The sequence below is a fragment of the Argiope bruennichi genome, chromosome X2, assembly GCF_947563725.1.
Source record: "Argiope bruennichi chromosome X2, qqArgBrue1.1, whole genome shotgun sequence".
In the NCBI taxonomy this organism is placed as follows: Eukaryota; Metazoa; Arthropoda; class Arachnida; order Araneae; family Araneidae; genus Argiope; species Argiope bruennichi.
The window spans coordinates 37427792-37552007 of NC_079163.1; the positions used below are offsets into that span (position 1 = coordinate 37427792).

Genomic DNA, 124216 nt, shown 5'->3' on the forward strand with positions numbered 1-124216 from the left:
CGGGGTGTATTTGTTTACAACCGTGTTCAAGAAATTCGAAAGCAGACGCCAGTCAAAGCCTGGAGACACGTTCTTGGATCACTGAATCCTGCGGACTGTCCGAGTACAGGGTGTTCAGCGAAGCAGCTTTGCAGTTCGAAATGGTGGGAAGGTCCCAGTTAGTCGTATCTTTCGCCTCATAAATGGCCTGTTAGTGATGTAGTAGTAGATGTCAATGAGGAAGAAGTGAATAAAGTGAGAAAAGCTATCGTGACCTCTATGGTGAATATTCAAACAACAGGTATTAAGAGTGATTATTTTTCCACTTAGAAACATCAGAGTAGTGGCATGGATTCTACGTTTTATTCATAACGTTTCAAATGCAACAAAGTTAAAAGGAGGCTTAGTCTATGAAGAATTCAGACAAGCAGAGATTTTGGTTTCAAGTCCATGCAGTCAAATGTCTTTCAAAATGATAGAAATGATTCAAGATAATAAGAAATAAATTAGCAGACAGTTGTGAGAAGGAAGATTTCAAGTTCCCAATTCTCTTACCTGCTAATGATGCCGTGCTGATTGGGCATGACAATATTCGACATATTTACTGGCCTCTTGGTGTTATCTTGGAGGTTTATCCTGACAAAGATGGTGTACCTAGAGTAGCGAGAATTAGAATCCCCCCATGGTGAGAGGATACGTCCCTTCCAAATGTTTTATCCATTGGAAGTGTCAACTAAAACTGAAATTGGTGTTTTGAAGCCCTCAGGAAAAAGTAGCTTACCTATTGAGAAGACTCCTGATTCTCCTGCTAACCATGTTCCTGATTCACCTACTGACCACGTTCCTGATTCACTTGCTGACCATGTTCCTGATTCACCTACTGACCATGTTGCTGACTTACTTGCAGAGAATGTTTCCAATTTTCTTGTTGAAAGGACTGATAATTCTGAGGAGATACGCAATACCGAAACCAGATTGGGAAGGTCCATAAAAATTCCTCGCAAATTGGACTTGTGAACTCCTTTCAATTTTACAAACTTCACGAAAAATTAAGTGTTATATATATTGCAATACAATGAATGGCATGGTTAAAATTCAATTTGTTTTAAATTGCAAAGTTCAGTCAATAACCTTTCACTTTTCAAGATGGGAGTAAGCAACATGTTGTAAATATATTACACTCTGTTTATTTTATGTTTTATGTACGTGTTCAATTTATGATTGTGCAATATTATTTTCAATATCTGAATTCAAACCGTCCACCTATAACCTAGGATTCTTTTTTATTTAGCTTGCGCTGTATGGGAACATCTGGTAGGTAGTGTAATTTGTTTTGAATGTTTGTTCTGTTAATAAAAGAGCTGTGATATGAAATCAAGGTCATTGATTGCAATTAAGAACACTGATTAATACGCTTTTTCGTGAGCATATCACTCATCTGGGGATCTTTTGATCATTTGAGTGAATTGTAATAGAAAAGGCGCCCGCAACGATATTTTTTACTGCCGTTTACAACAACAACAAAACCATAAGAAACTTTCTGTTAAAGTGGCAATTTATTTATTTGCATTACAATTAAGAATATTTTTTTTAAATTAGTTTATTGAAAAAAAAAGAACAAGAATTAGTTAAAATAAATAATTTTAAGGCGAACATTGTAACTTTTACCACTAAGGAAAAATCCACATTACACTGAAAATGAATATTATATCAGAAATTTTAATAAACGAAATTGTTTTCTTTACCACACTGCCACCCATATTACTGCTGATGTATAAAAATCCTTGATATGTGCCTTATGCCAACATTTACATTTTCTGTTACACATTTAAAAAAGTATTCACATATGGATGAATGCACGGGGCTCCTTGTGAAATGAAAAACTTTCTGCTTGTGACCAGAAAGTCCCGCAATAATTAGAGGTGAGGGAGGGGGGCTTTCCCTGGAACTTGCGTCAGCGTGTAAAGGGCTTTCTCTATGCATGTCTGAATTCTTGTTCCTTAGGTTTAATTGGACAGATCGTATCGATTCTTACTTTCTATCGTGATCCAGAACCTGTAATCGAAATATCACCAATAAAATCATATGAAGGATTTGAATGACACCTCTCTTTGAAAAATATTGATCATTGGTATTTGTGACTTTTTAATATTGCTTACATAATAACTGTTCGTTAAATATTTGTCATTTGTCAGCCCTATGCGGAACATGACTGAATCAACTCGCAACTGTCGTTTGTGTGACTAATTTGCAATTTGTTATATACAATCGCTGGTTCACTTTCGTTCTCATAAATGCTTTGAAAGTTGGATTTGTCATTAGACCACTTATGGTATCTATTTGAAATGGAACTCTATTTAGGAATGCATTAGTAAATTCCAATTTATTCCAAACTTATTTTTATTTTTGGTAATTATTTTCATTTGAGGTAAACTCAAATCATTAGAGGCAAGATTAGTCTTCTTTTCAAATTTAAAGTAGGGAGCAAAATGCTAGATAATCCTATACAGACAGGTAATCGAAAATTAATCTGTGAAGAAACACTTAGCTATTCATCTGCTTAGGCGGTACTGTGCATAGGTAAATTCAGAAGTGAAATGAAATGCACTTCCCGCCAGAATGTTCTAGTAATTTTATTTCGCAATCTAAAAGTGAGACTCGTTAACCGGAGGACGCTTGAATCCTCCACTAGAAGTTCAAAGGGGGGGGGGGAAGCATTAAAAGCCTTAGGGGGAGAAATAGCACTGGAGGACGGGTTTCATTCATGGAAATAGGGGAAAGACGCAATAGATCTATGGTTGCTTGCGGAAAAGCTTTTTCGCGCCAAAAGGTGAAACTTTATTTACATGCCAAGAATGAAGACTAATGGAATGAACTTACAAGTTTCATGTAAATTTTAATGGAAGCTAAAAATGATGCTTTATTCGGAATACAAATTCGATGTTGCTTTAAATTTTATTTCTTGCAATTTGGCTGTATTCATTAGGAAGTATTTAAATTTTTTTTAATGTATAGGGCTAAATGTTTTTAAAAAATTAGCTGAAATTTTTAAAATGTGGAATATATATATATATAGCTTTGCCTAATTAAATAATAAATTATGAAATAAATAATAAATTATAGAACCTTTAAAAAAATTTTATGACTATAGGCATGCTTTGATTTTGTTATTTGCTAACATTTGTATTAGCAATAAAGCATTTACATTTTGTGGTCTAAAAATTGTAATAATAAAAATCTATAATCTCTTTCTTGCAGTTTTATCCATTCTTTTTTTTAATGTTGATAACGTGCATGATAAACTCTTAAAATTTGTTTTAGAATTGAATAATTCATATTTGTAAAAATATGCACTGGAAAGCATATATATATATATTCTTTTCACTATATGTATAATTTTTACTAAGTTTTTGATAAGATATGGCTTATTCTCTGTTAAGAAAATATCATAACTAAAAATCTTCAAAGGAATCATTAAAATATTCACTATTTTCTATTTCATAAAAACTAATTTTTGTTTTGTTAAAATAAGATTTATATTTAATTAAAAATTATATGCATAAGCTGATTAATATTACATGATTTTAAAAAGTTTTTTAAACTTTTGCAATGCATATATTTCTTATTCCAAATTGTTTTTGTTTTGTAAATGCTTAAAAAATTTATTTATGCATACCACAATTTAATTCTTCTATTAACGGTAAAAATCAAAATTTTGATAGAAAGTAGCCAAACTAAATCTGAAAATGTAATATAATCAATTCTTTCTAGTTATACAGCTGGTGTAATAACATTTTAAAAGAAAACTTGTACTAAAAATTCTAATATCTTAGATAAATTTGTTCAAAATGTTGAATTTACTTTTATAATAATGCACAGAAGTAAAAACGTTTAAAGAAAATTTGGAATGTAATTTTTAGTTTCAAAAAATAAAAATTACTTTTGAATTTAATATAATAATATTAGTTTATTCCAAATTAGTACAATAGAATTTTCAATTCAATTGTAACAGAATCATTTGCTAATTTTTGCATAATGTTTAAGTTACATTTTATTCAACACTTACATTTTCTCAAGAAACTTTCCTTTTTCTATTTAATTTATTTACGCTTAATATCTTCTCATTTTGATTTTGCAATTATAATTCATGAAATAAAAGTGATTTGCTTCACAAGCATTTATTATTGTAATATACTAATGTGTATTAGTTAACCAAACAATTAACAAAATAAAAAACATTTGCTCCACTTTAAATAATACTATACTAATATTGTTTTAACTGATTCAAATGATGAGTGGATAAATACGGAGTGGTGAATATTTTTGAGGTATTGTGTAAAAAAAAATTATGGAGGAGGATGAAAATCCTTAAAACATATATAGTTTATATGCCTACTTTATCTTATAAAATTAAGGTTTTGACTAAATTATTAAAAAAAAAGAAATTCTTTGAGGTTATAGAAAAAAATGTTGTAGAAAAATGAAATGGAAGGATATATATATATATATATATATATTAGTTTTAAAATAATGTTAATTTCAATAGAATGATGAATTCTAACACTGTTTATGTTAAGTTGAAAAAAATTATTTACAATTTAGAATCAATAATAAAATTAATCATAATATCTGAATCAAATTATCTGCAAACTCATTTGTTTAATAGGCAATTTAATAAGTTGGAGAATATCTTTTTCAACAACTTCCATTGTCCCCATCACAAAAATGTGAAGAAAGGCTAATTTCCAAAAATAAATTAGTATTGATCCAATTTATCTTCAGTAAAAATTTTAAAGCTAATGGCACAAGTAGGTTAAAACTGTCTGAATGATTTAACTTACATTTATCAATTAGATCAATAAAAGAAAATAGATGGCAATCAACTGAAGACAGATTTTATTCATTACAGAAAAAAGGATGAACAGAGAATGAAAAATATGAGAAGGATCACAAAATATGTTTTGTCCACTGTTTTGATGAAGGAGTTTGCATGAAACCAGTATTTTAAAAATCAAAGTAGTTTTGTACAGTTTAAATGCATCTGAAAGATCTTCCTGGGCCACTGTATTCACAAAAGAAGAAAAAAGAAATATTTTAGCATATAAAAGAGCAGTTGAACTTGGATATGTGTCATATAATTGGAAACTTCAAAAGAGAAATTGAAAGAAAGAAAAAAACTAAACTTTATGAACAAAGAGAAAGCACAATCCTTTACAAGTGGAATATATGATATAAGATATTGTATAAAAACCGATAATCTATGTAACTCCTCTCAAAATTCAAATTCTGCCTTTAATCACAGTCTAAAAATTGGAAGAAAAAAAAAACTGTGAACAATATCTTCCACTTTTGTTTCCAATATCATTTTAAGTTTAAAAAAAAAAAAAAAAAAAAAAAAAAAAAAAAAAAAAAAACATTTTTTTAAAATTTAGTTAAAATTAATTTTTGAAAAATCGTCTACCTCATTATTGTTCATTATAACTAAAAAGAATTGATATCTAAATCATGTATGTATGATGTGTTATTATTTGTTTTTTATTAATTTTTTTTAATTTCTATAAAATTTAAAATATTTATATGCTTCTTTCTTTTATCTTTATACTTTTCTGCCTCTTTATAACATTAGCATATTAGATCAGTTTTTTTATATGAATACAATTAATTGAAAAATAAATATCCATTCTGGATATTTACTCTTATAATTAGATACCCGAATGCCATCACTAATCAACTCGCACTTAAATTTCTTTACAGCAAATTTTTAAAAGAAAATTTTACTTTTGAAGAAAAATAATTCTTTTGCGAAAAAAACAAACCTCTGTTAATGCTTCAGAAAGAAAATTTTATAATTTCCAAGTGTTATTTTTGAGGTACTAAATCTGAATGATAAAATGATATTTAAACAAAATTTCGAATATGGCTGTGCTAATTTACCTAAGCTTTTCTATAAAACAAATAAAATATCTTGAAGAGTACGAGAAATTGCGTTGTGTCAAGATGTCATAAGGAATTGTTATTCTCGTTTGTAGAAGATTTTTCAGCTACTACTGCAAACATAATATTCCTTTTTTTTTTTTTTTGCAGTTACTATATTGCATAAAAACAAATGTGTAATGTTGAGTGACAGAAAAAATAAGTTTAAATTAATGGAAAAAAAATAAATTCATCTTTACCTGAGTATTTAAATTTTGAGAGAGTATTGGGAATGAAATCAATTGCATTACAATAATAAAAATTATTGTAGAAATACATTCTAAAATATTTTTTTTAGTTTATTAATATTAAAAAGACAACTGTACGATAGTGGAGTCAATATCAATAAAAGGACTTTGTTATTAAGTTTGGAAAATTGTGCTAGTATCATTTTTGTTTAATAATATATTTTGGGAATTGTAAGAGCAAAACACCAACGTTTTATTTAGTTAAAATTATAATTGGAAATTTTGATGCATTGCATCAAAGCACACGCTTTCAACTTTTAGAGCAGATTTGATAAATTTTCAATTTTTTGGAGTCGGCAGTCTGTCTTGTAACTCATGTTAAAGTATGGATAAATATATGAACAATTATATATTTCTTCTGTAAGATTGAAATTACGATTACACATTTGTATGTTGACCCAATGTTATTCTTTTGATTTGATATCCACTACAAAAGATAAAAAAAGAGCTGTACGGAATGCAGCATCTTGTAAAATTTTTATTCATCTACTATTCTATTTAAAAGTGAAGGTTTTTTTTTTATAAAATAATTTTAATAAACATTATTTTGATATTTTCCCCTTTCTTCTTTAGCATTTTAAACATCAAAATAAAATTGCTTACATATAGTTTCTCAAAGAAAGCTTGAGAAGTATTAATTAGATAGGGCAGTAACAGAGGCTTTTATGAGCATCAAGGAAAAAAAATAGATATAGTCCACCTCAGTATTGTTGGCGCTCGACGGTAGAGTCGAAAACATCGAATTAGCAGGAAATGGGGAGGGCCATAAAAGCAAGCCGCAAATCAAGGTTTCCATAGTTGGCGCATTAGCGGGGGGATTTGTCTCAAGCATTCAGTTAATTTTTTTTTTTTTTTTCAGCTTCTATGATACGATATTTGTGAAAATAAAAAGTCGCGGCGAATGAAATAATACTACAGTTATATGGCTGAATCAATCATTTATCTTATGATTTAATTAATTAATTATCATATGATTAAGTTAATTCAGCATTACTATAATCAATCAAGATAGCTGGTATTTGCATATGCAGTTTCAGACTTTATATAGATTCCCAGGAACTTAGTGAGAGGAGGGGATGAGGGGTGACACCGCTCCCCCTAGATCTGGCTTCAAATCGGTAATATTTGAAAGGAACTCGAACGTGATATTTTATTCTGCAATATCGATGACATTTAGATAAATACGATTACATTGTTAAGAGAAAACAGTAAAATACTCGAGTATTCCGTGAAATACTCAACTACTTCCTTCCGAAAAGTAATTCAAGGTTTCTTTATTGCCTTATGTTACGTCATGGCATGCAAGAGCGCCACCTACAACAAATGTGATCTTGTACATTCGAATGCTGTAACCCGTTGAAAGCGGTTGCACAAAATAAAGCCTGAATAACTACATAACGTCATCCGTATTTTCTTCTAATACATCCATTTTTAATCGACGACAACATTGGTCAAAAGCGAGCCGGAGCAAATACCATGGATAAAAAAGTTGAAAAAAGCGATGACCAAGAAGCGGTTTCAGAAAAGAAACTAAATAAACTGAAAGGCTCGATAAAAACTACTTTGAAAAGTCAGCTTCCAAGGACATTAACGCAATGGAATTAGAAGTGAAATTAAGGAAACTTGGACAATTGCAAGCACAGTTGGACAAGATATTCGAACAATATTGCGGTATTGAAACGTCGGAATATATAGAAACCATCCTAGAAGATATTGATCAAATAAATATACGGATTGAAGAAACAGAGGTAGGTCTGAAATTGCTATTAAATTCAATTAAAGATGAATTTAAAATTAACCCTGTTTCAAAGGATAATGCAGTAACTAAAATCCGACTACCGGAAATTCCATTACCAGAATTTTCTGGAAAAATAGCTGATTTTGCAAATTTTAAAAATTTATTTGTTAATTTAATTAGCAACAATGAGCAATTAAATGATTCTCAAAAGCTGTATTATCTCCGTGCATGTTTAAGAGGAGAAGCTAAATTATTAGAATCTTCTAGTGATAACTTTCAATCACTCTTTAAAGCATTATCAGATCGTTATGAAAATCAACGTCAATTGATAGAATCTCATATATTAGAAATAATAAATTTTGAGAAAATTCGTAGCGAATCTGCTAAAGAACTGTGTGCCTTAATAGACTGCGTTAATAAAAACATCAGAGCGTTAAAGGTTCTTACATTCGAACAAAATAAGCTATCTGATTTAATGCTTGTAAACATCATTCTACAGAAAGTAGATAAAGAGACAAGGAAGCAATTCGAGCTTTCTCTAAATACGGCAGAAATTCCTACATTTGAAAATTTGATGAAATTTCTAGAAAAGCGAAGTTCTTTGTTAGAAAATATTAACCGTATTCCTAGTAAATACGAAAGTCCACAAAATACGAGCATATTTAAAAGAGCGAAAACACTTATAGTTAATAATAAAAATTCCAATGCTAAAGCTTGTATTTTATGTAAAAACTATCACGCACTATTTAGATGCGTTACTTTTCAAAATATGTCTATCGATGACAGAAAGAACTTTGTTAGGAATAACAAATTATGCATTAACTGTCTTAAACCTCACCCGGGGATCTGCAAATCAAAATATTCTTGCAACATTCCAAGTTGCGGTAAAAGGCATAACTCACTCATACATGATGAGTCAGCTGAAAATCGCGCTACCACTTCAGATCCAAGGGCACGGGCGAGCGAAAGCCAAACAGATGCAGAAACGAAACCGAAACTAAACGTACTAACCGAAGTATCTGCTTTGACGTTGAATCCGAGAGAGACTAAACAGGCGATAGAAGGGAATAAATCAGTTATATTAAACACTCTTCTTATTTATGTGAAAACTGCAGATGGTCGGAGAGTTCAATTAAGAGGGCTCTTAGACAATGCTTCGACTTTATGTATTCTTCGAGAAGATGTAGCTAGAAAATTGGGAATCAAACTAAAATCAATAAAACAAGGTATAACTGGTATAAATGGAATTACGCAGTTTATTAAACACGCTGCTAACATTGAAGTATCAAATCGAGATTATTCATTTTCACACATGGTGAAATGTTCTATTCTTCCTAAAATAACCGATGAGATTCCTGTATCGAAATTAAATATATCTGCATTAAATATTCCCTGTTCAATTGAACTAGCTGATTTCAATTTCCACACACCAGGTCAAATTGATATACTATTAGGAAGTGAGCTATTTTTTGAGATTTTAAAACCTGAGCAACTTCGTCTGCAAAATGGAGATGTAATATTACAAAATACTAAGTTTGGTTATTTAGTTACAGGCATTCTTCCCCAGTTACCTCAAAAAGCCAATTGTTATCTCGTAAGTGAACCAAATTTAGATGAGGCAGTTAAACAATTTTTTGAATTGGAATCATTGCCGGGTAATGTTAAAGATATAACAAGGAGTGAAGAAGAAATTTATTGTGAGGAGCATTTTGTTAAAACCTATAAAAGAGATAAAACTGGAAGATTTATAGTTCAATTACCCATAAAGGAAAATGCCGAATCATTACTAGGAAATTCCAAAGAAAATGCAATCAAGCGCCTAAATGGTATCTGGAATAAATTAAACAAAAATAATACTATGGAAATCTTATATAAGGAATTTATGCGAGAATATGAGAGTTTAGAACACATGGAGATTAAAATTGAAGCTGATAGCAATGGGAACTATTACATTCCCCACCATGCGATATATAAACCTGAGAAAACGTCAACTCCCTTAAGAGTGGTTTTTGATGCAAGTGCAAAAACAACAAGTGGATATTCTCTGAATTCCATTTTACTAAATGGAGGTATTATTCAGCAAGATCTTTTTTCCATAGTAAGTAGATTCAGAAAGCACAGATATGCATTTAGTGCAGATATTAAAAAAATGTACAGACAAATACTGATCGATCCCACTCAAAGAGACTTACAGCGTATTGTCTGGAAATCAAGTGCTGATGGTCCAGTGAAGATTTACAAACTGTCTACAGTAACCTATGGAACAGTTTCTGCGCCATTTTTGGCTACCAGGACCTTAAGAGCTTTAGCAGATGAGGAAAAAAAGGACTTTCCTAAGGCTGCAGATGTGATTTGTTCTGATTTCTACATGGATGACATTCTGTCAGGTGATGCAACGCTAGAAGATACTAAAAATCTTCAAACCCAGATTTCTGAACTCCTCGGAAGAGCTGGATTTGAGCTTCACAAATGGGTCGCTAATAACTCTAATTTACTACAAAACCTGTCTACCACATCCTATTCATTTTCGAAAGAACAAGGTGTTAGTTCTGTAAAAACATTAGGTATGTTTTGGGATCCAAAAGAAGATTGCTTTACATATAAGGTAAAGATCAAGCCTAAGGACTCTTTTTCAAAAAGGGAAGTGCTGTCAGAAATAGCGAGTCTTTATGATCCACTTGGACTTTTAGGCCCTCTCATTACAAAGGCAAAAATATTTATCCAAGGACTTTGGAAGATAAAATTGGACTGGAATGAAAAATTACCACCTGATGCAATGACAGAATGGAAAAGGTTCTACATAAAACTCTGGGAAGTAAACAACTTCAGAATTCAAAGGTTTATTCTACTTCCTGATGCAGTTCGCATTGAGATTCATGGATTTTCTGATGCATCAGAACGTGCCTATGCTGCTGTTGTCTATTTAAAGTGCTTCACCCAATCTGGACAGTTTAAAACTAGTCTAGTATGCAGCAAATCCAGAGTGGCTCCATTAAAGTCACTTACAATTCCACGACTTGAACTGTGTGCTGCGTTGCTGTTATCTAGATTAGTGAAAAAGATAGTTCCAATTCTGCAATTGCCCATTGATGTTATCTCATTGTGGACAGACTCTACTATTGTTTTGGCGTGGATCAAGGCTGAGCCCTATAAGCTAAAAACATTCGTCAGCAATAGGGTTGCGGAGATCCAAACGCTCACATCAGATTGTCATTGGAAACATGTAAGTAGCAAAAACAATCCTGCTGACATTATTTCTAAAGGATGCAGTGCAGATGAACTCATAAGAAATAAAATGTGGTTTGCTGGTCCAGATGAACTTACTGATGAACCAGTAGACAATCAATCCATGCAGGATTTTGCTTTTGTTGATGAACTAAAATGTGTTGTGACTGTGAACATTAATGACTCTAATTCAAATTTTTATGATGAACTCTTTAATCATACAAATAATTTCATAAAACTAATTAGAATAGTTAGCTTTATTTTCAGGTTTATTAACAACACTAAAGCTAAGGAGTCTCGTAATAAGATAAGTAAATATTTAACTACTGAGGAGCTGCAAAGAAGTACTGAATATTTAGCTAGTGTAGCTCAGTTGAGAGAATTTAAATCAGAAATAGATGCACTAAATAAAGGTAAAAATATTTCTAAAACAAGTAAGTTAAGATCTTTAGATCCATTCCTAGATGAAAAAGGATTACTTAGAGTTGGCGGTAGACTTAAAAATTCTGACTTGCCATTTGAATCTAAACATCAAATAATTTTACCCAGTAAGCATACATTCACTAAGTTACTTTTTGAGCATGTACATAAAAAATGTCTACATATTGGTGCACAAGGTTTGTTACATCAAATTAGACTACAATACTGGCCCTTAAATGGTAAAGGTATTGCAAGAAAATTTGTCCATGATTGTATTAGATGTTTTAGGCAAAGGCCTAGGGTGTTAGACCAGTTAATGGGAAATTTGCCTTCAGAAAGAGTAACTCCTAGTTCTCCATTTTTAAATTCTGGTGTAGATTTTTGTGGTCCTTTTCGAATAAAGTTTAAAAACCAAAGAAAGGGAATATATTCAAAGGTTTATGTAGCGATTTTTGTATGTTTGTCAACTAAAGCTATTCACCTAGAAACGGTAACAGATTTGACGACTGAAGCTTTCATTGCATCTTTAAAGAGACTCTGCGCCCGTAGAGGCCGCATTGCAACATTGATGTCGGATAATGCATCTAATTTCAAGGGTGCAGCTTCAGAATTAAATCGCTTAAAAAAACTAGTTTGTCAGACTAATGAGACTTTAGCCAATTACCTATCCGCAGAATCAATCCAATGGAAATTTATACCCCCTTCTCCCAATTTCGGAGGCTTATGGGAAGCAGGAGTAAAATCATTTAAACACCATCTTTATAGAACTTTAGCTAACAGTAAAACAACTATTGAAGAATTTGAAACAATAGTAATTCAGATTGAAGGTATACTTAACTCACGTCCCTTAATTCCATTATCAGATAATATTAATGAATATGAAGTTTTAACTCCTGGACACTTTATCATTGGACGCCCAATAACTTCAATACCTGAACCTGAAATTGTAGACATTTCTGACAATAGGTTGTCGCGCTGGCAATATACTACCAAATGTGTTCAAACAATTTGGAAACGCTGGAAAATTGACTATTTGAACCACTTACAGCAAAGAAATAAGTGGCAATTCAAAAAAAAAAAAAATAATGTTAAGGTCGGATGTTTAGTATTGTTAAAGGAAAATGATTTGCCTCCTTGCAAATGGGCAATGGCTAGAATTTTAGAGATAATTTATGGAAATGAAGGCAGAGTAAGAGTTGTTAAATTAAAAACTAACACAGGTATTTTTACACGCCCTATTTCAAAAATTTGTCTCTTACCAATAAGGGATAACTTTGAAAATTAAAATAGTTAAGATAGTTGTATATATTGTATGTACATAATAATTGTATTTATATCATGTTTAATATATAAATTTAATATATAAGTTTAATTAATATAAATTTAATATATATTTTGCAATTTTGTTGTTCACTTGTAAATATTTCATCTGAATAGTTTATTTATTTGGTTTTAGAAAATGTAAGCTAATTGTATAATTAAATGTGTTTTGAAATCTTGCATATTTCAACGCCGGGCGGAATGTTACGTCATGGCATGCAAGAGCGCCACCTACAACAAATGTGATCTTGTACATTCGAATGCTGTAACCCGTTGAAAGCGGTTGCACAAAATAAAGCCTGAATAACTACATAACGTCATCCGTATTTTCTTCTAATACATCCATTTTTAATCGACGACAACACCTTATATAATAAAATTCAATATTATTTAATCAAGTTTTACATTAGGCAGATGAAATTTCATGTTATTACGCATTAGCTTTCAAACCAAATCATTTTTTCAGAGAAATTTTTGTCTTAATTCTAACAAAAACAAAGAATTTCTAATTTGAATATTAACAATCTATAATATTTAAGCATCATAAGAACCGTCAATATGGAAAGTTATATATACTGAAAAACCAGGATGCAAATCATGCAAAAAAAAAAAAAAAAAAAAAAAAGCCACAAAGCTGATGAATGTTTAATTTTACGGTGTTCTAGTCGAAACACCGGTCGTTTCTGCAGCTCTTTTGATCCGTTGACAAAGTGGGATACTTTATTCGTTTTGAGAACATTCCTTTTCAAAATACCTCAAAACATTCATAACTATTTTTCTTTCTTTGGAAACAATGCGATTCCCAGGCATTATGGCACTGATATTTAGATGAATTTAGATTAGAAATATAAGAAGTCGGAAAAGCACCAATAAACGCAAGGCTCTCGCAAAGCCAATCGTAAACAAATAATGACGCTTCACGAAGGAAACTTGTTTCGCCAACGCATGATTATAGCAACCTTGGCTCGTCTTGTTTCCAACCGGTTTTGAAGTGGACTCGTCTGAAGTCGAACGCCAACAATCGTGAGGTGGACTTTTTATATTCGCATTGGTCTGTGAATACCTATTTTAAACGGGTGTTTTTAAAGGATGTTTCTTATAAGTAAAATTGATTAAACTGAATCTATTTTTCCCTTGTAGCATATAAATATTACAAATGCTTGATAAAGAATATTGGAATTATGATAATTGCGATGAAGCGATTTAAACATTTTTTTCATGCATATGAATTATACCTTTCTGAATCAGTTATACTATACAGAGATTCATTTCATTCAAGTTTGAGATTCATTCAAGTTTTCATTTCGAGTTAATGTTTCAATAATTTATTTCTTATTTAATATTTTTTTATCGGTGAATTTTAGCCAGATTTTCAGTTCGCTGTTTTGAGTTGAATTTTAATATAGTTAATGTTTTGATAGCAAGAATGAACAAAGCCATTTTTTTATATAACTATGTAAAATGAGTTTTATTTCAATATATATAAATATATATATATATATATATATATATGTAATGATATTTTAATTCTAATTTCAATTTAATTAATTTCCAAGATTTTATCTTAATTTAGCCCATCGTAATCTCATTCTAAAATATTCTCTTATTTCGTGATCCAATTCCACTTTCGGTTTAATTAATTCCTTTGTAAAAATAATGCGCCATCAGTACTACGTATCAAATGAAAGTGACCCCTTCGGTGCCCTTGAAAAGGTGTCAAAGGTCACCACGCGTATTGAATTGGCGTGTGGCCGGAAATCCCATATTATATAAGACTAGTGATCATTTGTTTCGTTCCTTCTCCCTTTACGCTTCTTTCATACCTATGGTATTGTGCCGCGCTGCGTCTGCTTGTAAATAAATCGCTTTCCCGAGATGGATATTAAAGAGAGAATAAAAAGAAATTAAAAGTGCCAAGTCTCATCACTGTTTCGAACCTGCATTCTACTTAAACCAAAATATGTTACATATTATTTAGTCGACAAGAATCGAAAGACCTTACACACACACACACACTTTTTACTTTAATGTAATATATATATATATATATATTACATTAAAGTACACATTTTTAACCTCTAAATCACGTTTGCTAAATGTTCAAGCTTGGGGGCGGCAGTCTGTTTTGTAACTCATGTTAACGCATAAATAAACGCATTAACAAGTATATTATTCTTCAATAAGATTGGAATTACGAATGTGTATCAGCATCTTACTCTAACGTAATTCTTTTGATTCAATATTCAATAAAAAGGATCGAGAAGAGCTATTTGTAATGCAGCTTCTAGCAAAATTTTTATTAATATACTTAGTGATGAATATTTTTGAATAAGAAATTTTTATAACATGAATTTTATATCTTCCCCTTTCTTGTTTGGTATTGTATTCATGAAAGAAAAAAAAATCGCTAAAAAGTAGCTTCTCAGATAATGGCAGTTGTTTGCAAAAATACATTCACGTTAAAATATCGATTTTTATTTATTCTTTTATTTTTTAAATTATATTTTTTTACATTGAGCTCAATTTTCATTCGGTCGATATGTCTAATTTTTCTGAAACAGATATCGCATTATTTACAAAATTACTAAATTTTTAACATGATTAAATTTAGAGACTGGGTGTTGTCTCTGAATTAAGTTCGGAGACATTTATAATGCAAAACATATTCGAGATTTCTGTAGGACAGACCGTTCGACATAAAGTTTAGTTTGAGTAGTAGATGTTTACTAAGAGATCCTTTTAAAATTTTTAATAGGTTTTTATTTTAAAAATTTAGTGACGTTTTAACCTTTTGTCTCAATAACTTCGGAGCATACTGTTACATATAAGCTATTCTTAAGTCATTTTAAAATTCGAAATATTAATTATTCCGTGATATCAATTTAATTTCTGTGCAATTTCTTCTCATATTTTAATTAAATATTTTATAGATTATTTTATATTTATAGTTCTCAATGCCTTAGTTATAGAGTCGGTCTTAGAAGGCGCGAGTCCCAATTTAAAACTATTTTCGACAGTACTTAATTCTAGCCAATTTTTACCAGGAATATAAAATAACTTTAAAAAAAAACACACACACTTTTTAAAAGATATGCTGATTAATGAATTAAAAGTAAATTTTAAAAATTAATTGATTTTTTTTATTTTTAAATTATAGTTACTATCCCTCTTTGGCAATTAGCTGGTCTGTCAAAATTAACACTTGCTAAAATTTTCAATTAAATATTTTATATAACTTGCTCTCTTAATGGATTCTCCAGCAAAATATTTTTAAGCTTCAAATTTTTATAAACATATCACTGATATTATTATATAAGCTTTACCTTATTCTGCTCATTTTATTATGCATTTCTCTAATTTTCTATCAGCTCCCGTAAAATTTGAACTTGAAATTGAAGCGGAAGTGATAAAACTTCAATAAATACATTCTTTTTTAAACCAAACATGTCTTTTTAAAAAAATATATGAGTTCAGAATTGAAATATTATTTGTATTACAGAATATTTTTATAATTTATGAATTATATAAAAACATTATTCAATAATATTTTCTTTGGCCTCATCATAAAATTTCATTTTCAATTTTGTTTTCTAAAGGATTTAAATGGCATAATATTTTATTTTATTTCAATCAAAAAAGTACTTCTGAAAGCGATTATGAAGTCTAAATTTTATAAGGCTCTTTAGGCCTAGGAATCATATTCAGTAAAATAATCTTGATAATCTAACGTTTCCATCTTCTGCGGCCAAATATGACCGAGTTTTAAAGTCTTGAATATCATTATTTTAGGACAATCAAAATTGGGACAATCGATCGATCTTGGGGAAACGCAGGGCACTGACTGGTGTATCTTCGAGATAGTCAATGGAGTTCCGCGTTTTTATAAAACAGAGACATTCAAATTGTCATAACTCACTCAGTTTTAATCGCAAAAGAGATATTTTAATTCGAATTTCAATTTAATTAATTTCCAAGATTTTATCTTAATTTAGTCCATAACTTCATTCTAAAATATTCTCTTATTTCGTGATCCAATTCCACTTTTTCTATTTAATTAATTCAAGAGAAGTTCACATTCTCACGCTCTGCGTGAAGGGATAGAAAACTGTCCAGTAAGAACATTCTTTTTAAAAGATCCCTGTGTTTCCTTTACATGTGATTGACATGCGTCAGAAATCCCTATCAAAATCTTAATAATATATTAGCACTACGAAAAAATATTTTCCCTATCAAAATCTCAGGCTATATAAGACGAGGGATAATTTATTTCGTTCTTTTTCGACTTCCGATTTGTGCCGCGCTGTGGCGGACGGGTTTTGTCCGCGTCTCTGCTTGTAAATAATTATGCTTTCCCGATGGATAAAAATGAATTTAAAATGTAAAAAGTCTCATCTATGTCTTCAAAACTGCATTCAGCTTCACACACACACACACACATATATATTAAAAGCATGCCTCATATTGAAGACAACTCAACATGGAATAATAAACCTTCATATCTTGGTCTTATCAGTGGGAAAAGGCATGATGAGGTATTAGGAGCAACATTGTAAATGGTTTCAGTTTCATTTCAATAATAAGATGTGTTGTAAAATAAGCTTAAAAACTTTTTTTAAAAAATGGAAAATTATATGGCAAAAAATTTGGCATCATTGAAAAGATAATGTTTTGAATTTTAAGATGCTGTACAAACTGTTTTTCTGCTGTACTATTGTAGAAATTATTGCAAAAAACGCCAAAATTTCACAAATTTTAATTAACTGAAAATTGAAAAAATCACAGCCGAAATGCAAATTTCCGCTTCAATACATGTGCAAAATTTGGTAGTAATAAATCAAACGATTTACCTTGTACCAATACAAATTTAACTTTATAATTAGCGTATATTATATGCATTATGTCAGGGTTTCTCAACCTTTCAGTATTCGCGGCCCAGTTTCCAATCATAATTTTCATCGCGCCCCCCGATTACAATAAAATGTATACAACAATAATGTATATTGAGTATTTTGGATTGTGTTTTTAAATTATTTTTACCTAACTCCCAAAACAAGAGTAAAAGCGAGCCAACGTTGGAGAGAAACCACATCTAAAATCTGAACTTATGAAACGAATGAAAGAGGGAAAAATTTAAATATTATATTTGAAATGAAAGCCAAACAGGGAGATAACGTTAAAAGAATATGAAAGTAGAAAATTTCGTTAATGAAAATTAACTTAGACGGGGTGAGCTAACTTTAGAAACTGGGAATACATTTTTTTGAATAATAAAAGAAATAAAACAGAAGCACGACTAAACAAAAGAGAAAGAAATAAGTAATATTTGTGGAAGGGAATCCACACAACCGATGCCGTCTCGAGCATGCGCAGAGCAAATGTTTTCTCATAGGAAAAAGGAAAATGTTCGATAACACAAATTTCCATTCCAGTTAGTCTCATTCAAGTCGATCCTTCTATCGCTATGGAATTTTTCGTGAATGTGTATGTTATATATGTTTTCCTGTTAATTGCAATTCACCATATTAAATATTCACGGCAGCAGATTTATGCAGACTCCTGAATAAATTTTTAAGCGAGCATTAAACGATAGTCAAGCGTCAACAAGTACACAGACGAGCGTGGTTCCGAAAATAAAATCAAGGTAATATTCTCAAGAATACTTAAATTTTGGGTTTACCAGTACTGAAGTAAATGAAGAAGAAAGACCTCCATGTATCATTTGCTCAAAAATGTTGGCCACAGACAGCATTTAATAAACTTAATACTTAATACATAGACAGCACTAATAAACTTAAACGACATTTGGAAACGCTTCATAGTGAGTACGTCAACAAACTCAGAGAATTCTACCAATTAAAATCAAAATCATATAAAAAGCAAAAATCATTTTTTAAAGAAACTTTGTCTATGAATAAAAAAGCTTTAATTGCATCTTACAAAGTTTCATATAAAATAGTCAGATGTACAAAAAAACCTCACACCATTGGTGAAGAGCTTATTTTGCCAGCAGCAACTGAGATTGTATAAACTATGTTTGAAGATAATTTTTCAAAACAATTGAAATCCATACATCTTTCAAATAATACTGTTGCTCGTCTAATTGGTGATATAGCTGAAGATGTACAGTGTCAGCTTTTCTCGAAGTTGCGCGACAAATTGTTTTCAATACAGCTTGATGAAGCAACAGATAGTAATAAAGATGATCATTTAATTGCCTATGTTCGATTTTGTGATAATATATCAGTAGTAGAAGAATTACTTTTCTGCAAACCAATAGAACTCAAAACAACAACGCTCGCATTTTTACTAATTTAAATGATTTTATGAACGAGGCAAACATAGAATGGACAAATTGCGTCGGAATGTGCACCGATGGCCTCGTTCAATGTCCGGAAGATTCCAAGGTATACAAGCACTTGTAAAACAAAAATCGCCTCAGGGCGTCTGGACACATTGCATGACCCACAGAGAAGCATTGGCTTCGAAAAAAAATGAGTCCAGGTCTGAATATTGTGTTAACTAGGGTTGTAACCGTAGTAAATTATATAAAAATGAAACCCCTGAAATCGAGAATCTTTTCCGCACTTTGTAAAAACATGAGTTCAGTATATTCAGCGTTACTATTTTATTGCGAGGCAAGATAGTTATCATGTGGGACATTTTTGCAACATGTTTATGAATTAAGAGAAGAAATCGCGCTTTTCCTGGAAGAAGAAAACAGACTTGAGGCCGAGAATTTTCGCGATGGTTTATTTGTGATGAAATTGAGCTACTTAGTCGACAAATTCGAGAAATTAAATAACTTGAATCTTCAACTCCAAGGAGCAAATATACATATGTTGGATACGAGTGTAATGCTTTTTGTAGAAAATTAGAACTGTGAAGCAGAAATTTAAAGTAAAAAAACCTAACAATGTTTGCAAATGCGGATGATTGTACTAAAACTTACAAGGCTGAAGAAGAATATGTAAAAGTTGTTTTTTTTAACCATTGAAAATCATTTAGCCATACTGGCAAAGAATTTTAAAAAGTATTTTCTTGCTGACGACAAACTGATAGCAGTTACGAGTAGGTTAGTGATCCATTTCATAAGACTCCCGAAAGACTCTCAATTGATGAGGGGGGAAAAAAATCATAGATTTCACGACAAATGGCGAAACTAAAAGACAATTTAGTAATAAATCACTATTTGAATTTAGGGCAAGAGTAGAGGATGATTTTTCTGCACAAAAAACAAGGGCATTTCGCATTCTATTACCATTTTTAACATCCTACTTTTGTGAAACTGTATTTTCTGCTGTGGTTTCTTTGGAGATAAATAATAAATCTCTATTTCTAATACTAAGCCTTCCTTCGAAAAACTTTGCTTTGCAAGACAGGCCCAAGGAAGTAATAATTATTAAATTTGTTTTTAATTTAGTATGTTTTGATTAAGTAAATTTTGATTTAGTAAGTTGTTTTATTTTAATAAGTTATTAAATATGTCGAAATGTATTTTGTTTTCTATGTGTATGCGTGCTTTCCTTTCAGTCAGTTAATCCTTTTTTTAAATAATATTTTCTCTTGGATATTTTCACGCCCCCCTAGGGGGGCGCGCCCCACAGGTTGAGAATCACTGCATTATGTCATTTGAAATTAAATTGTTTTTTCTCAAATTCAGCACCGGATGGCATTACTTATATTACTCATGTGGAATCAAAGATTAAGTAAATTGGCAAGTTAATTCCTTAATAAATTATGGCAAGTTAATTAATAAATTATGTATAGTCATAGAGAATACAAACGTGCCGTGCAATTTCAAACCTGACAGAGTGAATGAAAATTCCACAACAAAATTTCATTTTTACAAACATGAAATACATTATCTATTCTAACAATAAAGATGAATGAAGTCTTCGTGCATATGTGAGTATTTGCGCTCTACATGACATGCCATTTGATCAACAGCTATCGAATTAGGCACATATATCCCTTGGATGCTGGGAATAGGCAACTCAGAGCGATTTTTTGAAACTTTAATTAATTAAAATTAAACGAAATGGTGACTTTTTTCCGCTATAACTTCCGAAAATATTATAGCACAAAGGTAACTTTTACATAATCTTAAAATTAAAAAAAAAATTCTTTTCAGCAATAAAATTTAATTGCACAGATATTACCTGAATTTTTTTTTCTTTTTGCCCAATTTTTAACGAAACTACGTTGTTACCCTGAAATTCAAGTCGTTTTCATTTTTTCTCAAATTATTAATTGCTTAATTTTTTTAAATTGTTGAGAGCTAAAGAAGAGAAATTTTATTTAATATCTGTGTAATATACGAGATGGATAAAATCATGAAATTAAAAGGTAGATCAGAGAATTAAAAAGTTTCAAGTACATAAGAGTGGAATATGCGTAAGACAATAAAAATAATACATCTTTAATGTCTGGAAATTTCGCGGTATCATGGATATGTAGTTATATCTAAATAATTTATTCGGAATTAAATATAATCAATATTTTTGTCTAACCAGCTGATCACCAGGAGCGATCTTTACTAATAATAAAGATGAATATATGTTTGTGTGTCTGTATATCTGGGTGTTGATGCTCTATTAATTAAAATTAAATATATAGCTACCAAACTTAGTACGCAACTGATGGAAGGATAAAATGTGCACTTCGGAGCAATTTTTAAAAAATTTCATTTAGAATTTTAATTAATTAAAAATTAAGCAAGTTCTTGATGTTATTTTTCCCTTGATAACTTCCGAAAATATTATAATATAAATGTTATTTTTATATATTCAGAAAAATTTTTTACAATGGTTGTAATTTTTTCCAGTATAAATATTTCTTTCCATATTTAATCAATTTTTTAAAAAATATATTAAGCACATTTTCCTACAAAAATCTTAAGAATTCTGAGCAAATATTAAACGTATCAAAAATGTTAACACAAAAGCTTAAGAATTCTGGAAGAACACCAAAGTTATTGATAAAAGCTATTATTGAATTTGCAAAAAAATGTTCAGTTTTCGTTTTACAGTGCGAATTATTATTCTGTCCTTTACAAAAATTATTACTGGCAAAGCGGGTTACAGGAAAGTAAGCAATATAATTATTTAATTCTGCGGAAAAAAAAATCCGAAAAATTTACATTTAAAATACTTTTATTATAAAGAAAAATGCCAATTTTTGTTTTGCTTTAGGTTAGAAATTAGATTGTATTGTTAAAAGACTAAAAATATCAAAGTGCATCCATGATGGTTAGTGGTGTTTGCAGAAAATAAGGGAAATGCATAGTAAAATGAACAGAATTACTGAAGTCTTCTAATGTAATATTTATTATAGACTATCTACCAAAACTTGAGGCTTATAAATAATTTGCCGAAGAACCCTTTAAGACCCAGGTACGTAAAATATTTAATTAAAAATTTTATCCTCCATTAACTTTGGCGAGCCAGTTGGTCAGTGAATAGTATTAAATAAAATGTTGCTATAGATATAAATCAGCACTAAAATGGAAATCGCAAATAGAAATTAACGCTAAATAGAAAATGACTAAAACGTGTTTTTCACACTGATTAATAAACCAAACATACTCGTAAATTTATATATACTTTAAAACATATGCTTTAATTTTTAATACATGAATGCATATAAGTTATCCAACAAATGAACACAAAATTTGTATGCTATCTTTAATAAGTAAACAGTCACTACGCTATTTATTTCAGTGACTTAACAAAGATTTTTAAAAATCCTTTATTTTGGTTAATAAAATTCTTAACTTGGTACAAAAAAAAAAAAAAAAAATGAAATGCAAAAAAAAAAAATTGTCAGAAATAAATAATTTTTAGGACTTCATAAAAATAATTGAACATTCATAGATCATTATTGTCGTTTATTATTAGGGAGCAATTTTTCTTGCTTTTATTTCCTTTTGCGAATAAATCCGAAATCCGGCTGATTTTAGATTCAATCGACATAATTGCCGAATAATTTAAGCGTTACTGCTGAATTAAAGATCGTAAATATGTTTCACAATTAATGATTTCATGATCGTAAGTAATTTCAAGTTGGAAAACTTTCTTTCTCCAAATGCTACAGGAGTTGTCAAGAGAATCCGTAGATGAATATATAAATTTGAAATGCGTCATATCTGTTATTACAAGCAAAAAATTCAAGAATTTTCATGGGATTCTTTTTATCGACAAAAAAAATTCTTCAATTTCCTCACAAAGCATACAACCATCATATTTACTATCATAAAAAAGAAATCGGAATGAGATTTTTTTCCCTTTCTGCAAATTATTTCACGAAAAAAAAACTATATTGTTCCAAATATTCCCATTAATGGCATATGGATAAATGCGTCTCGTTAAAATGGTGATTAATAAAGAAAAATGTTGATAAAACATCCATATCTACCATAATGGAAAAAAAAGAAAAAACTTATATTTGCATTTGAGCTCACAAAAGTTAAAATAAAATTCTTAAAAATAAACCTTCAGGAATACAGGAGAATTCGAATTAAGAATAAATATCTTGTTTTTGAATAAATTCATTCCAGAATAATAATTTCATAAATTCACATTTCCTAGTTAAAAACTTTTATTTAAAAATTCTTTTATTCAAATTTTATGGAAAACACCACTTTTTATAATGAACCAGAATCCAATGCATAAAACGCTATTTATTTTTAAAAAAAGAAATGCATTGAGATTTTTTCTTCTGCTCATGAAAAGTTTTACCAAAGATCCATGTAGAAAAGTAAATAGTATGTTAAAGGGATAAGAAGTAAATAATTTCCGTTGCTGATTGGAGACTTCTAACTTTCCGAATTCTTGGATACAGTGAATTCTTTAAATAAATATATATATATTTAAAAAATTGCTCTGAAAAGCACATTTCTATGCACCAAACTATATATTTGCCAAATTTAATTGATATATGTCAAGAAGGCTGGTTTGTAGAATCAGTACATGCACAAACAGACAGAGCTTTTTCCTTATGTTTAAGTACCAAAATTTAGTTAAAATACCAATATATTTTCTCACCAAACATTCTAGCCAGCAGGCTTATATGTTTTTAGCAAACCAAGACTAATCACTTCCTAGCCCCTTTTTCCAATGGGCTAAGAATGATTTATTGGACGTTTGACCCATACGGATATGTCCGGTTCCAATACCTTTCCCGTGTCCCTTTTTCCCCCCCCCCCCCCACTAAATAGACCAAGTAGCTATAAATTTTATGTTACGCACATACAACACTTTTCGTAAAAAGACTACTAGGATTCTTTTATGTTTGTTAAGGTCCATGGCAAGGCCGAAGAAATACTAGCCCTGCAGGAAATATGAGAGACCTTATGAGAGTCGCCCATTTGGAAGCAATCGACTAAAGACCGATCCTGCTTAATTCTAGGTCTTATACTCAAGAATGTGTTTGATATTGGCGATATTGAACACCGTTTTTATTTCCTTTATTGCTTCTCCAATTAAGAGAAAAGAATAATATAAAAATAGATTAAAATGAAACCTAAAATATTATTATACTACGATATTTCGAATTAAAGGTTCTAATCACCTTAGCATTTATTTTTTGTATAATTTCTGTGATAAATTTGAAAAGAGAATATAAGTAGTCTATAGAAAATATATGGATCTCTTTGATCTGCCATCAAAGAGGTTTTTTTTCCCCTTAATTTGTTTTCTCCTAGCAGATAACAAGTGGTCAAGATCAATTTCATGGTGTCATTGATACCGGATAAGATTAATGGATTAACTATTGGAAGGAGTAATAGGATTTAATTGAACAAAATTAAAAGACAATGCCTGAAAATTTGTCATTGTAGGACATCCCCTTTCCGAAAATTAAGAGAACTGCTTCACTTCGGGCTCCTTCATGTTTTTTTTCTATCATTTTTCCTGATAGGTTTTCCAATATCCTTCTAATGATGGCGCTTAAAACAGTCATAATAATAGTTTTTGATGCAAATTGAATTGAATTTTTTATTTCTTAAGACTTGAAGTCGAATTGGAAGAATTTACAAATTTTTGATAAAATCATCTATTATAAATCCCATTACGGGTTTGAAGGGATTTACACATTCCAGCTTATTTTCATCAAATATTCTACAAGAAAGTTCATTACATTTTCAGAAAACAAATGTAGATTATTCAAAGAATAATAGTTGATTAGAAAAGATATGTAGAAATTTATAGAACAATTAAAGGTCCATGCTAGACATTCAGCATTAAATAACAATATAGGCCCATATCCCGCAGCTGAACAATAAATGTTAATTTTGGATTTGAAGAGTAGTCGGAGCATAACTAAGCAGGTACTCCATGTATGACATGGCTAGAGCCCAACAACAAACATGAGCTCTAATGTTAGCTGAAACTATTTAATATATTAACACCGCGTTCCTCACTGAAATACACTGTTTTGTTTCACATTGAAAACACATTTACGTAATAAGGATGATTATTGTTAAATGTATACTTTGGAAACGAAATCAAAATAATTAGGGATGTACCAGCTGTTTTCGTTGACCACCTGGTCTATCCATCATACATTTAGTATTACTTTAATTATGTCAATTAATTATAAAGTGTTTGCAATAAATTTAATTTTTGTTAAGTTAATGCATGAATTGCAAGAAAAGAACAAATTATATATGGTTGTAAATTATTATGAGAAATACTGTTTCTTAGCTTTTTATGAGAATTACTGTTTAAGCAAACTATAATATATAGTTATTAACATAACCTTCGAAATGAATTATCTTGAAGTTGATGGAAGAATTGTTTAATGATTGAGCTAAGAAGTGAATATATTAAAACTAATAGAAAGTGAATTTTTAAAATTGCTTTTTATTCAGTTCTAAAAAAAAAGCCATAAAAAACTAGTAAAATAAAAAAAATCAACTGTATTTTAAGGAGAAAAAAAGATGATGTTCCTGTTATACCTCATTTTTAATTTTATGTTAACCTAAAATAAATGAAATGAAACAAATAAAAAATAAATAATAGAAATGAAAATAATAAAGTAGATTTGAATCTGCATCCAAACCATTATAGGAAATCAAGTTTAGATTTTAATTGCTTGGTTTTAAATTATCTTTAAAAAATTAAAATAACAATAATATGCACATAAAATTGTATTTAATATCACTGCAATGTGCTCATATAGAAATATAGTTTACTAAATCAATGAAAAATATTTTTGAAAGTATGCTTGAAAATATTTTGAAAAATATAAGATCAAAGAAGAAAAACATTGAATGGAATTGAAAAAGAAATCACTGAAAAACTAAACTTTTCAAACTTTTTCGTTGTTTTTAAGTAATAAAAAAAATGCACTACAAAACATAACACTTTCGCACCCTCCAAAGCATATCTATTCTCCTCTGTAGACACACACACACACTTTCTCTTTCATTAGAAAATAATTTGTATATAGTACAAAATTTATACATATGTTATATGGAGAATCCTTGCAGCCAAATGTTACTTCGCATCGCAATAACATAAAAGCATTTATTTATTAAAATTTTGCATCAAAATATTTCTATTATTTTCAACTGCTGGAGATGTTTTCTTTCAAATAAAAAAATAATTATACAATAATAAAATAAATAAAAAATAATAAATAAATACTTTTATATTTTTAATAAGTTATTTAATAAATAATAATTTTTAGCAAATTACTTTAAAAAATTCTGAATAAATAAATACATTTTAATAATAAAAAAAATTATTTACATTAAATTCAGTTTCAAATAAAAAAATATCAGATGAATTTCTGAAAGAGTGTAAAAGAAATAAGTAAAGTTTCAGAAAGAGTAAAAGAAACAAAACAGTTTTTTGATTCAAAATTTTAGCGGAATAAAATGAAAAACAAAATCGCGAAATAGGAAAATTGAAAAAATAGAATGAAAAGAAGAAAGAAAGAATAATTCGCCAGAAACAAGCTTATTTGCCAAATCTTATAACCCCTATTTTAGCTAGTCTTGGAATTAGGATAGTTCTTGTTAGCGCCTATAGATGGCTGCAGACTGCTAGCGCCGTCTACAGGCACTAATTGGAACCTGGCAACAACCCTCCAATATGTTCTCTGGTTAACGTTACCCATATCACAGCTGATTTTTTTCTAATTCTCTTTTGATGGGATCATTTACGTAAGTTTTCCCCCTTAACTTTCTGTTTTATCTTTAGTTAAAAGGAAGATATGTATGCTATTAATTTCTGAATAAGAATGTTTTTTAAAAAAATAGGTATCGCTGTATTGATATGTTTTTGCCTTTTTCTTTAGATGCCGGCTGGCTGTCATTCGAATTTAACTATTTTGTGTTAATCGATTCAATAATTTGATTTGCAGTATTTTCGCATAAGTAACATCTTCCTCTCAGCCTCTTCAGTTATCCGTATTTAAATTGTAGTGCATCTCAAAGAATATTTTGAGATGATAATTTAATTTTACTGGGTGAAGAATGAAGTCGTGAAATAACAAGAAATAAAATTAACTAAAAAATAATTTCATTCTTAAGATTAATATATTAATTTTTCGCATTTTATATTAATTTTTAGTATTCACTTAATATTTCATATGTTGTGCTGGTCAATTTTGAAGCTTTTTACGTATGTGTCCGAAACGTATCATGTTCGTGTCTTATTTATTGCTTTTTAATATGTGGAATATTTTCATACATTTTGTTATGAATGCTAAAGGAATGTATTGCCTACTGAAATTGATGGTAGATTTAATAATTATAAGCAAAAACGAATATATTTCTCTATGCTGTAATTTGTTTATTGTAAGAATATAAACTGAAAACTCTAACTGTGGACTAATCGCTTTGAGCAACTAGCTGGTTCAATGGAAATATTGGTTACATTTGATTTCAGATAAATAGTTTTATATAATTTTATGTTTCTGCTAAATTGTCTGGCATTAATGCCAAGTTGGTTTAATTGCGTTAAATTCTATTTATTGTGTCCATGAAACTTTCTGATGGAGACAGTGAGTACCATTGTATATTAAAACGTAAATATCCAGTTCAACTATCTTTGAAATCTCATGATATTATTATCTCACTTTTTTACGTGTCGTGCATTGATATTAAACAGGAATCTTTTTTTTTTCTTTTAATAATGGATGAAAATCATCCGAATTAATATTTAATAAAACAATGAAAATGGTTTGAATTTTAGAATAACACTGTAATCTATTACTAAAAATTGAACACAATTTTTTTTTTAATTGCCAATATTCAGCTAAAATTCCCAAATTAAAAATTGCTTTGGTTAAAAAGATCATTTTTTTATTGTTTGAATTGCTGTAGAATTCATTTTTCTGCCGTAATGTTTTCGCAAGTCGTGAAGGGAAAATTCACCAAAATTTTTAATTAATATTTCAAAGAATTACTTTGAGTTAGATATTTCTACCCTCCAAGGTATATATATTCCAAATTTGGTAGCTGTGGGTCAAACAGTCTATCATATAGAACACAACACACACATGCACATTCATCTTTATTATTTGTAGAGATAATAAATTATGCTTAAAAGCACCTTACTATATATGGGTAATTTTGTTTTGAAACCAGCTCCTTAAAAAATTTAATGCAATTTAATAAAGAAATAAGGACTGAAAGAGTTATAAATATCCAAGGAGCATTTATTTTGTTTTTCCCATTATAAAACATCGCTCATTTGATACTTATTAATATGCGAGAAATATTTGAATTTTGAGGGAGTGTACTTATATAATTTACTACTTAGTTTTCAAATTAGGTCAGGTTACCATACCTTATGGTAGTTACGGAATTTCCTTAGTTGTTACAGAAATTAGGTGAAAACTATAGATATATAGTGGAAAACTACAGAAAACAACAAAAATACCCTCTTTCCAACTCACAGCAATGATTGCGATTAGTGAAAAAATTTTTACCAAAGTATAAAAAAAGAAAAGCAGAATCTTGTTTCTACATGAATGTAAAGACACTGGAGTCGCTCCTCATTATAAAATGCATATGGGAGTTTGCTATGATGTTAAATTGAGTAATGACTAAAAAAGTACAAATGCTTACTATTTAATTAAAAAAAGATTTTAAATGTCTGACAAACTATGTTAATTTATTTGATCAACAAAATCAATATTGTGATCAACAATATTGTGTGCTTTTAAGTAAAATTATTTCACTTATATATTTAGCCACTAATAAATATCTTTTAAATAGTTTAGAGTAATGTTTTAATTAAAATTCAAAGGAAATATCTATTCTTCAATAATTTTTGGATATTCGTTATATGTAATATATTTAACAAGTGCTACAGATGACAGGTAACCAATGATGGTATGGATTGCTGTAATAATCCTGTCTAGTAGTAATGATTTTTTCAATGAAATTTTGTCATTTATAGCATGAGAAGGTGAATGCCAGTATATGTGCATGTGTGTGTGTGTTGATTATTTGATATATAATTTGAACATATATACGTATATTATCAATCAGAGTCCTTAGGCTCCATTTGTAATAGTATAATATATGTCTAAAATTCTACATCTATTCAGCTGATTGTCTTTTATTTGAGCATAGAATTTACATGTAATGTGAAATAGTTTTTCACTAAATGGGGAACACAATTTTTGCATTTTTTTTATCTTTAAAATGATCTTGTGAAACATATGTCCTTGACATTATCCAGGTTTCAGCATTGTTAATAATTTTTCCTAATCCCAAAATCATTAATTTGATCTCTTGATTTATAACAGTTCTGATGTCATGGCAATATTGATATTTTGGTAACTTCTCATAAAAAAAACAGTGACTGATTCTCAACTAGGCAGCTGCTTTATACCACTAGATTAAAAGTGAGCTGCATGCTTGCTGCTAATAAACTTTATTTTCCTATTTGCCAAGCAAATGTTTAAAAAAACACAAATTCTATGAGTTATAAAGTAAAACTGTTTACTGTTAAAAGAGCTGCAAAACAGTAGTATAAACTGTATTTATTTGTAAGCTTTGGTTAATTTGAGTTCCTTTAATTAACAGCCGATAGAATACTAAGCATGTTGTGTATTATTGTATTATTTTTACTAAAATATTCAGAGTTCTAACTCGGGCAGTAGTACTCTTGCATCATTTGCCAATTGGCTGTGGAATACTTCCAAGAATAAACTTTTTTGTAACATCTTATATGACTGTATTCCTTATAAGGAGAATTTTTTAATTCCTAATTATTTTAATTTAATTTTCATGCAGTACATAATGTATGACTTTCTCACTTAAAGAAATAAAGGAGATGCTTTTTATTTTACTGTATGTTGTGTAGAAATTTCTAACAGTTTCATGGTATAAATTAAATTGCTATAAAGTTCATTTCTTAACAAATTTTGGTGAATGATTCAATGAACTGTTATATTCAAACTATTTTGATCAAATTAATATGACTGCTAGTAAACTGAAAGTAATTATGTTTAGAATTTTACTGAATTAAAGGGACGAGATAAAATATATTAGAGAATATTGGAAATTCAAAGTTTCTTAGACATGTAATGAAATAAATTGTTTTAAAATATGATTTTTTCTAATTGCATCTTAAGAAATTTTACAAAAAAAAAAAAAAAAAAAAATAGGAAGCACTTTCTAAAAAGTATAATGTTTCTAATATTTCTTAGCATTGAAATATGCAAAATGCAGGCACATGATTTCGCTATTTGTATATTATACAGTATGTAATGCTCTACCATTTTTACTATGTTAATTTAAATTCTTTTCATAAGTTCATTTCATTATTTAACAGTATTTTCATGAATGTGGTTAGATTTAGTCAATATAGTCATTTCAATTTTGGCAATAATTTTCTAATCAACATTTTTCTTTGTTGCCTAAATTTCTATTTGTAATAATTATTTATTTGCATAATGTTGGAATAATAAGAAACACATATCCAAATAGCAAATAATAATAAAACATAATGGATCAATTAATTGCCTCTGGTGACCAGCTGTTCATCCATGATCTTTGTATTTAAATTGATTGACAAAATTAAAGGTGCAGTCATTCAGGTATAACCACTAGAGTTGATTTTCACAATTTTTATTTCTTATGAAAGTTAATGACATTTTAGTTCATCATAAATAATCCTCTGTTCTCAAAACCTTCTGAGGTTTCTCTCAAAAATGGAAGTTTTATTTCACTATATATTAAGATGGGTTAAAGATTGGAAGGAAAAAAAAATATTAGCATACTATGGCAAAAATGTGCAAAGAATTGTTAAATTCATCTGTACATAAAAATTACATCAGTTTTGTTTAATAATTAGTTGCACTCCTTTGTATTAAAAAAAATTGAAAGGTGATTAAAATCATTTTTTTTTTCGAAAATATATTTTGATTATTAATTTCGAAATTAGTTCTGGCATACATTAGAAATGTTCTCCATTGGATTAGTAGAACCTTTAAAATTTTTTATTAATTTTGCCCAATAATTAGCTTTGGCACTTTGACATTTAAAAATCGAGAACAAAAAAAGAAAAACTTGGTTATTTTAAAGAATATAATTTGAAAAGTAATTTTGAAATTATTATTTGTATGTGATGGAAGCATTTCATAGTGTATGAGAACTCGTATGAAATTCAATCAGTTTTTATTTATTTGCTGATTTAAAAATGAGCAGTACTCTTCAGACTTAAGATCTGAAAAATAGGGTGCAAAGTATCATTAAAAATCCTTCAAAACTGTTTATATTTCATAGTCCTTATATAAGGGCTGTAAGAGTGCTTATTTTTTCCATCCAATTAAAAAAAACATTTACCTAACTAGATCTGTCCAATTACAGTCTTATTTTCTTTGCAGTAACAGATCTTTTAATGTTTAACACATTTCGTTGAATCCAGAGCTCAGTTCGAATGGTTTTATTTCAGTTTTGGGAAATACTGATAGAATAGAGAGAATATATCCTTTTCATTTACTTGCATTTTCTTTCTCTTCTGTTTTTCTGTTTAGATAGGAAGATAATCCTTACACTTTATAGATAATTTTATGTATTCATGCAAAACCATGAGTTTTGGTTTTTAACGGTAACTTCATCTCATCATCGTCTTTCTGCTCATGACGACATCTTTGTAGAGCATTTTTTAGTTATATTTTCACATTATTTAGTGACTCACCATTAATGAACTATGCAAGTGTTTTTACTTCTGTTAATTCTCATGAAAAGGCTTAGAGCTTTGTAACGATATGTCAGAAAATGTGTATTTCATTCATTCCTTATTAACGCAAGAAACTCAATAATATTGTTACAATAAATTTGCGATATTGGCTGATATTCAGAATATTGTATGTTGCCTTGTGCTTATGGAGTTATGAACTTTTAAAAGTGAATATTCTGAATGATTCAAGGTTTTCAAAAACAAAAGTAAAGCAAAATGTTTATGGTGCTCCAAAATTACTTGCAGGTTATTTGTTACTTTTATCAAAATATACTGAAAATAAATTAATGCCCTTAAAATTCCTTTTTTACTTTTTTCGTATATAAATGATTAGTGAGAAAACTGTAACTGTCAAATAATTCAAACTCCAGATTTTGAGCAACCTCCATGATTCAAACCTCTGAATAACACATTTTGGAATTATGACTATTTGTGGATGTGATACCCAATAAAGGTTTGAGCTGGAATTCCTTGCCACCAAATTTCTAGATTTTTTTTTTTTTTAAATTTTGAAGAAAATGTTATTTTTTTATGAAGTTTTTTTGTCTGTTTGTTGAAATAAAAATGAACACAATAAGATACTATGTCAATCAAATTTGGCGCATAATCTTAGCATCTGAAGTATGGATTCATAACAAAATTTGGAATCAGATTTTTCAATGAGTTGACCATCTGTCAGTCTCTGTTCATGCCTGTAAACATTGTAACAAAAAAAAGTTAGATAAATTAAATTTGGTTAAATTATCTGGTTTCTAAAGCTGTAGCTCTGTTGTTTATTCGTAGCTTTCATGACCTTAAGGTCCCTACTTTTCATGCCAAAGGGATGGGTGATAATTACCTTTATTAGGGAGTATGCAATGAAATATTGAAGAAATATTTTCAACTGTTTTCACATATGTTACAGAACTTAAGTCATTTCTTTAAATGTATCAGAGTGATTATCCACTTTCATCTTTTTATGCTTCTGATTTTCAAAAATTAGTAAAATTATGGTTGCTTCTTTTTTTAAAAAAAGTTTCAAAGGAAAATTTTTTAGTTGAAATTATTTTTTCAATTTGCACAATTGCAGAAGTAGGTGTAAGTATACGAGAGAACTAATTACAGGAAATCTTACATTCAAAAAAAGAAATATTCAATAATATTTTATGCCTTTCAAGCGTGATTGTCAATAGCTTGTGCATATGTCGTGTGGTTTATTTTAAAAATGTTGGAATGCACAATGAATACATTTCCAGTAAATTCTCTCAGTAAAAAAAGTGTTTATGTCACAGAACAAGTAAATGTGAAAAAAAAGTGACATGGGCTATGTTTTACTTTCATCAGTAAAGTTAAAAAGATACTATGAAAATGCTTTTCATGGAGTTTGTGGATATCCTGGTGAAGTCATCTTTACTTGATTTTGATAGTATTATTGCCAAGGAAATGAGATTGAATGAGTTTTTTCTATTCTTAATTAGAGTTTAAATGCTGTGGAGAGTTTTGAAAATTATTGTCATTGCTTCTCATCAATAAACATCTATTGGAAAAAAAATTATAATATGTTTCACAATATTTGGTATGTAACTTCTTAAAGCATTCTGGTCGAATCCACTCAAGGAATATTACTAAAGTATTGAATATGGTTGAGAAACAGATGGTAATAGAAATAGTTGTCAATGGCATAAGGGAAATAAGACTCTGATTTCTTGATATCTTTACAGGAAAAGAAATTTCTTTTAAAGTAATTGGAGGAATTGAATATAGATCTAATGGTTGCACTTTTTCATTAAGCCAGAAACCTTTCGCTGCTAATAAAATCCAAAGAGTTGGGAAACATTATTAATGAGAAAATTGAATGAATTGAAATCATTTGGAATAATTTCTGAAAAGGAACAACCTTTTATTTATATATTTAATAAAATTAGCATGATTTTTACATGCTCTCCAATAGCGACGCAATTTCTGTAGTTGCTACAGAAGTTAGGTGAAAACTATGCAATTACGGGTATATAGTGAAAAACTACGGAAAATCACACAAAAAAAAAGAAGAAAAAACGCCGAAAATACTTTCATCTTGATTCTTCGCTCACAATATTGTTGGTAGTGAAATTTTGTCATGGTTAAAAAAAAGATGGGTGGAAGAAATGGAATCTTGTTCTATCATGAATACAAAAACACTTGAATCAGTTTTCATTATAAAAATTAATATGGGAATTTCTTATAATGTTAAACTGAGAGAGGATGACTTAAGATAGACAATAGTTCTTGTTATTTAATGAAACAAAATTATTAAGTAATGTTAATTTATTTGATCGACAAATTAGTCTTCAGTGTTTTTTTTTTTGTTTTTGTTTTTTTAATTATTTCACTTATATATTTAGTCAATAATAAATGTCTATTAAATAATTTTGAATAATGTTAGAAAATGTTTGTTTTAACTAATTGAAATTGTTTAGAATTATCTATTCTCCAATAATTCGTTGATGTTACAGTATATGTAACATATCAGTAAGAAGTGTTACTGATGACTGGTTAATCCATGTTGGAGGGTATGTTTTTATGTTAGATTTTTTTTTTTTTGAAGAATATGAATAGTAATGAAATGGCAGTGTCACTTTTCTTCCTATTATACGACTAACCGTAGTGTAATTAAATAATTTAAAATAGACGATGTAAGTCTTTTTATAAGATTTTCGAACAAAACTCCCATAAAAAACATTTTAAATAAATTAGTTTCAATTCAATAATTTCTGGCTGTAATTTGTTTATATTTGTGCAAAATTAAACACTTTCTTAGTTAATACTGTATTTAATCAAATTCACATTCTTTTATTAAAAAATACTACATTAAGGGTGATTCTTGTTTTTTTCTCTAAAGGTGTTTAAAAAGTACTGATAAAGTGCTTATTTTTTAAGTGAAAATTAGTCTTCCCACCCTGAAAAATCTAAGTACTGATCAACAGTATTTGCATTGCATCTATTTTGCCATAGAAGATGGTAGTTGCTCTTCTAACATGACTGACAATATCTCAGATAAACTCAGCCATGTACAGTGGCTGATTCCTGTAAACTGTTTGTTATGTTTATAATTTGGCACTCCAAGCCCATTACATAATCTTATAATACTCTTGAAGTATGTAATGTTAATTTGTGTTCCAATTTGGTTTGAGATAAAAATGAACTGGAATTGAAAATATGTTGTGCAGCATTTCTGGAAAGTGATTTGCCTTACTAGGCAGCTTCCAGATAATGTTTAAAGTATTATTTGTGAAGTATTCTCAAACAATGCATGTTTTGTGCATTCCAAACTCCTATTATTAACAATGCTACATGATTCTAGGAAACACATTTGGAAATTAGCAGTTAATCATATTCTCAACACCAGATATAAGAATATGAACTTGGGTAGTTTGTATTTTTTTCAGGCTTCCTAAACTCAATTTTGAAGTTGCCAATTATATTAATTATTTATTTATAATATTATTTAATTAATCAATTAATATCAATACTAATTTCAAAAATTATTTTCTTAGTACAGTCATTTAGAAAATCTAATATTTTTCATTTTTCTCAGATTTTTTTATGTCAGGGATGTCGTTAAATTTTGAGAAAATTATTTTTTTCAAAATATATATTTTTTCCTTATTAAACATTTTTTTTCTGTTTTATTATGTGGCAAAGAAGTGCAGCTAAGTATTGAGTTATGTTGAAGAAATTTTTATGAGTTTTAATTAGCCAATTACATAACGTTGTGTATTATACCAAATTTTTTTTTTAAAAACATCAATTTTCTTTACAATCTATTGGCTTTTTTTCTTTTTTTTTACTGTATATTATTTGTAAGGGAAAACTTTAAAAGAATTCTCCAGCAGCAGTCATTAAATAAAATAACTAATGAACTAGACTCATTAATTTTTGTTAAATGTGAAACCTCATGATTCCTAGGTGTATGTGATCATGATTCACTTTCCCATTATGAAGCAAATCACAAAATAATAATGAAACAGGCCTCATCTAGAAGAGCACATTTTTATCCAATTAATTATGCCACTTTGAAAACAGCTAAACAATCAAAATGCTCTATTATTACTATGCAGTTGTAATTAAAAATAACATTTTTCCACTGTCTAACATTGTACTTCTTGCTTTAATATGCTTCTAATATGCTTTATACTTCCTGTGTAGTGCAGTAATTTTAATTTCGGCTGAGAATACCAGATTGATTTTTATTTTTTATGAGATTATTTTTCTTCAGAAATAGAACTATAGTATAAATAAAATTTCAATAATATTTGCAAGTAGTCTGAAGCTATCTGAAATTATATATATATATATATATATATATATATATATATAATTTAAAATTAACAGGAGGGAAATAAATTCATTACAAAAGTAACTTTAGTATTGATTTAATCTACTTAAGGTAATAATCTATTTAGATAGCTGACTTCTCAATGATTTCTGAAAATAGAAATTCTAGGCTCAAATGTTATGGTATTTTTTAAATTACTGAATTTTAATATAGTGTGCCTAGTCAAACGAATAGATTGGTTGTTAACTCTTCACAATTCCTACTTTTAGGATTTCAACCCCAATATGAAAATAGAGTAATCAAAGTTCTTAAAATTACTGAACTGTAATAATTTCTGGGTCTCTTTCATGAATTTTTCAGATTTTCATCATAACATCTGTTTTCCAAAAGCAAGCATTTTACGCCAGTATGTCTCGGAAAAGAGTTTCATCTGCTTCACGAAATAGTTGTAAACGGAAGCCTGATGAGGTAGAAGATGTAAATTTTTTTCTGAATTATATTTAATCCCTTTTTGAATGTTTGAAATTTTGTTTCAAAATATTTATATATGTATATCAAGAGATATAAATTAATAGGAGCTTCAGATAGTAATTTCTTGAAATATTTGCTTATTAATATATTTACTTTTTTAGCAAAAATACTGCATGAGATTGAATTGAAAATGAATTCATAAAACTATTATGCATTAATAATCACAAGAAGAACAGTCTGTAAAATAAGTAATAATGAAGAGAATTAAATATTTAATAAGTTGAAAAAATTGCTTATTCTTACTAGTTGAAAACTTCAAGAAATGCAACTATTTTAGACTATGTTTCAAATTCATTGAAGGTTGAAGTAAGATATCAGTTGGGAATTGAGTTGGAGGAAAATGGTTATTCAATTACTCCTGACTATGCTTTAAATAAGCATAATTGAAAAATTGGTATCTTTATATGCAGTTTAGCATTGAATTATTAAGTGATGCTGAATTGTGGGCTAATATGTCATGGAAATCCTTAAGGAAAGCAACTTATTCACTTATATAGGTGGTCAAGTCAGATTTCTAGTTCAGGCAGTTGCTTTAAACAACATAATCTATTAGATTTCCCTTTTATTTTAGGTTCTTTGTTCATGGACTGTACTAGTTACTCCAAACCAATTAGGATAGCCAAAAATTTCATAGAAATAATCTACAACCGAATAAATTGCCTGGAGCTTTCAGTAAACATGAAATTTGATTTGAATTGAATTTTCATAGAATACCACACACATTACCAAACAATACAAGAGCTATGCATTGCTTTCTATCCAAAAGAGGTTAAAAGTATGGATGCTATCTATTAAGACCTTGAAACTTTATTTAATTACCTGAATGCTCATCATTAAAAACTTAAATTTTGTAATTATTTGTTGCTGTTTATATATAGTATGTGGGATGATGAAATAGAAAAATTCCAGAAATTTAGATTATATCGATTTTATTTCCATTTTTTTAAGCAGGAATTTTTAATTTCTATTGATATGCATGAAGTTATTTTTAAGCTGCAACTATAGTCATTGGGGAGGCGTGTATTCCGAGACTTGGCATCAGTTTTCTACTATGGCAGGATTTCCCCTTTCCTTGTATTGATGTGCAGAAATTTCTTTTACTTTTTTTTTTATTCTAGTGGTAGCTTTGATAAATTTTTTATAAAAAGAAAATTTATTATTTAATGTCGGTTATGTTACATATTTGGACTGAAAAAGTGTTATGAAATGTAATGGGCCTTTAAATAAATTTTTAAAAAATGTATGTGTTCTGATGCAGAAGGATACAAAGAGGTTATTATGTATCATAAATTGCAGTATAAAAAAAAACTATGATTTACATGAAAATTATTTTTATTCTTTTATTTATTATTATTTTTATGTTTATTTTATCAGAATGAATTGAATGGCCATAAAAATTTAGAATCTAGTGATTCTGCCAGAATTAAATTAATAAAACTGTGTGAAACAAACAAAGCTTTAAGGAGTAATATTGGATTGACTTGGTTTAAAGCTTTAGAAGAAGAGTTCACCAAAGATTACTTTGAAGAGGTATTAAGTCTTTTTGATATTTTTGATTTCTGATTTCTGATATTATGTACAGTTAGCTTATCTATTCATTGAATTCTTTTCTTCCATTATCATTTTAGATACTTATGTCTTTATATTTTTGCTATTTTAGAATTTTAAATTTACTTCAATAATTACTCATATTTGGAAGTTGAATTCTTCAAATTATTAAAAATAGCATTTTAGTATTCCTTGGTGGATTTTTGAGTTAATTGTTCCAGTTCTTTCAATATTTTACAATATTTTTTGCAAAAATGTATTGTTTGATGAGTAAAAAATTTATTTCTTGTTTGTTATGTACTTGTAAGAATTCATCATTTGATGTCTATTTTTACAAATGATATGATCTTCATTGCATTTAGGTCTACTACTCTACATAAAAAAATGACAAAAAAAAGTGTTAATTGATTAAAAAGTTGCTGAATTGTATGTCAATAAAATCCTCTGATTAAAAATTTACATGCATGAAATTCATTTTATTGCCATTGCTAATATTATTACCCATTTCTTCTCTGATCTTGCATTTTAAAAATTTACTGATCTTTATTACTGAAAACCAGTTTTTGTTCCTTCAAAGTATGAATGTATGTGTAAACTATCAGGTGATCTTCTGTATTATAAAAGTTGTCATTTGATTTGAAATTAAACATATAAATTTGATAAGAAAGTAATATGTACTAAAATGCATTTACTTCTTTAAATCTCTTTGATAAAATTACTATGGATATATATAAAAATTTCACTTTTATTTGTTGCTTTCAGATAATTATATTTATCACTTCACCCCAAGATTTTTATTTTCGAAAATTGGTTGAATTCAAATGTTTCAATGATGATTAAAAAAAATAGCAACCAAAAATAAATTAATGTTTGAAAAACCGCAGAATATCAATTTTATTGTTCTAAAATTGCTGTCAAAGTATACCAGGTTTGCTTGAGACAAAATTAGTCTCATATGCACTTATTATAGTAAATTAAGTATAAACTATTATTTTGGTGATAAAATTACAATCCTCCTCTATTCATTCTCTCCCTCCCCCTCATACTATAGCACTGAATTATGTGCCTTTAACTTGCATAAGAACAATTTGCTCAGATTTTATTTTATTAGAAATCTGTATGTCCTCCAAGAGTTTCAAATTACTTAAATTATAATTAAATATATTATTTATAAATCAAATCTTTGTGGATTTATTGTGCAATTAGAAAATTGCATTGGCTTTGAGCAGCCATGCATTTTAGGAAATGTCAGCCACGTGAACCACATCTTTTTTTTTGTTATTATCCTCAAAAGGTTAAAACAGGTTTAATTTTTGCAAACGCCTTTCTTCCCATCACTTACATTAATATGCTCTAAACATTCTGTAAATGACAATTAAAATATCTTTGAAAGATAAGTTATAAAATTATTTTTTCAGAATTCCAATACTTTTTTTTGTTTTGTTACTATAGTATTTTTGCTCTTGTAGCTTGGAAAATTTTTGTATAAAGAATCGTGTGGCTATCTAGTATGTCCAGAACCCGACCTTATTTATGCATGGACACATTATGCAGAAATACAGGATGTAAGTGTTTTCTTGTTTTATTTATATTTTATTGCAAATGTAACAAAATTTTTGTATTTAAATGTTAAGAAAATGTACAAGATCTGCTGGAATTTCATTTATTCTGAAACAGCCTAAAGGTTTTCCAAAGATTTTTTTAAACCTAAAAATGATTAATTCAACTTATAATTATTAATTTGTCTTTATTCAATACTTAATGTTTTTAAGAGTCCATCTTTAATTAGGTACTGGTGTTCTGATTTTGAGGTTTTCATGGTCTTTAGTTTCTTAAAGTTTATCCCCTCATATATATATATATATATAATGTTCTTATTACCATCCTTCAATTACAATCAAGGGAACTGTCCATGAAAAGATGCTGCTACTTTGCTTCTCATAGATCATTAAAAAACCTCATTTTTCACCATACATGATGACCCATTTGATGAATGGTGCAGTATGTCCGCTGATGTATCAATTTGCATGATTAGTTTGCTTAGAGAATGAAACGAAGAATCACTTCCATGGTCTTGGTATTAAGGGTAGTCAATGTCCCATCATGTAGGTTTTGACTAGCATCTTAGTAAGTGTCTAGGTTGGAAGATCCATTGCTAGTGGCATCCGTTCCTTATTGGGCAATGCCATTGAGCCCAAATAATTTAAACTATATATGACATCAGATATATTTTATATCTCGTCTCCATTCCTTATTCAGAAATTTTTTATATATTGGAGATATGTTGAATGTAAAGGAATGTCAGTCTGGTTGGTGAATTATTAATGTTAATGAATATACAACATACTTTAATGGTCAGTAAATGGATAAAACCGAGTGCCTTTCCTGTCAAACATTAAATATAAAACCTTGAATGTTTTGTAGAACATTGTCTGACACTGAGTTCATAAATGTATCAGAAGCAGAGTTCCTGGAGAGAAACTAAGCTATCAAGATATTTGTGACTTATGTCATGTAAGCATACATTCTGATAGCGAACTTCTGTCTTTTTTAATATTTCAGACATGTATATCATTGAAATTTTTCAAATCAGAGTGCATTAACTGCAAACTTCCACTTATTTTCCCAAACTTTTCTGGTGTTTTTTAATGCCAAATATATTGCTATTACTAAAAATCAGTTGAACCAATGACCCCCAAGTTACAAACTCCTCTCTTCTGTGTTCTCCTCTGAAGTTATGACTGTTTTGCCCTCAAGTATATTGATGTGGGGTGTGTACAGATAGATTGAGTTCATCACCCTGGTAAATTCAATTTTGATTGGAAATTTGCCTAAAGTAATAAAGAAACTCACAAAAAGGGCAAAATTATAGAAGGGAGTGATGTATTCACTAATACAAATATTTAAACATTTAAAATGATATCTTCATGATATGTGTACAATAAAATCTTATCCTCTCAAGAACGGAAGGTAAGTGGATAAAAAATACTATTATTGTGGCCAACAGCAAGTGTTTACACCTATTAAAAGGTTAGTATGAAGTCTGTGGCGTTTACAATCTATAAAAAGGTGAGTATGAAATCTGCAGTGTTATGTTAAACCTCACTATAAAGTGATAATTGCACTTTTTCAATTGTGCATTTTTCATTTCATTCAGAAAATAAAATTAATGAATTGTATGTCTGCGTTTTTTTCCCTTACTTTTTATGGTCAATAAGATTTTTTCTTTGTCATGTGTGTTAATGTATATTTTTTGCTAAATTGTTTTAATCTATATATTGAAATGTTTGTTTTTGTTATCTCCATTATGGGTGTTCTAGTTATGCTTTAAAAATAAGGATTTTAGATATGATTGTGTCTTATTTAAAATTTATATTGCATTTTACATTTTATATTCCATTATATTGTACTATTTATCTGTATTTTTCTTGTGGATATGCTTTGTTTCCAGCATGAATGCAACTGAAGCGACATTCTCATCCAAATCCAAGTACATGAAGTCAATCATGTTCTTTTAGCTGATCATTCCTATCAAGCTGTCTGTTATAAAAGAAGGCTGAGTTCTTTATGCCAAATGGCACAAAAATCCTTGCATTTGGTATTCAATATTCAACTCGATCAAAATCTGCTTTGAAATTTTATTTAGTCTTTCATTGTCACCAAGGTTAACCAACCTATCATAGGTATTGATTTCTTGGGAAAATTTAATTTACTGGTTAATGCCAAGAATAATGGCATAATTGAAGCCAAGATTTATTTCCTCACACAGGAAAATCACTTATATTCACCCAGTAGCTGTAGGGGTTCACCTTGGCCCTTCCAGCCTTTTATCAATTTTGTCTGAATTTCCAGATATAATCTGCCTTTCACCTATTTCCAATGAACTACCATAGACAATATTCTTCAATATATTGAGGCTAATGGACTTCCAATATTTTTTAATTCTTGCATTGATGTTGTTATACTCAGTGATGCTGTGAAAGTGCATTGTCAAACCGTATAATGATCCCTGTCAAGTCAGCAAATAGTAAAGCAAACACTTCAGCCTTTTGATCAAGGGAAAAGACTGTAATAGAAAATGATTGCTTAAAACCAGCGTTCATTCTTCAGCAAGATTTATATATACCACTAACTCGGTCAGTTAATCCTAGTGACAACTCATTAACTAGGTCAGAGAAAACAGCAAGGAAAGTACCATCTCTACCCTCAAATTGAACCACTTATTCAGGTAGTGTGATGTGTATTTGAGAGCAATGCAGCAATACTGTATGTAGCAGGTTAACCACAGCAAAATTGAATTTTATAACTGTTTACTCGTTAACTATTTATTAAACTGTATTAATTTTATTTCATTAAGATTGCATTGCTTAACTTTCAATTACTGTATTATTATCTTTTATATTTTAACTGCAACTGTACTATAGCATGTCTTTACTTTCATCCGCATTGCTTAATCTTGCACGCTTAGTGTATTCTGCAAATTATTCAAATGAATAATTTCATTATTGTTAAGACTACTTGTATATAATTTTCTAAAACTTTTTAATTATGAATTAGCCTTTTCCTTGAGATTCCCGAATTGCAGCTAATGAGCATGCACGAGATTTCCGTAACTGGATTAAAAAATAGAATACATTTCTTTGTCGCGATTAGCAACATTCAATCTGCAGAAGCAGCGCGGTGGTGTACCATACTTCAGTTTATTGAATGGTTTGTATATTATTTGAGAAATTGTGAACTTATTCAAAGAAGACTAGAAATTTTTTTTTTTAAAAAAAAATAAGCTGCTAAAAATTTGTATTTAATACGACCTGGACGGATAAAAAAAAAGCAATCCTGATTTTGCTGAACATCCACTTGTTGCATACTGCTTGCTTTGTAAGAAGATAATAAACCTAAGTAATATAGAGAAACAGGCACTTATTAGCTATGGCAAAAGAGGAAAACATACAAGAACTGCATGCCAGTTCAAAAGAGTTGTCATTGATGTTGGATTTAGTATCTAGAAGGAATACAGGAAAAGATGACATGTCAAATATGAAAACATCGAATTTAATGTCCGAAAATAAACCGATTTCGAATATTTTAGTTCAAAAACAATAATTTAAAGCTGAATTTTTATGGGCAGTAAAACTTATCGCGTCACATTTGTCCTTTAATGCATTCAATAATATATCGGAAATATTTTTACTTATGTTCACTGAGAGTGAAATAGCTAATGTACATTAGGTTGTAAAGAAAAAAAAAATGTACATTAGGTTGTACAGAAATGTCGCACCTTATTTGTTATGGATTAGGTCTATTAGCTGCGTGAAACTGATGGCTGAAAAATCTGCAGAGATGGATGCCCAAATGCTTGAAGCGGCAAAAATGAATAAATTAAAGAAGTAATCTTGCTTTGTAATGCTGTTTTTTAAGTAATCACTAAATGATTTGTATCAAGATAATAAAAATTATTTATATTTTTTTTTCACCCAAGTCCTTAATTTTGTGTGATTTACATGAGAGCTAATGTAAGTAATACCCCCCCCCTTGATATATAAATTTGTGCTTGCTAAATTCTATATAATAAATAACGATATTTTAAACCTTCTTTTAATATGCTATTTTGAATAACGTTAAGGTGGTGTTTCCTTTCTTTGCTTTTCCCATATCTTAAAACCATATTCCATTGTAACTAGCACATGAATGCTATTCGCGCATTTCCTCGTATCTTAAATATAATTATAGGGAAAGTACATGGATTTTTCCCCCAGATTTGAGTGGCAACCCTGCTTTTTGTCTTTCAGTGCATTCTAAACAGTGTGTAGATTAAGAAATTGGACTTCATCCTTTAAAATAATTTTCATCATAACTTCGCACCAGCAGTTTTCTCATGTTTAATTTTTTAAAATTGTGTTGAGTTCCCCCATAATTCTTTGAATTTTGCATATGATACAACTCTGCTTCTTCAATGTTTAGCATGGATATTTGCATTAAGTTTTATTTCCATACTTTTGAATTCAACTGCTGTCCGTAATGTTGATCCGTGCTTGCTCCAAAATATCAGTGCTGATGATAATTTCATATTTTAAATTAACTGCTGGAACATCATGTCAGGTTAAAAAATCATTTTTCGTATCTGTGTTGAATTCCTTTCCAGAATATCTTACCGATGAAACATGAACTTCTAGCATTCCAGTGCAATATTTTGTTCTTCGACAGCTATCTGAGATCAGTGTTTCTTCCGCTTGTATTTTTTTCTTAATAAACGAAACGTATTCAAGGTATCCATAAGAACAGTAACTTTCTTATTTCCAAACAATATTTCTTTTGTACATAACTTCCTTATCGATTATGGCGCATGTTCAGCTTTTGTAAAATTGTCAATGTCCGTAAACTTGGAGTAGTCTGGCTCCCTCTCTCTCTTTCTCTCTCTCAGGGTTTCTTTTAAGTTTTGTATACTTGAAGTAGTTTGTTTTTGCATCGTTGGGAATATTGTAACTAAACTGTTTTTCTTTTCATAACCTCTATTTTGATTTTTGTAGTTTCTACGTAACTTTCTTTTAAGTAATAAGACATTCATAACTTTTGGCATGAGTTTCATGGCCTCTATTACAATTCGTTGATGCTGTAAGTCTCATATGAGGTCTGTTAGATAGTTTTAATTGTGGCTCAATTTTTTTTTTTTTTTCTAAAATCTTGTTTTCGTTTGTAATATGTTTCGTATCTTCATATTCATTTGCCTTCACTTCATTTCAGTCATTTAATTTATCCTTTTATTAGAAGGAAACATGCATTTTAATCTCTTGGTGTACTTGAAGATCATTGGTATTTTGGTATGACCCACAAATTTAATTCTAAACAAAAAATTTTTTGCCTTAACTATCTTGAATTGCATAAACACCTATTTATTTAATGTGACAAATTAATTTTAGAAATGTCACTTTATTTTCTAGTGAAAGAAGGATCGGTTAAATACATTACTACATTCAGAATAAAAAGATTGCAAAACATATCAACACATTGTTGATCAATCACAAATTAATCCATGCAGCATCAATTTACTGGTCAACAGTATGTTTACTATATTGTGGAGCTATCCTCTCTTAATGACTCTTGTAAAATTGTCAATGTCCGTAAACTTGGAGTAGTCTGGCTCCCTCTCTCTCTTTTTCTCTGTTTTCTCTCTATATCTAAACGATTCTAGAAAAGAATCGTTTTTTTTTAATACATGATAGAATCTGTTTTCTTATCTTAAATTAATTTAAAATTTTAAAATATATTCCATTTCCTTTATTTAACTGTTAATCTTTTATCTATTGGTTCTTTCTTTCCTATAGTCCTGAAAATTACCATTTCTGTTATTAAAGCATATTTTTCTTTCTTGTATTTTTCAGTTGTGTGAAATAATTTATTCAGCTTTCTGATGTATCCTCCTAGTGTTTTAAAAGTAGATAGCTACACTGTTTGTCCGTTAAGTAATAAGACTGTCTGACGCGCGGTGCTATAAGTCCTCAGTAGCGCACTTCCCGGAGGGCATTACTACATTGAAAATAAAAAGATTGCAACACATTGTTGACTACACAAGACTAAGCTAAGTAACATACCGGGCGTAGTAGCAGTGAAACTCGGAAGCAATGAGGGATTGAAGTAGCACAAAAGCTGTTTTCGAGTTTATGTCACAGGAAAAAAACATCGCAAATGGAGTGTTCTTCGCTGAAGCAGAGGTACGCGATTATATTTTACTCTCATTTGAGTAAAGCAGCTTTCGAAACGTTTTCGTCAGTTAAAGAAGCTTGTAAAGAGCCCAAATTTTCAGGTTGTTCAGTTAGTTCAAGAACGGACAGAAGATCGTTAAAGGCATGGAGCGCTCTAAACACCCCTCAACGAATGGTTTGGACTAAAATGCGGCCAAAGTAAAAAATTCCTTGACTCAAACCGTCGTTTGAATATCAGATTTATCGTCGAAGGTTCAACAACGGTTCACAAAATTATTTCTGAAAATAGGGACATGCAGGAGGTTTGTGCAGAATTTATGACACAAGTGTTGAGGAATGAACTAAAACAACGATGGGTTGACGTTTCCCATGAGATGTTGAAGCAGGTCGAAAATGACCCGTACTTTTTAGACAGGAAATGAAAGGCAATGAATCATGGGTGTTCCAATTCGATTCCAAAACCAAACGCCAAGGCTCGCGTTGCTGTTTCGCAATGCAAATTCCCCACTCTTTAAGAAAGTGAGAATGTCGAAATCCAAGGTGATAGCAATGTTTAATTTCTTTTTAGACAAGCGTGGGAGTGGTTGCAAAGAATTTGTACCCCTGCCAACTGCCGAGGTACAAATACAAGCTGCCAACACCGAGTTCTTGCGCGCCTGCACAGAACCGCTTCCTTCCGACGACCTGTGTGTGTGGAGACAGGCACATTGTCTCCTCTTACCCCTCTCTTGTGGTTCTTCGGGGTTCTCAAATGTCTGTTCATATTATTTGTGGGAAGCTCTGAACCGACGTCTACAGGCGGTGGTCCAAAAGTGGGTCATTTGACAGATTTATAACCAAACCAAATCCGTAAGTCCACGGGGCGTCGGAACGCAGCTTAAGCGAAAAGATAGGAGATTGCAGACCGTTAGAAACTTAATCAAGACAACTCTCCTACCCACACTGTTTTCGTTATGACCACCTGCCTGGCCTGGATAGGAATTGCAACTTTTCAGCAGCTCCGATGTGAGCCTGACCGACTTTTCATGCTCCCAGTACTCAAGGGATGCCTGAAAGGTCACTGTTTCGACAGTGTTCCCTCTATACAACGACCTGTTATGGAGTCTGAAAGAGGTTCTCGAAGCTAACTTCTTGGGAGAGTTTTGCAGGATTGGAATCGTGTTGGCAGCGGTGTATCGATCAGAAGGAGAACTTTTTTGAAGAATTTTAATAATATGTACCGATAATATCAATAAATTCTTTCTATCAAACACAGTCTCATTGCTTTTCGAACAAACCCTGTATGAAATTTCAGAACATCTTGGGATTTCTTAATGGTTCATCTAAGAATAAAATGTGTATATATTTTTTGTATTTTTAATGAGATGCTTCTATGAAGTTTTTGTAAATTGGCTTATAACATGTGAAAATTTTAGGCATTAAATGTAGCTTAATAGCAAATGAACTCTTGTGACTACATTTTCTTGTACATTTAAAGAAATCTAAGGGAATTTTTCAGCTGTATATTCAGATATATTGTAAATTTATTTTTAGAATTCTATATGAAAGGGAGAAAAATAAAAATTTTCTTTTAAGGATTTTTTTTGTGAAAATAATAATACTAAGAATATATTTGACTTGTATACTTTTATCTTCATCTGAAAATTATATTTATCAGATTATTTTCTGTTTTAAAGTCTAGATTTTTATTACTTTGTATTTATATAATTTTCAGGTTAAAGTAGTCATTCTGGGGAATGAACCAATTAGTGTATCCTACAAATCTCGTGGTAAGAAAAAATCCAATTTTTTTTATTTCATACTAGTCGCCTTTGGCGATGAGCTCGTTCGTCTTGGATACGTCTAGATTCAGTTTTATGTCCGTGATTCCATCAGGTCAGACATTAGACTTTTTTTTGTCTTGCACATGTTCTATTCATTGTGTATAAGCACCTGCCTAATGGAGACCAGTGACCTAACACCATTGCGCTGTTTTAAAAGATAAATATGCGGTTCATCTATCCTCTGAAGTTTTAGGTATTGTAACTTTTTTTTATTATTATTTATTTTGTAAATTACAGATATTAAACAGAGTCCTTCTTCAATTAAAAATGCCTTTGACAATGAAAGAAAATCCCGCTATTAATTATTTGATGAAACAATGGAAATAGTTTTGCAGGGTGACCGACCTATTAGGAATAGTTATTAAATTCCAAGAAATCGGAAAAAAGCAGAGAAATTTAATCTAAAACAGGTTTTTTTTTATTTATTTATTTTGATACTTGCTATGGTTATCAACAATTCACTAGTCTTTTTTGCTATTAGTGAAAATTGGTCATTTACCAAAATCAGAAACGGAGGCATTCTACGCTCATGCCAGGCGGTGGGTTGCTTAATTTTAAGATGGACCGAAATTATGTGCCTTCAATTCTGAATTATGCAATCTAGTTGTGACTGATTCTTCTGCTGACTGTTTCGAAACTTTTAGAAATGAAATTTGTAACTAACTTGTTTATCATTTGTCTGATATTCTATATTTTAAACTTTTATCGGTATATTTTTTAAAAAATGAGTTCTTTCACCGCGATTTCTTTTATTACTTAAGATATTGCCTTGATAATCCGATGGTATCATAATTTGTTAATGCATCGTATTTAAATCGAAATACAATTAAGGCTGGGTGTAGCATTCGTGCTCGGTTTGCAATTTAGGATCATTATAGTTGATTGCATTAACACTCGGAATTAGGCGAAGAATCACACGAGTATTAGTCACTCTTATTAAGTTATCGCATATTTAATATATTTTCCAAAAGTTTTTTTCAGAACATCAAGTTGCGAATTATGTAATAATAGCGGCATAATTAACGAAGATAGTTTTGCGTTAAATAGTTTGTGGAAAATTGAATTCGGTGTATGGTTGTAGTAACCTTTAGGATATTCATTCATTAAAATTAAATGCTGTCTTTCGTGACGCCGCAACGAGACGTGTCAAACTGAAATATTAGTTTAGTGGTTATTCAATTTTCTCAAACTCTAGAAACTAGTGTCATATATTTAAAACTATCGTATTTTCATAATTTTGTCAAAAGACTGAGAATACGAAATGTTTTGAATAGTTTACTTTTCTTTTTTACTTATGAATAATTGTGTTTGTTACTTATTTTGATAAATTTAAAATTCCATAAAATACTTGATTTTGACAGAATGACATTTACCCTGATTTTTCAACAATTCTTGCAACTTTTTAAAAATTATTATTATAGCATATATTTTACCACAATCTTACCCTATAAAATGTTTAAATGACATTTTTTATTGCTCTTTAAAAAAATAAAATGTTTAAGTTATCTGAAATAAATTTAATCACCTGCACATCTATCTACATATAAGATTTATTTCCTTCATTGATATTTCCTATTTATTTTCATTGTTTAATGCATTGGAAGAAATGTTAATATAATCATAGTTTCAATTGTATAATTAATCAGTTTAATTTTACTGATATATATAATACGTCTACTTTTAAATTTCTAATATTGCCTATATCATCTGTTTTTAAAAGCTATTGCATAAAAATTCAAAACAGAAAAATATACAATTCTTATTAAAAAATATTTTCTTTACTATACACACTTTTATATTGCTAATGTGAGCAATAAACAAATAATTTCTAAAGAATAATGAATAAAACACAAATTCCTATTTTAACACTCTACAATTTAACACATTGGTTAAAAATTGTGTAAAACACTAAATTATATAATTCCAAATATATGTTTCTTCAATAGAAAACATTTTACAAGAACAAATTAATAAGTTACTTCAAATTTGTAATATTTTTTTCATTATCATCTATGATTAGTTTGGTTTGGTTTTATGGCACAAGAACTAAATTTGATCAACACTGAATATTTCACAAAAATGCAACATTTCTTTAAATTCTACAAAATTTCTTATATTTACAATTAACTTGCAAAGTTACTTCAAGTTGTAGAAATTTTATACCTCATTATAAATGTTAGTGTTAGCTGATGTCCAACATACAACATTTTACAAGCACAAATTAATAGTTCACTTCAAATTTCTAATAATTTCTTGATCTATATTTAGTTTTGTAGCACAAGAACCAAATTTAATTGATTAATTTTGAATATTTCACAAAAATTCCATACCCAAACATGCAACACTTTTTCCCATTATAGGAAATTTTATTTACTATTAATTTACAGAATTACTTCATATTTCATTAATTTTATACCTCATTATAAATGTTAGTGTTAGCTAATATTCAATAAACAACAATTTACAAGCACAAATTAATAATTTACTTCAAATTTCTAATATTTTTTAATCTATGATTAGTTTGGGTTTTTTCATGGTACAAGAATAAAATTTGATCTATGATTGAATATTTCACAAAAATTCCATACCCAAAACTGTAAACACTACTTTCAATTATACGAAATTTCTTTAGATAAATATTTTTTTTTAATTATCATTCTCCCCTTTTTATTTTTAGGAGAAAAGAAAAACAATTAAGCAAAACAATTTATTTACAAAGACCTTCATTAAAAAATATTTTAGAAATACAAAGTAAAATAATAATTTACTTGAAATTTTTTACTGAAATTTCTGTAATGACTTATGCACACTTGCAAAATCCTGAAACTATGACTTGTAACTTACAAGAATAAATAATATTGTCACAAAGTCATTTATAAAAACTTTATTTATTATGTAATACTTGAAGAGTTGGAAATTTCTAAAAATCCACACACATTTATATAAATATTATATATATGTATAACTGAAACTTCAGCTACATATAAAGAATTATACATTTATTTATACATTTCACTTTTCCTTTTTGATTACATTTGATGAACCTAGAAAACAATTATAATGATAATTGAAATTTCACTTCATTCAAAAGTACAAAAAAAGATTTGTTGACAATTGCAGATGAGTAACTAACTAGCGAAAGTCTTATAGAACTTCATAAGCATAATATTTTTGTTCTGATATTGGACTGTGTAGGCAAACTTTATAATAATGTTTAGTTTAATAAAGAAGAAGAAAAAAAAACTCAAACTAATGGGAGTAAAATTTAAATTACTGTTTTATGAAATGTGAAATAATTAAAAACTATTCATATAAGAGTACTCAAAAGTGCTTGCATAATCTCAAGTTTTAATTTTTTTTTTTTTTTTTTTGAAGTTTACAATAAATACATTCTGCTAAACTTTTTTTTTTAGCCTCGTGTCAAAATAAAAATAATTACACAAATGTTATTGCAATACCAAAATATAAGAATGTTATTTAATACTTTTTTAAACTTCTTTCATAGAAAAATTGTAAATGAGAAGGAAAATTAACTATGCTAAATAGAATTAAAATCATTTGAATTGTCAGTCTGAAAAAATAATGAGGTTGCCATTAAAAAAAATTATTCAAATTATATAAAGAAAAATAAAAGTTGTATAAAAAAATTTATGCCTTTTTTATTAAGGCAAATAAGCTTTCATTTAAAAAAAATCAGAAATTAAAATTTACCTACTTGTTGTAATGTGATAGGCTTGAATGACATTTTGAAATTTTACTATATTTTTCAGGAAAAGACATTTCATATTTTGGCACTTTGTTTAACACATAGATTCGATAAATCCTTGGTTTCCTCCACTGCTCTGGGTAATTGTAACTTACAGGAGAGAAATTTCATGATTTGGAATATCTTCAATTCTAAACAAGTTCTTATGATATAAAATGAATTGGGATCTCACATATAATTGTTTTAAATTTCCTTCTGATGTTCCAAGTCAGTCACATTAATTATAACTTCCAATATTTTGCCCTTTTTTCAGGAATAGGAACTTGCACATTAGTTTCCAAACAAATAGTGAGAAATTTTTTTTTGCTTATATTTACAGATTAATTTTAAAATTTATTGCATTTCAGTGCATTCAGTTTCCTTTAATTGCATTTTCAGTTTGGAAACAAAAGGTAGACAAAATTTTCATTTCATCGAATGAGAGATATATTTCATACTTCGCCAGGTTGTCATGTGGCATTTTATAGAAATGCTTATAAAATGTATGAAATACAAATTGTTTCATACATTACTGGCTTGTTTTAGGCATTATATACAATGCTTGGGCATTCTATAGAATGCTGGATTTCATATTTTGCTGGTAACACATATAAAAAATTATACATATACTTTTCTTCAAATTCACTCTCTTTTTTAGCAGATTTGATGAACCTAGAAAACATATTTCTTAATTAGAATAATGATTAAGCTTTCACTTCTTTTAAAGTACAAATAAAATATTTGTTGACAATTGGAGATATGTAATTAACGAGCAAAAGTCTTATAGAACATCATAAACTTGATAATGTTTTCAATCTGATAATGGACTATGTAGGCAAATATTATAATAATGTTTAGGACAATAGAGAAAAATAATATAAACTAATGGGTGTAAAATTTATGTTACTATTTTATGAAAGGTGAAATAATTATAAACTATTCATATAAGAGTATTCAAATATAACTACATAATTGCAAGTTTTTAACTTTTTTCATTAGAAATTGTTGTTAACAAAAGGAAAGGAATTGTAAATGAAATGGAAAAATATCTGCAATAATTTAAGAACACACACACAAAGAAAAAGATAACAGAAAAATAAAATCAATTGAAAAGAATGCGAACAAGAAAAGAAATGGTGATGGTCACTTACACCTAACGCAAACAATATCACGTGCAACTCCATGTTTTAGGTAATCAACGAGTTCCAACGGCTTCAACAAAAATAATCTTTTTTAATCACTATTTAGAATAAATAATATATTATTTACAAATATATAATAATAAATACTTTACACTTACCAAATTTCTTGAAATGATAGCATGCGTTGCTGGTTGAATTTCAAAATCCAATACACGCCTGGCGATTCATGGGAAATTTCTAAAATATATTCGCATAGCGCCGCATAGGAAAAGCTACTTTCCAGACATCGAGGCGATTATGGGTCGATTACTTTGAACCGGTCATTTTCACAAAGTCGCCGTAGGAGTTCGCCCCGATGAAAAAGCGACCTTCATAGGCGACAGAAAAAAAATATGGTCAGAATCTGATGTCGCACCAATGCAACGGCAACGTCGTGATGTTTCGGAGTTTCGCGATGTGACAAAGTGGTCACGAGCACCTCCACACCAGAATTTGGAATAGTTACTTTAATTTGTTAGTTTAGGGAAAAGTTAAATTTAATTGAAACTAGTTTGGACGAGCGCAATAAAGCTCTAACGTCATGAAATTTGGTATTTAATTCATGTTATTATTATTTATGATACAATTAATTAATTAAAATAATATTTAGATTATTTATGGGGTAAAATAGAAATTTAGTGGAATTACGTTGCACATGCCTTAACTATTGGGACTTTTTAAGAATAAATTTTCTGAAAGAAAAAATTTCAAGAAATTTCACGCGTGTAGCTCATCGTAGCTATCTGAGGCCAAAACAAATAATTTTGATAAATTTAATCCACCAGATTGGTAACAGAGTTAATTAGTTCTCCGGTTTTAACTGAGGGGAAGTTGACATAGACATTGTCTATCGCAGCTCTTGGTCTCTTCCTCGAGCTGGATCGTAAGCAGGCAGGTTAAGTAACTTGTTACGAATCTGGGGCAGTTTTTCGAAGAAATTGATTGATGTTCTTCTAATATATCCCAAAATAGGTTCAATTTTGAGATCGTCATGTAAGATTTTTCTCCTGATATACCAGGGGGCATATTTTGAAAAACTTGCAACCTCTTAATGTTAGTGGCGGAAGTCGCCCCCCCAAATTGGGGAGCCATACATTAAAATTGGTCTTAAAATAGCTTTGTAGAGCAGAAGCTTGAGCCTAATCGATGGCTTGCTCCTAGGAGAAATTAAGCTGTTGAGTTTAACACTCGTTCTTGTAGCTTTGGTGAGGGCTGCTTTAATATGATAATTAAAGCTTAATTTTGCGTCTAAAATTAACCCTAAGTATTTATATTCATTTACAAAGGGGACGGGTTGGCCGAAAATTTGGCCGTGTGCGCTATCAAGACACTCAGCAGGAGCCGCAAATTACTTGTGTATAAGTTGTACTGAACGTTTGAGGATCGTTTGCTCGAATTTGTTTGGCTATTGCGCTGTAAAATTTTAATGAATGATCATCTTAAGGGTATATTACGATTATACTAAATCCCATCCCTAAGATTTTTCAGCTCGTGGCCTTTCCATTGTAAGACTTAACTCACATTACTGATATCATTTTGTTTTAATAAATCTATTTTATTCAAAAAAAAAAAGGGAGGGGGATGACTTGTTTATATTTTACTTCCTCGTATAGGAAATATACCAAAAAGTATTGTAATCGTCAAAAATGCGAATTCAGGATTTTGCTGAATCTCCGCATTTCAGTCATCCTTGGGTCCGCAAAGCGCTTTTTTTTGGGGGGGGGGGGATTAAGTTTGTCTGTCTGCGAAAATATTAACTCAAAAAATGCTTTGAGCTTGAAGGATGAAATTTGTCATGTGGTTTTTCACCAAATTTATATGTTTCTATTAAATTTTCAACAAAATTCATTCGCAAGAAGTATATCTGAGAATAGGTGAACACGATAAATAAAAGAAAATTGTCTGATGGGTAAAATCTTGCATACAGATTTAGCATCTAAAATGTAGATTCTTATCAAAATTTTAACCAAATTTTTTAAGGATTTGACTGTATGTAGTCTGTACTTTCGGAAACACGTTAACTCAAAAATGCAGCTAAATAAATGATTTGATCAATGAAATTTAGCAAATGATCTTTTTATTAAAATTGTAGTTAAGTGTCAAATTTTGGTTTCATCGGTTAAAAAAAAAGCATCTAAAAATACATATTTGATTTTCTTCAATATTGAAACTTAAAATCTGAACTCTCGTGACCTTCATGAGGAGGGGGGATACACTTTTCTAGAGAATATGAGAGACAGTTTCCTGAGATTCCTTCTATTAGTTTCGTCTTTCAACATCGAATCGATAGTACTATGTGTTGCGGAAGTATGAATTTTTTTCTATTATTAATCAAAGTTATTTAAGCAGAATCTAATATATAGCACAACATTATTGGCTTAGACTAATTTTTTGCGTAATTAAATAAGTTTGAAACAAGAATTAATTTACTTTTCCATTTCTCGGAGATCTTTTTTAAGTATCGGGCGTTTTGCTTATATTTTCTTCAAGAAATTTTTTGTTGATACTTTTTTTTCTCTCAATATTCGGAAACAATACGGATATTTTGTTCAATTATGGATCTGCAAAGTATCATAATGACGTTACTGCGAATATTTATCTCCATTTTTCTTATTATTTTGTGTATTTGTAAAGTTTTTTTTTTTTTTCCGTATCAAGCACAATGCCACTGAAGTTAAAACAATACTGAAAGAATTTAAATAGTTAAAATTTGTTATTTGATACATTATACAAGTATATATTTATTTTCATTTTCTGAAAGAAATAATTTTTAATTCTAACATTTGTCTGACACGATTTGATATGCTGTTTGTATGAACAACACGAGACTGTCACTTTTTGATGATTTTAGCCTGTATATGTATTACGCAATGATTAATGTAAGATCATTTCCATAATTTTTGTTTGTTCTTTTGGTTTACATTGTTTTAATTCAATATTTATGTATTTATTGTTTGCTTGGCTAGTTAAATTCTGTGGTTCCTGACACATGCGCAATAAGCGACAATGTTTTTTTGTTTTTTTTTTTTGTTATTGTTTATTTCTGAGAATAAAAAGTATATGAAATCGATAAAAATTTAAAAAATTCGCCCCCCCTTTTTTTTTCCAAGTTTTAATGCGGTTTTTTTTTCCATGCAACAAAAAAATGAATGATAAAAATTAAATTTCCGCTTTTCTCTATATGATGCGAATGGGTTAAGCATTCTGCCCAGGCAATTTTTTTACTTTAATTGGCAGTCTACAAATTAATACAATTTTGCTGTCAATGAATAATTTCTTTTATTTTATTACAATACCAACTTTTATTTAAAAGTATGTACTATTACTACCAATATTTTCTTTCATCTGTTTTTCATTTTGTGTTCATAAATTATTATTTTTTTTCTGTTAGTGGAATTATTGTTCAGTCTTCATTTGGGTGTTAGTAAATAGTATAAGTAGGGAAGATGCCAATAGAAGAACATATGATATTTCATTCTTAAGCATTCTGCCAATGTGCATGTGATTTTATATCACATCCTTCGTGAGTAAATCTGCGATGGTCAGTTGTGAGAAAAGCTCTTCTACACAAGCACATATTTTCTACTTTATTGTATGTGCTGTTTAGTGTATTTGCAAAATTTGGGGAATAATTAACAAAATGATGCTTATCTGAACCTGATGATTAAAAATGATGCTTTGTTTTGTTTCTGAGCATTTAATAATTTAGTTAGAAAGGACATTACATTATTTTTCACATAGCATTAATAATTCACTGTGCAATACAAAAAAAAAAAAAAAAAAGTGAAACAAAATCATTCTGTTTTTAGATACTACCAAAAAAAAGTCAGGGAAAATCAAATTGCAAAAATGCTAGCCTACTTGCATTTTTGAAATTTAGATTTTAATATATATATATATATATATTTAATTTCCAAAATTCTGGAAAATAGGTTGCATAATTATTAAATTAGTATCATTAAAAAGATAATTTTTGATATTATGAAATGATGTATAATTCTTTTTTGTACAATAATAGTTTCGAAATTTATCACTGAAATGCGCCAAATTTAGTAGCTGTTAGTCAAAATGTCTGGCCTGTTGAGCACTATACAAATACATTCATCTTTTTTATTTGTAGAGATAATGCTAAATTATTTAATTTTTATTATTTAATAATTTATATTATTTTCCTCTCAGGTTTAGCATTTTGTACCCGAAAAGGATTTGAAATGCTTGAAAGGTAAGAATGCTTTTGTTTATATATTGAGTAGCAATTATGAGTGTTCTTTTCTTTAATCTTTTCTTCCTTCAAAACTAAGAATTTTCCTGACAAATCACTGTTCTTGTTCTGGGAACCAATCAAATGTTAATGACTATCAGGAGAAGCTGACATCATATTTTAATTTGGAACAAGTCATTATTTTGCTTTGTTCTGTAGAAGGAAAACTGTTTTTTTTTTTTTTTTATGTAATCAAATTACAAGCAAGAAATTTTGTTAAACTTTTTAATATTTAGCAGGAATTTTTGTAAATATTTCTAATATTTAGTAGGAATTTTTGTAAATATTTCTAATATTTAGTAGGAATTTTTGTAAATATTTCTAATATTTAGTAGGAATTTTTGTAAATATTTCTAATATTTAGTCAAGACGTAATGGCATCAAATAAAAAGAAATAAATTGGGCATCTAAAATGTGAACTAAGATTCATGTGTTACAAGGATGTGGTCTTTCTTATGCTGAAATTGCAAAACAGGTGGGTGGTTCAGTGACTGCATCTGGAGTCCGAAAGTTTTGTTTACGATATCAAGAGAAATTCAATAAAAAAAAAAAGCAGAAAAAGGCAAAAAAAAAAAAAAGAAAGAAAGTGCACATCTGTTGATGACAGAAGAATGAAAAGACTATGTTTCCAATATAGAAGAATGCCATCATCGGCCATCAGAAGTTTATTAGATGTAGTATTAAAAGGTAGAATTCCTCGAAAAAGGCCTTATCTCAGCTTACAGTAGCGCATAAAAGATTACAGTGAGCAAAGGAACACATTAATTGGACTGTTGATCAATGGTCACAAGTTATATGGAGTGATAAAACAGTTATTTTCTAGTGATAGGCGAAAATATTTAAGACGTAGAATAGGCAACGAGCCACATCCTGACTGCATTCAAGCAACTGTGAAGAACTCAGTAAGTGGTATGATTTGGTCATGCATGTCAGCAAACGGATTGGTCGCCTTCATATTATCGATGGAACACTAAATTCAAGAAAATACATTGACACTATTTAGAGCCAAAACTTATACCTTCCATCAGTGATCTCTTTCCCAACAATGTATCATTTATTTTTAGGCGGGATTGAGTTCTTTGCCACACAGCAAAAATATCGAAAGAGTGGTTTAGTAAAAAGAGCATTGAATTGCTATCATGGCTAGGAAATAGCACTGACCTCAAACCTATTGAGAACTTACGGTACCGTTTGAAAACTCTTGTATGAATGAGCCGTCCATCAAAAAAAGAGAACTAATTGAAATTATAATTGTTTCCTGGTATCATGTAATAATGAATGAAGAGCTTAAAACTCTTGTCAGCTCAATAAAACATAGATATGAAGCTGTAATAAAAAATAGAGACTATCCTACTATATATATATATATATATATATATATATATATATATATATATATATATATATATATATATATATATAGTCTGTAATTTCTGTAGGCATTTCAAGGACACTCGTTTTCCCTACTCTTCACACTTTCTCCTTTCTCCTCCGGTTTCAACAAAGCTTGTTTTTTTTCTACGCCAGTACGTTTCGGGAATACCTTAACAGCTGTGTAAAAAAAAAAAAAAAAAAAAAAAAAAAAATTACATTGTTATCTACCTTAGCGTTGCGAGGCAGACAACAAGTAACGAGGTAGAAAATGTGACCTTGAATCGCCTACAGAAAATACACAGACTATAATTCACTGCATTCATCAGCATGTAATATATCTCGGTAATTATTGTGGCTTAACTTTTTTGTGTTGCAAATATTTGAATTTTGTTTTTGTATTGAAATTAGCATTAAATTCTCTTTTAAATGATATACAAGACTGCATTTTGTGAAACGTAATATTTTCTATAAGCATACAAAGTTAGAAAACATAATTTTCAAAAGTGTCTATAATTTTGGCCATTACTGTATATTAAGTGATTGAATAACTGTTGAATTTGTTGTAAAGGTTGTATCATTGTCCAAGATTTTTTCTGAGTCAGATTGACCCTCTTCAACATTTTGATCACTTAGGGACTGTTCATTTTTTAATATGGTAATTTCTTTCCTATATTTATCAAAAATTTTTTAACCATTGACTGTTTGGGTATACAATTCAGGCATCCATGCTGTGACATTTCTCAGCTTTCTTTTCTTCAACAAATTGATTCGTTTTCTTTAATGGATCACAGCACTGAATTCTCAATATATCAGTTTCCATATTGAACAAACACACAAAGTGTTAAACTCTCAATCATTTTTTTAAAAAATTAACCTTTAGCATTAAACATGAATTTATTAAATATTTTTACATCCGCATAATTGATTTAAGTCACTTTAAAACTTCCAATAATATTTTCTCATCTTGAAGCACAAAAATAATAACTTTTAATTTTGAATAATAATCTTTAAATACTAACACATTAACTTATTGCACACAACCAACTCATATTATATCCACTCAGGAATGGCTGTACTCACTGTATGAAACTCTGCTATAAACAACTGTTAAACCAGCAAGGTGCTGACAGATTGTAATAAGTTAAAACAGATTTGAACTTATTACAATCAGTTTGGACTAAGATCTCTAACATAGAAGGCTATTCTTGCAAATTTATATTTAATTCTTTCCACTACTTCATTAATTATAAATTATTCTTCTTATTTAGAATAATTATTAATTTATTATTTAAATTTCATTGTTTCATGAAAAGGAGATCGTGTTTTCAAATTTTTTTTTAGCAATGAAGCTATTATAATCCCAAATTTATATTTTGCCCTTTAATTTACAATATGTCAAACTGTTCATATAATTAATTTAAAAATTTTAAATTATGTACTTTTTGAAAAAATTTAGTTTTGACAAAAATTGTCTTATTTGAATCTATCTTGAAAAGGTTTAATAATAATTTGTATTTCATTCCATTTATCAGAACTTTAGAGCTCTGTATTTCATAAACAACTAAACATATCTAAAGGAAATTTCAAGAAAATCTGAGATGATGATGATAAAATTGGTCTTTTTCTATGTTGAATTAACATGAAATGAACCAGAAGCAAAACTTCAATACTTTAAACTCGATGACATCCAATATCTTCATATGAATATGTTGCATAAGAATAGCTGATGTAATTACCATTGTCGGGTATATAGGACAGCTCCTAAAATCATTGTAAAACCTGTTTAATTAAAAGTTTTTTACAGAATTTTGTCAGTAATAATATATAAGATTTCTTAACAATTTTGAAACTAAATTTAGAATTTCGTTTACACTGTTTTTCTTTAGTGTAATGTAATTTATGTCAAATTTAATGATGAGAAATAGTCATTCTCAGAAATCTAAAGGGGGAAAAAAAGAAAATTATTAAAATTGAACTTTAAATAATAATATATAACCTCTATCAACTATGAAATATATTTTAAAAGTAGAAAAGCGATATTGACTGTAAAAATGCAGCAAATCTGAGCTGTCTTCTATAGAGAACAGTCACAAAATATGGGTTAAGATAATGTAAATACCTAATGGGTTTTTTTTAATATTCTGGTTTGTCTTTCAAAATGACTCAATTGAAATTTTTCCAAATTCAACCGGTTTTTATAATTTCCAGTCGGTTTAATCTTATAACCAGTATGTTCTTAAATAAGATGATTCGAACTTTGATGTTACTACTTTTCGTATGTAGAACTACCTGTATTGCAAATTGCTCAAATATTGATATAGTTTTTTTTTTAAATTCTGATTAAATTAATATATTGCAGTTTGAAAAATATTTATCAAGAACTTTCTACGGATATCCCGGGATTTGTAAAACCATCTCATCCCTGGCTTGATGGATGGGCTTCTCAAGGTTAGTATCATTTACTGTTGGTAACAATTTATAAATATGCTTAAGTTATATATATAATATATATTCTTTCCTTTTTTAGGAGTATTATTACTCCATATTTGCCTAACTGTTCGATGCCACTGGCCGAAGTCCCATCAAAACAAAGGTTGGGAGAAATTGACAGATGCTGTAATTCGATGGATAAATAGTAATTTATCCCATGTAGTTTTCTTGCTCTGGGGTAAAAACGCTCAAAAAAAATCTGAATTGATTAATAAGGTACTTGGTTACTTATTAATTCTATATATACAAACGTTTATACATATCTTTGCTAGTAATTGCATAAGATTTTTATTTTTCTGCCCAACAGGAAAAGCATCTTATCCTTACTGCTGCTCATCCGGCAAGATTCACTGCCCATCGAGGATTCTTTGGATGCCGTCACTTTTCTAAAGCGAATGAATATTTACAGAAACATAATAAGAAGCCTATCGACTGGGGCTATTTATACTAAAGAAACTACTTCCCTAAGAAATTTTGTGATTTGTGAATATGAATCTTAAAGTGACAATTTTATATCATATCATTGTTATTTAAGCTATTTCAAATAGCTTTCTTTTATGTAAATGCCATCTTTTGTAACTTCATTTTCATTAAAGATACTTTTATTTCATCTTAAACAATTGTTTTTCCCCTCTTCAACACTTAGAGCCTATCAATATTTTTGTTCTTGACTTGTTTATGTATGAATTTCTTTGCCTCCATTCAATAAGAATGTTGCTGAACCCTCTTAAAAATCAAACTATACAGCAAAATTAAGATAGTATTATAAATTGAGTTTTATTTTAAAGAAGAAAAATACAAAACTTGAACGAAAGTGAAATATTTATTTCAAAGAAATTTTAAGTTAGAATTTATTTAAGGGTTTGAATCCGAATTAGTATCTTGTAATTTGGAACATCCGTCATTAAAATAACTTTATTTAAATACTTCTTGCTCTTACTTCCAATTATCAATAGCAATCTTCTGTTTTAATTTAACAATTTTGTGAAATGCTCCCTTGCAGGAGGGTATCAACATATACAGTTTTGCTTAAAAATTGTACTAAAATGTCCTTTTTCCATATCTTGTATTTGGAATCATTTAACTTCATTTACATTAACTATCACATGATAAAATTTAGTTTAGTACTTTTTTTTTCCCTTCAAAGTGAAACGATTTGGAAATGATTATTTCCATCATTTATCCATTTTCACAAAATGAGAAGATATGAATTACTTCATCTTGTCACTGTATTCTGTATAAATTAAAAATAATTTTGACATAATTACAGAAGAATGTTTGATTAATGTTGCATAGGGCACAATATAGAAAAGGATTTAATTTTTTTTAATGAAATCATGGATTTAGAAATAATGCATTAAAAATTGGCACAATATTTTTTATTGTTTTTTTTCCTTGATTAAAAAGGAATTAGACTAGAAAACTGTGAACAATGCCTGATTAAGTTCAAGACAATTTGAAGCTCTCCCTTTGATTACAATACACAGATTCCATTTGAAACGAGAGTAAAATGGAATTTATCAAATATTTAGATTTTGTTGCCTTCAAAAGCTGAGAGAGCTGACATAATTAAAACCAATGAACACTAAAGCAAATAAGGAATATTCTTTTCAAATATGCATACAGGGTGCTGAGACCTGGTTGAAACTATTTCTTTCAGGTTTAACACAACTCTACTTGACAGTTAAGAATGTTATATTCATAACTGATTTAGTCAACATCAGAATTACTATGTACACTTGTAATTCGGAAGCATCAAAGAAAATAATTGTAGTCGTTTCTTTAGTATTGCAAAAATCTTGCTTAAAATTACAACCAAGTCTGTTTTATATAATAGGCTATAAACCCAGGTGCGCCCCTGATCTTTGCTTTAAAATATGTTAAAGATATGATTGTGACTTGTAATTAGACAACTAGGGAGGTTTGTAGGAGGAGAGGAAAAGGAGCATATAATTCCTTAATACGCCTTGTTGGATATAATACATTTTGCGAAACATCGTTATTTATCTGCCTTTAAATACTTAAACAGTAACCTTTAATTTTTACATTTTTATGATCTATTATGTTCTTTAAAGCATTTTTTTTCATGTTTTTCATTTTTTAAATTTATTTCTATTTTTAAATGATGAATCTTTTTTAAGTCGAAATCGGACATGACTAAATTAATTCAATCTTCAGATTTTTCTTCCATTTTTAAAATTTCAAAAAAACTATCAAGTCTGTATTTTGAATCGCTGCTAAGATCAGAGTTAGAGCTTCGTTATCGAGCTCTAAGGAATTCTCAGGAATACAAGAATCAGCTAAAGATTGAAGTAATACTGCAATTTTGATGCTTCTGATATTTAGGGTTTCAAGAGCGCGAATTCGTTGTTCTTAATTAGCATAAAATGCATATAAATTATTTGAATTAATATTTTCAGAACTAATTTCATTTTCCAATTAATTTTCAACCATAAATTATCACGATCGAATCTAATTTTCAAATATCAATTACTTTGGAATAATAATCGCCAGTTGGCGGAAAACTCTTTATAATTTCTCTAGTTCGTGAACCTTCAACCGTAGCTCGTAACAAATATTGAAATTTATCAAAATCCTCTGCTAGAGTTCTCATGAATTTTTACAAATTGTCTCCAGAACTAAACTTTACTCTTTAACATTACCCTCAAACTTTCGTAATTCTAACTTAAACAATTAAAACCATTTTTCAATAATAGCATTTTCAACAGAATTAATAAGTAGATTCACTATAAGTTGGATTTAAAATAGTATTTACATTTTATCAATAAGCCTTGAAGCTTTAATTTCAATTCCTATAGCTCTGTTATGAAAATCTTCAATTTTAGTGCAAATGCTAATTCAAGAAAATTCCAAGAATGCTTGTATCATTGGTGGTGACAGTAGGGGACAGGGATGCAGTTGCTCACCCCCCCCCCCTTTTCGTCAGAGAAAAATTAGTTTTGTCTGTAAAAATCTAAGCAGTTTCAGAAAAAAGATGCATAACCGGAAATCAAAGGTTCACATAATTTAAATCCTTTCTTGGTTATTTTACAAAAAAGAATCGAATTTCGTTGTAACTTGACAATGTGATTAGATGTCTAAAATTTCGTAGATTGTTATTAGATGTCCAAAATTTTGTAGATTGTGATTAGATGTCCAAAATTTTGTCCAACAGTTAGATGTCCAACTCTCTAGAATCAAGTCATTTATTTTGCTTATCTCAGGAGAGGTTATTTTCAAAGAAAGTAAGAGTTTGTAATTTTTTTCTGAAATATTCTTGTGGAGAATTATTGCACGGGTTTTGGCGGGTATTAATAGCGATACACAAAACAGTGCACCATTTTTCGATTTCTATGAGTCAAGTTGGAGAATTTTCGAGGATTATTTTATTGTATTTCTTTGAACCAGAATGGCTCATCATCAGCAAAGAAGCAATTGAGGATATGGTTCATTTTAAGGGTGACCCTAATGTATAGCTTATAAAGTAAGGAGCTAAGTATACTTTCTTGAAACGTTCCGGTATTGATGAGACCATCTGCATAGGCAGTGTGGTTTATTTTAATTTGAAATTTTCAAATTTTCAAAAAAAAAAAAAAAAAAGAATGAGAATTTCATTAAGGCAACATGGTAAATTTTTGGGAATAAGCTTGTAGATCGAACCATTGTACCACATACCATTAAAGGTTTTGAAAACATCAAGAAAAATATCGCCTGTGTAAAAGTTTTAGTTGAAGCTGTGAATGATACATTTAATTGCCATATTACTCGTATTGTCATCTGGTATAATTTGTTGTTCGTTGCATTGAGTCTTTAATCTATTAAAGAAAAACTTTTTTGAGAGTGCCAGGAAGTTTTAGGTTTTGCCCAGGTTTTAGAAGCATGAGGACCTGTGCTATTTTCCCTGAATAAGGGAAATAAGGCTGTTTCAGACATTTATTAAATACTAGCCGCCTTTGACGACCAGCCTGTTCGCCAATCTTAATGTTCGTTAAAATTTTAATAATTAAATATTTTATACAATTTCTACTTTAATAGCTTCTTCATCAAAATATTTTAAAACTTCAAATTTTGATTGTCATATAATTCATTCATAATATTATAAAGGCCTTCAGTCATAATGTAATATGTATCTCTCATTTTTTGTTAGCACCCGTAAAATTTATGCTTTAAATTAAAGTGGAAAGAATTAATCTTCAATTAATATAATAATATTTTTTACTGAAACAAAGTATTTTTTTTATAATCTGATTACTGAAAATAGAGTCACTCAGCGTTTAAACTTTATGGGCACTAAAGAATATCTTTTTTAATTTATGTAATATCTCAAGAGTTTGTCAACAAAATTTTCTTAGATTCATTATGAACAGATCGATTAATTAACAATGTTTAAATTTAAATGCATCAAACACTAAGAAAATAAAACGAATCGTTTAAAATAAACGGTTGAAAACAGGTTTTAAAAAAACTACTTAAAAAACGATGTACTTAAAACTATAAGCATATACAAAAAATATATAACTAACATAAATACAATTTACTTACAAAAACATGCGACTAACTCAAAAATAATTTAAATCATCCATTGATAACCGTTGTCATGGCAACAATCAGAACAGAATGCGCATGCGTGAATTTTCTTCCCCAGTTACGTAATGCAAATACGTGATTTTTTCTACGCCAGTTGGAGTAACGCTATGCGGATTAGAAATTTTTAATTTCCTTTATTCTGTTTTATTTTAATTCAAAAGTACTTCAGAATGAATCTGAAAGATCGATTAATTAACAATGTTTAATTTTAAATGCATCAAACATTAAGAAAATAAACAAAATCGATTGAAATAATCCGCCGAAAAATTTTAACCCTAGCCTCATTACTGTTGGGAGAAAAAAAAAATTGAAGCCTTTCTCATTTGGCGGTGGGGAAAATGGAAGATTTTTTTGGCGGGAAAGTTAGTTTTTAATTAATAATTAAAATTCTAATTAAAAATTCGAAAAAAGGAACCCTAGGTGCACATTCCCAACCTCCAAGGTATACATGTACCAAATTTGGTAACTGTAGGTCAAACGGTCTGGCATGTAGAGCGCCAACACACACACACACACACACATTGAGCTTTATTATAAGTATAGATTTTAACACTATAAATGATATAATTTATGAGTAACATTTTGAGTGCTTTATTCGAAATGAAATCTGTTCCATTTGCTTTTTCTGCGTTGATCTCCTTGTGGATGGTGGGGATTTCATTAGTTAAGTTTCATTAGAGTTTAAGAGTGCTATTCGTTTTTGAGTTTTTAATGAATTTGTTGACAACATAATTTATTTTTGAAATATGATAGTTATCATTAAGATCCAGATTAGGCTGAAAGCAGTTTTCAAGGAAGAATTTGATGCCCAGGGATGTATATTGCGTTGTCAAACAGTATTTTATCACTCCTCTTGATTGTACGATGCAAATTTGTATTCACAGTCTAATTAATTTCGCCCGTTAGTGATACATAAAAATAAAAACGTATACTATTTTGCTATTGGCGATCCCTGAACATATAGTGGAGACAAAAAATGTCTAATAAATACCGAAAAAACGGTATTTAAACTTGTGAATACCGGTATTACAAAATTGTACACATGGCTCAAAATACAGGTATTCGGTATACCGGTATAGCAATCCCTAATTGTGTCATTTCCATTACGGAGGAGGCAGATGGCTGCGGGATCTTTTAGTTTGGGGTAATATCGAGATCAGTGGTTACCCGCGCATTTTAGGTAATCTTGGTTTTTCTTGTGCATTGACTGGTATTGTGTAAGAAGTCCTGAAATTTGTTGCATTGACATAGATTTTGCTTTCTTCTTAGGGATTCAAAGGCACTATAATATAGCCAATAGAAAGAAGATGGTAGATTTTTTTTAATGTTGGTGTACATGGTAAGACAACAAAGGAAAAAAACAAAGTTTACGTTTAGCTGTCTATGCTTTAAAACATGGCATAATTTGGTGGCTCAATTTAACCAAAATAGAGCTCTTGCGCCAGTAATATCCAACAAACCAATGGCATTACATTATTCTGGGACAAAGTTTTCATCTCTTAGTCCTTGCATGATGAGATTTATGCCATAGTTGGCTGGTAGATTTCTGATTACGATTTTAATCTTTTTCTCATCTTTGAGCTGATAGATGTGTGACAAGTAGGGACGGCGAATATTTTACGAACGGTTTTTATGTAATCAATATCAAAAAGTCACAACTGCCAGTGATCAATTCTTTTCAAAGGGAAGTGTGAATCAAATCCTTCACTTCACATGATTTTACTGGTGATATTTCGATTACAGGTCTTGAATCACGATAGAAAATAACAATCGATACGATCTGTCCAATGAAAGCTAAACGACAAGAATTCAGTCATGCGTAGGGAAAGTCCCATTGCCTTTATGGCGATGGTCGTAAATCTGCCATCTTACCCATTGTAGGACCACTCTCACCTGTGGATGTCGATCGGTTACTTCTCGCAAATTGTCGGTAAAATGAAAAAATCTCGAAAACTACAAGTGAGGAGAAAAACACCAAAATGCGGGGGACTCAAAGCATGCACATTCCAGGAAAAGAGCCCCCCCCCTCCCCATTGTTGTTGCAGGACTTACTGGTCGCATGCAGAGAGTTTCCCATTTCACGAAAAGTTAGACGAAAGCTGAAAGCAATAAGCTGCTTATCTCATTGTGCAAATGCGTAAACCAGATGTTTTTTGTACTTAAGTCTCCACAGAAAAATACATATTTTCTTAAAGAGGTTTTTACAGATATTCAATTTTTGAAACAAATTTCATATATAATATTCTCTAAATGGATATAAACGCCATAATTACTGTCATGCATTTAATATTTTTCCATGACTGAAACAATTTAATATTCACATAATTAAATCGTTCGTGCTCGGTTAGCGCTAGATTTCCGCTTCTGCCAGAGACTGCCCAATTTTTTTAAAACCAACAAATGATTAATTTTTAAGTCCTTCTAAATATAAAAGTGATATTTTATATAACTTGCCTTTGATAAATTTCCCTTCATAGATTTTTAAAAACATCTGGAGTGTGATACATACAAATTCATCCAAATGTCTATACTTTTTTTAACGTATAACAGGAAATCTAAATGTTGGCATAAAGTATACATCAATGTTTTTTATACATCATCAGTAATATTGTTGGCAATGTGATAAAGAAAACAGTTTCGTTTGTTTTACTGTAATATTAATTTCATTTTCAGTGTAACGTGAATTTCTCCTTAGCGGAAAAAAATTATAATGTTCGCATTAAAATTATTTTTTAAAACTCATTTCTTTTTCTTTTTCTCAATAAATATTTTTTTCTTTCAAATATTTTTAATTGTAATGCAAATAAATAAATTGCTACTTTAACATTTTTTTTTTTTTTTTTTTTTGCTAAAAATTGTTTGAGTGCTACATAACAGTTAAATGAAATCATTGGTTTTGTAGAGTCGAAAATATAATAACTCCTACATTTGCTATAAAGTTATTTCAAGAAAATGCCAAAATATTTGAAAATGATAATGAAATTTCTGAACATAAAAGAAGATGAATCAATGAAAAAGCTTTGTAACCCACTTTTAGAGTGCCAGTCATTTATATCCCAGTGTATAATGTTTACATATTAATTTTATTAGAACTGCAATTTATTTTTTCAGATAAAGCTTCAATAAGAGAAACTCTCATTGAGTATATTAAAAAAAAAAATCCTTCATTACAAAATATTTATTAGCAAAATGAAAGAATCTTCAAATTACCATTTTTAAATGTTAAAATAAATGTTACTGTTGCAACGGGAAACGAACAAACTTGATTTTTTTTCGTAGTTTCCTGTAATTCCTCTTTTTTTATTTGCTTTTTTTTATATATATGATGCATCTGTTCATTTCCGGTCTGGTGGCGCCAGAAGGGATTATTATTTATATTGGTTTTTTTGTAATTTACTAGTTGTCGATTAGAACTCCTAAAGGAGTGCTTGTATTTTAATAATCTGCATTAAAAATGTTAAAATGTTAAAGAAAACGTCCTCACTGCTTTTGTCATGTGGTCAGTAGAGAAGCTATTGGATATTTTTAGTGTAGGCAAGCTCTATCCCGGACACTCTGGTTCGAACTTTGTTCAGCAGAAAGGTATGTGGATTCTTTTTTGTTGATCAGTAGTAATTAAAGAACATCAAATCAGCAATAGTTACATTTAAAATAAATTTCTGTTATAAATTTCTAAACTATGTTTCATAAAAATTTTTTTAACGAATTGGTATCGTGTATATGGAAGGCATAGCTAAATGCGGTGTTTGTGACTCTGAAAACTTAAAAAGTTTTTAGGAGTTAAAGATACTTAACGCAAATGATAATATATCATTTCGCTAATATCAATAATAATTATATATAATAACATTAATAATTTCACTTTTAAAAATAAATCTATAATTTCAAAATATTGTTCAACAAAACCATGAAAGGTTTTAAAGATCGTAATTTATAAAAGTCTCATCCAACCTTTGTGTATTTTACCTTTTAACCAAGTAATAGAGTAGAAATTCCAATGAACCTCAGTGAATTCTCAATGCAGTGCGTAAATAAATTATGTCATCCATCTTTAAAAATTAGAATTAAAAAATAGACATTATAAACATAAAAATTATATTTCTCAAAATATAATTTTAAGAGTAAGAAGCCTACAAAATGAGTATAAAATCCGTTATGCTTTGCTTATTCTATTCATCTACAGTTTTTTTCCAGTTGCAGAGGAGAAGCAAATTGATTTTTTTTCTACGATGAATGAAATCCATCTATAAAAGTATATACTTTACATGAAAATTTTTTCATACGATAAAATTTTTTAACTTATTTTCAAAATATGTGGAATAGAACAAGAGTATAATTTTTGTGGTAAATGACGCGGAAAATAAATAGCATTGCAAAGAAAATATACATTTCAAAAAAATGTATTAGTATCGCATGGAATGTCATGATAAATACCAGAAAATGCTTTGTTATCAAAAACTACAGAAATAAAATAGAATTATTAAAAACTCTAGCTGTAAATTCAAGTGAAATGATTAAAATTTCAAAGAAATGAATTTCAAGTTTCCTCCCCATTGTTATTTTTACCTCGCATATTGAAAAATAAAATGCATCGTATTCATGATCATTAAAAATTAATATAAAATCTATATTTCTCAATTAATGTAATAAAAAGTCATCGGTTGAGCCAATCGAATTCCATTTAAATACGATGTTAATATAAAATATAAATCTGAAATAGGCAGGTATATTGTAAGTGGAAAAGAAATAAAATGAGTCTTGAATTTCCATCAATACCAAACCACAAAAGAACAATTTCCCGACAAGTGACATTATGTGGCCGAAAGTTAAGAAGTCTGACCCAACACATGCGAAAGAAGAAGTGACCCCCTGTAGGAGAACAAGAAACTTCAGAAACAGACTTTCAGCTTCAGGGAAGTCATTCTCACACCTCCTTAATTGAGGCCATAAAGGGAGAAATCTATGAATGGGTTGAAAAGTGAATGGACCGACTATTCTTCGAATTACAGTATCATTGTAATCATTCGAAAACGCATATCACTGAAATTGGAGTTATTCACAGGAAAGTGTTTGTAAGTGTGAAGTCGTTCTTAGTATTGGAGACTTGACCTTTTGGCATAAGGATAATTTTTAATTGCCTCTTAAATAAGCTTCCATTGGCGTTCTTTATTGGCGCCATCTATTGACAGAATATAGAACTAAAGTGAAATCTTTAAAGAAGTTATATTTTTTTTTTATTTCAGTTTTTTTTTAGAAAATACTTAACTTAAATAAATAAATAAAATAAATGATTTTGAATAGAATTAAAATTAAAAAGTAGGTTTAAATAGATAAATTAAGTCAACATACTTTACTTAAATAAATTAATTAAGTATTAATTACAATTAATAATTTTTTTATTAATACTAATTAATATTTTTTAATTAAAAGTTTGACTGAAAAGCAGTTATTTGGAATAAATATTGTTACGAATCCTTGATGCGGCTTCCCAGCATAGTTGGTTCCATAGGAGGTCCCAGAGCTCGGCGACAATTTGGCGATTTGGCAACGAATTTGGCGACCTAGGCGCCAAAATAGATTATACCCGAAACATCGAGAATTTTCCCGATCCGTCCAGTAGGAACCGAGTTACGCCTCGAACGTTCCTGATTGGTTGAGAGGCTTCTAGCCCCGCCTCCTAAGACCTATAAAAGGAACTGCAGCTGCTGGGGAGTGACGATGAATTGGGTCATGAACCAGATCGGAGAGTAGTCGGAACCGACGTTAAAGAACTGGCCTTCCAGAGATAAGCGGAGCAGCGACGGAGTGAAGCTAGTGCTGAACTAAGCTGTGTGCTACTGTCTGCAGTAGAGTCTGTTGTATGCTGCTGTTTTGTATGCTGCACGCCTCGGCTGAAGATAATCGTCTTCTGTGCTGTATATAGTTGTCGTCTTTGTGCTGTCCTGTGTGTCTTCGTGTAAATAAACGTTGTTGTTTTATTTTCTACTGCCGCCTGGTGATTGAGCGTTCTTCACACCATATAACCCCCACTATCCAAACGAACCCCGGGAAATTTCTTAATAATATTTAAAAATAACAATAATAAAAATATTTGTTATTCAAAAATTTCTTGGATTATGCATCTCTAGTTTCTTCTGAGAAAATTTGAGCTGAATTGCGATTCTCTTGAGAACTATCCTTGACCAAGTTGTCTTCAGATAATCATCTTCTCTTTGCAACTTTTTTTTAACTAGTTTTTTCTTGTCTGGAAGACATTCTTTTGCTACATTGTTCTTTGAAATCATGTTCCAAATTGGCACTGTCTGTTATCGTAAATGCATGTTGCATCTAGATATCATACTCAATGTCTATAATGACGGTTGTGCCTTAAGTGTCACTCTCTCGAGTTCACTCTTCTCTCTCCGGGGAGAAGTGAGCATTTTAATTTAACCAATTAAAATCATGACTGCCTTCTTCTAATTTTTAATTTATTTCTGAACTTATATATCATTATTCTGAATGCATATTTGTATTAGCTTCAGACATTTATTAGCATTTGAAGTGAATTTTCTTGCATTAAGTCAAAGGAAGAATAAAAATTACTTCTAATAATAATATTTTCAACGGAAAGTTTTGCATTGTGTTAGTTTTACAATGGTACTGATGATAGGAGTTCGATATTAATCCGTTACAGAAATGCTATTTTTTTTATTATACCAAATACCGAACATTGGAGATATTAGTTTCTCGCTCAGTTAGTGTTTTCAGTAGTTTTTTAGTTAAAATGTGGGAACTTCTTATTTCACAAACATGGTGTTAAATTTCCTTGCAGTCAATGTTAAAATCTTCAAGATTTTCGAAAAGCAAATGGTGTATATTTATTTCATTCCAAAAAATAATTTAAAATAGATCATCAGATCATTTGAGTCAAATGATTATTTGAAATTTTGATAATCGAAGCATATAACATTTCTTAATTAATTTGCATTAAATAAAGCAAAATAAAATTCATCTGAATAAAAACATGTGTCACACACTGTAGTAAAATTTTCAAAAATTGATAATAAAAAAAAGAATTAAATGTTGACATACATTTTGAGCAGAAGTCTTTGAAATATATAATTTAAAAATTTTTTTTATAAGATTTCGAAAAATATCCCTACCATCCTTCAAGTAAATGTGTCAAATAAATTTGATTATATAATCAACGCCCCTTTCGATAGGCGTAGAAGCTATCATGTCGTATAATTTCAGCTATCCCTTCATCCTACATTACATTCTCAAACTGTTAAATATTTGTGCCCCATAAATAAGAATTGAAAAATATATATACGAACATAAAAGGTATTTTCGGTTAAAAATCAATGCATCTTAAATGTAGTATTTGTAATTGAAGAATAAAACATTTTAAACTTATATTATTCAAAAAAATTAGTAGATGAAATTTTTACTTTATAATAAAATATAAACATACCTTGTATATTCTAGCAAGCAGTCCAGTTTCCCAATTATATGATGCATTGAAACGCATTATAAATTTAATATCTTTTTCGGAAATATGCTTATATCTGTCATTTTCTTTAAACCAAAATTTGAGTAAATTACTTTTTTTTTTTTACTCATCCATGAGTTTTTTGTCACATGAAATATCTAAAAATTGTTATTTTTCCGGAAGTAAAATATTGTCTTGAAAAATATTCAAAATAGAAAATGGTTCTATTACACAATTTTCATTTTTATGTAATCATTATTAAAGCCTGAAAAAAAGTAGGAAACTCATTTATTTCCGCTTTCTATAATATTTTCATATTGACTTTTCTTTATTTTATTCATCAATAGTTCTATTTCAGTCATATTTTATTTATATAGAATGCTTTCTGTTAGCCCTATGATACCACTTCACAATGCACAGTTTCATAGTTTAGATTGTTGCATTTGTTTTAATTTGTTAAAAAATAGTGTTTATTGCATTATTAAAAGATTCGAAATCGGTTACCTCTGAAAGAAAACCCGGCATTATTTGTTAGCATTTCAACCTGTTCAATAATTTCAAGATTTTCCCATATTCGAATGTAATTTATAATATATGGTAAAAATGATCACAACTATTTCTACTGATGAGTTTGATTCAGAATTAGAGATTGATCAACAGTTTTACTATTTATACCATATAATTATTTTCATCTGTATAGCTTATTGCGTCTCTCGGTTACTACGATTACGTAATATGGACAAGCAGTCTATGCATTTGTAGGTTTAGTTCGAAATTTACAGATCGCAATCAACAGTTAGTTCGTTTTCTTTCTTAGTCGTCATGTTCCGATGCATACAGAGAACCTTTCTTTTGACAGATTTAGTCATTTGAAAACGAAAAGGTGAGGTAAATAGACAGTTTTGGTGAAAATGCCGAATTTCATCCATTTAACTGGTTGAATGTTAAAGTTCTTGGGTTTAAACACATATAGATTGGCAGATTCGCATACATAATTACACAATGCATTACCTATCTGCAGGTCTAGGCAATTGTAGAGCCTCCAGTCAAGACCCAGTCCCTGCAAGACCGTGGACTCTTGCTGGTATTTCGTCAGTTCTGCCAACCTACTTTTACACCAATGCCATCTGTGTGTTATACGTAGTGTTTTATTTCTAAGCATTTACCTTAGATATGTGCTTAAATTTATTATTTTTATTTCGAATCATTTAATAATCTTCCACGTTTGCCATGTTTTGTAAATAGTCTTCAACTTATTTCAAATAAAAGTTCGTCATCTAAAATGACAACAGTAAATATTAAGACTGGCTCTTTTCAACATCCACCATAATAAAACAACTGATTAAGAAAGTCTGATACAATTATCTATAATATATCTCCATTCTTTTGCTATGATGCAAGAAAAGTTACATGATTTAATGACTCTATTCCTATTCTTATCTAATTTTGTGACATTTTAAGAAAATTTTAATGATCAAATAAATTTGAAATATTAAATTTTGAAATATAAATCTTTCAGCTATAAATATAAGCTGCAATTGCCTTCCTTACTGCCAGGTTCATGTTAAGTTTGCCTCAGTTTAAGTAAGTTTAGAATTTTTTTTAATTTAAAAAAGAGGCAATTAATTTTTGAATGACTATTAGACCGGAAGTAGCGAATCTAGTGCATTGTGGCTCATTGTTTACCGTTGTAGTCCATTGTCCAGTAGAATTTAGATTCTTGTTTTGGCAACACTTGCTCTTTATCTCGCATGGCTTTCTGTTAATTTCTTTCTATAATCCTGATTCTTATTGATCATGCGGTTTTCAGCATAACAGATCTACAAATGCAGTTTTATTTGGTAAGTTACAGATTTAACGCTTCTAAAAATTTTTTTTTGGAACATTCTCTCTCTGTCCCATTTTTCTAGAATAATGTGGAAAGTACCGGTTTTTGCTGAACTTATTACTGGACTGTCAATTTATATGAAATAAAACATGTTTTTTATTCTGTTACTGGGAAAATAGTAAGATTTTTTTGTTTGTTTTAAAATGTTAAATACAAAACAGAAGATTGAACAGCCAGATTGAATAAACTCAAAAATCAAAATGTGCAATATGGTATGGTATCATGCATTCCGTACCATATTACATAGTTGCTTCTATTGCGTTATAAAATAATCGTAGATTTGACTTTATTTTTTTGTTGAATCTCGCTGAACATTTTTTAAAAGTATGCAAATAGTGTGAATTATCGCATTTTATACTAACATTTTAATTTTATATTTATATGTTGTGTAAAAAATAAAGTCTTGTGATCATTAATAAGGTTTGGAATTTTTGATTGAATGAATTAGGAGCTAATTTACGTGTTTACGAATATTTTTCACTGTTTTTATATCAACTAACGAATTATGGTAAATGTAAGCAGTCGCTTACAAATTTTTTAAAAGGCTATAAATTGCCAAACATAGTAACCTAATTATATTCAATTGATATTTGCCTAGTTTTCTATTGTGTGGCGCGATTTTGTAGAGGTCAGTGAAAACTCTGTACCTTTTTTAGTTTTATCGAATTTATTATGCTTTAGATATAGTACTCTTAAGTTCTAAGATTGACATCCAGTCATAAAATAATCTAGCTTCAACATTTATATTTTATGGACATAGAAACATACACAAACCTTGTTTCTGAGTTATGACATTGCTTATACTTGTTACTAGTTGTTTTATTATTCTTAACATTTGTTTTTATGTAAATAAGAATTCCAGTATTTTGCTGGGAAACTATAATTTAGAAATAAGGTGTACATACATCTAACTTCTGTAAATATTCATTATGCAAATTTGTGGTATAGATAAAAGTAGAGTTTGGTGTATTAAATATACGATTTGATAATTATGCATCCTTTCTGTCAAAATGGCTTTTGATTAGTCATTTTTAGTTTTACATAATACTTTTATCCAAATCAAATTCACAGAACACATGGACATTTCTGTACAAAACCTTGTAAATAGATGGTATGTTTTAAAGAATATATATCTTTTCATCAAGTTTCAGCTGTCTGATTATCTTACCATCAGTTCTCATGCAATTTTATTGAAAGACCATATTGTGGGAACTGAACATTTGGCATTTCAACTATAACTTGAAAAAATTATTACAATTTTTAAGATAGCATGCCATTTAACAAAAATCAAAGATCCACTTGAGTATATTTTTATTTGTACAATTTCTTAGATTTTATTATTTTTGAAATATTTTTTAATTCCAATATTTCAAAAACTATCTATAGACGGTTAATTACAAAAAAAAAAAAAAAAAAAAAAAAAAAACATTTGCATTGCTATAAATTAAAAACTTAGGTAAGATGTTGATCCATAAAAAGTAGAATAATAAATATTTAAGCTTAATTATAAATTACTTAAGTGTTATGTAACAGGGGTGTTTGTGCTCCGGGGATTTTGAACTTCGATACCCGGAAATTCCGGGGATCGTCGTTCAAAAGGAAGTAGGAATAATAATGAATTATTTATTTTGATCTGGGTAATTTTGTTTGCTTTGAAAGCAGAAAACGCAAGGTCAGTGTGTGTAGTGAAAACTTTTCCTTTCTTTCTCCAAAGGCAGTGATAATGCGTGAAAAGGGGGAAAAAACTTCTTTTTTGTTCATTCCTTATTGCGAGTTATGACTCATTCCCCCGGTTCTCGGACATTCTCTTCTGGATTCTTTTCGGCAAGTAGGCGCGGCAGAAAAAAAAGGGAGAGACTTCGTTCGACCAGATGTGCGATCACGTGATCTGGGTTCAAAGGTCTTAATTTTGCAAAAAAAGTAATTCATTGAACTTTTATAATTAGGTCATTCAATACTGCATAATTGTAATTTTTCATTTCTCCCCCCCCCCCTTCTCGAAACTACAAAATGTCGGTAGTAAGTCCGTAAAAGTTTCAGGGGATTTTTTGGGGTCCCACAAACACCCCTGATGTAAGCAAATAATTAAAGTTGCATTATTATGTCAAAGTGTGTAATAATTTCTATTGCAATACAGATTAACAATCAGTCTGTCAAATAATCTTTTTCTTCTTGGAAATATTTTCAATATATCTTTGTTTTGTTAAATAAGTGACATGTTTATTTGACAGGGAGAATATATTCTAATGGAATTATGTATATCTTCTATAATTAAAACTTGTGTTCTAATGATTATTTTACTTTGTGTACAATGAGAGTGTGAGGTCTGCATATCTTGACACACTTATTGTTTTGATTATAGTTATTAGAAATGAAAAAGATATAAATGATTTAGTTCATTTTGATTGTTTAGACTATAAAATGATATATGCAGAAGATGTACAATAGTACTCTAATTATCCACAGTTTTGCAAATACAAGCATGTGAGTATCAGGTCTTGATTTTTTAAATTTATTAAGTAGTTTCTTAAGAGTTTTTAGATATAATTAGATGATATCTGTTTTGCAAAGTTTTTAATTTGTTTTAGAAATATCAGAAATAATTTATTTTCCTTAATCAAGAGTTTAAATATTTCTAATGTGCTGTTGAAAATGGGTTAGATTAAAACTACTGATATTTTCTTATGATAGAATGGCTATTATATTAATTTTTTTTTATTTTTTATTTAATCAACATGTTTATGATGATGTTTTGCACACCACATAAGATGTAAACACTGACTTTCTTTGGGTAGAAAGGTGTTAAAACTGATAGAACATGTTTAAAGATCTTTTTTTCAGTTAGAGTTCAGGTTAAGAGCACCATTTTGCATCTTCAAATCGGATTTTTTTTTTTAGTTCAGCCGAGTAAAGAAAAGTTATGTCTGTTTATATTATGATGAGAAAATGAATTATACCAGAACATTTTATTTATACTTTTAAAATGGAGGTTTATGCTGGTACTCAGATTTATATATACTAGATAACTGTGCCAGTAAGGTGAGTAAAGAGTGTACTTGTAAGAGTGATCCGAACTTTGTACACTTCCGGGTGTACAAAGTAATGCAACTCTGGTAACTGGTATGTCTTTATCTGCTTTCAGAAAATTTACTGCGAAAAAAGAATTTTAGGTGCTATTTAGAAAACAAAGAGTGAATAACCTTTTAAATTTATTGGGATTAAAGAAAACCTTCACCCTACAGTTATGTATTCAAATTTCAAGGGGAAAAAAAGGCAGTTTTTTTTATGAACCTAAAAAAAATTAGAAGCATTATTTTTTATATCAACATTATGTAATTATTATAGCATTGATGAAAACAAAGGAGACTGTAAAAAGTCGAAAGTGATTGCAATCAATAATCTGTTAAAAAGAATTATTGTTTTGGATGCAATTGGAACAAACTTTTCCATAGCTTAAGTTTCAACTATATGGCTTAAGTAGTAGTTTTTTTTTTAAACTCTTTATTATAAATTCTTCCATGTTGCTTTTTTATTTATAACAGTCGCTTACAAAATTCTGGAGGAAAAATATTAAGATGCAAGCCTTTGCATTATTCACGTCACAGAGAGGTTGCCAAATGTCATATTGCAAATTTAAGAAAGTCTCGAGGAGCCAATGCCAAAGAAACTAAACATTTCTGACAAACTTAAAAAATGCAATATATATGTATATTCATTCTCTTTATATTATGTAGTACATTTTAAACATAAAGAATGCTTTTTAATTTATTTTTTTTAAAATTTATTCTTGTCTGGCTTGAAATGTTTGCATTGATAATTTAAAACAAATATAGTTTATTAATGTTACATTTTTTAATTAAGAAAATATATCGGGTTGCCCTCCCCCTTTCATGTGCATCTTCACTCTCTTTATAATGTGCATTCTCTTAGATTAAGAAAAATCTAAAATCCATCTGATCATTAATCCTGCATACTCAATTTGGAGGCAACAATTTAATTAAATTATTTATTTGGCCCATTTATAGATAAATCTCACCTTATGCTTTAATTTTATTATATAAATCAACTTTATTTTTATATTTAATTGATGAGGTCTAAAACATCGCCACTCATCTATTTTAAAATTAATCATTTTATTTTTAAGTGAAAGTAATTTATATTTGATCTCTAAAAAATCATTTTTGATTTTTCTTTTGTTCTGTGAAGATGGAGGTCAGTTAGCCATTTTTAGAATAAATTGTAAAATTTAGTCAAATTGAATCAAATTTATACATCGAATATATCTCCAGTTATATAAACTTTAGAGAAGTTCAGTTAATTTATATTTTTTATGGTTGTTCAAATTCTTAAATGATAATCGTATGAGATATCAAAATAATTATAATTTTTCAAATAAAAATTTCAATCATTTTATCTGTCTGAAATGGCCATTTTTGTTGTGCTAATAATAACCACAAATGGACTACCCATATTTGTCAAATGTGCTAAAGAAAAAAGAAAAGAAAATCATTATAGGTAGTAATAATAATAATACATTAATATCACTTTAAAAAATACAATAAAAATGGCTTGATATAGGTGAAACGTTTTATTTATAGATTTTAGGCACATGAGATTTATATTTTTTCTGTAACATCCTATTTTTTATTAAAAGTATGTGTTAATTGTTGATCTTTTATTTTAAGCTCTGGTTGGGACATTTTAGATATTAAGTCTTGATATGTTATGCTGAATAAATCATTTTCAGCATAACATATCAAGTATTTTTTGTAAATTTTAGTTCCTGAATATGTATTTCTTTATCTTTTATATTCTGAATTATGCACTGATAAACATTTTTTCTCCCCTCCAATTTGGGACGCAAGAATAAATTGATTTTTCAACTGTGCTCTTCCGTGTTCTTGCCATAATCCAAGCCACTCAATTCATTCACTATAAAATCACAATATGAAATTGAAGACTTTAAAGAAGATCTGGTTCATTTTGTGTACTTGATTTTTTTTTTTCTGTCCCTTTTCAATTTTTCTTCTTTCTTTTTCTCGTGTTTTTTTCAGCTGATTTTTACTTTTTTAGCATCTTCTTTCTTACAATGGATTATTATTTGTGGTGATGTAACCACAGCAGGAAACTTCTTGTGTTTTATCTTTTATCATCTGCCCTCTGTATTTGGGAAAAAGCCCTCTTAAATGGTGATAGGATATTTTTTGATGATCCAACAGTGGAATAGTCATTATTCTTTGCTTCATTACAGAACCCAACCAATACTTGAATATGTCTTTTCTTTTACAGTTTCAATGTTATATTGAATGACTGTTGCCTAATCATCTGTAGAATTCGTATCTAGTGATTCTTGGGTCTGTAAAGATTTCAACTGGCATTTGAACATCTAAATCAATTTTTTTCTCAATGTTTCAACATTAAGCTTATTTGAGGACTGAAAAATTATATCAATTTTTCATGATTTTAAAATGGTATATTTTTAATTATTAATATTTCTATATGTTATAGCATACCTGTAAATGGGATGACGACTTTGCTTCCAACCATAAAATACTATAAATCTGTTTGTTCTAGAAGGCCATTCCATTCTCCTACATTGTTTCACCAGTTTTTTCTTCTAATATTTTTAGAAAATGGTCTTCCCTTTAGATTGGTATGTTGATCTTTGAGATTTTATTACCTTTAAGAGGGTTAATTTCTTTGGATCCTATTGCATATGTTGCATGCCCTAAATCCATTTGAGATAGTTTCGGGTGATAAGCGATTGAGAGCTGATTTCACAAATCCTGGAAAAACTTGCTTCTATATTTGATTTCCTGTATTGTATTTGAAAACTCATAACCTCTTGTTTCCAAATAGTCTTAAGAGCATGGAAAGCAACATGCATCGGTTGAAGAAGATGAATTGCATTTGGGAAAAAAGTTACTAACACAATGCTTTGAACCAAATAGAAAGTACTAAGATGCTAAGGTAGATGAGAAACACATTCATCATAAAAAGTATCATAGGCATTTTCTGTATTCCTTTCTTTTTCAAATATAGCTCAAAAATATTCTTGATATACTTATAAAATGTTTCTTGTCATTCAAGGATTTTCTGATTTGGAGACATAGTCTCTGTCACTCGTTGAAGAATTCTATCATACTTGAAATGTAAGCAATCGTGTATAACTAGTAAAATATTAATTATGAAAGTTGACTTTCTAAAAAAAATTGAAAAGTGTGTGTGATTTCATGTTATGATTGCATTAAAATTTGCAGACTCTCCTTCGTATGTGATTCATAATGCACTCTGCCATAATGGCCCTATTTTACTACCCATAGATCACTATCAGTGACTCAGGTTCTCCAGCTGCATTACATGTTAAAAGATGAGTTATATTAAATTTTTCTTATACAACTTTTTGGATTATTTTTTCGTATATCATTCGACTATGGATCCAAGGAAATTCTAAGACAGGTTTTACATTGTTGCTATCATTGAAACATATATTCTCATGCTGGATTTTCTGCAAAAATTTAATTTTATTGTAGACTGGACAAAAATGAGATACAAATGGAATTAAAGATAATTTCTTTATTTTTAACTGGAGTACAATATTCAAAATTATGATCTATAATCATGAAAAAGAGAGTAGTATAATATCAGCATGATCAGAATGTCTTGTCCAAAGAGTTCTTGAAAGTTCTAAACAATTCATGCATGCTTTAATGGATTTTCCTTTCCAAGTCTCCCAGAATGGTGTCCTTGTACCAAGAACACTCATTGTTTTGAAAAAGAATGCCATTAATGCTTGAATTCTGAATTTGGACAATAAACCCTAGACTGAGGGCTCAAAATCTATTATTGCAACATGTGGGCCAATAGTGGATAGCATCACTCATCCTCAAGAATTTTCTGTTACAAGCATCTCCTAATGATCTTGAATTTTCAAGAGTTGCAAAAAGCAGTATGAAAGTAATTTAAAGGGTTTCTGGACTGATGTTAGTAGTTGTAATATAACACATTGTAAAATTAATACAGGTGTTCATCCAACAATTTAGGGACATCCTGAATGTTTGCCTCTTCAAAAAAAAAAAAGAAAAAAAAAAGCTGAATTTCTGATAATGGAATAATCGATGAATCTTCGCTTACTATGGTTTGTTAAGAAGGAAGATTAATCAAGGTAATTCTTTGATTATTATAGGAAAATAAATGAAATTACAAAAGAGAACAAATATCTTCTGCCACAAATAGGCAACACTCTATATGTCTTAAATTGAAGGCAATGGAATTATGAGGAAAGAATTACACATCTGAAATATTTATTTCCAGTCTAAACTTTTTCTTGGAGACTGAGCAATGTTTGCATCTCTCCATGCAAAGGGTTCTAGAAAAGGTATCAACATTTATGATGCTGGATTTTGAAATTTTGTCATATCACTTGAATGTTTTGATACTGTACACTTAAATAGCTTATGGATTTCTTTAAATTCAAATACCATATCCTGGGAATATGATCAATTTGATTAAGAAATTGCCATTCATTGACATAATTTTTCTATGGAATTGACAATAGCAATTAATTACTTAAATGTTCGACAATAATTTCTTTCAGGCATACCCATGCTTTTGCTGAAATAAGTTGCGATATTCATCTTTTCAATTATTTGGAAAAGTGCATTCTTATTCTTCACTTATATGAATCTGTTTAGAATCCCTGAAATTCTTTCTTTCTAGCAGCATCCCGGATGGGCAAGTAAACAGTATCACAGATTCATAACAATAAAGATAATAGATTTTCTAATTTTAAATGATGAATTAAAAATGTCATCTGTAAATTAGGCGAAAAACAGAACAAAACAAAACAAAAAAAATGATCATTCAAATGGAAGAATGAAAGTCATTAATAATCGGTTTAAAATGCTTCTTTCAGAGGCCAGCATAAGCAAAAAACTTTCTTGCTCCTAACTCAACAGAAATAAAGATTGTACCTTTGGTATTTAGTTGATAATGTTTTTGGCGTATCAGAGATATCTCTTATTTCTTTGGAATTTCTTGTTTTTCAACTTAAAAATTCAATTAGCCTACTACTAGAGCAGTTATTTTATCTGATAAAACTAAATATAGATGAAAATTTACTTAATTTTGTAGAGCAGTTTCTTTAGCCCTATAATGCATAGAAACTTGTATTTTAATATTACTTGTTGTGTTTTGCTTACTGGAACATTGATTTGTCTTTCATTACAATTTGATCTTATTTCCAGTTGTCCGAGGTGAATTTTGGAGTTAAAAGTATACATTCCAGACATTGCAAGTTTTGATAGAGATCGAAAGTCTTTTCTTTTGAGATATTATTGGTCAGTTCTTGATGTATTTCTGTTGTCTTCAGCTAAATTTTAGAAAAAGATTTAATTAATAAAACATTCGAGGTATTTTAATCATCATTGTATAAATAATATGTCTACATTTTCTTCATTTCATTTATTATTTATTGCAGCATTTTAAGGTATATTAAATGACATTTAAGCTTATATGAGAGATTTATGTAATTTAACAGATTCCATTGGATATTAAACCTAAAAAGTATTAAACAGAAATGTTATGAGCTTAAAAAGTGGTATTGATTCTAAAGCATGATTATTTGTTTTATCATTAAAGTTTACTTAAAAAATTTTGTGAAATTTTTGTTTGCAATATTTTCTAAATAGAAACCTCTACTGTGTTGACATTTTAAGCTATGAAAATAACCTGTATTAAGCCAGTGGTTTTTATGAAAGTTAATTGAACAAATTTTGGTTTCCTGATTATTTTAGGGATTTCCATGTTTAGTTTTGCTTTTTTGAACTTAATATAATTTATGTAGTGCAGATTTACTGTTTAAACTGTTTAATTACCTGTAGTTGCTTAAAGACCTGTGGAGTTATAAGAATAATTTTTTGTCTGATAAGTTTTATTGAAACTGATCAAATTTCATGTGCTCAGTAGAGATTGCTGCTATTATTTTAGATGGTTTATTGTCCATCACAGGTCATTACTTTCATCAAAACACTTTGTTACATATTTTTAAGCTATGTTTTATAAAATTACAATATATAGTTAAAGTGAAAGGAAATATTTTTTTTTCTCCTTTAGAATGAAAACCTTTAGTACTTAAAAGCTATTTAGTGTTAACTTTCTTAAGCTTTAATTTTAGATTTACATTTTTATTTTATTAATTGTGTTAAAATAAGTATGGGCATTTCTATTTTTTAGCGAAGTCTCTGTGGATAAAAGATACTTCTATGGTAAACTGTGAACATAATCTGCAGTCTTTATAGTTTTGAAATGGAGCTTTCTATTGAAGGCCGAGAAGGGTAAATTCTTATTTTTTCCCCTTTTTCTTAATGCTTATATAATATTATGATTGAACCCTTTTTATTGTAAATGTAATAAAGTATTATTTTTAATGATATGAGTAGGTAAATTTCAAATTATGATAATATTTTTAATTTCATTTAATTTAGAAGTTGGACTTAAGTTATTTCATATTGAGTTTCTTCCAAGAAGTAGTTTCCATGTTTCATTACCCTTTTTAACTTGGATGTATTTTGTTCTTGTTATTTTTATTTGGGTTTCAGCTAACCAAGCAATATGAGATGTGCTGTTCCTGATATACAGGGTGTCCATAAAAAAACTCTGAGCTTTTGATACAATTTTTAAAAATTTAATCATAAAATTAGGTTAATATTTTATATATATGCACTAAAAGATTAATTTATCATCATTTAGTAGATTTCAATGTGCCCTGTTTTGGCATGGCACACATTCAAACGTTATTTAACCTCTTCCCATGTCCTGGTCAGCATGTTTGGAGTGATGTTTGCCATAGAAGTGATTATTCTGTGCTTGGGATAGTTTAGATCTTGAATTTTCTCAGCACAAACAAGATTCTTGACATTTCCCCAGAAGAAAAAGTCTATTGGAGTCGGATCTGGGCTTCTTGCAGGCCAAGAAATAGTCCATTCCTTTCCAATCGGCTTGTTGCCGAATCGAGCATTCAGTGCATCCTGTACGAGCAAACTGGAGGTGGTACCCCACCTTGCTGAAAATAAACAGGATCCTTCTCTGCTTCAATATCAACCAATTGAGAAAACATACTCCTCTAAATTTCTCAGTAGACATCACCATTTATGGAATTTTCGACAAAAATGAAGGGACCTATAACTTGGTTATGTATAAGGTCGCACCGAATATTTACTTTTGGCGAGTTGATGCTCCACGAACTCCTGAGGCAGTTGTAAATCCCAAATTCTACAGTTGTGTCGGTTTGCAGTACTGCTTATGCAAAAGGCGGCCCCATCAGTAAAAATCAGGTTAAAAATGTTATTGGTATCTATCATGTTTGGCATAGTAACAGCAAACTCTACTCTCTTGTTTTTGTCTGTTGGTTTGATTTCATGTACATATTGTACCTTGTATGCAGGTAGGAGAAGCTTTTTGTGAATCGCCTTATGAACGGTTGATTTGAGTATGTGCAATTTATGACTGCATTGTCTCAATGATTTTTTTCAGACTTCGTTGACATGAAGTATGGATTCTACTTTGACATGAAGTATGGATTCTATTGACACTCTCTTCAGACACTTTCGCCAACCAGATTACTTTTGTTTTAACATACTTTGTGTTTCTTTAAACGCACGTAGCCATTGACGAATGGGTTTTCTGAGTACAAAACAAAGAAAATGAAATGTTTTAATATGTATGTAATGTTATCTCTTAACCTAATATACATTTTTATTAATTTCCTAATTTTTATCTTTAATTTAGCCGATATTAACTTCATTCTAAAATGTTTTCTTATGTCCTGATCAAATTCCTTTTATTTATTTAATTCTGTGTGCATTCTATAAAACTGCTCACTTCATCATTTTCTCATGCTCTGAGTGAAGGGTTTTTGTTTTTGTTGTTGTTGTTAATCTCCATGGCCTGACTTAGTCAGACCAAATCCAAAAATCTGTTGACAAGAAGAAAGTCAAAAACGAAGAAGGGAGAAGAATAAATTTCTTCCCAAAGAAGTCCTAAACAGTCTAGAATATATTCAGCAGAGACCTGATGTTGACAGCATTTCGGGCAAAGAGGGTAAAATTTTTCACCCTGAGAAAAGAAAAGACATTTAAGGTGGCCACTGGCAAGGCGCGACAGACAAGTGTCGGTTTTTCTATCACAAGGAAGAATTAAGGACTGGCCCGGCTTATTGGCTCTATACCAATCATGAGTAGGGGGAACCATCCAATTCTTCTTATTTAGGAATTTCGCCTGACAGAACAGTTCTAAGTATGTGAGTTCAGTAGAAGATGAAGTCGCTAGGCTGCTTCCTTTCTTTGCAAGCCTGTCTGCTATTTCGTTTCCAAGTAGATCTACATGAGATGGGATCCACTGGAAATGAATATCATGTTGGAGTGAAATCAGTTTCAACTTCTGAAGAATAGAAAAACTTGCTTTATCTCCAACATAGGTCCAATTGTTAAGGTGTTCCATTGAGCTGCAGCTATCAGTAAGAATCCAAAGGTTCTTATAATTATTTTCGTGTAAAATGGTCTTAAGCCCCTCATTGATTGCTTGAAGTTCGCTTCTAAAAACGGAACAGAAGTCTGGATTTCGTTGGCATAGAGAAAAACTAGACTGAGGAGTTACAATATACATGCCACTACCTGCAAAATTGTCGATTTTGCTGCCATCAGTATACAATTTAATGTCACATTTAGGGATTTTATTAATGACTTCCAAGGCCAATTGTCTAAGGTATTCTGACGCATTTTCTTTTTTATTAATGGGAACAGGGAGGTTGAAATGAAAGTGAACTCTGGGAAGTTCTTCAGTTGGATTCATACAGGAGTGAAGAGAATGTGGCTCTACATTTTTAGGGATTATATTCTGAGACAAGGCTTGACTAAAGGGACTGTTTTTCTTGAGTCTCTAGAGGTTAGTCCAGTTACTTAAGTATTGAGGTGTTGTTTTGAATGCCATAACTGGAAAGTTTGTTGTAATATTTGATAAGGTTAGCATGTCTTCTAACATGGAGAGGTTTCAGGTCGGCTTCATAAAGGACAATATCTGAGGGGCAACTTCGTTTCAGACCAGTTATTATACAAGCTGCACTCAGCTGTACCTGTTCAAGTTTCTTCAACTTGGAATTGGAGGCACAGCAATAAATTGGGAATCCATATTCAAGTAAAGGTCTGATGATAGCTAGATAAGTAGTTCTAAGGGTAGTCGAGTCAGCTCCCCAGTCTCTACCTGCAATATATTTAAGGATGTTTAATCGTTTTCTTGCTTTTCAGACGATGTAATCAATGTGCTTATTACTTGTAAGTTCAGAATCCAAAACAAATCCTAAGTATTTTGGGTGTTTTTCATATGCAAGTTCTTGATTTTCAAGCATCCATTTTGGTTTGTAGTTGTATAAGTGTTTATTGGTTGTAAAAAAGGTGGTAATCGATTTGGCAGGATTAAATTTGAGTTTAAGTTCTGCAGCAAACTCGGACAAGGCCTTCAGACTCATTGAGTTTGGACTCTAGAAGGTTTATAGACGGGCCGCGGTGGCCTGGTGGTAAGGTCTCGGCTTCGGAACAGGAGGGTTTCAGGTTCGTGACCCGATTCCGCCGAAGAACCGTCGTGTAAGGGGGTCTATTGCACGTTAAATCCGTCATGACCAAACGTCCTCCCGCTGGTGTGGTGTGGAGAGGGGGGTGCCAGCTCAGGTGTCGTCCTTGTCATCTGACCGCGGTTCAAAATTACGAGGTCCGTCCCAAAATAGCCCTAGTGTTGCTTTAAACGGGACGTTAATATAACTAAACTAAAATTAAACTAAATTAGAAGGTTTATATCGAACCCAGAGCTCCAAAGAGCAATGTCATCAGCAAACATACCAATGCGTGTTCCAAAAGAGATAACTTTTTCTGCACCTGCTAAAAACAAAGAGAATAGTGTTGGACTAAGCACTGTATGCTGTGGGACCCCTTGACTAAGATGAAAATTGTTTGAAAGTGTCTTATTGAACCTAATCCTGATAAATCTCTGTTGTAGATAATCTGAGATCCATGCCAAAGTATTGCCTCGGATGTTGAAGCTATTATGCAGCTTAATGATTAATTTGTGTTTCCAAACTCTATCGAAGGCTTTTGTAAGATCGAAAAAAAGCAGCCACGGTATGATGCGTTGGCTTGTGGTTATGAGCATCTCTGATAGTCGTTGCAAAGTAAAGAACTTGGTCAATGGTACTGTGGCCCCTTCGAAAGCCATATTGCTCACAAGGCATAAGATTGTTTTGGTTTAGGAAGAATTGTAGTTGAATAAGGATCATTTTTTCCATAACCTTGCTAGTTGTACATGTAAGTGCTATTGGTCTAAATTCCTCAGGGGAGGAAGAATTCTTGTTAGGCTTTTTAACTTTCCATTCCTGTGGTAAGCGTCCTTTCTTCCATGATAAGTTGAAAAGGTCAATAAGTCAGTTTTTCCATACTTCCAAGATATTCAAGCAAACGGTCAGAAAGTCCATCTTGTCCAGGAAACTTGAGATCAAGAAAAGTCAATGCGATAAGTAATTCCCTCATGGAAAATTGTTTTGTTAGCTGGATCACCCAAATCAGTGCTGCGACAACCGTGAACGATATTTCTGGCTTTACTTAAAATGGGTTTGTCTTCGTTTGCAAAATTAAGCCTGCCAGTCAGTTGATAGTGAGCGGCAAGGCCATTGGCCGCTGATTTGTCGTCAGGGAAGATTTGTCTGTCGGTGTTCCTGATTGAATTGCATTCTTCATTTTGAATCTGTTCCTTGCAGATACTCTTGATGGTTTTCCGAAGTTTAGTGTTTGGAGTTCTAGGATCTATTTTACTGCACAATTCATTCCATCTAGATCTTTTAAGATGAGCATAAGTCAGTTTGATCTCTGCATTAATTTTATTGATATCAGTTCTTCTGTTATTTTCTACAGGCCTAGAGGCCTCAAGTAAGCTTTTTCTTTTTTTTCAAGAGAGGCTCTAGTACGGCAGTATTTTTTGTGCAACAAGGGACATATCGCTTCACATTACCTCTAGGAATGCATGCCTTGGCATATTTAATGCTAATATTCTTGAAATTATTCCTGTCATTATTAAGATTCCCAGTTATGGGTACTGCTGAAATTTCCTTATCTACGGAATCGCTAAAAGAAGCCCAATTCGCCTGGTTGAAGTTCCAGAAGTTTTCTTTGGAATAAAAGGTCTTTTGCTTTTTGTTGAGTTCTATAAGAATTGGTAAGTGGTCACTTCCAATGTTATCTAGTACAGACCAGGAACACTGGGGAACTAATTCTGCACTGGTCATGGCAATATCCAAGGCCTCAGAGGTGTTATAACTGAAGGAAGAATGTGTATGAGTACCATACCATCATTAAGGATTATAAATTCACTGTCATCCATCATTTGAAGGACATCAATGCCTCTGTCGTTATCACTACTACAGCCCCAAGCAGTATGTTTTGCATTAATGTCCCCGATAATGATAGAGCTCTTATCCATAAAGGAAAATTTTGCAGCAAGGTTTTTATGATTAGGAGGGTGATAGACGTTAAAGATGTTTAGAGGCTTACCTCTCCAGAAGATTTTAATACCCTGAATTTCAAGATCTGAAGTTTGGTATGCAGGAATGTCAATGCTTTGGTACTTGACGTCCTTTATTAAGAAGGCTAGGCCTCCTCCACTCTTTGTAGTTCTGTCTTTTCTAAAGATGTTATATCCTCTGTACTTTAAAATTGTAGTTACCTTCAATTTAGTTTCTTGTAAAGCAATTACTTGAACATTATTAAGCTCAGCAAATTTTAATAGTTGATCTAATTTGGCCCTAGTTGCTAAAGTAGTTAGACCGTTGATGTTACATTGCAAAATTTTCAATGTCTTCAGAGAAAAAGGAGACCGTGGCTTGCTTATCGGACGAGGCCTTCTGCCTAAACTTCAAACGCCTGTCTTGGAGGTGGGTGGGAGGAAGTTCACAGAGAAAAGAATTTTGATATGGGGCTGAAAGAAATCCTTTAACCTTGGGATCTTCTATTGCAATTTTCATTCATTGGTAAAAAAGATTAATTTAAATATTAATGATTAAGCAGGCACTCTCTACTATGAGTTTGTACAATTAAGTCAAAATATTGTTGAATGGTGCTTATAGCAGTAAATGAATCTGTCAAGCATAGTAACAAAAATTTCTAGAATATTCCAAACAACATTGCAAGATGAGTTGAAAAGTGCTGGGCCTCTTATTGCCCAGGTCTTTGTTTCTGTTAACTCTCCAGTTGTATATCATATGAATTATGTGGAAGTTAGTTTTCTGTTCCATCCCTCTATTTCTACAAGCTATTATATTTATCTCTTGCAATTATTGCAATGCATATAAATGATGATTTGTTTTGTTTTAAAAATATTTAGACCTATTTGCATGTATTGCTTCTAAATAGGGTTTTTTAAATTCTGCAGTTGTTAGAATATGCAAAATGTTAAGGGCCTTTGGTTGGATTTTGAGAAACATTTTATAATTGGAATGGACTAAATATCTTTTATGTTGAAGATTGTTAAATGCTTAACTTTTTAAAAATAAAACAACTGTTCTGTTTTTTTCCTGTTTTTTAGTTTTTGTTTAAAATTTATGAATGATGCATAGCTGTAAAGAGTACATTAAACGAATTTTTAGTATGTGAAGTTAATTTGTGATTTCTTTTAAATGTTGGTAAATATTAAATGTTTTATTTGCTTTTTTTGTGTGTCAAGTCTAAGATTTTTGTATCTAAAATGAATGTAATACAGGAATTAGATAATCCATTGTATGACTTTGAAATTGGATTTAAATGTTGCCTATTATTTGTTTTGAAATTTATCATCATTCGCAAGGAAAGTTGTTTCAGAAGTGTTGCATATTAACATGCTTAAATTATGTATGATCTAAGAAGTAGTTCAATCATATTCAAATTAATCTTACCCATATTATTTTTTTTTTTAACATTTGAAATTTTTTTCATAACAGAATGGGGGAGGTATCGCCACAAGCTGGTCCATCAGGTGCAGCTAATAGAAATAGAACAGTACCATCTTCAACAAATCTGGATCGAGAAAAGGATAAGCTGAATCCTAAAATGTCTAAAGCCTTAAGTACAAGTGCAAAGCGGTAAGAGATCTTGAAATTATCTTTTGTCATTATGGCATGCTTTTATGATTAGGGTATTGATTATTGTTATTGTTTCCTTTTTTAAAGTATCCAGAAAGAATTGGCAGAAATAACTCTTGATCCTCCTCCTAACTGCAGGTAAAATATATTAATACTCTTTAACTATTTAAATTGTAATGCTTTATATTTGTTTCATAGATGATATTTCATGACTTGTAACACTGCCCTCTTTAGATATATATGCATATATAATGCTAACTTGCATGGTACAGAAATCGTTCTTATCATTTAATATAGCTTGTCAATAGTCAAATGTAGACAAACACTACATGAACATTTCCGACTGTTTCATTGAATGTTTTTATAACTGCTATTAATTCAGCATTTTGCTTAATTAATTGAGTTGCAAAATATTATAAGGAATGCTTGGAAGAGAGCACACCATAACCTCAATTCAAAAACCCATGGAAAGAAGATGGAAAAGAAATTAAGATTTTAGATTATTAAAGAAGTTTTGATCAACTGCGAAAATAGACTTGATAGGTGTTAATTGCAGCACAACTCACCAATAGTTCTTACCTGCTGTCTAGTTTGCTGTCTAGTTATATTGAACCATCCATGAAATAAGATTACTTTTTCTCTATTTTAATTTAAAGATAGCAAAGAAGGGGGTGTCTAATTATAGATATGTTAGAATATCAGATGTGAGTCAAATCGGTGAGTGTGTTTATAGTTGCCTGATAGGTAAATTGTTGGGACTTGTCTATGGAATTGCTCATATCTTCCAAAACTATCAACTCACGAAAATGGTTTTTTTAGCACAGCTTCATTTCTGTACAATTTCTTTCTTCATTTCCAATTAATTATTTAAAATTTTAACTTGATACATGATATGTAACCACATTTTTAATTTGGTGATGAAATTCAGATTTGTCCATCAAAACTTTCAATGACATGGTTTTGTCAGTGGTAAAATTAAGATAGAAAAGAATTGCTTTCTTTGGACGTTAACTCATTGCAAATAGGATTTTCATATGCAGTTAATATGTTTTTTAATTTGTGTGTACAATAATTTGTAATAGAGTGATTCAGTTAAATTCATGTTTTATCAGAAAGCAAATTGACATTTTAAACTATTAATATCAAATGCATTTTTTTAGCAGTTTAAAAAGTGGAATTATGTGTATAAGCTGGTAAACAAAGGCAGCTGGTACTGTATAATTATTGCAATGTCCTTGTTTATATTTAAAATATTTTAATGTCTAAACTGTGCTTAGATAATGACTGAAATTTTTATCATTGTTCATTAGAAATTCTGAAACTGATTATTTTATCCTAAATATTTTTTTCTAGTGCTGGACCCAAAGGAGATAATTTATATGAATGGGTATCTACAATTTTGGGACCACCTGGATCAGTTTATGAAGGAGGGGTATTTTTCCTTGATATACATTTCTCTCCAGAGTACCCATTCAAACCTCCCAAAGTAAGTTTGATATGAAGTTAGATGCAATATTTGGCAAGAATTGGTTGTATTTTATTTGTGCTTTACAGTAGAAGTTTTTATTGTTCAGAGTGCTTTAAATTTTGTTTTGAAATTTTATTAAACTGCATTTCAGAGAAAAATAAGCTACATTTAAGATTAACCAATCTAAAGTAAGAAAAAGTTTGAAAACGAAACTAAAATGAAAACGAAACAAAACAGTTTCGAAATCGCAACTAAAATTTATTACCTATTTAAACTAAAACCAAAAAGGAACTTCATAGTATTTAGAGAGCGCAATTGCAGCTACTTCTAAAACACAGATGAATTGATACTAAAGTATTAGAATCAAGTTAATAGGAAAAACAAAAATCAAATAAAAATTAAACCAAAAAAAATTATTAAAAAAATATTAAAAAAGAATCCGGCCTGAAGACTTTTTCAAGGGTCACCCTCAGGCAGGGATTCAAATAAAGGGATTTTTTCTGTGAGGACATACAGACATAAGTCTAATAATGATTCCTCGTGACCCGAAAATCCCCTGAAATTATGCTCAAGAGATATACCATTTTAACAGAAAGGAAATACAAAATAACAAATTAGAAAAAAATAACCACAAAGTAAAAAAACAATAACAATAAAAACAAAAACAGCATTAAAATTAAAATTAAAAACGAAAAGGCCAGAACATACCATCCAACAGTGAAGGAAACTTTAAACAATCGTTTGTGATTTCCTGTTTTAAAAAAAGTTAACGGTAAATTATGTAAACAGAGGTAGGCACCCAGCGCCATCTATTGAGTGATCCAATATGCAAGTAAAGTTCTATTTTTATTTAAGCCAAAAGATTAATCCCAAACCATACCTTGTTTAATTAAAAAATTGACATTACAGTAATTTCTAGGAAAATCATTTTTAATTAAATTTTTAAGGAGGATATTTGATGCTTCAATATAAGAATTTTTATTATTGCAAACCCTTTTGATCTTGTTAACTTGTGAGAAAATTAGATTTTTGAAAATTTTAGAGTTTAGATTGGAATGGTAGTTACATAGTTTTGTTATTTTAAAGTTGAAATCATCCCTTTTATCGTATATACCAACTATTGTTTTATCATTAGCAATTTCGATTTTTAAATCCAGAAAGGTAGCCTCAAGTTGATTTTTATTTGTATCTTTTAGAATTAAATCTTTTGGATAGCAATTAGTAATAATATTAGTATTGTCGAAGTTGATTTCGATTGGTAATGATTTGGATGTTTTTATTGCCAAATTATCTAGAAAATACCACTGGCCTGCGGAAGGTTTCGGGGAATGGAAAGTGAGAATTTTAAAGGAAATTAAAATAAAATTGAATACTGATTTTGACAGATCTAAAGAACGTGGGATTTATTTTAGTAAAACATTAAAAAATGAAATAAAAAATTTAAAATAAAAAAAAAAAAGAAAAATTTGTTATTACAGTAATAGATAAATCAGCAAATAATTTCTGTTTAATTTGTAAATATTATTATAAAGAACTTTTAATTAATGAATATAACTCTAATGCAACTTATATGTTAAAGAACACCGGGAAAAAGGAATTAGATAAAAGAATGCTAGCTTTCGCAAAAAAAACTAAAACTAAGACTTGCTCTCTTAACTATCCTTATTTATTCCCAACAGTTAAATTTCATAAAAATCCATTAAAATTCAGATTCGTAACTTGTAGCACTGGTAGTTATAATTACTATACGGGTAAACATTTCTTTAAATACTTAAAAATTATCCTGGACATAATAAAAAATGAAGACAACTTTATTATTTCTAGTAACAAAGAAGTATTGGATTTTCTTAAAGATAACAACATTAATAAACTTAATACTTTTGATTTCGAAAATTTATACACTAATCTACCTCATAAAAAATTAATAAAGGTCTGCACTTTTATATATGACGAATATTTAAATGAAAATATCATTCCTAAAAATAACTGGCTTGAGTTATGTAATTTTAATATTACTGAAAATTACGTGTTTAATGGTATTAATTTTTATAAACAAGTCAAGGGCATTCCAATGGGGACAGCTTTCTCAAGTGCTTTAGCTAATATTTTCCTGCATTACTGTGAGAAAAAAATAATTAAATATAATTTAATAAACGGGTGGAGATATATTGATGACCTACTTTTGATTAACTTCGACAATACTAATATTATTACTAATTGCTATCCAAAAGATTTAATTCTAAAAGATACAAATAAAAATCAACTTGAGGCTACCTTTCTGGATTTAAAAATCGAAATTGCTAATGATAAAACAATAGTTGGTATATACGATAAAAGGGATGATTTCAACTTTAAAATAACAAAACTATGTAACTACCATTCCAATCTAAACTCTAAAATTTTCAAAAATCTAATTTTCTCACAAGTTAACAGGATCAAAAGGGTTTGCAATAATAAAAATTCTTATATTGAAGCATCAAATATCCTCCTTAAAAATTTAATTAAAAATGATTTTCCTAGAAATTACTGTAATGTCAATTTTTTAATTAAACAAGGTATGGTTTGGGATTAATCTTTTGGCTTAAATAAAAATAGAACTTTACTTGCATATTGGATCACTCAATAGATGGCGCTGGGTGCCTACCTCTGTTTACATAATTTACCGTTAACTTTTTTTAAAACAGGAAATCACAAACGATTGTTTAAAGTTTCCTTCACTGTTGGATGGTATGTTCTGGCCTTTTCGTTTTTAATTTTAATTTTAATGCTGTTTTTGTTTTTATTGTTATTGTTTTTATTGTATTTTTACTTTGTGGTTATTTTTTTCTAATTTGTTATTTTGTATTTCCTTTCTGTTAAAATGGTATATCTCTTGAGCATAATTTCAGGGGATTTTCGGGTCACGAGGAATCATTATTAGACAATGTCTGTATGTCCTCACAGAAAAAATCCCTTTATTTGAATCCCTGCCTGAGGGTGACCCTTGAAAAAGTCTTCAGGCCGGATTCTTTTTTAATATTTTTTTAATAATTTTTTTGGTTTAATTTTTATTTGATTTTTGTTTTTCCTATTAACTTGATTCTAATACTTTACTACATTTAAGATGCTATATGCTGTTCAATATGATTTAAATTCACTATATATTAATGATTATTATAGTTTCAAAATAGCATTTTATGTGATCATTTTTTCAAATACATATGGATCTGAAATATGATTTTTTTTTATTTATATAAATTTTTTTTTCTTATTGCCAGGTAACATTTCGCACAAGGATCTATCATTGCAATATTAATAGTCAAGGTGTGATCTGTTTAGATATTCTGAAAGATAATTGGAGCCCTGCTTTGACCATCTCTAAAGTTCTTTTATCAATCTGTTCACTACTTACAGACTGTAATCCAGGTTAAAGCATTTTTTTCCCCTTGACTGTTTTTACTTTTGTTATCCTTCTTTCTATGCATTCCTGCTTTATTAAGTAAAATTTTTAGTGTATTTTCTTTTTAATTTAGAATTTAATTATCCTTTAATTGTTAACTTTATTATCTGATATTTTATTTTTTAAAATATTTTTGATTTGTTAAGATACAATTTTATAATCGATTTTTAGCTGATGTCTATATACTATTTTAATATTTTTGGAGCTTAATTATCATTTAATCGATAAATTTGTTCTATATGGGCATGGCACTTGAAATGAGTTTGAGAAAAAGCAAATTTAACCCGAGAGTGCTTGATATTTTAAATAATGACATACAGATTAAAGAATAAAAGACGGGAAATAACTAAAATAATAAAAAAATATTTAATAAATTTAATAAAAGTTTTGAAAAATGCTCTATTCTTTTTCTAAAACTGTTCTAATTAAATCTATTAACCTGTTGATATGTATAATCCTATTTATAGAACATTTACATTTTGCTTCTGTGTCGAAGCTGAACACATTTCATTGTTTCCTTTTTAGTGTATAAAAAAGTCAGTATGTATTCCCAAACCCCTAAACAATTGCTGCTATCAATTATATTCTCAATGCTATCATTAAAATTTTTTTTTGTTTATTTATGAAAGTAATGTAATTTTTTCTTTGATATGTCAATATTTTGTAAAATTATTTAATGTACATCTATAAAAAAAGTATTTTAAATGAATTTTCGATAATTTAATTCTAAAGATTCATAATTTAATATGATTTCTTTCGTATCTTCGTGTTTATTTTTAAAATTTATTTAAAGAAATCTATGCTTTAAATTGGACATTAGCAGGTGAAGCTCGAATGTTCGGAATTTAAAGATGGAATGATATATAAGGTGGAGAAGGATAATTTTGTTTCGCTAATGTGACCAATTCTTGTATGAATAATAGTTGAATTCTCTGTGATTTGAATTATAGAACATTTCATTTTTGATGCTAAATGAATATCAGCATTCTCATGAAGGGCATAGAGTTTTGATGAATGGTGATTCGAAGTGAAAATATCTCTATAGTCCAAATCAACTTGACTTTATTATCCAATTTTTTTTTTTTTACTTCCATATTAAATCATCCATTAAAATAATTTTAGTGATCCAGATCACTGCAATGCAACAGCAGTTAAAACGAAATAGAGAAGAGCCAGTAGGTTGGTAGAAGCCAGAGAACATGAATAAAGATTGGAATCTCCATTTAATGAAGTGAACACTGAATCCAAAAGAATAATTCAACATCTTAAAGGTATTCATGAAACTGACCAAATCGTGGAGATTCTTTTGTAAGTCGTAAATCATGAAAAGAAATAAGAGAATTGAATTGTGTGTTAATTGGCTTGGCAAAAAGTTATACCTTGTGTAATATTATGCAAAAATAAGTTGCTTGATTGAAGTGTGACAGATCTGTATTGCACTGTGTTGTTAATATGGCAGTTTTTGATCTTTATCAATAATGCAGCAGGGATTATACATAATTTACGTTTTTAATTGTTAAAAGTACAATTGAGAAATAAGACTTGCATTATTGCACTGTGCTGGAATTTATTTATTGAATTGTTGTTTTTGTGTCTTCACAACAAAAAATTAACTTAAAAAAACAATTTTTAAAACATTTACTAATGTATATTAAATAGCTGAATTATAAAATTATTTGTTTCTCAGACTCACTACTAGTGGTACCTCTGGGACAGAAGCAAAATTTTATTTAATTACTGATTGTTTGGTAATTACGCTCTGCAAATATTATATTACCATGAAGGATGCATAAGGGTACAGCATTTTTAATGCATGAGTTAAAATGTTATTTCAGAATTCAATTGTTGTAGATATTTAAGTTATATAAATGTTCAGGAGATTTTTGGTAAAATAGTAGAGTTGTTTCATATCATAATGGTATTAATTTTTTAAAAATCCTGTTTGTGTCTTTGAGCAAAAGGATTTTCGTTTGATCAAAGACATTTTCTAAAAATATTTATTTATTAATACATTCAAGTACCTTTTCTTACTCTGGAAAAAACAAAAATCTTCTATAAAAATGAAGCAACAAAAATCATTCTTCTCAAATTCTCCCAAGGAAATGTTAAGGTCATGTTGCTTTGAAACTTTAATAAAATTTTATCTTTTTCGTATGCGGAATTCATCTCAGTTTTTAAATATGGTTAAAGGGATATGAACTGTTATTTCATGAGATTTGAAATTGGTTCTTAAGAATAATTTGCTTTGGTAAACTGCATTATTAAATTCCAGTTAAATTAAACTGCTTGCTAATTCTATAAATTTAATTCTATGTAAAAAAATATTCACCCAACTGGATATAACTTGAATTTTTTTTATCATAAAACTTGTAAAATTGTTTTTATTCAGTTTCTGAAACTTAAATTTTTTTAACAGCGGATCCACTTGTTGGAAGCATTGCTACTCAGTACTTGCAACACAGGGAAGAACATGATCGCATTGCTAGACTTTGGACAAAACGATATGCCACATAAGTCAGTGAAGATCAGTGAGCTTTTGACTTTAGGCTTTTCTGCATGCGTATAGAAACTTTTAATTCCATTGCAACTTGTGTAAAAGTGTTGTTCATTGTTCATAAGTGATTTCTATATTTGTGTAGAAGGGCTTTTTATTTTATTTTCCTCCTTCCTAGCTTGTGTATTTGTTATAAAACTGTTCTACACTAGTTTTGTGATTATGACATTAGTACAAGTTAAAATTAACGCTATGCAATTATTTATATTGATACTACCTTACGAATATTTTAACTGAATTTGTTCTGAATTTGGATGCCAGTAACAATGGTATTAACTGTTTGCATTTATTTTCTGTAAATTAAAAAATTAAGTGAAAAATGAACTTCTCTTATAAATTTCATGCCCACCTTTGTAGAAAAAAAAAAAAAAAAATGCATCCGGTTAAGGATAATTGTGATCTTTTAACATACTCATTGTTTAGTTTATGTTTTTTCCATGTTTGAAAGTACTTGTCCAATTTTGTTTATAAAATGGCTAAATGTAACGATTTATGTTGTTCTATTTTTAGTGTGTGTTTATTCCATGAATATAAACTTTGAAATTAAGTATGCTTGCCAGTGCCCTGCTGGATGGGGCTGCAAGTTTTTATTGTGTGATATCTGAAGTATTAATTTTTTTCTAGTTGAGTTTTCTTAAGTTCTGTAAGTATTTGATAACAGTTGCCCCCATCTTGGATAAATGGATATATAATCAATGTGTTGTAATTAAAATATAGAAAAAGATGAAATGCACTATAGCTTAATTTATTGAATATACATGGTATGAATGTGCCCTATAAATTCAAATAAATGAATTAGATACTTCTAAAAGTAGTAATATATTTTCGAATCCTACATAACCATCTAATGACTTAAAAGCTGTCTTGATGAGCTTTTAGATGTATTTTAATTGTATAATACAAGTCAAGTATATTTTTTTTGTGGTAAAAGAAATTGCGACCAGCAAAAATGTTTGAAATACTCTACATTTTAGTGTGCAAGTACCTTTGCTTTCATACATTTTTATTGTTTTAATTTATGCATGGAATATTTGGATACTGATTTTAAAATTTTAGGTGTTTGAATTTCAAACACAAAGTTGAGAATGTATTGTTTTATAATTTATTTATTGTGATAATAATTTTGGAAGTGCTATGTCCTGGAGTGTTTTAAAGAAATGTCTGTTTAATAGAAAAGCTAAGTTATTTTATTGTGTTTAAAGTTTTTTGGATACTCAAATTGACATTTTCATTAGGATTTTAAGTGGTTTTTTTTTTTTAAGTATTGATGACAGATGTTATTTAGTGTCTATCACTATTATAACTTAAAATGACATTACAACAATGCATTTGTCTCTATAAAATTACTACTGTGCAATCGCCCCCATTAAACAATTTCCTGTATGCAAATTATTTTAAATGCAGGAAAACACTGCATACCATGTCCAAATCTTTTGATACTACACAGAAAATACCTTGCATAGCATAACTTTTTCTGCTGATGTCATTACAAATTGAATAGTTGAAGTTCATACCTTTATTTCTTGGAGCATTTTTAATCATTGTGGTTTTGCATGATATTTCATTAGAATGCTGCTATTTGCATTCCAGAAGCCACAATAATATACTTTGAATTTTATTCAAGAGCATGGTTCCTGGTTTGTATATATATTTCTAATACACTTATCTTTTCCTCCATAATTCATTTACCATAAAATTGCCTTAACTAGCACAATATAGCTCTTGACATTGATAACATATTTCCTGTATACACAATACTTTCTGTAACTGGATTGGCTCAAAAGTGGTGCTATGCTAGTTACACATCTGTCACAGCAATGGGATACGTTACCACCACTTTTTATCTAACCTAGGTGAATACTTTAAAACATATGATCCTCATTTATTTAAAAATATTTAATATTCAGTTAAGGTGATCTTTGATGTATTGCTTTTCTTTAATTTAGATTCTAGTTGCTAATAGATATTTATTAGCATTTTGTCTGCCCTTGTGTAGTAGGAAAAAAGTTAATTTGCTTTAACATTGCTACTACTCAGAATCATTCATGATCACAGAATAGTCAGAGTAAATATTTTTTGTCGTCTTATTTGTTTTAAAGCAATTAAAAGATAATAGAGTTCAAATATTTGATGTTATCGTTTATATGTGTAAAATCTGAAGAAAATGTTGTTTATATAATCAGTTTGTACAATCTGATTAATTGAAATTTGGTTAAATTTAAATGCTATCTTTTATTGAAAGTTTCCCAATGAATGAAGTTTCGAGGAATCTTGTTGATTTTTCTTGTCTGAAACTGCTCGAGTTTGAATTTTTCTTTCACTTCTTCACCTTAATTTATCAACAATTTGTATTATTTTAGATAGCCTGCAATTGTAACTTTATATATATATATATATATATATATATATATATATATATATATATATATATAAAAGAATTCATTCTAATGGTACTTTTCTCTCCCTGCTGGAATTTAATTTGTGTAATAATTGCACCATTCAGTTATTTAAAAATTATGTAAATTCTCGAAAAGTTGGTCTCTGACAAGTGCTTAAGATGAAAAAGTTTAGATTTGAAAGTACCAATTTTTGAATTTATTTTGTAATTTTACTCAGTTTCTTTTTTATAGAAATTTGGTTTAAACACTTGCTTTGATGTTGAATGCGTTTACTTTTGTAAAATTGATGCTGATTTGAATGTCATTTATATACTGCTCTGCTTAAACATCTTGCAGTATTTCATGATTTGCTCTTGACAAATGGTGTACAAAGGTGAATTATGTTATTACTACAATGCATATACTTTTGCTTATGTATTTTATGTGGAAAATGCATATACTGTTATTAAATGCTTATGTTTAAGTACAAATGATTGTTTTGTGTTTTACTAAAGATGCTGACTTTTCAGATCAGGTGCTTCACGTTAATCAATGATATTTTGAATTTCAGCTTTATATTTATTAATTTGTTTTAATTGAAGACTTTCATGTATTCATATTAGTTTCTATAGAATTAATCTGGATGATGTGGAAGATGTAGTCACTACTTCGTAATTATTTATCTCGCTTATTTATTGTGTTTTTATTTAGCCGATTAAATTTAGTTTTAGATATATGAGAATGTGTAGTTCCTTTAATAAAAGGTCCTGTAAATTTCCATCTCTAAACATATCTGAGTTGTGACTGTGCTCCAAATATTTGTTTTTGGGAGAAAAGCATAATAAATTTCTTTTAAAACAAAATTGTTGTGTTTATATATTCATTGTGATACAATTAGAAAGGAATTTCTAAGAAATTGCCTTTATCATTATAATAAAGAGGGACTCTCATTCACTGTCAGATTTCAATATAAATATTCAATTTCAAAGCAATAAATATTCAAATACAAAGCAATGTTTGGTTTCATAAAAAATTGCTCATTACTTCGATTTAATGTTACTACAGAATTTTTTTTTTTTTCCCCTTTTCGTTTTACTCCACCTTTTAAAGCGAAGAGACTGGTGTTATTTTACTTTCTAATTTAAATTAATAATGGAAGTAATTTTTTAGACACAATCCCAATTTTTAATCACTAGCATAGCTGCAAAATATATCTAAAAGGGTAAGTGAGACGTATTGATACTTATTAGCATCGCGGCTTGGGGACAAGAGGATACAGATGCCTGTGGGGTCATGGATATAAAGCATTAGTGTGTATATCTACTTTTAAAATCAAATACGCTGAAGAGGCAAAAGGAAGGGGGGCGGAAACACCATTCCTCAGGAGTTATTTACCCTTGCCAACCTACTGATTACCACTTGTTGGGAAAAAAAATCATATTATTATGCCTTTGGAGTAATTGTGCTGACATTTGTTACTCACTTTTCTTGCCATTGTATACTGTTACGGAAAATCCGTACAGTGGAAAGTTCAATAAGCTCGATAACAAATAACCATGCTTTATTTAAAAAAAAAAAAAAAATACAAAAACGTTTTCACAACACAGCCGAAGAATACACAAAAATTGCACTTACAGAAATCAATAAACCACAAAACAAGAAATCGTTATGAAACAATGCAACTGCAGAAAGACTAGGGAATTCCCTGGAAATCGACACTCCAAACCAAAACACTCCAAAAATTCTCTCAACTATTAGTTTCTGCCCTATTCAATTTTGCCTCGAGTTTTTATTGTCTCCCGGGCATGGTATTGAATTCTTTAGAAGGATCCGGATCTTGGTTCCTAAAGATATATTTGATATTTTTGAGATCTTTTTTTGTTTCCAAGGCCAGGGGTCATTGATGCAGCATTCGTTTTTCTGTAAAATTCTTGCTATGAGACTTACTACACAGGAAACCAGTTTTACAGATTCGTAATAGTATGCTTAGATGTATTCACTTAGTGATATTAGGTATTTAGTAAGGTAATTAATTCTTCATCAATCGTCTTCCTGTGCTTACTTTTTAATGTCTTCTTTAGAGAGATCTACAATCACGTATTAATATGAAAATCCATCATTAATGATTCAGCTGATGAATTAAAGAAATTCAGCGACATTACGCAAACTGACATTCATTTTTGCACCACAAAAACTTAAAATATTAACGGGAGGTTTTCATAAAAAGGCAAAAGTGTATGTAGGGGATAGTACTAATAACCGATAGTTTCTTGATTAGTCATTAGATAAATCTCATCATCAAAATTCTTTAACACCTGCTAGAAAATCATTTTAACAATATTTTCAGCAGCAACAGCTAGGAAATTTTTCAGCTAGCTTTAACATTAAAAAACGAAGCAAACCTGCTACCCAACGTGCCATAGAATGGGTGAAACTTGAACAGATTCCAATTTCATGTCTATGTTTTTCTAGATACATAAAAAGAGTGCATCAATTGCTCCAGAATAATACTACAGTGGTGGTACTATTTAGTTTTATTGATTCTAGAATGTCAACAATAGTATCACAGTAAAATTGGGGTCAAAATTTCGAGTATTGAAAAATGTAACATTGCTCTTGTAAAAAGAAATTTTTATTTATATTAAAGTAGGCATTTCAACAAGCTTTTGCTCAAAATCGTCGACAGCAGGATTTAGCAATGGGTGAATAGTTTCTGCTGATACAAGATGTAGATTTTTCGGATTGTAGTTTGAAAAATCTTTCCTGTACTGAACTCTTCAGGCAATCGCAAACCTTTCCCGACTTGAATCAAACTACTATATACTACTGAAATGAGCCGATACTGATGGGATTCACTGATGCTACTACCGTCGTGCACTGATACTGATGCCGGCGTCCTGGCCTAGGGGTAGCATGTCTTCCCTGTAATCCGAGAGTCCAGGGTTCGAGTCCTGGTTTAGGCATGGCTGTTCTTGTGTTCTATTTGTGAAGTGTGTGGATGAGCCCCACTGTGAAAAGGGGTTGTGCAAGCAAGTGTGTTGCATGAATGAAGTCCGCCCCATAAAAAGGGGTGTGACACATGAGTAGCTAAGACGTACTCTTGGCCCTAGATGGCGCTACTGAAATACAAAAGACGCTCTCTCGACTTAAAATCGCTGACTTCGTTCAGCAGGCTTGTCTATGACATGTTCCATAAGAAACAACTGATACTGATGGGATGCATCATCAAAGGCGTTCCTACATAAAATGGTATCTATGCTAAATATCCGTCTTTTTCACTCTTTTTTTTTTTAACTGCATCTACCACATTCTCTATCTGACCATCACAAATTTTTATGCCTGGAAATATTAAGATTGAAATTGAAATTAAAACTAAATAATAATTTATAAAATATTTTTAAACTAATATGATCTTTCCATTTTCGGCAAGAAACTGGTTCATCAGTAAAATGATTTTATAAAGTCAACTAATTTTCATTTAATTATTTCATTTTTGGTACACTAAAAGCATTAATTGCTACAAAGAAATGAATGGATATATATATATATATAAGAAAAACAGTTTGAGTTAAACTGTAATTTTGTTTGAAATTAAAAAAAAAAATGTATTGAATTTTTGCAGTTAATAAAACCAATGATTTAATTTCATATGTTTAACCAATAAAAAATCATTATGACTTTCTAGAAAATATGAAATTTAACTAAAATGTTTATCAGCCTGATCACGCGCGAATTTCATTTTAATTATAATAAATGCATATTACTTACCTAATCACATCACTAAATAATAAATTAATTGTTGCAGAATTTTTTGCTCTAAAACTGAACGAAATTACCGTCTTAGGAAATGCAATACTAAATAGAAGCAGAAAATTTTAAAAGGAATGTCATTGTATTCATCTCTCTCTATGTACAACAGTACTCTCTAACAGTATGCTATAAATAATTCTGAAATATGAATTGTCATATGTCCATAATAACATTAAACTAGAAAAAAAAAAATACAGTATCCAGGAGAGAATTAAGCTTGTTGGAGGGATCTGGTGATGTTACTGGAGATCCTATGAAAACATTTATACATTATGTGCTTGTACATTTCGACTTGTCAGGCATTACGGATCCGAATACTTTTATTTATTTTAATTATATTTTATTAATAATAATACCATTATATAATTGCTGTACTATTTATTTTTTATAATTAATCTGTTTGGGTGATTGAAATAGATTGAATTCGATAATTTTAAACTTGTAAACGCAATTCAAGTATATAAATTCTTGCTTAAATATTGTACTATACAGGGTGGTTATAATTAAAATTCCATTTTGAAATGGTCATAAAAGGAAAACTACTGGACCAAATGTTATCAAACTTGCTAATAGTTTAAAGGAAGTCTTGGGAATTTCTGTTCTACCAAAAAAAAGTTCAAACAGTCACCACCAAGGGAGAAATGGCGCTGTATGCAATATTGTTAAACAAATTGGGATATGAAGACATCGGTTTAAAATTGTGTTTAATCGTTTCTGAAACATATTACAAAGCTTGTTCAATATGACGTCCCCCATTTTCTGAAAGCAAGTTAAATCGCATTACTGCATTCTCAACAGTTGCTCTTGCATATCAGGAGGACTGTTAAGCACATGTCGGTGTAACGCATCTTTCACTTCCTCCAAATTGTTTAGATTATCACCATAAATAGTGCTTTTGAGGTAACACACACTGAACATGCTTTGTAACACGTTTCAGAAACGATTAAACAAGACATTTTAAATCGGTGTCTTCATGTCCTATTTTGTTTAACAATATTGCATACAGCCCCTTTTCTCCACTGGTGGTGAGTGTTTGAACTTTTTTTTTTGGTGGAAAAGAAATTCCCATTACCTCTTTTAAACTATTACCAAGTTTGATAACATTTGGTCCAGTAGTTTTCCTTTTATGACCATTTCAAAGTGGAACTTTAATTATAACCACCCTGTATATTAGCTGACAATACCAACATTGCATTTTATCTACACTTATATAAAGCTCAATGCGTGTGTGTGTGTGTTGGCGCTCTACAGGCCAGACCTTTCGATTTACAGCTACCAAATTTGGCACATGCATACCTTGGAGGTCGGGAATGTGCACCTGGGGTCCCTTTTTTTGAATTTTTAATTAGAATTTTAATTATTAATTAAAAAACTAACTTTCCCGCAAAAAAAAAATCTTTTCATTTCCCCACCGCCAAATGAGTAAGGCTTCAGTTTTTTTTTCCCACGCTAAAGAGGATAGGCTTAAGAAATTTTCGGCAGATTATTTCAAAGGATTCTGTTTATTTTCTTAATGTTTGATGCATTTAAAATTAAACATTGTTAATTAATCGATCTTTCAGATTCATTCTGAAGTACTTTTGAATTAAAATAAATCAGAATAAAGGAAATTAAAAATTTCTAATCTGCATAGCGTTACCCCAACTAGAGTAGAAAATTCATGCATTTGCGTTACCATAATTGGCGTTGATAATTCACGCATGCGCATTGTGTTCTGACTATTTTCAACGGATACGGACTTGGTTTTGAAGGCTTAATATGTTTTCGACCGATTATTTCAAACGATTCTGTTTATTTTTTTAGTGTTTGATGAATTTAAAACTAAACATTGTTAATTAATCGATCTGTTCATGATGAATCTGAGAAAGTTTTGTTGAAAACTTTTTGAGATATTATATAAATTAAGAAAAATATTCTTTAGTGTCCATAAGGTTTAAATACTCAGCGACTCTGTTTTCAGTACTCATATTTAAAAAAAAAATGCTTCGTTTTAGTAAAAAATATATTTTTATATTTATTGCAGTTTAATCAATTCCACTTTAATTTAAAGCATAAATTCTACGGGAGCTAACAGATAATTAGAGAGATACATATTACATTATCAGAATATTATAATATTATGAGTGAATTATATGACTATTAAAATTTGAAGTTTTAAAATATTTTAATGAAGAAGCAATTAAAATGGGAGTTCCATAAAATATTTAATTATTAAAATTTTAACGTTCATTAAGATTGGTGAACCCGTTGGTCGCCAAAGGCGACTAGTTTGCAATAAAAGAACGTGATTTTGCTGTTTTTTTTTTTCTGTAACTTTCCAAGGGTTTATTTTATTTTTAGTGATTAATATTAAATGCTGGAAAAAATAATTTCAGAGTAATGATCCATATATGATTTGCAAATGAAAGACCAGGGTTTATAATTTTAAAATGTCACGACACACTTTTTTTTAATTAATTTTACGAATAGAAATATGTTGGTGCAATGCCAAATTTCTAATAAATGAGATTTTAGAAAATATTTTCAATAAAATACTAAAGATAAGCCTTGGAATTTAATTAAAAAATGGAAATATATGAAGTTTAAGAATGGAAAAATCTTTTTCAAGTTTTTAATAACTAACTCTAGTTTTTTTTTTTTTTTTTTTTTTTTTTACCAAATTAGAGTCAGCAGTTGGTAATATAAAATTTAAATTGATTATTGATTTTGAATTCTTTTTACTCTAAGCCTGAATTAAAAATTTTAAATGAGGAAAATTATTTCAGGAACTGAGATCTTCGTCATTAAAAGAAAATGCTTTTCAAGAATTAGGTACCCTTTTTTTTCATTGAATTAAATCAACGAAAATAATTTAGTAAACGATATCACAATCATTGTAAAAACGGGAATAGAATAGCCTCTCTGCCAAGTCTAGCAGATATATACTGAACAGTCACACAATGGTTCCTTCGATTAAAATAAAGCAATGTGGATAAAAGAAAGATAATTTGAGTGTTAAAAAAATTGAAATTTTTAACAGGTATGAAAATTTATCTGAAATGAGCCAACGAAACGCTGCTCCTCAATTGAAATTTTCAGATCATCTTCTTTTTAAAATTTTAAAAATCGTAAGCTTTTTGTGAGCAAGAGCAAGCAATAAATGTTGGCGATTCCGACATGAAAGAATGTATTGAAGAAAACTCTTGAATGAACTCTGAAATGAGCTAAACACTTGATATTTTGAAAACGCGCCATGCAGCATATTTCAGATAGTTTCAAAATGCAATATATATGAGCTCTCAAGGAATAATTGTTAATAAGCAACAATTGATGAATTTATTTGCTATTTTTGAAATAAATTATAGTTATCCTTCAAATAAATTTTCCACCTTTTCCTTGGTTTGATAAAATTATATTTGTTTTTATTAAATTATTATTATCAGTCGGCTAATATTATCTACATTCTTGGATCTCGATGTAATTGTCAATTGCTTTAGTGTTACCAAGCTGAAAAAACTTACTTTGTAGGAAATTTTGAAATGTGGTCGTAGATATGGGCACTAACAATGAGTAAATTGTTTTTCTACTAAATTATAGTTTTCAATATTAATATATTCATATTTAAGGGAAAGCTAATAAATTTTTGTAATATAAATATTACTAAACAAACCCATATTGAAAAAAAGCATCCTTATAATCTAAATAATCTATATTTTACGTAAATCTTGAATGCAAAATTCATAATATATTTTAGGAAGTAACAATTGAAAAGAGCAACCATAAATATTTTTAGCTCAATAGATAAAATGGTACTCACACAAATACAAATTGCATATTAAAAACTAATTCTTTACTTAAGCTTACAATAATAGATGAAAGTTCTTCCTTAATTTGGTGATGCTTATTCTTTTTAGAGCAACACTGGCCAAACGGTTGTGTGGTTTTATTGTATTTTAAAGAATGTTTTGCAATCATTTCCAACATTTTGATACATCTGGAACTGTCATTCATGCTGGTAGATAATCATGATTAGATTCTTTCCATTCCGATAATGAAATTTGAAAATCCTTTTCTAGACAATGCTTCCAGATTAAAATCTGGAGTGTAGCTCGCATCCCATGATGAAACAGAGCATTTTCAGTTGGTGGCATGAGCTCAATGGCTCTGTTTTTCATGACATCCCCGACAGTCATTAGCAGCATTTATTAATTCATTTACTGTTGTTTATTTGACAGGCATTTACTGAAGCATTTGAATCATATTGAAGAACAACAGATCTCTGGAAGATTCATCTTAGCGACTCTTCTGGAGACTTGGGAGTCAGCAAATTAAGAAAAAAAATTATGTCAGAATAACTCATCTAAAGTTATCATTTTTTTTTTTACTCAAAATTCTGAGACAATATCACATCATTTGATAATGAAATATTGAGAGTATATTACATATTTCTGGGAGAAAATGAGAATACTCATAAACAATGAAAGCCCATATTCTACACTGTTTCTTTAGGTCTAAGTCAATTCACAATTCATTAAGATTTCTTATTTTACTTTTTTAAAAAGAGAATGTCAGTGTGATGATATCGGACAATTTTTATCTGTATGCTTTACGATAAGGAGAAGGCAACCATTTGCTTTTTCATACCATATAGGTGGCATTCTGGGTATATAGAAATTTTCTATGTTTGACACAAGCGCGTAGAAGCAATTTACTTCCTATATAGCTATCCCGCAAAAGCTTTGCCACTAAAAAATGAAACAGCTTGCTTTATTCTCATTTATTACTCATAAGAAATCAATGTATTGTATGGATTTTTGTACATGATGTCTCATGGACTTCAATTCCTGTTTCTCTCAATCAGAGACAACATTGTCAAGGACGACGGATTATATCTATAGATTGCCACATCAATTACAATTACATGCAGTAATTATCTTTGAATTTATGTCTTACAGATATATCAATATATAGTTCATAAATGTTTTTTTTTAAAAATAAATTGAGCTATTACGGCAACATCCTACATAGCTTCAGAAATTGTTTGGGTTCCTGCATTTGTAAATATATTACTTTTTCTAAGTAATTTTCTGAGAAGCTTAACACATGAGTTTTACTATTAAACTTTCCCAACTGATCATTATTAGATATATATGGGAGATGGGAAAGGCCTCATTCTCATGGATGAAAAAATGCTTTGAAGTCTGCCTATCGATCTTTCTAATAAAAACATTAGAATCCTCTTCGCAACGCTTCCCCCATTTATTTACTTTTGTCTTCGACATACATTTTACTACGGCATCGAGGATATGAGCATCATTTCATCTAATGATATCATACATTGAATGGTCATTATAGATAGGTTAATTTCAATGTACCATGTAGTTTTTTGAAGCCATTCAAGTGAAGATTGTATCGAATGAATTGTTGTAGCCTCGAATTTTCCCAAAGTTAAAACTTTTCTTTTTACAACAGAAATTAACTTACTACTTCTAAAGGATTTCCTTTCTCTTTTATGATGCTAGGGATTTGACTTACATGATTTTTAAACCAATGCTGAAATAGCGTTGAATCTTCGTAGAATGAACTTCACTGCTCAACGCCAATCCAATGAAAGGAGTTTTTTCAAACTTTTGTTGTTGTCTTGGAAGTATCAGAACATGATGTAGTCCATTTTAGAACGCTTTCATTACTTAGAATTCCTACTGATTTTCCTTGGATTTTTTTTTTTTTTGTTTTGTTACTTTTCTCATGGAACTAGTCATCAGACATGGCAAATGAGGCAAACGCGGTTCTACTGCTAGTGAGTTTATCTACAGGATATTCTGAATACTATTTGAGGATGCATATTTGGTATTTCTTTAAAATTTCAAATATAAATAGGCAAAGAGTATGAATAGTGCACCTCATCTGAAGTGACATTAAACAACTGGGATCGAAACAAGATTCTAGCGAAGAACCGAGGATATGAGCCGAGTGCACGTTAAATCTGAAATTAAGTACTCCCATCTCCCGCAAATGTATTGCAGAAGTTTGGAGAGGGGGATAGCAGCTCAGGTATCATCTTCATCGTCAGAACACAGTTAAATATTAAGAGAGTTTTCCAGATAAAAACTCTCTTGCTCAAGTGATAAATTAAAAAATAATTTATCACTTGACTTCCTTTTGATGACACCATTATTAATCAGTAGATCATGAACTGGTCTATTTTTCTCTCAACTGCAGAAGTTTAGATTAAAAAAATAATCAACTGTGATCGAATACAGATAAATAGCTGAAAACCAGAAAACAATTTTGAAAAAAAAATAATAATAAATAATTAGCGATCGTTATATTGATGACGTTATTACTGGTTAACGAGGATTCTAAAACTTAGGGTCTCGGGTGATTTACATTCAGTAAATACAGTAGTAATTATACCTTAAAGGGCATGCCTTCTGCTAGAAGAAAAAATTTCTTCCTTTCTTTTTTCATTCTTTCTTGTCTTTTTTTAAAAAGCTTTCTAACTAGTCTAATAATCTCATTCCACCAGCAGGAATCGGTAAAAATATCTGATAATAGTTAATTATTATATCCACATCATCTTTCATCACAGTACAGTTTTTATTGCTCATTAATTGCTTCCTACGCTAGGTACTTTTAAAAAAGAAATTTACTCCTGGCTCTACTCATTCAGTTTACCTTATAACATCAGTTTATCTTACCCACACATACATTATTCTAACGCTCTTAAAAAAAAAAAAATGTTTTTTGACTGGATTTTCTATGAATAAAAATATAATCTTTTGAATGATATATCAAGTTCAATATTTTATTTAAAATAATCTGGCCTTAATCCATAATTTGTAAAGTATCTAAAAAAGTAAGATTCTAGACGAAAAAATATATTTGACATATGATTTTGATTAATTTGAATAATGATTTTTTTAGCCATTAGAGTCAAGAATGACTCTAATGAGTATTTCAGTAATTGCATTTATTAGGTGATAAGAAATTTCATATGTAATCTAGATATACCGCATTATAGAAAAAATAAATTAATAGCTATAAATATTTTAGGTCTTAAAATAAGAGAATCGCCATTTTGCATGAAATCATGTTAAAAGCATCTATAATTTTAGAAGTTACTAATATTTTCTAAATATTGCAAATGCATTTCGATACTAATATTAAAAATTAATGTGTGTGTTAGTGCTCAACAGGACAGATCGTTTGACCTAGAGCTATCGAACTTGGTTCAGATATACTTTGAAAGATGAGAATGCACCTGTCTGAGTAACTTTTTGAAAATTTTAATTAGAATTTGAATTAATTAAAAATTACGCGAAATTTTGACATTTTCTGGGATCACTCCCAAAAACTTTACTGCACGAAAATGATTTTTACAACATTTTTAATATTTTACAAATTCATTGATAAAAATTTAATTGATAATTACTATTTTAACGATAACAATTTAATTGTTAATTAATTTTACCGATAACAATTTAAAAATAAATTTAACTAACTTTAATAATTTAATTCATTGACAACAATTTAATTCATAAACTTTTAATTATAACCAATTAATAATAATTTTAATTATTTTCAATTTAATTGATAAACTTTTAATTATAATCAATTAATAATAATTTCAATTACTTTCAACAATTTAATTGATAAACTTTTAATTATAACCAATTAATAATAATTTCAATTACTTTCAAACAATTTAATTCACTGATAATTTTAATTAATTTTAACAATTTAACAATGATAATAATTTAACTCTTTGCAATTTTAATGATAATTTAATTTTTGTGCTAATTTTTTCTAAATTTTGGCAATTTTTTTAAAAATATTTTTTTTTATTTAGTTTTCAACAATAGACTTTATTTTTGAACTGAAATTCAAATTGTTTTCATTGTTTCATTAAATATTTAATCGCTTGATTTTCCTCCATTGCTGAAAGCTAAAGAAGAAGAATTTTGTTTAATATCTGTGCGGTTTATATAAGGAATTAAAAAAAAATGACATTACAGTACCGCGGTAGTTAAATGAACCAGATAGTTACTTCATTAACAGCACTATGATATCATGGGACTTGACTCCATTAAAATGGATTATATACATAATGAATAGAATATATGTCAGACAATAAAATAACATGGCTTTAATTTCTCAAATAGTTTAATGCTTAAAAATTTTTCTTGGAGTAATCATGAAAATCAAGCTGTATAAATTAAAGATTTAAATGAAATTGAACATTGTCAGTATTCTCGGTGAACCAGCTAGTTGGTAAAGGTGGTTAGTAATTAATACTATATGGTAAATCTAATTCGAAATGAAAATATCTTTAAAATTATATTGAAGGAGCAAATGAAAATCTAATGTTCGTAAGCTATAAAATTACTTACTACATTTTCAAAGTTTAAGAGTGAAGTAAAATTCTTGATTAATAAAGATGTTCTTTTAGAGTCGAAAAATTGCAAACGATTTGAAGATCTGATGCAACAATGAAATAGGTTTAATTTAAATTTCAGCTGAAAAAAAAAAAACTACTACTGCAAATTATATCTAAAAATATTAAATTTTTTTATAATTACCATAAAATTGCAATAATGCTACATTTATATTATTGAAAAGATAATGTTTGAAATTTGTAGCTGATATAAAAAGTATTTTCGTACGATTATATTTTCTTGAGTAATTCAAGAAAAATTTCCCGAAATTTTACTTTCGTTTAAATTATTTGAATTCTAATCATTTCGAGATGCACATTACCACCCTCCAAAGTAAATTAGCTCAAACTTTATATAAAAATGTCTGTCCTGTAATAAGCCAACGGACATACGCATTCGCTTTTATTATTTATTGGTCAAGATGATTGCACAATGGGCATTAAATATGGGCGATTGTTTCATCTTAATAAACAATTTTTTAAAAATTGTTACGAACATTTTTTAATGAAATTGGTTTAAACTTGTTCTGAAAATTTGATGCATTATTAATTTAACCTCTTAAAAAACATTAAAATTAGAAATTCGTGATCAGCTGTTCGAGGAAGTTTGAATCTATAGAAAAAATAAAACAAATAAGTGTTCCATTTATCTCATACTTAAAAAATTAAGACAAAATGTAACAAAATGGCTTAATTTACTGAAAAAAAATGGACAAACATCAATAATAATGACAAAATTCATATGCTTTATCAATGGAAATACTGGTAAGTTTGAATGGTTCCCCTTACATTTTACCAAAGTTGGTTTGTTGGATTTTATTGGCACAAGAGCCCTGTTTTGGCTAAACTGCGCCAGACAAATGGTTAAAATCATTTCAATTGCATTTTACCAAAGTGGTAGAAGTATTTTATTCTGTTTTTAAACAGGATCAACTTCTGATCTAGCTCCAGATTAGAAGGTTGCAAGTTCAAATCACGATCAGGTCACCTTTTTGAAGTGCATGTTAATAAAAGACATTTTTCCTACTATAATCTATATGGATCAAGTGATCAGAGGCGTACTTACATAAAATGACCCTCAAGGCAAAGAACAAGAAGCTACCCTTTTATTTTTTTATACTATAATCCGGATAATCCCCCTACTCTTGACAAATTTTATGTGTAAGGCTGCTAAGGCTGAAATAGCAATTACGCTTAAATGATATATAAAACATTTTTGAACTTATATAATTTACTAACATTTTTGAAAATTTGATCGGCAACCAGTTAGTCCACCCGTCAGATAATAGTATTAATTTCGCAATGTCAACTAAGTTTAATTTAACGATTGAACGTATTTAAATTTTGGATGAAAGTATTAATCGGTAAACATCAAGGATGTAAATAGGAAAACAAAGCAAAAAAAATCCACATGCACAAAAAATATGTATTATTATTTGAACTAAATTTTAATGCACAAACAAAATGAAAATGAGCTGTGCGTTTTGCAGCTGATGAAGTTCAGGATTCAGGCTCTTATATTTAAATGTTAGAAAAAAATCGTTAAACAGATTAACTTTCTAAAAAAATAGGAAATTCAATTTAAAATATTTTTTCCTTTTATTCAATCATATTTTTAATTTAAATTGCAGTAATTTACATTAATCAGTTGATTATGAAGTAGGTATTTAAGCAAATCATTTTAACCAATTGAATAATAAATAAATTATTGTAGTCAATTTTACCTTAAAATAAAGCAACTATCTTATAATTAAAAATATATTCCAAAATTAAAAAAAAAAGATATAGCAACTATTAAAATCCTTTATCTGAATAAAAAATGAATTACACAAATGAATTTTGAAATATAAATTACCACATGTTTATAATAACAATAATGACATTAAAAAAATTGTAGCAACAGGAAAATAACAGCATTTCTAAGCTGTTAAGTATCTTAAAAGATTAAACTCTTGATGAAGAAAACATATTTGATAAACGAAAATTTTTTAGCCGTTAAAGTCACCAATGATTTTAATGGTTATTATAATAATTGTATTCATTAGAGGATTAAAATTTGCGTAGTCAATCTAATTATATCGCAAAAATGTATAATATAAATTAACAGCTTTATGTACTTTAACGCATATGGAGGATAAGGAAAATCGCCATTAATTAATGAAATACAAAGTAAAAAATTTTGCAGCTTTTGAAAATGTGAAACTTTTCTAAATAATTTATGTACATTTAATAAATAACATTTCAAATTCAGTGGTGGATTTCTGACTATATGTGGCCCAGTGCCTCTGAGTTGTCGGGGAGAGACTGCAAGTAGGTCTTTAAATAAATGCTATTAATATATGTAGTTGATAGAAAAATAAATTTGTAATGAATACAAATTTGTTGAATTATAAAATATTAATACTATAATATATGTTCACAATGAATTATTAATATCATTAATTATTGTATATGTAATTATTTATTGATTAAATATATTAATCATTAGGATTGTTTATTTTTTGGGATATTAATTATTTATTAAGTTCTTTATGTTGTGCTCTACGTAGCAGGAATACAAAATATTTTTTATGTTATATTTATTTGAAATTTACTATTTCGTTATCATAATAATTAAATGCTTTTATTTGAAAATAAGAAAATCATTAATTAACAATTTTTCAAGAACTTTGTTTTTTGCTCATTTTTTTTATTATATTCAAATTATAAAAATAAATAAAAACAAAAAAATCAATAGCATATTCTTTAAATTAAAAATGTGTTGAAATGAAGAACTAAATTGATCAGAAATTAAATTTTCTGATCAATTGGGTATAAATTCCTTGATCTAGCCTTCTAAGTTAAATGTAGATTTCTAGGCCGAGGGATCAGGCAGCTTCTTTGCCTAAGGCAGAAAAATACCTAGATCTAACAGTGAATAAATGCAATCCTGAAAAAAAATTCACCTTTTGCCTAAAATTCATGCAAAGAAAAGGAATCTAATATTCTTAAGCGATACAATCGCTAGTCACATTTTCATTGCTTAAGAGCAAAGGGAAAATTTCCGATTAAAATTGTTGTCTGGGATATAATGATATTTTTCAACAAAAGAAAAGTAATCTATTAAAGATATGATGAAACAATGGAATACGTTAAAGTATCAACAGTTAAAACTTCTGTTGCAAAGCATATTTATAAATAGTTTTGTAAATTCGTTAAGTACACTGGAATATTGCCCGACAGCCGTATCTTTAAAAAGATAATTTTTAGGGATTTTATGATGATATAAAAACTATTTTTGCAACATCTTAAAATAATTATAATATTATTTTTATTATTTCGGAGAATGTTAAGAAAACATTGAAATTTTGATTACTATATTATGAATAAAAGTTTCGAAAAGCCTGCTTCGAAGAACACGTTTCCAACATCGGAAGTACGGAGTTAAAAATTAAAAAAAAAATTGAAAGCTAAGTTAACTTTTATATCTCCTCCATATTGTAAAAGTTTCAAGTAATAAAATGTTTCTCTTACATTTATTTATTCACATACAAAGTCATATTTCTGTCTACAAAATTTGAAAAGATATGCTTACTTTTAAATTTAAAGGAACCATTCACACGGGTATTCTTAGAAAAATGCAACTTTGTATAGATATCAAAGAATGTATTATTATTTTCTGCTTCTGGTTTTTTTAATAATCTTTATATATATATATATATATATATATATATATATATATATATATATATATATATATATATATACAGGGGGGGGGGGGTAAAAAAACTTCCCCAATATATGAAACCCTAGCGGCCTATCCGCTCAACCAGTCGAACCAAAATTTCAGACATGGTTGTTTGAAGGTATGCGCTGGAGATTGTGATGATTCTAAACAAAGCAGAGCTCACGGTTACGGTTACAGAGTCAGAATTTCGAAATTTTCGAATGGCAACACCCTTTTTTTCCTTGCGCAAATTGATCAGCGTATTGAAAAACCACAAATGGCGCTGGAACGATTAGCGTGTGACGAAAATTGTCGGCGTAAAGCATTTGCAATGAAGAGCATTATAAAGGACTAATGACAAACAGAGAGGAGGAGCTTTGACGCACTTTGCATATTCAGGGTTAGGCGGTAGAAGCACCAATCGCAGAACACCACGTACAAAACAGTGTGGGAAGAGTGTTTCTTCAGTCAGATGTTCGATTGTGCCAAGAAGATAACACTTACAAAGAAACAACGAGGTGAATTGTTAAAGCTGTTTATCTGAACGGGGAAAATGCTGCCGAAACAGTGCGAATTTATCGGTGAAATCACAAGCTAAGACGCCGGCCATGTTCCTTAAGAAGTGTACGTGATTTGGTGAGAAAATTTGAAGAAACTGGATGCACTTGCGATCGACCTCGATCCGGGCGACCTTCTGTTCCAGTTGAAGTTGTTGCGGAAGTGCATAACACGATTACTGCAGGTTCATCGCATACTGCAAGAAGTGTTGCTCGCAGTTTGGATATCCCGAAAACCACAATTCTCAGGCTTCTGCGCTCTGTTCTGCGGATGTTTCCATATCGGTTTCAGAGCGTCTAGGTGTTGCAGTCAGGAGATGAGAAACTGCGTGTGGACTTCTTAAATTTTTTCCTCATCAGATATGATGACGATGACAGATGGCTGCTGCGGATAATATGGACGGATGAGGCACACTTCTCTTTAACTGGAAACGTTAACACCAAGAACAGTGTTCACTGGGCTGACAAAAACCCTCACGATGTGGCACTAGTGCCTTTACACGAAGCCAAAGTGACTGTGTGGTGCGGCACATTTGTTCTCGGTCCGTACTCCTTCGAAGAGGTCACTACCACAGGTTTGAAATTGTGCTCTGTCACTCGGTATAAATCAATGTTGCAGAATTACGTTATTCCTGAATTGCAGCAACGAAATGTCATTAGTGACATTGTATGGATGCAAGATTGGGCTCCTCCACACCTCGCCCATTGTGTTCGACCAGTGCTGCAACAACACTTTGGAGATAGAGTCATCTCTCGTAACTTTGCAGTTTCGTGGCCACCGCGATCCCCCGACCTCACCTCTATGAATTTCTGGTTCTGGAGTTATCTGAAATCTAATGTGTACACGTCTGGTCCACGAGATGTGTCAGAATTGCAAGATGTCATAACACGTGAATTTATGCAGATTCCTCCTTTCTTGTTACGTTCGGCATTATTGTCCACAATCTCCAGAATGCAATACGTTGTCTCCTGCGAAAGTGAACATGTTGAAAACCTGTAATTATAACTTTCCATTCCAATAAAAGCTTTTTTTCTCTTTCCTATTTGTGTTGTCATTAGTCCTTTATAATTCTCGTCTATGCAAATGCTTTATGCCGGCAATTTTCGTCACACGCTAATCATTCCAACGCCATTTGGGGTTTTTCAATACACTGATCAATTTGCGCAAGGAAAAAGTAGGTGTTGTCATTCGAAAATTTCAAAATTCTCTAACTGTAACCGAAACCGTGAGCTCCGCGTTGTTTAAAATCATCACAATCTCCAGCGCATACCTTCAAACAACCATGTTTGAAATTTTGGTTCGATTGGTTGAGCGGATAGGCCGCTAGGGTTTCATATATAGGGGAAGTTTTTTTTTTCTTTGACCACCCTGTATATAAATATTGTTACGGAACGCCACTAAGTAGTTTATTACGACTCATTGGATTGGAGTACCAAACCAATATTCCTAGCGCTTTTTTCTCTTATCAACGGATTTATTATCTGATAAATAAAGCTGTTTCTGACATCTCTGTGGTGTTAACAATTACAGCAACTGATGGTTAGATGAATATAAGTTTTCGAATCTCTATATATCGAAGAATCCTGGAAAAATTTATTATATAGAAATTTTGACGTATAGAAATGTATATAGTAAAATTTAAGTCATTCTTATACCGTCTTCCTAATCAACGAGAATGTTCACCCCGAAACTTTCTCGCTTATTCTCCTATAAAGGTCTTATTCCCCTTCCTCTACATAAAATTGTGGACCTTGAGTAAAGACGCGAATAAGTTGCATGACCTGGCTGAATGATAGTCCATCCTGGCTGAATGATAGTCCAAAATTCCATCTTTACAAACAAGAAACAAATCAAATTAAATAAAAGTTTTTAAAATTTACTTTTGTATTTTGACCTCCCTCAAGCGCTCAGTCTCTCAGATTATATATTATTACGGAACTTTCACCTGTAAGTTCGTAAAGTTAACGGGTTCGTGTAGTGGTTGTGTGGAGACACACAAACGCAGACAAATTCACAGCAGGAGACGCACACAAGCAACACACAGCAGTACGCAATAGCAAGCGCAACACAACGACGATAAGCCGGTCGAAGCACTCAGGGAGAGAGCTCGTTCAACTATAAACCAGAGTTGAACTCAAAACAATGCCTTCAGCTTGAGACTGCCAGCCTTTTACAGTTCCCGGGAGGTGTCCCGAGAACCTTCTGGGCGAATCAGGCGTATCTCAGTTCCTAATGGATGAAACGTTAACATTCTTGAAGTTTCCAGCGTTATCTATTTTGTCGCCAAATGGTCACCAAGTTTGTCTCCAAGCTCTGGGATTACTGCCTCGGCACCCGAGCAGCGTCCAATACAGGTGATTGTAAATAGGTCTTTCCGGTGATAGAACTAACCGTGCTGAAAAGCAGTATTACAATTTTGTAGCAATATATATCTAATTCCATTGCAATATACTGACAGCTTATTTTCCAGTATCCTCTTCTAAAATTGATACCGTCTACAACATTGAAAGTAAACACATTTGCTTAAACTACAGCTGCTATTTTGTGTTAAATGGAGTTAACCATAATACTTCACATATGCCCTTCAGAGTCTCATAAATTTAAGTTCTATCAGAATCCTCTTAAATGTAATTTTAATTATATATAAGAGGGCTGCATATAAAAGTAATTTTTTTTTTTGCTTTCAGTTTTAAAAAATTAAGAGAATCATAGCTAAATTGTAAGCTTGTTCCTTTTGTCTCGTTCAAACATTTCTCATCTCAATACTAACAGTGAATTTAGTCTTCAACTTTTAATCTGCATTCTGAAACTTCTCGATTGCTTGATTTTAAATCCTTTCTGTTCACATATAACTTCCTAAAGGTGCAGATTGCTCAAATACAAATCGAAATCACAGAATTGTGAAAAGTTGGAAATACCACCTATATAGGTAGATAGCATTTAATAGTCCATATCATCATATGGGGTAGATGGCACATAAATCCTGAATAGGTGCTAACACAAGATCGTTTTTGCTTGAAGGTTTGGTCGAGATATTCAGGAATCACTTCATATGCATATACGATGAGGTATCAAAAAGTTTTGAAGCTAGTTTTTAATACGCCAGCAGATAAGCCTTTTGCAATACTCCAACTGGCATTCATAAGTGAGTATGTTATGAGCCAAGGTATTGTGTGCAACTATCTAGTTCTTGCTTTTGTGACCATGCATTACTACTCTTGTGATCAAAATATGAAGAGAAAAATGAACAAAGAAAGAACGTGGAATTTTGTGTGAAACTTGCAAATTTGCCTCAGCAACGTTAGAAATGGTGCAACAAAATTACGGCGATGAGTTTTGCAATTTTAAGTGGTTGGTTGCTTCAAGAAAGGAATAACATTACTGGAGTACGACGAGGGACCCATTATGGAGATTCAACCTGAATCTCAGAAGGTGCTTGGACACGCATCGAGAAATGGATCTCCAGGACACATTTCAGGAGCTGGGACAATGCTGGAAAAGGTGCATTGCAGCAAATGACGACTAATTTGAAATTTGTAGTAAGTCTATGAAAGTAAATAAAGTTTTGAAAATAAATAAAAGTTTTGAAACTAGTTTTTAATACGTCAGCAGAACTAGTCTCGAAGCTTTTTGATAACCCTCGCACCTCATGCCTTTTTGTTTGAATAAACGGAATTACCGAATATTTCTGAGAAAGGTTTGACAGAACTTTTGAATGAATAACGGAATCAACAATAGTAGGACTGCAAAATGCGGTATTCTAAACATGCCCATTTGACCAACGACGCTAATCTGAGCATTTTACAAATGTACTTTTCTAATTAAAATTTGAAGAATCATTCTGGTGTATCTAACAATTGTATTAAATTAACGAACTAAACTTAATTATCAATATTAAAAAATTACCTGAAATCTGTTATTTTAATCAAAACAAAATGTGTTATCTCATTAGATAACAGAAAAAAAATGCGAGCTGTTTAAGTGTTAATAAAACTATCTTTTGTACGTATGACACTACTTTTTTAATATTCTCTATACACCAAAGTATAACGAGGACGCTTTCAATGGCTCTTTTCTTTTATTTTTTAAAAGCTCATTATTAAATAAGACTATTTTTTCCCTCCTTAAACCATTTCCACAAGGCTACTCGTTGAATGTCAGCAAATGTATTTTACTGCAGTATGTTGCAAAATGTTCATATTCAGTCATATTTTTTAGTTTCTTTGTTATTTTGTTCAAAAGGACAACCTTTTCAAGTGTATCTTATTTACCTACTAGTTACACTTTCAAAGATAAATGTGACTATATGCATAATACTGTTAAATATCTAAAGAAAAATCCCTTTTTTATATTAAATATTTATTTTACGGTGTTCGGAATATCCAATATTATCATGTTTCAGAGCTTTAACGAAATTCCTGTTTGACAAGGTTATGATATTATGTAATTCAATTGTCTTTGAAATTATTATTGGTTATTAGACTAGAGAAATTACAGAGTTTCTAAATTAATTAGATAATTTTAAATTTTTTTCTTTATTTACGACAGAATCACAATCAAGGCGAACAACTACAGTATTATATGCTTGGATTTACAAGAATTTTGTGTTGATACATACGATATCCACAAGTACTCGTTCATGGTGACTATAGGATATACTACAAAAGAACGAGTAATAAAAAATATGCATTAAAAAATTCGAAGTGCTTTTGAATTTAAAAAAAATTAAAACAAGTTTTTGACATTTCAAAAAGATGTAATAAAATAGAATGGTTTAATAAATAAAAACAATTCTTAAAAACATGCTTTTGTTAGTATATCAAAATTTTTTTATTTTTATTTCACCTATTTTCTACCTTTTATTCTTTATACATATATTTCATTACTTTAAATATTACAGAATCTTGGCATATATTTCTTCTACAGCTTATCAGATGGCTCCACGCATTTGGATTAAAATTAATTTAGAACAATAATAAAAAATTTATAAATTTCAAAATTTTAGCTCATCAAAAAGGGAGCAAACAAAAAAAATCCAACAAAAAGTTCTATCTTTAAAAATATGAAGCATGTCAAGTTTAAAAAAAGGGAATTTAGAAAGAGATTTCGTTGTTTTTCCATATAGTTGATGAATATTTCTTTTACGCAAACGAATTCCTCCAGATTTTTAAATGTAACATCCATATCTCCGTTAATTATTCTGTCACTGGAGGAAATTCTTCCATTTTTTTGAAAATATATTGTTCTGTTACTGATGTGGCTTGCTAAAAGGCTTCAATTTATTTCATATTTAATACTGGCCGGTTCTATATCCGGTAGCTATAACCGGATGAATCCTACTATGCACCTTTCTTTTCTATAACCGGATGAAAATGATAGAAGAATTCGAATAGCTAAGGAAAAGCGTTAAAAAAATATGCTACACACTGTCTTTTTATTTTGGCCAATTTTTTTAGAATACAGAGCTCGAGATTTCTCTTTTTCTTCTATTTCTTTCTGCCTGTAGCTTTGTCAGAGTTTTCAGTTTGCTGACTGTAACTTCTAAATCTTTTGTGAGAAATTTTTCAAAACTTTGAGTAGATTTTTTCAATATTTCTCTTCTTTTCCTTTCAAAAAATTTTCTTTTCTTGAACTACAGAGAATTTTTAACTTGTTTGAAAGCTGAAACAAAGATTGGATAAGTAGGCAAGTGCACAAAACATCCTCTAAATGCAATCATGTAAGTAATTCCAGGAGAAATAGAGAATTATGAATAAAATATGACTCATTTGGTGAAACTGTGCTAAACCTAACTAACTATTTAAATTTCTTTCACGTAAACAGCTCATAAAAATTATTTTTTTGTGACATTTTTCGAATGAAAGTTGTTTAAATTGTTTCACTTTTTCGTTTCAGTTCGGCATTAAATTTTCGTTCAAAAGAAGAAAAAGTTTCAAGTTTCAATGTCAATTACATAGAATACTTCACTTCAAAAAGAAAAAAAACACTCGAAGCTAATTTCATAATTTTTGGTTGTACATCGATAAACTTTTCCTATGTTGTAAACTTTTAAGAAGATCAAAAAAATCTTTTAAAACAGATCATGAAATATCAAGATATGTCTTAAAAGATCATCAAGATCTTGAATCAATACATATAACTGCCTTGCAACAACTGTAATGCCGGGCAGAGTTTAAAAATATCTCCACCAATGCGAAATCTTAATTTATGTCTTTGCATCTAGCAGCTTAGACAGGTTTTTTTGTGTGAATAAAGCGAAGGATGAATAAAAATAAGGAGATCGTTTCACATTTTTTTAATGCTAAATTGTAGCAAAGATCAATGAATGGAGATCTGAAATTTTTATTATGTTGATTCATTATATTCTCACTTCTCCGGACTATTGGAAGTGATTTTTTTATTATTTTCTTTTAGGATTTTTTAAAAATTTTGTATTTAGTATTTTATTATTATATTAGATTTGTATTTATTAGATTTTATATATTATATTAGATTTAGTATTTTATTATTTGTATTAGATTTGTAATTTTGTATTTTATCCTTTTGTTACTAGTTCACTGTTTGTTTCGATCATTTTTTAATTATCAGTTTAATTTTGAGTGTTTGAGAAGTTTTTTAGTTCATATAATTTTGGGCCTTTTTTTTTGTCTAGGTTTAATATTAATACATATTTATATCCAAAGTAAGCTATAAATTATAATTTTTAAAATTTTTTAAGCAGTTTTTCATTGTA

The 124216-nt window shown here is 29.6% G+C and overlaps 2 protein-coding genes across 3 annotated transcripts; both read left to right on the plus strand.

The window, feature by feature from the left end:
• The first annotated feature begins 26931 nt into the window (after positions 1-26931).
• LOC129961020 (uracil-DNA glycosylase-like) lies at positions 26932-61606 on the plus strand. The gene is made up of 9 exons (XM_056074814.1): positions 26932-27070; positions 36763-36870; positions 38308-38463; positions 39951-40046; positions 47896-47950; positions 57110-57152; positions 60925-61013; positions 61093-61271; positions 61363-61606. The coding sequence occupies exons 2-9, from the start codon at positions 36811-36813 to the stop codon at positions 61504-61506; spliced, it is 822 nt and encodes a 273-aa protein (XP_055930789.1). The 5' UTR covers positions 26932-27070; positions 36763-36810; the 3' UTR covers positions 61507-61606.
• Positions 61607-74813: 13207 nt separating this feature from the next.
• LOC129960285 (ubiquitin-conjugating enzyme E2-24 kDa-like) lies at positions 74814-99077 on the plus strand. Of its 2 annotated transcripts, XM_056073590.1 has the most exons (8): positions 74849-74954; positions 83248-83340; positions 84236-84336; positions 91014-91154; positions 91242-91292; positions 92508-92640; positions 95880-96027; positions 98478-99077. In XM_056073590.1, exons 3-8 carry the CDS (start codon positions 84308-84310, stop codon positions 98573-98575), a joined length of 600 nt encoding a protein of 199 aa, XP_055929565.1. In that variant the 5' UTR covers positions 74849-74954; positions 83248-83340; positions 84236-84307; the 3' UTR covers positions 98576-99077. The 2 variants fall into 2 exon arrangements, with proteins under 2 accessions (XP_055929564.1, XP_055929565.1); XM_056073589.1 differs by lacking the exon at positions 83248-83340 and having other exon boundaries at positions 74814-74954.
• Positions 99078-124216: the final 25139 nt, after the last annotated feature.

Coding starts and splice junctions, on each gene's coding strand:
- LOC129960285 (XM_056073589.1), top strand. CDS start 84,308: ATGGAGCTTTCTATTGAAGGCCGAGAAGG. Junction 91,155..91,241: donor TTAAGTACAAGTGCAAAGCG/GTAAGAGATCTT, acceptor CCTTTTTTAAAG/TATCCAGAAAGAATTGGCAG. Junction 92,641..95,879: donor ACCCATTCAAACCTCCCAAA/GTAAGTTTGATA, acceptor TCTTATTGCCAG/GTAACATTTCGCACAAGGAT.
- LOC129961020 (XM_056074814.1), top strand. CDS start 36,811: ATGTCTCGGAAAAGAGTTTCATCTGCTTCACGAAATAGTTGTAAACGG. Junction 47,951..57,109: donor TGTATCCTACAAATCTCGTG/GTAAGAAAAAAT, acceptor TTTTCCTCTCAG/GTTTAGCATTTTGTACCCGA. Junction 57,153..60,924: donor GGATTTGAAATGCTTGAAAG/GTAAGAATGCTT, acceptor AATATATTGCAG/TTTGAAAAATATTTATCAAG.